The sequence below is a fragment of the Coturnix japonica genome, chromosome Z, assembly GCF_054131305.1.
Source record: "Coturnix japonica strain WE chromosome Z, WE-NBRP24, whole genome shotgun sequence".
NCBI lineage: Eukaryota > Metazoa > Chordata > Aves > Galliformes > Phasianidae > Coturnix > Coturnix japonica.
In genome coordinates this window covers 49,625,588-49,769,766 of record NC_140702.1, presented here as the reverse complement: position 1 = coordinate 49,769,766, position 144,179 = coordinate 49,625,588, and the positions used below count along the sequence as shown (strand labels likewise).

The 144,179-nt window shown below is 43.0% G+C and overlaps 7 protein-coding genes across 7 annotated transcripts; 1 reads left to right on the top strand and 6 right to left on the bottom strand.

Moving 5' to 3' along the window:
• The first annotated feature begins 41,525 nt into the window (after positions 1 to 41,525).
• Positions 41,526 to 43,135, top strand: TMEM252 (transmembrane protein 252). Its single transcript, XM_015848862.3, has 2 exons — positions 41,526 to 41,866; positions 42,794 to 43,135. The coding sequence occupies exons 1-2, from the start codon at positions 41,589 to 41,591 to the stop codon at positions 43,041 to 43,043; spliced, it is 528 nt and encodes a 175-aa protein (XP_015704348.3). The 5' UTR covers positions 41,526 to 41,588; the 3' UTR covers positions 43,044 to 43,135.
• Positions 43,136 to 44,946: 1,811 nt separating this feature from the next.
• Positions 44,947 to 105,266, bottom strand: PGM5 (phosphoglucomutase 5). Its single transcript, XM_015848859.2, has 11 exons — positions 104,833 to 105,266; positions 100,814 to 100,976; positions 98,878 to 99,024; positions 97,269 to 97,394; positions 95,006 to 95,196; positions 93,809 to 93,963; positions 69,151 to 69,266; positions 60,870 to 61,005; positions 59,413 to 59,596; positions 53,569 to 53,703; positions 44,947 to 46,496 (listed from the first exon to the last, which is right to left on the bottom strand). Exons 1-11 carry the CDS (start codon positions 105,091 to 105,093, stop codon positions 46,407 to 46,409), a joined length of 1,704 nt encoding a protein of 567 aa, XP_015704345.2. The 5' UTR covers positions 105,094 to 105,266; the 3' UTR covers positions 44,947 to 46,406.
• An 11,586-nt stretch (positions 105,267 to 116,852) lies between these two features.
• On the bottom strand, positions 116,853 to 119,531 carry LOC146754027 (uncharacterized). The gene is made up of 2 exons (XM_085528076.1): positions 119,162 to 119,531; positions 116,853 to 118,754 (listed from the first exon to the last, which is right to left on the bottom strand). Exon 2 carries the CDS (start codon positions 118,535 to 118,537, stop codon positions 117,053 to 117,055), a length of 1,485 nt encoding a protein of 494 aa, XP_085384202.1. The 5' UTR covers positions 118,538 to 118,754; positions 119,162 to 119,531; the 3' UTR covers positions 116,853 to 117,052.
• Positions 119,532 to 122,692: 3,161 nt separating this feature from the next.
• LOC146754026 (uncharacterized) lies at positions 122,693 to 127,616 on the bottom strand. Its single transcript, XM_085530416.1, has 2 exons — positions 125,002 to 127,616; positions 122,693 to 124,594 (listed from the first exon to the last, which is right to left on the bottom strand). Exon 2 carries the CDS (start codon positions 124,375 to 124,377, stop codon positions 122,893 to 122,895), a length of 1,485 nt encoding a protein of 494 aa, XP_085386542.1. The 5' UTR covers positions 124,378 to 124,594; positions 125,002 to 127,616; the 3' UTR covers positions 122,693 to 122,892.
• Positions 127,617 to 127,725: 109 nt separating this feature from the next.
• On the bottom strand, positions 127,726 to 131,215 carry LOC146754025 (uncharacterized). Its single transcript, XM_085528565.1, has 2 exons — positions 130,842 to 131,215; positions 127,726 to 130,434 (listed from the first exon to the last, which is right to left on the bottom strand). Exon 2 carries the CDS (start codon positions 130,215 to 130,217, stop codon positions 128,733 to 128,735), a length of 1,485 nt encoding a protein of 494 aa, XP_085384691.1. The 5' UTR covers positions 130,218 to 130,434; positions 130,842 to 131,215; the 3' UTR covers positions 127,726 to 128,732.
• Positions 131,216 to 134,372: 3,157 nt separating this feature from the next.
• On the bottom strand, positions 134,373 to 137,009 carry LOC146754024 (uncharacterized). The gene is made up of 2 exons (XM_085528074.1): positions 136,682 to 137,009; positions 134,373 to 136,274 (listed from the first exon to the last, which is right to left on the bottom strand). The coding sequence occupies exon 2, from the start codon at positions 136,055 to 136,057 to the stop codon at positions 134,573 to 134,575; it is 1,485 nt and encodes a 494-aa protein (XP_085384200.1). The 5' UTR covers positions 136,058 to 136,274; positions 136,682 to 137,009; the 3' UTR covers positions 134,373 to 134,572.
• Positions 137,010 to 140,212: 3,203 nt separating this feature from the next.
• LOC146754023 (uncharacterized) lies at positions 140,213 to 142,893 on the bottom strand. Its single transcript, XM_085528075.1, has 2 exons — positions 142,522 to 142,893; positions 140,213 to 142,114 (listed from the first exon to the last, which is right to left on the bottom strand). Exon 2 carries the CDS (start codon positions 141,895 to 141,897, stop codon positions 140,413 to 140,415), a length of 1,485 nt encoding a protein of 494 aa, XP_085384201.1. The 5' UTR covers positions 141,898 to 142,114; positions 142,522 to 142,893; the 3' UTR covers positions 140,213 to 140,412.
• Positions 142,894 to 144,179: the final 1,286 nt, after the last annotated feature.

The following is a 144,179-nucleotide window of genomic DNA, read 5'->3' as shown; positions in this document are numbered from 1 at the left end:
TGTTTTATTGCAGGTCAAATCTTTGGAAAATAGAAATGCAGGTGCTTTGGAAAATATCACCATCAGTTCTCACTCATAATAATGTAAAAAAATGGTTGTGAAATAAGCAGCTGAACCTGCAGGTGTCTCAAGGTGCAGGATATCCCTTTACTCCATGATCTGTCTTCTTTTATTTTCAAAATGCTGCCATTTACCAAGTATTACCATTTTCTGAAGTCTCAGTTTACAGAGATTAAGAGGTTTAATGGTTGAAAAAATGGCCTGAGGGTCAGAAATCTTCAGCGTGGTTCAGTGCTGGGTCACAGCATTGATTCAAGACTGCAGGCAAGAGTCTGACCTCTCCGATCTGTCTTGTGCCCTATAGTGAAAAGCAAGTATTGTAATTGATGCATTGTTTATACATGTAATTGATTTTAAAGAGCTCGGAGTCCCTCCAGTTAAGCCATTAATAGCAAGAAAAGCTACTATTGCCATTCTAAAACTGCTGAAACTGAAGTAATGCTAAAAAGATCAACATTATAACTAACAGTCTAACCAGAGTTTATTTCCTTTTATATGCTCCTGCTCAGAAAGAATTCCCAGAAAATTATGAAGTCTACTCTGATGGTACATTGAGGCTGTAGTGGCAATGTAAAGGGAACAGCACCCTATATCAGTAGAGAAGCATGTCTACACGTCTGCCATGCATGTTTCTGAACATGCACATGAAAACGCATGCATGCAACAAAGAAAATGCATGCACAGAGCTCAGCAAGGGCTGGATGCCAAGCTTTTCTCATGCATCTGTGCAAAAAGAAACATTTATATATAAGTGTGTGTGTGTGTGTGTGTGTATGTATGTATCTTATTTATCTTCATCAGTTTTAAGACTTTTTATTCATTTATCATTCTGCAGTAGCAGCTGAAAAACACCATACACATAACTATGCCGCAACATGTAGGCATAGTGTGAAAAAAGGGAAACAAAATTCAGCCATTACAGAATTCCACACCATTTGGCCAGTAAAACACACTGTGGTGTCCTTGGCAGCTTTTCAGACAGCAATAGAATTGGTTTTCTTGGTCAGACATCTACTCAAAACTTAAAAAAACATTCTCTGTTATTTGGCTACATTAGCTACCATTTCATCTATAGACCTATTCCTTTATGGTGGAGCACAAGCTGTGACAGTCCCAATTTCATGCATAGTAAATCTGCAGCCTTCCTGTAAATTTATCCATCTGTGATAAACTAGTGAATCTGTGAAGGGAAGTTTTGACTTCTGTCATTTTTCTTTTCATTCATCACACAATAGCTTATTTTCTTTCTCTTTGAAAACTGGACATAGACAAAAGAATGGCAGAGAACGGGAAAGAATAACACTAAAAGTAACTATATATGAAAGAGAAAGAAAGCAATTTTCATCCTACCTCAAGCAGCATATCACCAAAGGCCATTTCACATCTTCATATCCTCTCAACAGCACAAATACAGTAAACATACAGAAGCCTGGGACAGAAATTACCAGAGACAGACTCCATGGACTTTCATGCCAGCCTACCACATGGCTTTTTGAGCCACTAAAGTATTTGTTCCAGCATCAACCATCAGGAGCCATCAGACATCCATTTAATGGCCTCAGTTGCTGGCACCTCTGAGAGCAGGATTTGGGCACTGTGAATGGTACAGCACAAAAGCTTCCATACAGCTGCACTTTATAATCAAGCCATATACCTTGGGCAACTAAGCTTTTATTGACAAATGTAATCATTCCTCTTGCAGAACAGATAACTGGTAAAGTGCTAAATGATATTTTGACAGCACTGTTAATGGACTTCTTCAAACAAACTGTTTAAAGGCCTGGACACTGAAAAATACACCTCCAAGTTTATTGCGCTGGTAGCTCATAGCCTCAGACCAACAGCCCTGAGCAGCACTGTGTTAATAGCTGCACTAAGCCTCAGAGCTTGAGAAGCATGCAGGCATTTTACTGAAGAACACAAGCTGATAATAATATAAATTTCTACTGCTAACAACAGCATGGCTATTACTAATACAAGTACCAGTATTAGGAAGTTGCTGAGCATCTCAGAAATAATTCATGATGAAGACAATTTGCTGGCAATGCTGCTGTCTGAAGAGGGAATGCTGAAAGAGCCTGGAGCTGGCACCAGTGATGGGGACATTGCGCAGGGTGCCCAACATTGGCTGTGTCCAGAGCTGCCAGCACCACTGCAGCACTTCTTGGCAGGATTAACATCTTTTACCTTTCCAAACAGTGCAAAGATCAGCTCCCTGGGTCTGCTTCCCACATGAAGATGACAGCAACAAAGCACTGCAGAGCAGCATTTGGTGAACACACAGCAGACCTGCCGAAAAGCAAAGGCCCTGTCTTCAGTAGCACACACAGCCCAAAACACAGAGTGGAAAAGTCATAGAATCATAGAATCAGGGAATTATAAAGGTTGGAAAAGACCTCTAAGATCAACTATCCATCAACCATTCACCTGCCATCAATATTGCCCACTAAACCATTTCCCTAAGCATTATATCAACCCTTTCCCTAAACACCTCCAGGGACAGTGACTCCACCACCTTCCTGGGCAGCCCATTCTTACCTTTCCTTCCAGGAAAGGATCTTACACAGATCATCAAAGTGCATCTACAGAGCCTTTTTTTCCCCCTCCCCCATATTCTAAAGCTAAGTATAGACACTGAGTAGTATCACAATAATAAAAATTATATTGAAGAACTTTATGTGTGCATGACATATATGAAAATATATTACTGTCCATATGTGTCTTGTGGTTTTCATTTCTCTCACCATTGCTATCAGCAGCCACACATACATAATAATCGCCAGATAGTGAGGAACGCTTCCTTTATTCACACTGCTATTTGCAGAGTTTGTTTGTAAGGTGATATTTTTGTCCCAGGGTCTGACAAACAGCATTACAATTGCCAAGTATTCTGGTGAGAATAACAATGCTTCTGCAATGTCACCTAGTGTGGCCAGCAATAGTTTTAATCTCATAGGCAAGCACTTAAGTGCTGCAGTGCTCCTTAAATCAATGTGCTAGGTACATGCATTAATATTTAATATTGAAAAGCAATATTAATATGTGGCAACTCTGCACACAAATAAACACATTTTATTCAATACAGCTCCACATCTGAATTTGGCCCACTGTATTGACTTTTGCAATTAAAAACAGAATCACAAATAAGTCAGCTACTGGAAGAAAGAAACGCAAAGAACCTCAAATATATTGCCCTGGGGAAAATGCAGCCAAAGACTGAAAAAATAACCATTATCAAAGAACAGCACATTAGGGTAAAACCTGAAATATAAAACATTTATTTTAGTTTAGGTTAAGCCTTCCAAAATTGCTCCAGAGCTCTTAAGGCAGTATTTCCCTTACAGAAATATATGTGTTAAAGAAGGAATGCTAAAGATTGTTTGTGGTAAGGTAGGTGAATTTTATCTGTAATTAGGCTCACTGTGGGTACACTTGCCAATTTGGGAGCTCTTTTTCTTTAATAAACCTGCTGACCTTGGAGCTTGTTCAAGTGCTGGCAGATTGATTCCATGGCACCTTTGATGTGTAAGGACAGGCTATGTGTCCATATATTACCCACATTAAGAATGATAGAAAAGCAGAATTCAAATTCATGCTGGAGACAATTAAATTGAGACCAGAAGAACCACTAGACAATTGTGGAGTACGATCAGTTCCCCACCAAGGACAGTCCCAGAGCATCCCTCTATCTCAGACTCAGCCCTGGGAAAGAAATCCTGTAAAACCCAGTTTACACAGTGACAAAACCAGCCTTATTGCTGGTGCTCTTCCAAAACCCCTTGCAGTGAAGAAACACACTGGAGAGTGTCTCCAGCTTCTCATATGCCACACACTGCCTGTCACCTCCCTCAATTACCATTCAACTTAATCCTCATGCTTACTACTGGTAAGCAGATTCCACCTGTTCAGAAGCAGAAAACTACTGAGACAGAATGTATTTCCCTACTGAACACACCATATCTTTGTATGCCATGGTGACACTGCAACTCACTTTCACAAAGCCAGTAATTCCTCACTGTAAGTTATGCACTCAGGTTTCCAGTGTTGTCTTTTCTTCCTAAGGCCCCACAGAACAGCTGTAGCCCCAAATGTGTCAAATATTCCAGCTGCTCCAAATGTTGGGATATTAACTCATGATGGGCACCAGTGTCTTTGCACTTCATGCTGGAGGTAAAATTTTCAGAGACTGACAAGAGCAGGACTGCAGAACTGAGGAGCAGCAAATAACAAACCAGAGAAGCAAGCACAATAAGCAGCAATTGTTTTTCAGTCTGATTTAGTCAATTTCCAGGTTACAGCAAAATGTCAAGAGAGAAGGGCCTCAAGTTGCACCAGGGGAAGTTCACATTGGATGTTAGGAAAAAATTCTCAGAAAATGTGGTCAGATGCTGAAACAGGCTGCTCACAGAGGTGGTGGAGTCACCGCCCATGGAGGTCTTCAAGAACCATGGAGATACTGCACTGAGGGGCACAGTTTAGAGGGCAATACTGGTAATAGGCGGATGGTTGGACTAAATGATCTTAGATTTCTTTTTCAACTTAATGACTCTATGATTTTATGACATGAAAGATCTTCCCTGCTCCAGACATAAAGCTTAGTCAACATGGAACTGTGAATTTGCAACACATTAGGGTGATGGGAAAATCTGCCATGGATTAGATGTGCTTCCCCATGGGCATTTAGGATCAGCATCTGTTCTTTTACATATTTAGCGACGATCCAACCTGTACTGATCAGGTTGCCTGTCTGATGAAGGAAATGTTACTGGACAAAAGATGGCACAGAAGCATTCAGGAAAACTAAGCTACATACCATTTCAGATTTGGTGCCCCTGCATTATGATTCAGTACTTCCCAGGAGACAAGCTTTTGATGACTTACTCTGTGGTGCAGCAGCAGTGATGCCTCATTCTCTGTGACAGCTGCAAAAGTAAAATTTGCATTTCTTTCATTATTGGCAGCCAAGAGGAATTATGTACAAATGAATAATGTCACCCTCTGTCTGGTGTTAGAGGCTAGTGTGTGGTTACTGTTTGCCTGTATAACCTCCTACCTCCATAAAAGATAACTGCACCCTGACATCTACATCTGATCCCAGCAAAAGTTCATCCATGATTGTAATGCTGTGAAATGCCCCTTGGCAGGTGGTAGTAGACGTGAAATTAAGGAGAATTGACCATTAGGTGATGGAGATAAGGCTACTACTAGGAGGAAGAGCATGCTAACAGATGCCACAGAAGCATCTCAAAAGAAGTGTTATTTTTCTTCTCTCTGTGCTATTTTAAAATTTCATTTGCACAGGAATGAGCACTGAGTTTGGCATGGGACTGTGGTTGTCCAAAGGATTTCTCCAGCATAGAGACTTCCATCTCTTCCCTGTCCTGGCTGAAGTGGGTGAGAGGAGATAAAACCACAGAAGACGTGGTATGAACTCACACACCCATGTGACTAAGCTTCCGTTTTAACCTGGATGCTGGGCAGATGCTCAAGGGAAAAAGGCATGCACTACCTTTACCTTCAAAAAATAACGTCTTCATCGAAATCCCTATGCTTTTCAGTGGCAGTTTTGCTGTAAGGGTGAGTTCCCTCTGGAGTTGCTTTATTCTCAAAACGTTCTGAGGAAAAAACTTCTTCCTCTGGTGTGCCCTCAAAGTTCAGTCCCTATAGAGAGTTACAGCTCTATATCACCACACAGATGACAAATTATATCCTTGTCCTGGCCAACAGGAAGGCCTGATGCCCTCCTTCTTCTATAGGTCTTTTGTCCGTACAACAGGCCCTCATGTACTTCTCTGTGTTTTGGGCAAAAATCACAGAGCAGCAACAAACTGGTTTCCCAGAGTACACAGGAGCAGATGTTTTCATCTTTTTTTGTTTGCTTTGTGTGGATATTTTTTCTGTTGGTGCTTTCACAGGTCTCACGTTACTGTATTTTCATCCTGTCAAGTGTGGTGACCCATATTAACCTTCTCCATGCAAATCAATCATCTACTTATTTCCCTCCACATGCTCTGCCTTCAACAACAGATTTAGAGAACAGTTAAAGTCTCTAAAATCATATGATTAGGTCTTTGCTACAGAAGACACTACAGTATCTGGCCCGCTTTCCTTCCCTTTATCCCTGTGCTAAAGTATTGCCTTTCTCAAAGATAAAGGGAAAGGAGATGGAGGGGAGAAGAAAGAGGATGGTCTTCCTGAAATCTGACCCACTGAAAACCTTTTATGTTTAGGCTCAAACATGGACATAATTTGTGATACTCATACCCAAGACTACAATTGCCTACTACGTTAGCTGCTTTGTTTTGGCTTTACACATTTAAATGGTTCTGATTTGTAACAATACACCCAGCCAATAGATTCTCCTTCCTTTGTCCTGGAAGTTTGTCTACTTCAGTATGTGATTCCCTAATAAGGAGGGTATTCACAAGATATTTGTCAATGTGGAAATAGCCATTTCTACTGGAACTACTTCAGTAATCATATGGCAACTAATGGTATTCCTGATGTCATTGTGGCATCAATAATTGCCTTGGCCATGCAAATGACAGCGAATGTGTGCAGGAATTTGAAAAATAGGCTGTAACAAAACTCTCTCTTTCTTTGACACTTGAGAATTGAACAACGAACCCATGAAATCCTACGTGGAAAACTGGATAACAATTAGATTCATTCATCCAGAACTGAATGTACCCAATCAAACAGAAATTCCTAATATACTCTCTATGCCACAAAGACTTTGTAAACAATTCAAAGAGCTTCTATCAGCACTTCTACCTACAAAGTGTTAATTAGTGTTCTTAAATTTGCCAGATATTTAGAAGACCTTTTAATTGTTGCAGAATGCTGCATCTGTTCAGGCCTAATCAACATACAAACTATTACTTGTGGATTTTTCCACATGATTAACATACTTGGTTTTAAAGTCAGCACTGTAAAACACCAAAAATTCACTAATTTTATTTTTAAAACACCCCATAATGCTCACTGAGCAGGTGGTAAGGAGAGAAGTCTTCTTCTCTCCTGGGGTCACTGCTGACAACATGAGTACCATTATGGAACTTCCACATACTTTATTGAAATGCCTGGGAGAGAATGGTGCTGTGCAGGACACTGAACACTGCAGCAGCCACCTGCTTCCTGCAAGCTTGCAAGCTTTTGAAATGCAAAATTTTGCCAAAGTGCAGAACCTAAAAGGAGAGGAGAACTGGAGCCACATGTGCTAAGTGTGTTGCACTGCTGCCATAATTCTGAACAAACTGGAAAGAGATGGGCTTTCTGCTGTGTAGTGAACCTGGAGGAGAGTAAGGAACTCTCATAGAGGTGGTGCTGGGGTCACACATCACTGAGGGCAGAATTTCTACAGAAATAATTTTGGTCTCCAAAAATATACATCTGTTAAGGGTTTTCCAAATAGTCCCTGTTTGTCTGAAAGAAATCCTTGAGGACAAGCATATACAATTGCAACTTTTGGCATCTCAGGCTAGTTATATCAGACAAATTTATCCTGAATTGAACACTGTTTGCACTTAGTAAGTTTTAGTCCAGTACTCTGGATCTGGAGAGCAGGCAGATGTAAGGTTAAACATAAGTTCTATTTATATATTTTAAAGTGATCAAGCTAATCCATGTACACATCCTGAGTGTGACAGTCACTAACAAACCACAACATTTCAAATAAATCCTTTTAAAGGAGGTACTAAATTTCTTGGAAAGAGCAGAGAAGCAATTTGCACAGATCCAGGAAGATAACAATAAATGTCATAAGGCTTCACAGTAGCTTGTCAACTGTAAGGCACCATGCAAACAGGGCAGATCATAAGAGACATTTTAGCCTAGCTTCTAGCAGAGCTTATGAATCTAAGCTCATTCTTGCCAAGAAGGGAGAATCTTGCCATGGGATGGCAAAAGACATTAGTCACTGTATTATAACACTACTCATAGCCATTCCCTTGGTGATGGATTTTTTTTTCCTACATCTGCATGTAGCTATATGATATGCCTTGATAATGCAATAAATAAATAAAAATAAAAATAAATAACAAAAAAATCACATGTTGCCCAACACAGTAACAGTGTTCATTCTTTCACCTTAGGAAAAAAAAAGAAATGAAGACTTGGCTGTGGTGCAGATAATTTTCCCTGTGGGCACAGCTGTCTGAAGCCCTGGAAGAAAACGAGTATTTTTCCTATCTGTTTCTTATTACAGAAATAAAACATAAAGAATTGCTTCTTCTATTTTTTGTAGGGTTTTTTTTGTGGTTTTGGGTTTTTTTTGGGTTTTTTTTTGTTTTTTTTTCTAGACAGGAGAAGTGTATTGGCAAAATGTATGCTACAGTCAAACAGTTTGAACCCACACAGCATACTATCTTTTGCAGATGGTTTTGGAGCATAGCCTGAAGTAACTCTCCATTTACAGATAGTAGTGAAGTGGGATGAACATTCGCTTCTAAGTAATCGTTCATCTTATAAACTATATTATACAGAAAAATAAATTATAGATTGTCAAAATCCCATCCTAAAGAGTGTAACAAATTCTAAATCACTTTTCTTTATCTACCAAAAGAATTTTAGAATGATAAAAACTCATTCTGTCAAATGTGAAATTGCACAAATACCAAAAGCATGCATTCACAAAGCAATTATTTCTGCATCCTGCTGTTGGAAGTCTAAAAACTACTAAAAATTGTTTCTGAATATCAGACCAGTTGGAAAAAAATATACTTTGCTTTACTAGAGTATATAAACAATACATACCTTGAAGAAAATCTATTCTTTGGAAAGCTATACAGTTTATTCTATGGTCAAGAAAGTCCTGATCTGGAACTAAGTCATAATCAAGCAAGTAAATGGAACATGATTTTGGTACATCATATATTTGATCTTGGGCATGATTGAACATTACAAAAGTGGATAAGCAGCTGAAACAGGCTAATTTTGCTCTATTGTCTTGTTTTTTTACCTAGCAGAAAATCATGCAGGTGATTCAAGCTTGATTACAGGGCAGAATTTCTTTATATGAAGATTATTGTTGGCTGGCAAACACAAAAGTGTTTGAACATGTATCACTTAAGATTTTTGCGTGATTTTTACTCCACCGAAGTACCATTTTAAATGAGAATGAAAAAATCACAATGACTGAACTTCCATTTTAGAAAGCAGAACATGTAATTTGTTAAGATACACTGGAAGATAGAAGGGAGAATGAAGAAATCATCTTATAATCTATACAGATAAAATATATGTTGCATGCTTTTCACCACTCTCAGCATGGGGGAGATCTTACAGACCACCCAAAAGAGAAGTGGGCTGATTTCTGTCAGTCCATAGCAGGAATGTGGAATACCCTCTCTAAGCAGAAGGGGCCAGAATATGATCCCAGAAGAATCAGGAACCCCTTTCTGTGAATGGGGACACAGTTCTTTCTCCTGAAAGAGAGAAGAAGAGTTATTTCTGATTGTGGCCCTACATGCCCCACCATCAGAATGCTTCTTGGCCATTCATGTTTCCCATTTCTCCCAGTCACGTCCTGCTGGGAAGCCTGGGGTGGGTGAATGCCAGCTAACTGTTGCTTTAGAGTGTTTCCAGGTCAAAACAGACTTCCACTTGCATTGGATGTGCTCAAATGTTATGTTCTAATTTTCTTGCTAAATCCCAGGGAATAAATACCTCCATTTGACACAGAAGATGATGCTGCAGTTACACAGCCAAGAAGGTAATGACACTGTACTGGGCAGTAGCTGGGTCCTGAAAATGAGTGGCCTTAAAAAACTCTGCCTTGTGTTTACCTGTGCCACTGCCTCACCACCCTCACTGGAAAAGACTTTCTCCTTATATTCAATATAAATCTTCCCTTTTTTAGTTTGAAGTCATTTCCCCTTTCCCTATCTCAGCAGATCTTGCTAAAGAGTCTGTCCCCTTCTTTCTCCAACAGGCCCATGTCTCTCCTGTACTGAGGACTCCACGTCTGGATGCAATATTCCACGTGAGGTCTAACCAGTGAAGAGTAGAGGGCAAGGATCCACTCGTCAAACCCATATCTCTCCAATCTGGAGAGAAGGATGTCATGGGCGACCATGCCAGAGGCCTTACTGAAGTCCAGACAGGTATCAGTGGTTCTTACCTTGTTCACTGATGCAGTTCCATCATTGTAGAAGACCACATGATTAGTCAGGCAGGACCTGTCCTTGGTGAAACCATACTGGTTATCTTGCATCATCTCCAACTCTTCCGTGTGCCTTAGCATAGCTTCCAGCAGGATCTGATCCAGGATCTTCCCCAGCACAGAAATGCTGCTGACGGGTCAGTAGTTCCCAGGCTCATCCTTTCTCCTCTTCTTAAAAATGGGTTCTAAAATGCCTTTTTTTTTTTTTTTTTTTTTTTGTCAACCCTTTTTGAATATCTTGAATTTATCAAAATCATGGATTGTTTTATATCCCAACATCGCTGCCAGTGCAGTTATGACTACATTCTGTATTGCATCAGCCTAGCCAGTGAAAAAATAACATGCAGGAATCTAATGCTATACATTAACATTTTCCTTTCCTTATAGTATACCAAATATCTATGAAAGGTAGTATGAACAATGAAGTATATTTTTGAAAAACCCTTCTCACAGGGAAAATTAATAGGCAATATTGTGTCTTTAGGAATGTTATTATTGTATTAATCCATAATTGAGTTCTATTACTTTCCAAAATCTCTGGCCAAACCATTGAGTTGATTATGTACACCCTTACAACATACATTACACTACTGATAAAATCAAAAGTCAGGATCAGTTGAACAGTTTTCCTTTTGACAGAAGAACTGAGTAGGACCGTAATAACTGAGGGGTATAAAAGAGTCTTGCATCTTCCTGTGCAAGGAAGCCTGACTATGACAGGCTTTATCTTCCCACTCTCATGCACTGGCTTCTAGAGGGCCAGCAGTGATGCTCACTGCCACAGCAATCACAGCCACAGTCACTCATCTTTCCCCCAGACTGATTTTTCAGTGTACGTCCCTGAAGGGGATGTCTTCAAACAGCTTAGTCGGGATTGAATTTAGCAACTCACTTTTTGACCCTGGAACAAGGAAAATTTGAGTCAGCAAGTCTGCAGTGACCATGTTCCCACTGACTTCTTTGCTTTAAGAGACATCATTGGCAGAATGATGCTTGAGTTACTTAATCATGACATTAGAACATCTCTCCTTAGTTATCATCCAAAAGGACCGGTTGCCTTATTTGCTTTCTCTAGAGTTAAAATAGTAGTTTAGGCCTTTTTTATTTTTTTGCACTAGGTATAGTAGCACTTCAGAAAAGGTTTTCCTTCCCTGGCAGAAGCACAGTATAGCAACAAGCCAATTTCTTCCCCTCACAGACTGTTTTTATGCTCAATTAAAAATAGGATTGTTACGGATAAAGTATCTTTCTGGGGAAAGGGCTTTTGGTGCTGGTGACTATTGTCCTCTGCTGTTATTCCCTGTGACTGCAGACAAACACAAACCCCACAGCCAAACACAAGCTGTCCTTCTGTCGCCACTGTGCCCCTGGTGTTTGGAGCTCTGCTACTGCCAAGCACTGCAGCACACGTGCCCACACCATCTCTGCCAGCATCCAGCCAACCGGGAAATGAAAGACAAGGCTGTGACTCAGCAAACCATTAATCAAGCCATAAGGGTATATGAGAGCAAAGCAAAGAGTGAACCTCAAGCAAACTCAAAGCCAAGACAGTAAGCATCCAAGGAAGCCACCACTTTTCTGCATTATTCTTCAGGTTATTCTTCTTTAAAATGGCACAATCATCTGTTAAAGCAGTGAAAATAGAAACAGTTATCAACACATCAGTGTCTGAGAGGTTACCTCTCATTTCATTCTTCCTACATGCACAGCAAGTTTTAAAAAGTTAACAGCTTTAGCACTTGGTCTTGCACTGTATTATTTCTGCCAGCCCCACAGCTGTCTCCCTAAACATTTCTTAGTGCACAGGCTTCACGTGAGCTTGGCCCTGGCTAGACTGCTAGCTGCCCTGTGAAATCCCCAGGTCAGACTTCAGCTCATTCTTGAATTGGGATTACTTCTAGGCAGCATGAAAGTTTCAGCCCTGCCATTTCAGGCCAGCTTGCTGAGGAAGGAGAAAGGAATGATGGTGAGCACGTTTGTCCTTCTTCTATCAGGTGAGTTAACAAGCTTCTTCATAGAAGAAGGCAGCGAAGTAGAAATGTTTATGATGTTTGGGAGCTTAAGGATCCACAGAAGACAAGGGGATTTCCAAGCACACTGGGAGGGTGCCTGGCCAGGCCAGCTTGCTGTCCCCAGCCATCACCCCCTTACACAGACCTCACCTCATGTAGCAAAACATGTGAACTTACTCCCATGCAGCATTTAATTAGTCTCAAAGGAGAGAGAATCTCAAAATGTCATCTTCTGCAAGCCATGCTGACCTATACCAACCGAGGATCTGCCTTCTAAAGGCTCTCAGGGGAACATTAATTGGATCAGCATATAACCTCCTCCATCACAGCTGCCTATTCAAGGGTAACTGTAGGGTAAGGAGTGAATGGAGATGTTAGCACTAAGTTAAAAACATGAGGTACAGCAATGTCTAAACATTATTTATTACGACATTTCTCTCTCAGCAGTACCCAAGTCAGAAACAGGGAACCCACTGCGTGTCAGTGTTGTTTCCCACCTCAGTACAGGGTTGCCTGTAATGCTGAGCACATTACTCTTGCTTTTTCTTGCTTCATTTTGAGCTATTAGTTTTGTTTAGAGTTCTGAGTAATAGACTCTAAGATGAGAGAAAGCCCCTAGGCTAGCTAAAAAAGGCAGAAGAAAACTAATGCATGAACACAGTATTTACAGGATTTACTTTTTTGTTGCTATTATTTTTTATTTTTAGAACTTTATTTTCAGGAGAAGAGTCTTATCTCAGACATCCCCGTGCCACATCTTGGTGACCCATGGCTTGTATAAGCCTCCATTTCACATAACCGGTGGATGTAGCTAGAGACCCAAGCCAACAGAAACTGCAGAAAGCCACTGCCCAGCTTCAGTCTCTGCTTCCCAGTTGTGCCTGTTTGGATAACAGCTCCTCAAAGTTGGCCAATCCACTGTACTTTGCTGCTGCCAATGTGCATAACCATGGCCCCCCTCTGAGTTGCACCCAGAAGTATTAAAAAAAGGACTCTGTTGCTGCAGTCCTCTCCTTGCCAGGAGGTGGTGCAGGTAATCATACTTTTACTGTAGCATCTCACTTATTTCCAGCTGCAAAGCAGTGCCACAGTTTCTTTACAATTTCTCCAAAAGGCAGGAAACAGAGCTGAGCTGTCCCTGCATCCTTCTCTGCTCATCACCCACTCTGAGTGATAGAATTGAGAGAGGGGAAAAGAAAGCTGCTTCTCTCTTCCATATCTGCATTAGGTCCCTCATGTGCTGCTCAGTGGCTGCTTGGTGTGCCCACAGTGTGGCTCTCATTTTACAGTAAGAGACAAAGTAAATCAAAGGGCCCAGAAGTAGAGTTGAATCTCCCCAAAAGTTCGGAGCATGCTGGTATGGGGGCTTTCTGCTGTGGTAGCACAAGGCTGACAGTGCTCTGCTGCGAGCTGAAGCTGCAGAGGTTGGCAAACTCCATCCTGGTTGTGATCTGTTGATTTTGAAGGTATGACTAGTTGCCTGGTAAACTAGAGAAGTGAAGAAAAAGATACAATACAAAGAAAGTAAGTGAAAGATAGAGGGGGCTAGTTTTCAGCAGAAAAACTAAAAAAGATAGTGAGATCTAGAGGGATGGAAGGTAGAGATAACCACAAGAATTGCAATAGCAAACCAAGAGTCTGGCTCCTATAGGTAACCACTGAAGCAGAAGGCAGTGACTAAGGCTGAGGTCTCTAAAAGCAATGTTTTGTTGACATTTTCATATGAAGCACAGAGATGGAGACCATCCAGAAAGAAAATAGGTGCTTTTGATAGCCTCCATTTATGCATCCAAAGGTCTTACAGGAAGTGGCTGATGAGGTTGCCAAGCCCCTTTCTATCATATTTGAAAATACATGGCTGTCAGGTAAAGCCTCTTGTGACTGGAAAAGGGGAAATATCACTCCCATTTTCAAGAAGAGGAGAAAGGAATACCTGGGGAACTTCAGACCAGTGAGCCTCAAAATGTGCCTGGGAATATCATGGAGCAGAACTTTTTGAAAGAGATGTTAAGGCACATGCAAGATATGAAGGTGATCTGTATCACATCCCTATCTTTAAAATGGGAGGATACACATTTGAAAGGTGGATTATCCAATGGATAAAGAATCAATTGGATGTTCACAGCTAAAAGGTTGTGGTCAGCAGCTCTGTGTCCAGGTGGAGGCCAGTCACAAGTGTTGTCTACTGTCTTGGGACTGGCACTCTTCAACATCTTTATCAGTGACATAGATAGTGGAATTGAGAGTACTCTCAGCAAGTTTGCTGATTACACCAAACTGAGCAAAGCAGCTGACACAATGGAATGAAGTGACACCATCCAAGAGAGACCAGGGCAGGCTAGAAAAGTGGGTCCATGAGAACTGAATGAGGTTCTGCAAGGACAAGTGCAAGTTGTCACATGTGTTCTGGGTAATCACAGATGCAGGTACAGATCTGGGAGAAGTGCTTGAGAGCAGCCCTACTCTAAGAGAATGACTTAGGTTTCCCAGTACATGAGCCAGCAGGGTGCTCTTGCAGCTTGGAAGGCCAACTGCATCTTGGGCTGCATCAAAAAAGGGGTGGACAGCCAGAAGAATGTGATTGTCCCCCTCTACAATGCTCTCATGAGGCCCCAGTGAGAGTACTGCATACAGGCCTGAGGCCTCCAGTGCAGGAAATATGCAGAGAAGTTGGAATGGGTCTGGAGGAGCATTATGAAGATGATCAGAAAGCTGGAGCACCTCTCTTACAAGACAGGCTGAGGGAGCTGTACTTGTTCAACCTGGAGAAGACAAAACTCCAAGGAAGACCTCATTGAGGCTTTCCAGTATTTAAAGTGAATTTAAAAACAAGAGGGAAAACAACTTTATGCACAGGTGGATAATGATAGGTCAAAGGGGAATGGCTTTAAACTAAAAGGAAAGATTTATATTAGATTTCAGAGGAAAAATATTTAGGAAGAGAGTGCTGAGGCTGTGGATGCCCCATCCCTGAGTCCAGGTTGGATGGGGTCCTGGACAGCCAGATCCAGTGGCTGGTAACCCTGTTCTTAGCAAGGTCATTGAAGGTCAGTGATCTTTAAGGTTCCTTCCAACTCAAGTGATTCTGTGTTTCTATGATCATGGCCATTATATTATGTTATTATATTATCTATAATTATCTATGTTATTATCTATATTATCTATAATTATTATCTATAATTATCTATGTTATTATTATTATGTTATTATATTATCTATGCTGATAATCAGCATAGATGCACAAAATCCCTCACAAAAGACACAGCCATTCCTAAATGCCTGTACTCCAGAGCCAGGGAGCTTCAGCAGATGCTTTTTTCCACAAACACTGAAGTCTCAGGGCACTAACAACAATTTATCACTCGGGCTTCATTTAAATTATGAGTCAGGGTGATTTTTATGTGAATCCTGCCCTCTGTTGATGTGCTTGAAGCACTTCATCAAGGCTCTGGGGCCAGCTGAAGCGTGGCTGCTTTTTAAAATCGTTTTTCACTTAGGAAAGGATTGGTTGACTGGTTTCTTTTGTTTCTTAAAGGTAGACTTTCAGTGAGCCTGTAACAGACATCTGACCAGGCTGGGGCAGCAATGTCCTGATTTTAAAAAGATTTCCTTGTTACTGCTTTTGAATAAGGGAAATTTTTCTGTCAAAATTTAAACTTCATGAGGTGTCTGGATTTCATCACTGTTCCTTCAGACAGTTTTCTTCTCCAAATCATAATTCTAACAAGTATTTTCTCCCAAAATAAACCAGAGGAGCCTATGAAATCATACATGTCTTACCAAATAACTTCTTCCTTCAACAGTTTTCTTTAAGCAAGGATCTACAAGTAAGTGTGTTATCTCCCAAGCATTTTTCATTCTGCTAACCAGGAATGCATGACTTTGGCTTGCCTTTTACCAGACATACCACTGCACCACCTGTATAGCCCCTCCAAGTGCTCTTTCTCGCTCAGTGTTCTCTTTTGTAGAGGACACCTTCATTCTACTTCTCACCACAGTTTTCTTTCCATCTTTTTTCCCAAGTCTGTCACACTTGCAGCTGTAGTTTACCCTTCCCAACAGTCAGCCATAGGTGGGTTATCCTATATACTCTTATTGGCAAAAATCATTGTTTTGGGCACAGAGATGAAATACTAATGTAATTCCTTCATTCCATTCCAAGCAACTTGGCTACAGGGTATGCTCACAGACACATACTTGCATGGCAAAAATTTGAGGAGTTCTATGCAGGCTTGCTCTTTCCATCTCACATGTGGATAAAATATTTCTTATCAGAAACTGAGACATACAATCAACTTGAAATAAAGCTGATGATGACCTCAAAGCCAAGGACTCTGGCATCTGCCCAGTAACAGTACTGGCTGATGGTCAACAGAAAGACAAAAGTCTTGCAAGGGTTGTTGAAGTTTTGAAAATGTTTATTAAGTGTTGAAATTAAGATTTGAAGTAGATGCACTTAGGATGATCCCTTGTTTGCTTTGCTGCTAGTGCCTAGCAAGAGTCAAAGCAGTGTGCCAGGCAGCAGCTCTGGCTTTCCCAGTACTAACCTTTGTCTACCCAGAGAAAACACCATCTAATGCCCAAAGGCAAGTCTCTAGAAGGAGTTTAAGAGGGGATACTAATGTCTTTGCATCCATCTCTTCTTGCCCTCCACATCCTGGGGCAGCTGGAGCTGCTGATAGACAGCCTGGGGCCATGTCCCACTCATCTTGATCAGGCAAGAAACCCTCAGCATGACTAAAACAAAGGGAGCAGCCAGCTTCAGCTCGTATTCCTGCAGATTTATCATAGCCCTAAGGGAAAATGAATATTGATTCCCAGCCCTTAGAGTCTGCAAAGCATACATATTTATGCTGGATCACTGAGTTACATTCAAGAGAATTGTACACTGTGATGATAGCTTCATTTGGCACATACAGTGAAATCTAAGTGAACAGGTCACCATTACAATGAGACACTGCAATGCCGCTCGAAGCCCCATTGAGGAGGGATCTGCTCTAATAGAAGAAACTACTTATAGTATCACAGGCACTATTGTCAGAAGAGGCAGAGGATCTCTACAGAAAGGGACTTGCTCGTAGGAGTCAATATTAGACAAAATTTATTGGCTTCTTACACATTTTATCAAGGAAGTTTATTTAAAAATTGCTAAAACCAAACAACAAAAGCCATCAATTATTACTGCAGAACTCAGATACTTGTTCAGAATAGGTGACTACATGCTTTTGTGCACAATGAAGTATATAAGCTGTGTATTTACATAACATTTGTCTTTATCAATGCCTCACAAATGCACATACTGCTTTATCTTCAAGAGCTTGACATGAGAAGAATAATTTGGGAGAAGGTATGCTAGAGATAAAACAGACTTCCTTTATGACTTCACCCAAGAAGATAAAGTTTTCCCTTATTTTGTAATATGTTTAATCTCTGCAAACTAAAATCACCACTGATAATTTAAAGTTCTTGTTGAAAAACATGCCATAACCTAACAATCTACCTCACTGACTAATTAGAGCTGTAGACTGGAAGAAGAGTGTGGAGGTCCCTCATCCATCCTGCTGAACTCTATTCTGACTCAGTAGCCAGGAAAGGTAAATTTGGACACATTATCCCATACTGCTACATAGGGAAGGATTTTCTAATTTCTAAATTCTCACTGAGAAGAGAGGAAAGATCTTTGCATTTGTCTAAGGATTCATTTTCAGCCTCATGTTCTGATTACTCTTATAGAAAATTTTATTTCAAAAATCAATTACATTCATCTATAGCCACCATTCCAACTCTGGATGTAAGTCAGGAACACCAACACCCACAGTGAACGAAACACTGATTTGTGCCACTTCTGTTTCAGTCAAACTTCAGACTGAGTTTCTCTGTGGATAGAGTCTGTGAAGCTGCCAAGGAGATGTGGTTGCATCCTAAAAAAACAGGATTCTTCCATGTGCTGGGATTTTTTTTCAGTGCAGCTTGTGCTTCCTTTATATATTTATATACTGACCCCAGTCAGCTTCTACATGCCTCAGAGGAAATACATTAGGGGAAAAATCTTTAATTTATAAGACTTCTGAAGAAAGGACTGCCTTTCTTGTACTTCCCATACAGCACTAGGTAGGCTGTCAGCTCCTACACAAGTGGCAGTTGTATTTCTAGGCACATATAAGAAAGCACTCTTGCCATGCAGTCACAGCCATCAGAGACTCAGCCCTCCTTCAGAAGAAATACCTGTAATTTTAACATTGGGTTATTAGTGTGGGCTTCTTCCCACGCATCACTCAGAACAGATGAGAGCTAAAGCTGTAACTGGTGCTGACTAGGCTATAAATGCCACAAATGTAAATTCAAATTCCCACATTTTCCTTGGATACCTGAACAAAAGAAAGGGAAAATAAATAAATAAATAAATAAATAAATAAATAAATAAATAAATAAAAGGAAAATAAACACTGACAGTATTGCTAGCAGCCATTGCTACAATGAGGTTGTATTTTTCTTTGCAAAAGCTTGATGTGCCATGGAAATGGCCATGATATACATCCGTGCCCTTACATACACAAAATAGACAAACTGAAGTGCTATCACTTCTCTTAATCTGGGCACTGTTTCATTACAGTTTCTTTTTTAGCTCCTTCTTTTGATTAAGCTTTATTAAAGGCATGGGTGAATATCAAAGGTACCCACCACACAATAATGCAGCATAGACAGCAAGATAGGCAACACTTCAAAAGAGGTGTTGTGTTGTTTTTTTTTCACAACGTTGCCATTTACTAATATTTTGTAGTACAAATGTCTTGTTAAACAACACACAGACATGCCAGTGGGCCAGCATTTTTTTCTCAAGGTATGCAGAGATCTTGAAAATAACCAAAAAAAGATTAAATTCAGAACACTGCACTAAAAACCCACAGAGATAATCTGCTTTGGGATTTGATCTCAGTTTGCACTTGATACTGGTTTTTAACCAAAAGGTCTGCAGCAGATGAATTTTCTGCTTCTCTTCTGGCTGGCCTTCATGGTAGAAATTTTCTCATATCAGATTTGGTCAAACAGTACTGGGACAGATTGCCCGAAGAGGCTGTGACACGTCCATCTGTGGTGAGATCTGGAGCAACCCACCCTCCATGGGTGTGCTTTGTACAGGGATTGGGTTGCAGACCCCTTTGGATCATCAGTCTGAAGTATGCTGTAGCTCCAGCTCCTCCTTTGGTTTCCCCACATTTCTCCAAGCCATTTTTCTGACTTGATTATTAAGCTGCCTTCCACTGTGTCCCATGACACTAGCTGAAATGACCATCCCTATTACTTCAATATGCCTGGGAGGATGTCCCATCAGCATGTGTTCAATTATGTCATGGCAAATGCACATTAAAGTCCCCCTGTTGTCAGTTCTTCAATCAATACCAGCAAGACAAATTTCAGGACTGGTGGACAGGGATAAGAAAAAATGCAATTTCTTTTCTGAATTTTGTTTTTAAGAACAAACTTCTTGCTGACTGGATTTGGAGCTCCTAAATTTCAAAGAAGAATATATTAACTCAGGCTTTAATAGTCCAGGAACTGAGCTTGCTCCTTCCCTTTTCTTGGACAAAGTCCAGGCTGGGTAAGGGCATGGAGCCACATCCTGCTGAGGCCCGGGGGCCACAGATGTCTTGAGCTCAAATCCCTCCTTTGTTAAACTTAAAGTGCTTTTGCATACTCACCTCTGAAACTGTGGAAGCTGCTAAAACACCCTTTTCCTCTCAACAATCTCCATCTTCTCTTAAGTTCTCCCCTGATCTCCACCTCCCCTGGAATCCTCCATGACCTCACCATCATCTCTACCACCTGATATGTTGCTACATGGTGTGCTTTACTCTGCAGAGCTTCAAGAACTTTTATTTTCAGCCAATATCTCTGGTTATTCTTCTTTGTCTTTGTTTTCCACAAACTCCCTCAGTCCCTTTTACAAAGTCTCTGTGACCAGAAGTGCAGATAGAGTTTGAGGTGAAGCTGTGCCACTCAGTGCTGTTACTGAACTGAGGCTTTTTCAACAATGATCTTCCAGATCACCTTACAATCTACTACACCCTTGGGACTGCTAAAAGCCATGGAGCAGATGTTCCAGCAAGCTACACACAGTGATGTTTAACTCAGAAAACAGTAATTATATTCCAGCTGCATGAAAAACGCATAGTAATTAACTATGACAGCTCTGCATGGATTAAAGTAATTGAGGCTTATTATGATGTTTGCTTAGTTTTCCTAAACCGTCAGTCAAGTCCTGAATAAGAGGAAAAATCAGCTTGCTTTAAAACATCCAGTTCCTTTTCTGTGCAGGATTTAATAAACAATCAGCACGAAAAATGCATTTCTTAACTTTCTCAAGATTGAAAAGCACAAAACGAGAATGAATATCCCAGGCACCAGACTCTGAAAAGCAGTTTGAGTAGCTCCAGAAATGTGTACTATTAGTTGGAGTTTTTTATATATTTAGGGACAACATAAATATCTGCAGATCTGTTTTGTCTTGGTATGTATCAGATGCATAACACTGATGCTGTCATTATATGCTTGTAGCAGTTATTCAGTTTTCAGTTTCTATCTGAGAAAACGTATTTTGACAGTTGTAAAATCAAGGAGGCATTTTAAAGTGGCTCACAATGACCAATTGTTAAGATATACTTTAAAATGAAGTCTTATTGTTCCGTAGGCCAACATGAGACCAGCAGCAGTCACGTTAAAAATGTTCTCTAACATGAACACTAGCTGCTTATAAAATGGCTGATGGATCCTTCCCATGCTGCTTATTTAGGCATCTTATGGAAGGGATGTTTTGCTGTTTCTACGTGATTACATGGAAATTAGACTTAAAGCTCCACTTGACTTCTTTGATTGTTTGGCTTCAGAGCTAAAATCTATAAAGTATGGAATTAATTCAATTTATTGCTTGAAATCTCATCAATAATGGAATCCAAATAAGGCTTCAGAACTGCTGGAGCAGCAGTTAAATAGAGACAGCTCTGTTAAATAAATTGGATGCAGCTGGAGAGAAAGTATATCTCAATATGGCAGTCTGAGCAGAGGTATCTTGATGCAAAGCTACACTGCCTCACAATATTACACAAGCCAGATAACAAGTTTCTCCAATGGGATGTAATCAGTGACATCAGGGGATAGTGGTCAAAAATTCTTCAGACTAATTTTTTCCATATCTACAGCAAATGAAAACAAGAGCAGAAGATAATAAGCTTCAGTTTAATCAATTCTGTGCATGCAGTGATTGCACAAAGGACCAAGGAATGTCTTTCGAGAGCTTAACTGAGGAGCATTACCACTGTATTTCCTACCCCTCTGATTATGGATTATTTTGTCTTTCCAAAATAGAAGTGTCTGTTGAGAACTGTACCTTAGAAAAACATACAAGGACTATACCCCTCATGTACAAAAATCCTCTCCATAAACCAGAGGTACTGGGGAAAAAGAAAGATTAATTCTGGTTTCCACATCACAGCCTTGTAAACCTGCAGACAGAACCCTCATTTTAGGGGAAAGCTGTTGCAGCTGTCTCCAACTGTGCCTTCTGTTGTTTTTTCTAACATATTCAGTAGTCAGGGTGCTTACTGTCATTATGATAAAAAGCACAGTGTAATAACAGAAGTGTAAACACAGTATGTATTTACTAGAGAGGTATCCAAATTACCTAGGAGCAGTGCAACATTTGGATGGCTTTCTTTTAAACAATTGTTTTATGATCTGGTATCTTAAACAGTGATGGTAGAATTATTTCAGCCAGCTACAGTTGCCTTACAGTGAGAGTTACTGACGATGTATGAGCTGGTAGTCCTCGCAGAAGCCTGCAGGGAACCACAAGAAAAGAAACTGAACATCTCTATGGACCTGAAATACACTTTTGGTATCTGCCATGCTAAAGGAAAGTTGTGGAATCAAAGAGGTTTTGTGATGTCTAGACCTGCAGAGGTGGCCAGATGGCAAATGCTCAACAGATCAAGAATTGCTTAGAAGCTACCAGTCTCCCAGAACATATCAGCGTGATGATCAACCATAAGAGGTTGATTTGGACCAGGGGAACCATCTCTCTGCCCAGGTTTTAAAAACACTCTATGAAACACTTGGCATTACCCAACAACTACATGACCCTGTCATATACATATTCTGTCAACACAGAAGTACATAAAATTCTCCCAGTACCAAGCTCAACTACAACAACCAGTGCCTTTGGGAAGGAAAATGCACGCCTATAAACCAGGAGATTACATACAAATACAAGTACATCAAAAGAAAAAACTGTTAAGCCCTAAGGCGGAAAAGATTTGGTGTTTTTTTCTGGTGGTTTTGTTTGTTTGTTTGTTTGTTTTATCCATTATTAACTCCTTATCTGCAGCACATGTAAAAGGTAAAAACACTTCACTCTTCAGAAGCCCTAAACAGCTTAGTTCCTGAGGCAGAGGGTGCTCCAATCTGCTTGTTTTTTGTTGCTTTCTTGATGGCAAGGACACAAAACCTGCCCTGTCCTCACAATTCTGCCTGTGCTACAAACACTGTACCCTGGCTGGATGGGAGTACAGAACCCAATGGAAGAGGAAGGGATCTGCTCAATGGAAACAAGTCCTAGGAAACTCACTAAGAACACAGAGGTGAGGCAAAGCACACCTAACAAAAAAGAGGTGCCCAGAGGGAGCAGGGGAACCAGAGACAGACATGGGTACAAGCCCCAGAACCAAGACATCAGTAGGATGAAGCAGAAAGTGAATGCTGTATTGTTATCCCAAGACATAAGGCACCTTGCTGTGAATCTGGGGGCTCTCCAGTTTTACTGCAGCTCTTTACTGATCGTTGCTACACTGCCAGCTGGGGAAACGGTGCCCAGGGGTATCTTAAACAGTCTTATTTAACCAGGTTCCTGTCCATTTGCTTTCCTGATATTCATCCAGAAGAAACTTCACCTTAAACATTTGCAGACAGCATGTTTTGAACTACTCCTTAATTTAATTGTTGAATAGAAATTGGATTTCCATGGAAATGACATCATGGCAGATGAAAAGAGATCACTGAGCAGCATACAGAAAAGAATGACAATGCTGCCAAGCAAGATGAGTTCCCATAACAGATGCCTGCATCTATTTTAAAGCCTTAAACAAGGCTAAAAAATAAATCTAACAAAGTGTGTGATCAGGATCCTCCATGTCAGGCCCCACTCTTGCTGTTTAAAAGAAGGTGATGGCAGGCAAGGAATAGGCACTACTTCCTAGTGCAGGCTGGAAGGGACCTTAGAGATCATCGAGTCCAACCCCCCCGGGATTCGAGCCTCCTGTGTAGCAGAGCGGCACTTCTACCACTTGCACCACAGGGGGATTTGAACCAGGGGCCTCCAGTGTTGCAACGCAGCATTCCTACCACTGTGCCATCCTTCCTTCTCTAAGCGTTCCCTGCCAGAGGCTGAGGATTATCTGAGCTCACGGCCACTCGACTTTTGAAGGCCAGGAGGCTGCAGTGTTCTTTGCTGGTAAGGTGCCAAGGCCCTGCTGTTTTACAGACCTCTCCATTTCCAGCAGGCCCAAGAAAATTACCCTACATGGCAAAAGGGCTGTTGCTTTCCTCTTCTCTTATTCTCAGCAGTGCTGGAGATCAGGTACAACTCATTTGCAAAAGACCACAGGGCTCAACTCAACACTTAATATAGTAATTAGGGAAATTCAGTTATTCTAGCCAAGGAATATTAGTTTCACCACATGTCACAGAGGTAGCATCAGCCTGTTCAAATGCCCATTGCACTAAGAAATTTTGCAGTGAAGAGTTTACAAATCAGGCCTTCAACAAAACATATAAATCACCGCTGCACAAGGAGGGAGGGGTGGCACTCCTGACACAGGGAAAGGCACTGCTGCCTTTAATCAGGCAGGTCACTGTGACCCCAAATGACATCCAAATGACTGCCACGCTATTAGAAGAGACAGCTTCAACTGGCGCTAATCTTAGCTCAGAGTTCTGCATCAGTGGCAAGATGATCTTATAAGAGTTGCTGTTATGTAGAGGTGATCAAAATGCCTGTAGAGTTCATAGACAAAGAAACTAGAAATGTTTCCCAATTAACATATATACAAGTACAGCAAAACACAGAAAGACATAAGTGGTGATACTTCATTGGTGATGAATGCATCCAATCACTCACTCTTTTGAGTCCAACAAGTACATGCCTAAGGTGTGGACCTCAATGATGGGAGAAATGGGATGGGGGCAACTGGCTCTTCTCTGCTCTTTTCAAGTCTTTTATAATGTTATGCTACCTGAACATCAAATCCTATGTAAGTACACAGGTACTGCATTATACTTCTTTTTAAAATAAGTATGTTTAACACTGAACTCATACTGGTTTAGGTCATCTTAGTTCTTAATTAAAGGTTTCGTATAAGCAGTAACTTCACTTCTACATATCAGTAACTTAGGAAAACTGCCCTGAAAGGCACACCTCCTTGCCTTGTTTTTGCTCTTGCAAAATACATAACTAGGTGTGCTCACAGAAAAAAACAAAGCCATAAATCATGTCATGGAGAACTGTCCATCAGGAAAGAGTGACAGGCTGACAAACATTAATCTTGCACTGTAACATGTGTAATGTGACATATCATGAACCTGGTGAAGAACCATTCCCCTCCAGGCCAAGGTCATTTGGAGGCAGGATGTTCCCATACAGACTTGGGAGCTAAAACTCAGTGAGGGCCTGTGTGTAATTCTGTCTTACATCCACAGGTGTCAGTGAAGGACCAGAAGCACTTCTGAGTCATCCGTAGCAAAAGATCAGAGAGCTGAGTAGTGCTGCATAACTAAGTTCCAGCACTGTAGTCCCATCATTGCAGGATAAAACACATGTCAAAAGGCACAGATTACAGGCAAGCTCAGGAAAGGCCACTGCTGATATGTGCAGGGCTGCACACATCAGTAAAGTAGTTCCACACCAACTCTGGTGCCACAAAACCTGACCTGATTTCTCTTTCTTCCTCTGGAAAGACTCCTCCAGTTTCCCCATCCTGCAGCTTCTTTCAGGTGCTAAACCCCCTCTGTGTTTTCTCTCCACTGGGCATGCAGGAGACCTTCCTCCTCCAAGCTCACCTCCTCCACCTGTGATGGTAATTCTTGCCTTGTTTATGCTTTTCTACACATTCCCAACCAGGCTTCTACTCAGTAACCAGAACAACTGGGGAAAGGACAGAAGGCACTGTCTGCCCTCAGTGCCTCCATGTTGCCATCAAAGGGTTGCAGTGATGTGTAGTACCCTGGCATGATTTACCCTGGAGCAATGCAGAGGAATCAAATAGGGTGCAGCTGGAGGTGAGGCATGCATAGGCGCTCCTCAGCAAGCACTATAATCTACACAGTAATCGAGGTCTTTGAAGCTGACACAAGATACAGTTATTCTGTTGGGCTATCCACTGAGTTGATTTGTTCTTTTATGACTTCATAGAATCATTATTTAGAGGAAAATGTCATTAAATCTGGTATCATCCTTGTTAATCTTCTAGACATATCCCCAGTATGTGGAAAGGGATATTTAGTGCTCAGATTGGCACTGAAGACTGAAAAATCATCTCTGTAATATTATAACTGGTGGAAGCTGAGGCAGGATGGGGGAGTAGAAATCATCATCATCAAAGCCATCTTACTTCTGCTCTGCGCCCAAGGCAAAATTTTGCAGGTCCTTGAACAGGTATGTTCTGTATGACCATGATGGAGGCAATGGTAGCTCTCATCTGTCCAAAGTTGTTCCTGAGCCATGTCCTAACTTCATAGAATCATAGAATCACAAAATATCCCAAGCTGGAAAGGATCCATGGGGAACAAATCCAACTGCTGGCTCCACACAGGACCACCAAAATCCAAACCCTATATCTGAAAGCGATGTCCAAATGCTCTATGAGCTCAGTTACTTGGGACTTGGGAGTTTTGTCACAGATTGTCTAACAGTGAATATTGTTGTAGATATCATTGCTGACTCTACGTCTCTCATGACTGTGTGTTTAACCTACATACAGAGATAAGGTTGCTGTGAAGGTTTGGGCAATCTTACAGATTTTACACAATGTTTATGGTTTTCTGTAAGAAGAGTGTAGAAAATCATCACCAACATAAAATCTGGAAGCACGCATTTTATTGACTCTTTAGTTTTTTTTTTATTTCAGCTTCCCCCCAAGCTTTGAGTATCTAGAGCTGCCTATTTCTTCAGTACTGCTAAAAATCAAAGTTATGTCATGAACACTTTTCACTATTAGAACATGATGGGGTATGCAATCCAGCCCTTGAAGACAAAAGGCTGTTCTTTGTGTGGCACATCGTTAATTGGGAGATTTTTTACTTGTAAGAGCAACAACAGTGAAGGATTATTCTGTACAGGTTCCTTTCAGTGTACTATACTGTACTTGTACACTCATGTTTGGATTCTGTTCTTCAAACCTAACATGGCAACACTCCTCTTTCCAGATGGCATTTTTTTTCTGTGTGGGTAAACAGCATCAAGGATAAGACAAATTACTCTGATTTTACTAGACTCTGTCCCCCCTCATGTACAGTACATAAAAAATGCGCTCCTGAATGCCCTGAATTTTTTTTCAAGAATTTTGGTTCCCTGATGGCCTGTTTCATAATGGAAAAAAAAAAAAAAAGAAAAAAAAAAAAAAGTGTTGTGACCTGAATGTATTAACAAAAACCATGACAAACGGCAGTTTTAAAATTTTCTATGGGGAAAATGTGGACAGAAATCCTACCTATCCATACCACCATCATAACAAAACCAGAGGAGCTGCATTTACCTCTTCTATCTCTGCACTCACACAATCTTAGTGATGAGGGCTTGATCCTTTTCAGGGCTGCAGGTCATCTGAATGAACTGTTTGTACTCACACAACATCCACCCTCCAGATTTCTGTCACGTTCTGGAATAGATTCCCTCCACAACAGCTGCTAAAAGTTTTGTTATTTACCAACAAGCCTTGACAGTTCTCCCAGGCTCAGATGTTCATTGGCTGCTGACATGACTGCCAGGTGGTGTGCTCAGCGCTCTCATGCCCATCAGCTCCACACCAGCAGTTCATGGGGAGGGGGAGCTCCACCTCAATCACCCACCCTCTCTTCCACTTACTCTAAGATGCAGTTTGTGATTATTGTTCAGTAGTTCACTACTAGATTCACGCTAAACCAGCAAGACAAAGAAATGCAGCTCAACTCACATGCTTTTTATTCCAAAATTCCAAGTGAAAACTACCTCCTAATGAATCTCCATTATATATCAGACCCAGCCGGTGAGAAGTGGGTAGGATATAAACTGACAAGTTTCATTTTCAGGGTTGGTCAGCTCCAGTTTCAAGACTCTGTGGTGTAGAAGCAAGTGAATAGTGCAAGTGAACTTTATACTGTTTCTGTTGTAAGCAGAAATTGGATCCTACATGACCTTGAGGTTACACTATAAGGATATTTCTGAGGTTACTGTACAGGGCCCATCCCAGTGCCTGCTTATCTCACAATAGTTTCTCCATGCATTTCAGAGATTTAAATAACAGCATCCTCACACACACATCCTGATCAACCCTGCTAACACAAATCACACACTTTTTTGTGTACCCCTGACATCTGCCTCATTTCATACTAAGGAACTTGGCCAACAGAGCACAGGCAGGATCCTTGCTAGCTAAAATATGCAAAAAATCATCCACAAGGGGATATAGCACTTTTTCCTTGTAGCCTTGTAGCCCAAAACCTTGGACACTGACATTCTTAGCAGTCATTTATAAATTACATACCAATAAAGGCATTTCTCAGACAATCATATACAATTTACATGTCCAAACATCATCTGCCTAATTGTTGAGATGTGGAGGAAAAGCAAAATTCAGATTCTTTGTAAACTAAATGTATTCTTTTGTAAGTAACATATGGAATTTATCTCTACTGCCTGTTTTTTTCACCCATTTTACATCTTAGTTTCAAACCATCCCTCATTCTGACCTTTCCCTGACTTTATCCTTCTTCATACCTATCTCCTTGCTGTATGATAGAGATAAGTATTTTCCCTTGCAGCAAACGAGTATGTATATGTATATATTTCATTGTGCATTTCGTCTGCCAGCAATTCAGTATCATGGATTCCATGTCAGATAAAATACATCCTCTTAGAGATTAGCATGTCACAGTGGAAGCTGTCCTTTTTGTGCAAGCCATGTGCTTTTCTGAAATCCCAGAAGATTAAAAGAGTGGAAAAGAGTTACAGTTAGCTAACCTGTTCTTTAGGGCTTTCACTTATGAACATAACTCTCTGTCTGTGAATGGTCAGTCTCAGTTCCATGCTGCATGCAGCAGAGGTCTTTTATTCTCGGTTTGGATGGATATTTCACCAGTTCAAGGGTACTTTTGCCTTCGTGTTTGTACACGGCCTTGTAGTATTCACTTGAGACTATAGTTATTGGATGGGAAACTGTATGGAGTGAAAAGAGACCAGTTCTGTACGGAAACATGGGTTGAGAATAGATGAGTTTGGTTTACTTGATATATAAAGTGACTGAAAATGCATAAGGTTATTTATATTATTGTTAAAAATATTGTCATCCATTCAGGAAAGTGAAATTAAACCCCTGAAATGGACGTACACTTCCCTAAACAGTAAGAGAAAAATTAATTCTCAATTTGTTTCTTCACTGCAGAAGATAAAACACTCTCATGATCAGGTTTTTCCAAAGCTCAAATCATATCAAAGCAGTCTTTGTTTGTTTTTATTGCCTTGACCTGGAGCATTTCGTTTAATTTCCATCTTGTTAAGAACAAAATCCTAATTAAAACAATACATGTAAGGAGATTGAGGAGGAAGCTTTTTTTACATGGCCATATCCTCCATATGGATGAGTAATTAGACTGCACTAGATATGGTGATTTGCTTTTATCATGGTAAGATAATTTCCATGAGATAAATATGCAAACACAGCATAACGAAGCCTCCAAGGTTGTCATAAGCATTTCAAGTGTTTGAGTTATAACAAAGGAAATGGCTTCCATGGTGAGGCCTTAAGTTACACAGTCTGAAGGATTTGTTGCTACAGAGTTGTAGATAGAAATAAAAAATTAAAATTAATAATAATAATAATAACAATCCTTAAAGTTGCATTGCAGAAGGTAGCAACACAAGATTTAATTTTGCATTCTAGTCTGGCCATCACCACAAACCACACCTGGAAAAAGGCGTAAACCACAGCAGCTGTTCTTTAAATGGTTATATATGTGTGCTATGTATATGGTCTCATGCTGGTGATGGAGCAGTGGCTCAGGCTGCCCAGAGGCTGTGTAATCTCCTCCTTGGAGATGTGCAGAAGCCACATATACATGGGCCTGGGCACCCTGCTGTAGGTGTTCCTGCCTGGGCAGGGGTTGGGCCAGAGGACACCAAGAAGCCCCTGCCATCCTCAACCATACTCTCATTCTATTTCTTTCAGAGATAATGTGTGAATAATAGGATATATCAGAAGGTGATATCCTTCTGGTGTCAAAAAGATGACTTACTGGGCAGAGGGAACCTACCTTGTCTTTGTACTAAAGTGATCCCATCCCTATTCCTATTCTGTTAATGGCAGAATGTGATGCTGTATGGCTGGTGAAAAGGCAGTACTCTGAGTTCCCTGCTCTCCTCCTCCCACTGATTCAGCCTGATCATGTCTGTGGCTTTTGGAGCTTAAACCCACACTTGTGTCTGAATATTTTGTTCCAAGGAGAAACCTTACAAAAATAGCAGCTAATAAGACTTGCAACAGTTCTAACCTATACAGCAGTTTGAATCACAGTGAGGGTTCAAGATAAGTAACATTCCTGGACATCTCTACAACAATCAGACCTTAGTCTACTTCCCTGTTTGTTAAAATCCATATGAACAAGCAGTCCTTGTGGGATGACTTGGAGAATCCAAATCTAGCCTCATCATACACCTACTTACTTAAAAGTTCTTTACCCACTGGTCATCATCTCATCTTCAAATCACAACTGTCTCTGCAATTCTGCAAAGAAGAAGCTACGAGTAACACAGAAAACAACACTCATCCTCTCCATTGAGAGGGTGCAAGTAGCTTGTGATGAGTTTGGAAGAAGCACCTCTTAAACTAGGATTTCATGACTTCACATTTTACTTAGACAGTGCAGTGATTCAGTTTCAGTTCACATTCTAGTTTTAAATTTAATTCTACCAAAATATAAGATAAACTTTTTGTTTTGAAAATTAAGGAGAAAAAAGTAAGAAAAAGTAGTTGTTTGGCTTTTTGTTTTTTACTCTTAAGAATATACTGAACAACTGTACCTGTGGGACTTAACTACTGCATCAAATACTAGCAGCTGGCCAGCTGTTAAGAGTCTGAAGACAGAAGTCTTCCTTGTGTCTTAGTGGGCTTTGCTTCTTCAGTCTTATTTTGTAATTCACATGATAAATTGAGCACTTGTTTCATACAATTAGCTGTAATGAAGACAGGCTTATCTGCTGGGATTAGCTTTAAAAAAGTAATTTGCTACTTTCCTTTCTTTATTTAATACTTTTTTGTTGTTGTTTTAATTTTGTGTGATAGCAATGTGTATTCCTGGAGCCAGGTTGGGTGGAAATCTGGGTAACGTGGTATAGTACCACATTGGAGGTTGGTGGCCCTGCCTGTGGCAGGAGCGTTGGAACTTGATGATCCCTGGAGTCCCTTCCAACCCAAGCCATTCTATGATTCCATGATTCTGTGATTCAAGATGTTGTATACTGGCACTGTCTGATTTCCTTTCAATGGCCTGGACCTGTGTTCATGTCTTTGCACTCAAGCTTGGCCTGACATCAGAAAACGATTTGAGACGATATCAGCTCAAGGCAATTTCAGCAATTACTAAATTACAGCAATCGTCTGTTTTAGATACTAAGGACAGATACTGACCTTGTCTTCTGCAATAAGCAAAAAATATTAACCCATGGGAATATTTGGGAAAGTGAAATATTATCAAAAAGCTGGGTTTTAATTCAATTTTATGTCCCCCATAACATGAAGGATCTATATAAATGTCTTTCAGCTTATGTACACACATTCTGTATTGAAGGATAGCAAGTAATGGCAAAGCAGTTCTCATTTCCCTCTTAAAAACAGCGGTGTTTGCTTTCAGCAAAGCTCCAGAATTTGCTGAATATCAGAAGTCTGAAGAAGAATAACATTTAAAATGTTGCTCATTAATACAGACCTCTATGTATGTTGAAGTGCTCTGTACATGAAAATTCAAAGAAAAGAGTAGTTTCCAATATCCAAAACAACAGATTTATTAGGTGTACTTTCTTGTGAATACTTAGACTTTCTGATATGTTTTTCATTTTACTGATGATTTGTAGGTTGCCTTTGCTAGCCTCAGTATTTTCAGAGGAAATGGTTGAGAATAAATTCATAACATGAGATTGAATTGAGGCAAGGAAAGCAGCAAAGAAATTGGTACTGGAGAATAAATTGAGGGCAGACGACTGTACCAATTTCTTGCAGTTTGCAGAATCGCAGAACCACAAATGGTTGGGATTGGAAGGGACCTCTGGAGGTCCTCTGGTCAAATAACTCTGCTCAGGCACAGCTCAACCTGTGCTAGTTGCTTATGCAGGATACATACAGTGAATGTGTGGGAATAAAGGGAAGAAGCGTGCTCATTTTCAATAACCATGCACACTGTCTGTAAAATTCAGGAAACTGAGTCCCTGTCAGACAGGATGAAGTCAACTAAAAGACAAGAAAAACAGACAAAGTAATCCTGAAAAAATTTCAAGCTGGATATTGTCTTCTAAAATGTAGCTATCTTCATTAAGAAAATCTCATATTTGCATATGATTTTTTGATATTAAACGTTCAGTTTAGAAATAACAAACCTATTTGTAAGACGCTCTTGATGATAGTATAAATGTTACATAACATACTGGAACACGTAAGGTTTATTTAAATAATTCACCTGATGAACACAGATAGCAGGCTATTGCATCATGTCAATTTAAACAAATAAAAGGTGGCACTCTGCAAGCTTGTAAATCTGAGAAAATATTGCCTTCTATCTTTCTGCACCAATAAACATCAGTCTCCAAGACAGTATCTCTGTAGTGAATGAATGTGTGTTATTAGAAGAAAGCTTGCTGGTAGAGAGTATTAGGAGTTGAATTTCCTGGCATAGTTCATAGTTGCCATGATAAATAATTGCAATTATACTCCAAGTACTAGATTGCTGCCTTCTAGACAGTGTGGAAGAATGGAAGGACTTGGATCAGAAGCCACCTGTGAAAGTCACCTAATCCAATACTCTACTCCGGGTAGGGATAAGTTCCAAAGTAGGCAAAGTTAGCAAATTCCTGAAAAATCAGGAAAGGCAGATGCTGGAGAGTCTCTCTGGTTCTTTTCCCCATAATTGCACTGCTCTCATAGGTTCCTTACTGTTACAATCCCACTTCCAAGGATAGTTTGCTCTATCTTCTCCATAACCTCCCTTCACATGATGGAAGACTGCTTTAGGATTCCCACTCTCACTAGGCCAAACAAACCCCTAGGTTTTTCTCATGCATCAGAGGTCTAACTGCAATTATTTTGACTACACTCACCCAACTTTACTAGAAAGCATTATAACGGAGAGGGTAAAATGGAACATTTAATTGCTGTCAGATCTGAAACTGCTGGTTTAAATTGCAGTGGGTATAGGGAGAAAAATACCGTAGAATCATGGAATCTTTTGAGTTGAAAGGAACCCTTAAAGGTCATCCAGTCCAACTCCCCTGCACTGAACAGAGATATCTACAGCTAGATCAGGTGCTCAGAGCCCCACCTAGCCTGACCTTGAAAGTCTCCATACCCCAGCTTGCACTGTAGTGAGAGTTGCCAGGATCCAGGTGCAAGACCTTGCACTTGACTTTGTTGAACATCATGAGGTTCGCCTGGGCCCATGGCTCAAGCCTGTCTAGGTCTCTCTGGATGGTATTCCATCCCTTGGGCACATCAACATTACATTCCACGGCCTGGTGTCATGCTCAGACTTGCTGATTCTTCCCTCTGTCAGTGTCATTGATGGAAATTGTATAGAGCACCAGTCCCAGTACTAACCCCTGAGGGACATCAATTGTTACTGATCTTCCAGACACTGAACCACTAAACACCACTCTCTGGGTGTGATCTTGCTAACAATTCCTTGTCTATGAGACAGTTCATCCATCAAGTCCATATCTTTCCAGTTTGAAGACAAGGATGTTGCAGGAAACCATGTCAGATGCCTTAATGAAGTCCAGATAGATGACATCAATGGTTCTTCCCTTGTCCACTGATGCAGTTACACCATCATAAAAGTGGAGGAAGAAGGCTTCATCAGCAGACTCTACATCAGCAGCCTGTAGTAGACACCAACCACAAGGCTCCCTTTGTGACCTTGGCCTCTAACTTTGACCACTAAGCTTTTGACACACTTATGGCCACTTGAGGGACAGCTCTTCATAATTTCTTACTTGACGTAGATGGCAATGCCTTTGAACTCAAGTGCTACATGAAATAGAAGGAGGAAGGAGCTGAGAAGGACCCAGGGCAGTGACTGGGTACTGTGAGTTATGGACATAATCCCTTCTGTAACATCTTGTGCAGATTGAAGAGCTATAGGATTGTCCTGGAAGTGAAATTATTTTTACATAATATTAAATAGGAACTGATGAATAAATGTGCAGGATTTCAACTCTGCTTCTCATTCAAGATCATACCACCGCAAAATCACCCAGAACAGTGGAAGCTGATAGGGGCTTCTGTGTTTATCTGGACCAATCCCTGCCCAAGAGGGGATATCCACAGCAGGGTGCCCAGGCCCATGTTCAGGTGGCTTCTGAGGTTCTCCAAGGAGGAGACTGCACAGCCTCTGAGCAGCCTGTGCCTGAGTATAGTCAACCACACAGCATAGAAGTGCTGCCCAGTGTTCTCAGGGAACATCCTGTGTTCCCATTTGTGACCTCTTGTTCTGGCACATGTAGTTCTCAATGAATAAACTGTGTCTTTGCATTTGCAATTAGTCGTACAAATACTGTCAAAAGTCAGAGCAAGAGTTTGCTCTGTGTTGTTTTCAGAAAGCATGAGAAGAAGGGGAGATAAAAGAGGAAAGGAATACTGGTGATGACAGTCATGGATGGCAGGGTGGTGCAGCCATAATGCAGACAATTAAGACTGTAGGAGGCATCAGTACCTCTCCTCCATTAATACCAGTTTATCCACTGTGAATTATATGTGAGTTCATGATTATCCTGTCAATTTTCAACTAAGCTGATGTTAGTCCTTCCTGATAACAACCAGAGAAGTCAAGCAGAACTGCTGGGGCTTCCTCAAATGTCCATTTGATTCAACACTGAGATGGATAAACCGTTTCCAACAAATCACACATTACAGAAACAAATATAGATATTTTTCATTTCTAGCACCTGATTCACTTTTGAAAATTATTAGTAAAAAAAGATTTGAAGACTTTGTTACTCTGGAAAATTTGTTGTTTTGCTATAACTCTGCCACAGTGTATTCTATCTACATAAAACAGGAACTTTTCATCTTTCCCAGGGCAAATTTTGATTACTTAACATTCTGAAAAGTTGCAGCTATAGCAATTTAACTATCCATTATTATCTGACATCTGATTGTAGAGTTTAGCCAATCTGTTTGAATGACATCAAAAGAGACGGATTTCAGAAGGTCCACACTAATCACAGTATAATATTTAACCTTATTTGAAAGCAATTGGGAACTCTTGCTTTAATATTAAACCATCCAGCACAGACAAGCAGCTGGTTGTAATCTTTCTGTGCTTTGTTAGAAGAGCTGTCAGCTGTTTCTCTAAAGTTCACTTTTAATTCACTTTTGACAAAACTGATGAAGCCTTATAGCCAAGTCTGAAGATCTGACTTTGCTCCTGCTGCCAATGGCTAATAGGCTAAAAACATACATGTCTTGCTTTATTCCTTGCATAAAAATGTATTTTATCCTTAACTCTCAATTCAAGAAGCAAAGAACGTTACCCTTAGAATAGTTGACTTCTGTGTGAATGAAGAATGTAGGAGAGAGAGAAAAAAATGGAAAGATTTTTGATAAAAACTTGGAAATGAAAAAATAATGCTTGTACTTTTTCTCCTTCAGCACATTTTCTCCTGAGATTTTTTTATAGACGGTACTTTATCACTTCATTGTAGTGCAGATGCTTACGACTTTTCCCAGGTTCTTAGCTGTCATGTAAGATCTGGTATCTTTGAGCATGAGACAAATACAGCATGCCTGAATTTTCTCTCTTAGATCCCTCTTTTCTAATTTGCTCCTCAAGGAAGAACATAGCCTACATATTATCTTTATATCTATCTAGCTACCTGGATGTGGCTCTGGGCAGCCTGGCCCAGAGCCTGGCAACCCTGTCCACAGCAGGGGGTTTAATGATTTTTAAGGTCCTTTTCAACCCTTGCCATTCTATGATTCTACATATATAACAGTTTTTCAACTGAAATAGATGGAAAGGGGAAGAATAATATCTGCTGAGTAAAGTTTTCATTCTTTTTACTCTTTTTTTCTATTTTCTTAGCAAATTCTGGTAGGTCCATTAACAATCTTATGAGGCAGAGATAATCTGACATTACATAGGAACGTGTCCCTTCTCATGTCTGATTTTTCTGACTATGATTCCAGTGTAACATCTCTCTAAAATGTTACCACAGCTGCTATATGTCTTGAATCTTCTTACACCACATGAGAATAGCATTAAGCAGGCAAGTGGGTAAGTAGGTGAGCAATCCCAACTTTCATTCATTAACAAACAAAACACAGCTCCTGGCTTTAAAATTCAGGACAAATACCAGAAAATACACAAGAAACCAAAATGCAAATTAAAACCTTTGTTAAAGCTTTTAAAGGTTTTCTCAGTGATTTTAAAACTTTTTGTTTAAATTCTCCTTGCTTTAAGTATCAGTATTTATTGTTCATTTGTTCCGACACATTCTGTTGTATACTTCAGTTAGGGAAAATTCTCAAAATCCTACAACTTAGTATTCTCGATCCAATAATTTAATGCCTCTTTTGAGCATCTCTGGAATACATTAAACTCAGTGGCTCTTATGCAGTTCCATCATCATTCACGATTCACAGCTGGACCTCATAACGTCACATCTTCAAAGTCAAAAGATAGTACTGATGGAGTTCACCTTTCTACGTTCACATTTCTCAAGCTGGGGATTGGTTGTGAAATACAGTTTTAATTTTCATAATACTTCTGCTCTCGTTGAGTCTTAAACTCTCATAACCTCTCAAAACCATTATAAATAATGCAGGTATGGTATGGAGAAAAGGCTACATCTGCAGCGGTTAACATCAATTCCCATGCCCTGAGATGCATTTTTTTAAATGAAAACTAGAACTGCCCAGAGAGACCCACTGCTCTACTGAATTACTGTTGTGCAATATCCTTTAACTACTTCTTTCCAATAAATCATGTCTGTCAGGGGTGACAGAACAGAGGAAAAAGTCTTGTTTGAATTCTGAGTTTTCACTTCTTTAAAGGTAACACATTTCAAACTTGAACAAAAATTCAAATTTCTGGTAAAATTTCACTTCTTAGTAGCATCAACACCTGTGACTTGTAATGTGGTAGTATCTTACATACTACCATGGGTTACCGACTGCTTCTGTTATATCCCACGTATTTCCACTAAAGTTTTTTCTTGAAATTTTATTATTTTATTTTATTTTATTTTATTTTATTTTATTTTATTTTATTTTATTTTTAAAGTTTTTCATTTAAAATATATCAACAGAGGCTGTGCTTGTATGTCACACAACTTTCCTTAACACATTTATGATTTCACAGCTTTCTTTTTGAGCAGCATAATTCTAAAAAAACAGTTAGTGTATAAACTGCATTACAGGTTTCAACAGGATACATGGTGAGCAATGACCTTTTCAAGTGAAATGTTGATTGCAAAATAGTCTCTGTGGTCAAATCGTATGGTGGAACATCCATTAAGTTCATCTCCAGTCGGACTTCCTCAAAATTGCTTTTTGTGCGTCTGGACTGCTACCTTTTGACCTTGGTCTTCAGCCAGTTCTGCTCCACAACCTTTACTCTGTCCTAGATACTCCCTTTTCCCACCTGACCCTCATTAGCAGCAAGTTTCTTCCTGTTATGTAAGAGAAAAAGGAAATCTACTCATCCAGACTGTGGTACTCATTGCCAATTAAACAGCAGAGCTGACATGCAAAAGGGGAGTTGAAAGAGGCCAGGAATGAACAATGAAGAAAATAAAGTAACAGAAAAAGAAAGAAAGAAAGAAAGAAAGAAAGAAAGAAAGAAAGAAAGAAAGAAAGAAAGAAAGAAAGAAAGAAAGAAAGAAAGAAAGAAAGAAAGAAAGAAAGAAAGAAAGAAAGAAAGAAAGAAAGAAAGAAAGAAAGAAAGAAAGAAAGAAAGAAAGAAAGAAAGAAAGAAAGAAAGAAAGAAAGAAAGAAAGAAAGAAAGAAAGAAAGAAAGAAAGAAAGAAAGAAAGAAAGAAAGAAAGAAAGAAAGAAAGAAAGAAAGAAAGAAAGAAAGAAAGAAAGAAAGAAAGAAAGAAAGAAAGAAAGAAAGAAAGAAAGAAAGGAAAGAAAGAAAGAAAGGAAAGAAAGGAAAGGAAAGAAAGAAAGAAAGAAAGAAAGAAAGAAAGAAAGAAAGAAAGAAAGAAAGAAAGAAAGAAAGAAAGAAAGAAAGAAAGAAAGAAAGAAAGAAAGAAAGAAAGAAAGAAAGAAAGAAAGAAAGAAAGAAAGAAAGAGAGAGAGAGAGAGAGAGAGAGAGAGAGAGAAAGAAAGAAAGAAAGAAAGAAAGAAAGAAAGAAAGAAAGAAAGAAAGAGAGAGAGAGAGAGAGAGAGAGAGAGAGAGAGAGAGAGAAAGAAAGAAAGAAAAAGAAAGAAAGAAAGAAAGAAAGAAAGAAAGAAAGAAAGAAAGAAAGAAAGAAAGAAAGAAAGAAAGAAAGAAAGAGAGAGAGAGAGAGAGAGAGAGAGAGAGAAAGAAAGAAAGAAAGAAAGAAAGAAAGAAAGAAAGAAAGAAAGAAAGAGAGAGAGAGAGAGAGAGAGAGAGAGAGAGAGAGAAAGAAAGAAAGAAAAAGAAAAATAACAGAACCCTGAAAATTATATTATGGGGCTATTCCAGCCTCTCATCCTTCATCTTTGCTGACTCTGTAAGATGCAGTGATTCAAAATAAACTGCTGTGTTCAAGCTTGAGATACCAACAGCTTGTGGATGTTGACTTAACCTTGCAGAAACCAGCAGACTCCCACAGCCTGCAAAAATAAAAAGACCCACAAAAGCAGAACAGCTGTCAGGCCTGCAGATTCCCCAGGCCAAGAGCTCCATTCCTCCTTCGTCACTGCATCAAAAAGGAGAACACCATGTTGTCCACTCACTGCTTGTTCATCAACACATCTATTAAGGAGCCTGCTCTCCTTAAAATCTCTGGAAAGGTTTAAACCTTCGTAAAGATTAGGAGTAGGAAGTGAGATGAAACCTCACAAACTTTGTATGATAAAAGTGGCAGCGTACCAAAAGCGCTTGCTCCACCCTGTCTGCCTGTGCCCCTTCACACCAGGAGGACTGCAAATCCTTTAGGGCCAGCTCCTGATCTCTACCAAATGACTCAGCAGTCAGTATCTGCCAGGGCAGGGATCTGCTGTCTTACAGCTTTCTCTGCAAGAAGAATACAAATGAAGAGCTGCATTAATGCTGAGCCCTGTTTCTGCCTCCATTAGGAAGAAGCATTACCTCAGTAACTTCACCAGTGGAGCACAGCAAAGCATCATGACTCATAGGTCATTTTCAAGGTGTTCAATTGCCTGCCTAAGATGTTTAATTAATTAAATAGAAGTGTTTAATTAAACAATTAGATGGTTTAACTAACCTGCTGTGACAAATAGCTTAGTCTCATTTTTGTAGCTGAGAGGTGTCTCAGATCCTAATCTCTAAAGTGATTGTGAATCAGGATGTTCAGAGAGAAAATAACTTTAGCTGAGACTGCAGATATGTAGCATTTTAGTTGTTCAGCCTTTCAGGTACCCATTCAATATGATGGTCAAGTGTGAAGTAAGTTGCACTGCTGCACAGGAACTCCTGTGCAGTTACTGTGACTGTGCACCATCTCAGGAAGATGCTCTGAGCCACAGTGAAGCCACAGAGTGTTTGTTTACTCTGTTGGCTTCCCCATCCCTGTGGGGTGCCAGGTGGGCAAACTGCAACTCTGACATTGTCCAGCATGGCTCTATCTTGACAGGACTGAGGAAACAAGTTTGCTGACAGCCTCTCTCGGAGAGCAGCTTAGCACACATTACAGCAGGTGTTACCTCTGAAGGAGCATTTCCCTCTTTTATCTATGTCTGCATAGGTACAGCATGTACATACATATCTAGATATAGATTTACTATCACATTTACTCTGACAAGTACTTCTTTGTGTTTGTGTGGAATTTCCCATTAGCCACCAAAAACTACCTGCCTCCATTTCCTTGACTTCCACACTTACATATTTATAAACAGTTCCCCCTCATGGGAACTGAAGGCCATTAAACTAGTTGTGAGATCATACCCAGTGTGTGATGCTCAGTGGCTCAGCGTCTGGATGGAGATCAGTGATGGGTGGCATCTGTCCTGAGTCAGTACTGGGACTGGTGCTGTAGACTGGATATAAGGAAGATGTTTTTTGTAAGGACGGTGAGGCACTGGAACAGGTTGCCCAGAGAGGTGGTGGATGCCCCATCCCTGGAGGCATTCAAGGCTAGATGAGGCTTTGAGCAACCTGGTCTAGCTGTATGTGTCCCTGTTCATTGCAGGAGAGTTGGACCAGACGGCCTTTAAGGGTCCCTTCCTACTTGGACAATTCTGTGTTTCTGTGATAAAAGCACCAATACACAACACTCCTCTCTCATTTGTCTAAGATGGAAACTGGGTATGGGAGAGCTCAAATTGAGCAAGCTTGACCATAAGCCACAGTACCACAAAGACAAAACATTACTGCTCATTACAAAATATATGCAATTCAGAGGCACATATGGAGGAGTTTTCCATATTATGAGGACTGGAAAATTAACGTGACATTAGGTTAAGGTGCATTGTAATTTCTAATTTCAGGGTAAACTTCATTATTATTATTATTATTATTATTATTATTATTATTATTATTATTAAGTAGAAAATAGCTTAGCACACAGTGCTGAATCCCTTAGATAAACACTTGTAAACAGTGTTGTGTCCATGTATCCACACACTGAAATGCTGCTCCAGTGCAATTGGCAGCCTGAATGTGAACTGTGGACATCTTTCCTTCTGGTGTCTGCAGGCAAATATGGTGGCAAGCCTAGGAATACTTTGAACTAACCTACCTCCTGTCTGGGGTGAGCAGCGAGAGCCTTTGCCCATATGGTGGTACAGGCCAGACCCACCTGGCATAGCACCATAGAGATAAGCAGACAGTAAGCATCTGCTTCCCTAGTTGCATCACACAAAGATTTATGGACAGATATCAGAGGCACAAGGCACCTCAGTGGAATGTGTATGGCAGATTTCTGCATCTGAGGCCTTCTGGAGCTTTGGTGTATTCAGGTACTTCTGTGAATTGCTGTTGTTCACAATGAGATATTAATCTGTGACGTTCTCATACCAGATGCTGACAAGAGCATAATCAATCAGTGGGAAGGTTATTTCCTTGTCTGAATGACTGAACAGAGAGCATACAGTAAGGGAAACCACAGGTGAGCATGAGTTTCAGGAAACTATATGTGAACATGAATCCTGAACACCTGTATCGGAAAATACAATGAGGTGACAGGAATTACAACCTGAAGGGAATCTGAGAAGGCCCTGAAGGGCGGGAAGCACTTGAATCACTTCACTTGGTTTATCATATCAGCCATAAATTAGCTTGGCACTCTCTCTGCCCTTATCTGCATCTGAGCAGTGCTTTGTGTTTCTTTTGTTGCTGTTGTTCTTGTTAAGACAGATAGATACAGAAGTTGTCATTCACCAGCCAGCAAACTGCATAAGCCACTGCTGATTGTGATGAATGCAGCAATTCAGAAGAACTCCAGAGATAGCAGTGGCAAAGAACCAATGCAGGAAGTTCATTTGCTTCCCGTCGGTAGGTTCAGATTACAAATTAATCTTGGAAGAGATTATGAGTGTCTTGCAGAGTTAATGAGTATCTTAAAATGGCTTGTTTCTCTTAATTGTCCAAAGGCCAGTCATTCCTGAAGTGTATAAAATACTGCTGTGCAACGATGAGACGCACAGCTGAGACCGACAGCAAACAAACAGCGGGCAGGAGCTTTGTGTCTGCTGGGAAACATGAAAAAAGTTGTTTTTTCCCTTATTCGTCTTTGTGTGCTCCTACTCAGTTTCTCCATCATTTGTCTGGGAGTCCTTTGCATTTACACAGGTTCCTCTGCATGCAGATGTGGGAATAACCCATTGGTTGCTTACTGCCTGTTAGCTCTGGGGCTCGTGCTCCTTGTGGCTGGCATTTTCTGGAGCACAGTCCATGAAGCCATGAAATATAGGGTCCTCAGCAGCATCTTCGTGAGGAACCCTGGCCTTGCAGAGCTCCGTGTCAGCACCATAGACAGGTATGTACTACGATACTGCTGCCCATGCATGAGGGGGAAGAGATGCTTGGTTTTAAAGATGCAGTGAGAACAGAAGTGCAATACACAGAAATACACAAGGCACAGAAAGCTCCAAATCCATGCATAGAAGGAGCAGGTACAGCCTCACTGACAGCAATGGAGATCCTGCCAGAGTATCACTAGTTGCACTGCGATTGACTTCACTGGTTCTGCGGTGCGGGCTTTGCTCCCATATGGCTATTATAGCTCAAGGAGGTTATGCAGTGAGCTACAGCTCCCTACATGGTCCTAGCTAATGTATTATTGCATAATTGACCCCACTATTTAGGAGCAAAGTCTGATGCTCTGAGAGACAGTTTCTTATGCTGACTGGTGCTGGGCCTGGCAGTGTATTTTACAGGTTCACTGGATAGAGATTACTTTTCACAGACTGTTGTGGAAACCACACCAGAAACACTGGCAGTGGGTACTCTGAAAGCACTCTGCATACAGCATCCAGCAAATTTTGATTAGATAAGCAGGAACATGCAGTGTGTAATTTAAAACTGTGGAAGATAACTATTATTGTGCTACTAAATAAATAATCTACTTTCAGGCAGTGATCCCTCTCTTTTTTTGAATCGAACTTCTCTCTTGCACTTGCTGAAATATGTGTTTGCATGTCATACATGGGAACTCTCTCATGTCTCTGAATTTCTTGTTTTAATGAAAAAAAGTTTGTGGAGAAAGACATGGGTAATGAGCCCAGCTATGTCAGTTCCATTGCACTTACATATTGCACGGCTTGAACCTTGTGTGGTTTTTCATGTACAGCTTAAGCCTCAACTAAACTTTGGAAACACAGCTGATAGCTCCTCACCAAGCACTCAGAGACAATTCATGTTTAGCAATGATGCATTTCATTTTGTTTTGCTGTTTTTCTTTCAGGCCTGATTTCTACCCCCCATCCTACGAAGACAGCACTGACCCTGAGAAGCAGACCTTCCCTCTACCTGTGGCCTCTGCACCCAAAGAGCAAGAAGTCATCAACATTCCACCGCCGCTGTACAGCGAGAGCAGCACAGAGTCTGTCAGTGAGACAAGTGAGCCAGAGCAGCCCCCACCATATGAACTACCTTGCCAGGCCTCCAGCCCAGCGCAGGAGCCAGATGCCTCAAGGAGCTGCCACCCAATGTGATCACAGTGCTTTTCACATGGGAATAGTCACCTTTGCGTAACACTACCAAGGGACTTAGAAGAGAGCAAACGAGCTGTTGGCTGTGTTCAGGAGAGCATAGGTAGGATGAGTCAAGAGATACGCCCTGCTGTTACTGCGCAGCCTGCAGTGGGTAAGAGAAAACCCCTACCCCTCCCACTAGGTGTGAGCACTGCAGCTCTGACAGCCTGTCCCTTACAGTGTTGGGTGTAACTGCAAATCCTTCTGAAAGAAACGTAACAGTAATCCAGACCCGAGGGATGGAGTATCATCGAGACAGGCTGGGAGAACTGTGCTTATTCAGTCTGGAGAAAAGAAGGCTGTGGGGATGCCTTGTTATGGCCTTTCAGTATTTAAAGGAAGATTATAAACAGGGGGGAAATCTTGTTTAAAACCCTGTTTTGCAATGATAGGACAAGGGGAAATGCTTTTAAACTAAGGGAGGGAAGATTTAAATTAGATGTCAGAGAAGTTTTTCATTCATAGTGAAGTGAGGTGCTGGCAGAGGCTGCCCAGAGAGTCTGTGGATGCCCCATGCCTGGAGGTGTTCAAGGCCAGGCTGGATGAAGCCCTGGGCAGCCTGAGCAGCCCATCTAGCAGCTGGCAGCCCTGCCTGTGGCAGGAGCCTTTAAACTTGATCAGTGAAGTCTCTTACAACCCAAACCATTCTATGATTTTAAGGAGCTTCATGCTGTTACTGTTCCTCAGTGTCTGTGTCTCTTAAGGAGTTTTGGCTGAAAGTCCTAATTTGTGGTTTTATAACAATAGCTGACTTCGGAAACCTACTAATTCACCAGCTTTAGTCTGGAATTTGTAACATTTGTAGTAACTGAGTATTTTTGTAGCACATACTGTTGAAGCTACTTGTTTTATTTTGAAGTACTAGTACTTACTAATTTACTACCGAATTTGTGAATAAATTTTGTATTTAAAACCAATGCCATGTATTCACTTGTACGACACAAGGTGCCCACGGTTAAAGGAAAGTACACTGTACAAAGCCTTAGTAGTTGCTATACTTCCTAACTGCCAAACAGACAATCCTGGTTAGGCACACAGCTCCTCAGAGGGAAGCAGCAATGGTGGAAAACCCTGCCCAGGCCCCTCTCTGAGCTCTCTAAAAGCACTTGCTTTTAGAGTTGCTCTTGTTTAAGAGCTGTGAGAAATAAAGATGGGATTCATAGTTATAAAGAAAAAAGTACTGGAAAGAGGACAAGCTTGGACTCATCCTTCCTCTGTTACATGCTTCCTTCCTTCCTTCTGCAAAATCACAGAAGAAAATTTGCATCCAGGCCACTGTAGTCGGTAATTTTAGATAAGAAATATGTCACAGAATCACAGAATCTGTGATTGGAGGGGTAGGGATTGGAAGGGACCTCTGGAGATCACCTAGTCCAACACCATGCTAAAGCAGGTTCCTAACAGCAGGTTGGATAAGAAGACATTCAAGAGGGTTTTGAGTATCTCCAGAGAGACTCCACAACCTATCATGGTTAGATCACACCTAGATCATCAGCACAGTTAATTTAATGTATTATCAATAAGCAGATGAAACTATAGACAGTTTTCTTTAATACTGTATATAAGTGCTCTTAGACTATGCTCCCTTGTACCTTTATTTCCTTTATCTTTCTCTCTCCATTTCTCAAAGTTGTTTGCTAATTAGTGACAGACAAAAATACCAGATACAAAATATCAGCGACAGAAAAATATCATGTTCTGAGAGAGAAAATTATTGTCCAAGTAAATTGCTCACACCATCACAGCTGAACAACACAGGAACCTTATGATTTCTAGACTTGATAAAACTGTGAACCAACAGCAGCAGCAGAGGTGTCCCATTTCTGACTGCCTCATCTGTTTACAGTCAATCAAGAAGACAGTGTAACTGTATGAAAAGCAATTTTATTAGGATGCTTGAAAGTGCAGTGTGTCTTGCCAACAAGACAGAAATATAGCATTTCTCTTTATTGTGTACTCAGTGTCATAGAAATTTTCTGACAGAAGTGTTGAAAGAAATCAAAACAATTCCTTTTGCTGCAATGTTATATAAATTGCATTAGATTTGACAACCACAATGAAATGAAACACACTGCGAAGAGGCAGGCGGCACAAAGCCACCTTAACAAATCATACAAGTGACCACACTGTTCCCAAGGAAGCAAAGCTTTCAAACAAGTCACATGCATAAAGTCTTTGAGTTGTTATGCAGAGCACAGTACTGTAGCTAGAACTGCAGCATCATTTCACAAGCAGAAAAATGCTAATGTCTATATCCCCAGATGTCCTTCTCAGATTTATACCAGGTCATCTCTTCACTCTTGGCACTCCCTAACTTTTTATTTCATGATCCACTCTAAGAAAAGAACTAACAAAAGCTGAGTCCAGCTGCTGAGTGATACAAGTTATTTCTGTGTAATTCATTAGTGTTTGTTTACGTTTCCTCTTCACTACACACTTCACTTGCCACTCTCTTTTAAGTGGAACACGACTATTGCAAAGACTTTAAAAACTTCCATCATAACTTCTTTATGTAAAATTGCTGAACTTGAAGCAATTGCCTTTCAAACATGATAAGCTCCAGTACCATCATCTGGCACGAGGAATATTGCAGAAGACAGCCAAGATGCTATACCCAACATACTGCTGTGCAAGGACACAATCAGCTTCTACAGCACAACTGCCTCAAAAGAGTCAAAAATCAGGAAAATGCAAAAGCACAAGTAGGACTGATAATGCTTTAAAAGCAGGGGTAAAAAAATATGGGATGACACTGCCTTTGGGAGCATGTGCAAGTGTGTATACAACACTGCCGCCAGCGTATATCTGTAAGCAATGTGAGAGACTGGAGAAGTGATGAGAAAATGCACACATTGCAAAGCCTAGCACAGAGCCCTTGGGCTCCAGACATGTTTTGCATACGTCTCTGTAAACCAACAGTAAGGAGACTGGGATCCCAAACATGTCTTTGCTTTGCAGCCTCTCCCCCTCTCTCCAGAACTGAAATTTCCCCCAGCTGTTATCATAGTATTCAAAAATAAGCAGTTTGCCTTTTCTGTCACATTGCTGGCAACATTTAGGAGTTAAGGCCTTTTTCTGTGGTTACATTGTTATCTGAAATAAAGATATTACAGGTAAAACAAAGAAGTCAATACACTACTGTCTTTGGAGATCAGTGTAACTGAATATGTTTGACATGACATTGAATTTCTCATTTCACCTCCCTCTATCCCCAAGAAAAGTTATTAAACCAAACAAGGCACAAACAGCTAACAGATTTCAGCAAAGTCCTGTCTCTTCCTCGCTGTTCCTCTTTTGGCCCTGGTTTAGCAATCCTCCGCAGGTTCAGGTGATGACAGTGGGTCCCTTTCTCCCTGTCCTCTCATGGATCTGTGATATTTTCAGTGCGATCGCTATAAGAGGACTTAGCACAGCCTGAAAAGGAAGAAATGAAATGAGTTTCATACGGCAGAAATATCAAGAGACACATTATTTAAATTCCCCTCCTAACACAGTATTTTTTAACTAACAGTAGTAAATCATTAAATAATCATTAAAGACTTGATGCACTTGTACTACGTCGTGTACTTGACAGTGGAGTCATGCCAAGCAAGTTTTGTGAAGTTTCACATTGATTATACTTAATGCTATGCTTAAAAGAGAAACCAGTAAATACACCACAGTAATCACATCTCAGTGTAACAGGAACAGAGCAGCTCTTGTGAAATCTACTGTATGAAGTAGCGTAGATATCACCTAGGTATAATTACTTCTATTCTGATGAGTGATGTACTAACTAGGAAAGCAAGAAAAACAGCAAGAACTCTAAGTTCTGGGCTACTGACTGTACTAAGTGGCTCTACACACAAAACTGCTCAGATTGGTGCGTGCAGATAACTGTCAAGATAGGACCATATGAAAACCAAGTAAAAGATGATTTTTCAACTAATAACTGACTCTTCTCCCACTTAATTATATCATACGGAAGGATGAACTGACAGAAGATGAGTTTTGTGCAAAGAACTTTATTTTCAGATAACTATATATTTCACTGCCAAACTAATACTTTAATTTTCTGACTCTCAAAAGTTATTCTTTTGCCTCAAACTGTGTTCCAGCTTTAAATCTGTCCACTTTAAAAATCAAATCAGTCACTCTAAACACACACTTAACCCCAGATCTCTTCAGAAGCTCAGTGTAACCAGTTCTTTAAATCCATTTGCCACAGAGCCGTTTCTGACAATATGTGGTGTTTGCTTTACCTGTACTAATGGTCAGACTATTAAACAAAAGTGTGAGGAGACAAACCAACTTTGCAAGCAGAGTCGTGAAGCAACACCTTGCATGTCACTGGCAACAAATGGGTGTACACAGTAAGTACAAATGTAAGTGGTCTGATTCATCACTGTTCAAAAAGCACATCGTGAGCAAATCTTGCTGAAGTAAATAGTGCTGATATAGAAGGACTGTATCATTCCTTCCATCCCACGCCATGGATTAAGGAGAACTGAAAGAAGAGAGAAACATCTGAACTTCCTCTGTCACTCCCCTGAGAACACTCTGACCTATTTATTCCAAAAAGTACAGGAAAATTTAAGGAAAAAAACCATACTGATATAGCTTTACTTGGCCCTCATTTCTTAAACAAATGAACACTGAGAGAAAAAAACAACAACCACCAAAACAAACAAAGCACTACTCAGTGCTTTGAGCAAAAAACAAAATCAAATCATGTGACACCCATTTACAAAAATATCTTAGCTGCTGTTCTTCAGCCAAATGGTTCCAATTATCATTGAAATATTCTGCTGCTTACAATCATACTTGTCAACAGATAAAAACTTATTTTAGTTCTGCCCTCTCATTTGCCTCAACTACACTTTCTTCATCTTGCAGATGTTAAAAAAGTGCATTATTTTAAAAATGGTAAGAGCAGAGCAGAACAACAAGGATGGAGAGATGAAAAGCTGAACATGCCAAACCAAATTTAGGTGAGTTTTACATAACTTGGGCGTGCTCATTCTCCATAGGTGTTAAGTTCACATTTCTCAGTCCACTCTAAGTCTCAAAAACAAGTTGCCCTATCAGTTTTATCAGTGGAAAGAAATTTGCAGAAATTATCCAGAACAGACAAATCATAGAATGGCAGTAACATCAGGACACAAAGTGTTCTAGTGAACACAAGTAACTATTGTACTCTTTCAGAGTTCTCACATTTCTGCTCTTACATTCTCTTAATGTATTTATCTGCATTTTGCATACAGCAACAAGTTCATCAGCATAATTTTGGTCTCCCCCAGCTGTAAATGTATCCGAGTGAATGATCAAGGTGTAACACTCCAAACAGGGGGTCAGTTACTTATGTACATGTCATTACTTTAAAACATGAAGCACTAATCCATTTGCTCCTCGTACTCTGGTACCACAGGGAGGGCAAAAGAAAGCCACCTGAATTAGTCACTTGAAGAGTGTACTGCTGAGCTATCCATCACCTAAGCCTTTATGTGACTTACGGTACATGGGCATGTAGGCACCTGAATTACTAATAACAAATATTGCCCTTTGGACAATAATTATTTCAGAATATTCCGAAATTATAATGCTAAAGATTTCTAAGCAGAGCTGGAATAGTGCATATTTCAGCACAATTCACTTTCCTAGAACAACTGTTCCAATTAAAGAGAGATAAACAATGCAGCACAGCATGAAGTTTTCAAAGAAGGACTACAGTTCAATGTTTGGAATTCTGCCATGACAGGAGATATGCCAAGTCCAACTTTGCACTTTCCCTTTCTAAAAGCTGCAGTCAAATCCAAAATTCTACCTCTTCAGCTGTTGGTCCTTCATTTTTAGTGTCAATTAAAGTAGTTTTCCAGTTCCTCAAGGTAGCTTTGAGAAAAACATGCTTGTACACTGAAGTCACTGAAAGCTATACTTGCTAGGTGGTGTTATTACTGTTTTATAAACTTTGATAAGCCTTGAAGATTCAGGCCTGACCTTTCCTGAATTAACAAGCAGACAGCACTATACTAGATCTTCTGATGGGCTGATATATCAAGGGCTATACCCTCAGCTGAGCTCGGTGTGCCTGCCCCATGGACTTACAACTGCCAGGTCCTGCATTCCAAAAAAGCAGCAGTCTCTGGAAATTTATGCCGCAGTCATTGGTCCTAGAAGATCTTAAGCCACATGAATAACCTGGTCAATTGTGGAACAACCTGTCTGCGTCTGGAACATTTACAGAACTGATCATGTTGACTTCAATACAATGATGCAACACGCTGACGAGAAAAGGGAATTGATATTTCTACCACCTCATTATCTATGTCTAACTACTAACTACTGTTTGCAAACTCAAATAAAACTACAGTAAGACTCAGAAGGACAGCTGTTCTGCCCCAGCAGTGGAAGATAACGTGTACAAGGGGTGGGAAATACAAGAGGAAAATGAAAACTGGGTGGTGTTAGGAAATATCTCTTGTCAAAAGATTCTTTTCTAGTATTTCAAATAGTCCAGACTGAAACTTAAGTTAACTCATTTTCTTGAGTCATAGAATATTTCATAATTACTGCCATATGATATATTTTTCCAACATAACACAAAAACAAACTACTCATTCTAGTTCCAACTGATTTGAAAGCTGTTCACAGGAAGGCTTTTGGCAGATCTGGAAGCCAAATTATCTGAGTAGCATGCATATAATGTACTACACTAGGGTGCAATCAAATAGATATAAAACTCCTTATTTCACATGCCTTCAGAGAAAAGCTTAAGAATTGAAGTAGTAAGGGTAAGACTTAATACAAAACCTTCAAATGACATATAAATATCCAGCAATTGCCATGTTAAAAGATCCAGTGTTTCAAAAATAACAGAGAAGCTGTAACTCTAATAAACTGAACTTGTGGTTAGAGGTTGTTAACAGTATTTTGACAGAACCATATAGAAACTTATAATTTTATCACTATTAAATGATGCTGGGGAAAAGGACTTACATGCTATTGATTCCAGTTCTCTGCTCTTGCACAAAGTCATGCTTGCAAGAGAGAAGCAATCCCTTCACACAGTCATTACATTACATATATATAGCATCAAGATATGTATCATCTTAATCCTTTTATCTACATTCCATGGTCCACCCAAAAAAAAAAAATTTCTCTGCTGACACTCAAACGTTCTTTCAGAAATTCAGCTTCAGATGATGAAGACACTTTCAATTCCAATTACATTTTTAATTAGTTTGCTTTTTTGGACAAATGCACAATGAAACAACTCTTGTGTAGTTGCTGCTACTACAGTGATTCTTTAGCTAACAAACATCTAACAATCTTCAGAAGATGCTACTAAAATAAGATAGTAACTAAGTTCTGAGAGACCCTATATTCATTAATAGCTACTGATGATTTCATCCCTATTCAGAGAACAACTTATGCTCCTATTGGGAACAGTTTCAGCCACATTCTGTGGACAGCCACTCTGCATCTGTGAAGATCAGTTTACAATAACAACAAGAAAAAACTTGTGCTTGAGCTAGACAGATAATTGGCTGATGGTAAGATCAGAGAACTGAGACAAACTGAGACTCAAGCATTAGAATCACATGAGGGCAAAACACAAAAAAAATCACTGCGATTTCAGATTGAGAAACCTCCTACCTCTATCGCCATCGAATGGATAGGGCTAGTTCTAAATGCAATGACTGTGGACACAGCCCAAAACATTAACACAAACCTGAAAATGACTGATGGAACACAAAGCTTGATTTCTATCCCTGTTCTTTCATTTTAAGAATTTCTTCATTTCTCAATAGGTTTTTGAAGATTTTGATTAATTTGCTTGTTCGTTGTCAGTAAAACTGAATAGTTATGGTTATCCACAGGAGAATGAAATGGTATTGTGATCAGGCAGAAACAGGGCAATGTAAAAGCACTCAACTCCCAAATGTCTGTGTAAGCAATCAAAAGGTACTTAAGAAGGTAGTCCATTAAGCAGAAGGAATTGTTATGCACCTTAGCATCAAATAAATTTCTTCTGCTTTATGATACAGAAAGTATCATAAAAGACACCCACCTGGCTCCATGGACTTGTGACAGTCCAGGGTGGAGTAGTAGGTCTCTTAACTGTTCCCACCCAAATGCTGGTGAGGGGTCTGGAGCACAGGTCATATGCGGAGCGGCTAAAGGAGCTGGGATTGCTCAGTCTGGAGAAGAGGAGGCTCAGGGGAGACCTTATTGCCCTCCACAGCTACTTGAAAGGAGGCTGTGGTAAGGTGGGGGTTGGCCTCTTTTCTCACATAACTAGCAATAGGACTAGAGGGAATGGCTTCAAGTTGCACCAGGGGAGGTTCAGGCTAGATACTAGGAAAAATATCTTCTCTAAAAGAGTGGTTGGGCACTGGAGTGGGCTGCCCACGGAGGTGATGGAGTCAGTGCCCCTGGACGTGTTCAAGAAACATTTAGATATTCTACTGCGGGACACAGTTTAATGGGGAAATACTGGTGATATCTGGATGGCTGGACTACATGATCCTAGAGGTCTTATCAACTTTAGTGATTCTACGATACTTCAAGAAAGAGTGAACAAAATGAATACGCCATATCTGCAGGAAATTAGTTAGCAAAATCTCTGGAATATCTGTTAGACAATTGTTTAGTAGCATATAAAGAAACTCCATAAACCTATGACAGAAATCTAACAAAAACAAACAAACAAACAAAAACACAACACACGGTTCAAAAGGATTTCATGGTCGGCAAAATTTTGCATTTGCACTGCAGTCATAAATACATGAGACTTCAAAAGCAGAGTTTTCAGTTCCTGCAAGTTAAGTGCTTATCCACTCTTCCATGAGACATACTTAGTCCTCTTTTGTTTATTTCAGAACATGACAGTGTTTCAGTGGAACCAGTCTGAGAGGTGGATCACAATATGTATTATAAAATGTTTTAGGTGTTTGCTGGATTTCACTGGAACTTGCTCTCAAACTTTTATTTTCCTAGGAAGGTGTCTGGTTATGATGCGAGATAATTCTCAGATAGCTTCAAGTCTTTCCCTTACAAGGAATCCCTACACTGTGAAGCCTCAGGCATCCCTAGTTCCTAACTGTGCTTGCAGTGCAAGGCAACCCTTAAGGCAAACCTGAACTAAATGATCCCCAGAAAATCTGCACAAAAATTTATTATTTTTAAAATATTGTTCTTTAAAAAAAAAACAAGTATTAAAAAAAAAAAAAGAGAGAGAGAAACAAATCTCATGACAGACTAAAATTTTCCCACCATTCAGGGATCTCAGGCCCTAATATTCCCATTTTGTGACCTATTACACAAACATGTACTAAAACTGCTATTCCTACCTCAAAAAGTCAACGGTCCCACAAAAAAAAATCCACAGAAAACAAAGGTCAAAGTGCTGAATGGAGGAAATCATAAAACTAACCTTCAGCTCCTGCTGCAAAAGAAATTCCCCTGCTGTCCCAGAGGTCTGTGATTCACACAGCTGCAGCTAAGGCATAACTGAGCATTATGTTAGTTACTCACACTGCAGATATGAAAGAGGTCTACGGAAGAGTCTTGCTGGCATAACAGAAGAAAAGCATCACTGACTACACAAAGACTGTCAAGAGGCAGCAAGGGCTGGCTGGCTCTTCTCTCAGTGTCAGGCTATTCTCCATGAGCTATTCTCCTAGCACCAGGAACAGCAGTATGGCTGACAGGACAGGGGTCTTACCATTCAGGGCCCAGCCCCATGATACTCAAAACAGACAAGCACAAAAGACCCAGAATCTGCACCCAGAATCAACAAACAGTCCAGATCAACAGGCAAGCTCACAGCAATGGGAAAGGTCCAAGATCACACTGGGGACATGCACAACTTGGGTACACTGAGTGGCAAGCAGGTCCACAGTGACCAGGCAGGGTTGAGGCCAAAGAATAAAGCCAATATATCCTCAAAATTTAAGGCAACACCTGATACTACAGATGATACTGTCTTTCTGGCATTTGACTTAACCACTTGTATCTGTAATTTAAACAAAAAACTGGCTTTCTCAGGATGTGGTGTTTTATTCAGCTGCCTGGACTGACTGACTGATTGAATGTGTGAATATATACACATACTTCTTTTCTCTTTATCCTTTTACCTTTTGCCTCAGTGCTCCTCATTGAATTGATGATCTTCATTGAACTTATGGTGCAGATTTCCAAATTATTCACTTATGGTTTGAATATGCATCATTACAACTATTGGAAACTCTTCAACTTCACTGATATCCCCTTTCCGAGATCAAGAAGCAGCTTTCCCAAGCCAAACACAGCAGGCCTGCTAATGCTTCCTGACCACTCAGCAGCTTTGGTATAATACTCAGAACATTCTGCCTTTAGCATGTGGTAAAAAAAACGAAAACCAACACATGTGATGTTCAGGCTTCTACAGGCATCTGTTGGAGTCTGATTTTCACACAATTGCAAACAGTCTGTTCTTGCAGGTCTTACAATGTTATTACATTACCTGTGGTTCCTTGTTGTGTTGGCTAGGATCCTTCTCATAACTCTCTGCATAGATCCGGAGAGTAGCTCTCACATGGCTAGAAGCGCTCATTCTAAAGATGAGCCTGGAAGCATCTGAAAAAATAATCCGCAGCCCCTATGGTTGAAAGAGGAGTGTCATACATTAAGGTGGCAATACCTCTTACACATCACAGTTTTCACTGCTCTAAAATAAAACATGAAAGGAAGAACCATAAGGATACGATTTCACTTTAACTTTAGGCAACTTGTTTATTACTTTTTTCCCCTCTCAAGTCCAGAAACAATCTGTGTTTTCACTCCCACTCCTCCAACCAAGGGCTTTTTAACTGCTGTTTTCAGGTCTTTTGGTTTTTTTTCCACTAATTTGTTCTTGTTCTCGGCAGCAGAGCAAAAAATCACCAGTCTGTGAAATATTTATAAGATCAACAGTGTATGGGAAACAGCTACTGAAGCAAAAGTCAGCTGTCAGTACTGAATACAAAAATCAGCATCAGCTCCCTCACAGACCATGCATCAAGACCTGATTACAAGGATTTCAACAAAAGTCTGGAGTACAGTCTAGAAACCCAACCTGTGTTGTTAATTTCAAGTATATCAGTTATTGTGCACTAACTGTATGAAGATCTAAAAAGATTTAGTATTAATTAAGTAGGAATTTACTTAATTCCTTCTCTTTTATTTACCCTTCCTGCTTTCATACTATACATACAAACACATTCTTCGACAGGTCATGTACCTGAATCTATAGTCAACAGCTTCTATGTACAGAGATGCTATAAGGTAAGCAAGAAGGGCAGACAGGTAAATTTGCTCCCATTAAAACAAAGGACTAAACTAAAAAGTTAAATAGTTGCAGTGTTTTCATCCTCTAACAGCTTTGCACTAACTTATGGTCTTGTTCCCTTTCTGTAAATAGTATCCCTAGGCTAAATGTTACCTCTGTTCTGCCAGTGAACTTCTATTTTCCATTTTAGTCCTGCTGTTGGCAAATGAGTGCACAAACTGACATCACTGTTAATTTTGTTGAAGATGCAGCAAACCATTTAAAAACGAGAAAATTAAAGAGAGAAATATTATATTCTTTCATCTTTATCAGCAGCCTGAGAAGACACTGATGTTATGAACATGGTGCTCCCCCATACTAAAATATAAGTGCAAAAAGCCTTTGTTTGCTCAGTTATATGTCAAAGTATCTTCAACAGTGTCTGGATGATAACATGAAGAAATATGTAACAGGAAAGTATAACACATGGGCAAAAGGCTGAGGCAGACAGCACAGCATGCAGTCTCCTGCTCATCACTGGTGGAAATGTGTAGGCAATGGTGGTAACTATGTTTAAAAATGGTGTTTTATAACTGAGAATTTGCTCTATCAAATAGTGCACTTTGTATTTGTTGCAGCTTCTATGGAAATAAACAGGAGGCATTATTCTCCTGCGTATTAATATTAACACACACAACGGTAAAAAAAAATTCATCTAGTATTCCCAATACTAAAAGCATATGTAATAATCAAAAATAGTTTATATTCAGCATAATGAGCTTTAGAGCTTTTTTTTCCTACTGTTTGCTATTAAGCCAACTTATTAACGGGTTGGTTCGTATGATGTTAGTGGGAGTTCGGCCATTGGTCTCAATGGAATTTCAGCTTGGATAGATAAAAATATATAGTCAGTTTGTTATGATCTCATCCTTTGAACAAGGAGTTGTCTCTTGCTGACTGCTAACTACTCCTAATTCCTAACAACAGCAAAATGAAAAAATATATAGTTCTAGACGCAGTTTCTTTTGAATAATTGACAAACCTACAACTAAGAGCTCAAAATATATAACATTCACGTCAACCATTTTGAAGTGGAAAGGAAGAAAGCTTAACATACTTGCACAAAATGAAACCGTGAACATAAAAGAGCACGTGAATGTCTTCCTACCCAATGGCTATATGGGCATTTTGCATGTCCCTGCAAGGTCAAGCCACCTCTGTAGTGATAAATCTAGTAAAACCACTTGAACACTCTTCTAACATATTCTGCTTACCTGGCAAGAATAACAACTATACATCGCTGCCTCTCTCAGAACCTCAATACTGTCTCACCACTCTTTAAATTATGGTCTTTGGAACAAAAAAGGTTTACAAACACTCCCCATAACTCTATCCTTCTTAATGCTATTTTTTTCCACCAATCCAAAGCATCTGTAGCCACTCTGATGCTACAGTTTACAGCACTTAAGTTTTTTACATAGTTTACAAACACGCAACATGCATTCAGACAGTTTACTATTTCTGAGCTTATTTTCACATTCCTCAAGAATAAACAATTGGCAATATTGTTTTTTACACAAAAGGGATCACAGCTGATAATTGTCTATAAGACTAGGATTTCTGCCATACAGCTAAAGCTATTTTTCAAAGGGTAACTATAGAGACACAGTGACTGTACTTTTTAAAAACAACTCTCTGTGAAGTGCCGGGGAGAAATTATGTGCTAGGGAAACAGTGGCCATCAAAGCTGGACTGTGAAAGTCAACTTTCATGTCACGTTTGCACCTGGAGCTACAGCATAAGTCATTTCTGGCACAGAGCTCCACAGCAGAAACCTGTCTTTTGACTCTCAACTGAAAGCAGCAATTTGGAAACTAGCAAAACTTTTCACTCTGTAAGGCAATGGGATTTAATGAGAACTATTATGTATTTACATTTCTTAATGTTTTCTGAAGCATATACCACAAAGCTGTAGCTTACACTTGTTAAAGCCAAAGGAAAAACAGCTAATAACCAGATAACTATGAAGAAGCATTACCTGTCTAATAACCTATGGTCTGCACTTAGGTGAAGACAAAATCAAAGAGTTTATCCCTGCTCACTACTACAGAGTGCACTGCTTAACATACAAAATATTCCTTTCTGGTATTTTTTAGCTTTTGTGATCACCATTGTCAAAGCAAACTGACAAAAAAAGCCCATAAAACTGAAAGCAGCCTACTTACTGTTTGACATGATGGCATTTTCTCACCTGACATAAGCTCAATGAATTTATAGCCACATACTTCCTATTTATTATATAGAAAATGTCAGCTCTGTGAAAGCGCATAGAATTTTATATGCAGAATTAATAAACTGGCTTGAGGGTAAAACAAAGAAGAATAACAAACTGGAAATTCCACAGTACAGAAAAAGTTCCAGTTTTAGTAAAACAGGGCGCAATGTTTGTCACGAACATGTTTTATTACGGAAACTGGTAATTCTTTTCTCCAAAAGGAAGCAAATGTAAACCTTCAGTACAGCTCCCACAACGGATATCTGCAGATCTTTATGTTAGGCAAATCAGCACTGATGATGGATATTAATTAGCCATGTGGAAATTCTGAAACAAAATGTCCTTGCCACTGGTTAACCCACTGGCTTTGAAGCCAGTATGACAAAGATAAAGCTTCACAAGAATTTCTCTCCTTTCGCACTATGATCCAGTTAAGCAGTTTACTGATGCACTAAGATCTCTGTAGTGTCCAGAAAACAGAACTTTATACACCCTGTGCTATGTGGTTTCACTTCCAGTGGTTTCACAACTTTTTCAGTTAGCAATTTTGTGATTAAACAAGTGAGAATTAAAACAGTAATTTAGGATAAACAAGACTAAGTAGCAAAGTTAAAGAAAAACTACTTAAGATTTTGAAGACTACTATTAAATGGTAAAGTGTCACACTAGCTTAAAATCTATCTCAGTAGCAGTATAGTAGACAGACACATGCATAAATTAGAAGCATGCTGAACAGCTATACCTTTCTTCAAAATACTGTGGATATCATTATTTTAATTTACTCATCTTGAACATCACCATTCTGTCTGTTCTGACAAGAAATACGTTATTGCTGACATGGGACTGAAATATCATTCTGAACAAAGAAGAATTTTTCCCTTATCTCTGGAGGGTCATATGAAATAACTTTCAGAAAAGACCCCCAAAAAACATGAGACTACATGCAGAGAATCCTACAGCCTAAATCTAACAAAGGAGCAAGACAACACTAAGGAAATTTAAATAACAAACACTAGGAGTTTTTTTCTCTAAATCTCAGAATACGATAAATCTTCATGAAATGTTGATCCTCTTAACTGGTAATTTGTTTGATACTGTTATGTGCTAATATCTGTGCAAAGGCCAGCACAGTTTTCAGGAACAGCAGAATGTTTTGTTTAACTTTATGGCTTATTACCAAATTGTGATGATAAACAATATTCATCTATTTGTTTCAGAATAAACTAGAGTATGGTCTGCTTGTATTGCTACATACCTATTTTGTTATTGCTGTTTGTTTACTGCACTTTATTAAGACTGACTTAGTTGTAGTCCAATAGAAGCAGTTCAGATACACTGAGTACAATTTTCTATCCACTTACTACTGAGGAATAAAAGGTTCCTGAAAGCCTAGGTGAAAAATCTACACGAAACAGTCACAAACAGGCTCCTGCATTTGCACGAAGAGCATACAATGTGAGGAAAATGGCTGCAGTGTGAACTGTTGTCTATTTCCGTGGAATAATGCCATTTCTTATTTTATTATGCTTGGAGAATTCCACCAAGGCTGCAAACACACAGAGCCAGGAATGTAAGCTTGTCAGATGACAAACAGATTGAATTGTACTCTCATCAAATGAATGCTTTTGCCAATGAAAAGACATGGTCTCCATTTCAAAGTCCATTTAAAAACAGAGCAAATCATGCTTCTCTGTATTACACGGTGACGTGATTAGCAGTTGTACTCCAATTTAGGAAACAGCTTTGGATGAAAAGAAAGGGAAAGTACACTAAAAATTTACAAACTTTTTTTTTAAAGGACAAGAGTCACAAACCTGCCATGCCTGTAATTTTCCAGTGGATTCGGATATGACAATACCCTCATACCTTGTTTCAACAGCAATATGTACAAAGACAGTTGTTCAGTTGCAGGTGGGCTGCTTATATCATCTGGATGCAATAATGAATGGAAACTACAAAGACACTGAGCAGAATGGAACAGCAACTGTTTTAACAGCTCATAATATCATTTGGTGGAGTATGATCAGGTCAAGCAATTTACAAAGCTCACAAACAGGACAATAAAAATAAGCAGCATAAAATCAGAATACATTTAAATATGAGCCACATCTCATATTCAAAATGTTTTTAGATACATCTATACCAGGCAAAAATACGTGCCTGCTTTTGAGCTTGTCATGGAACATCAAAGGCTCAGTTTGAGCTGCAGAACTTGATAGCTAAAAGATCTTAATATTGACATAGCCTACAGTCAGCCCAAAAGGAACACAGAGCACTTATTTTGGCTAGGGAAGGCAAACATGCCCCGATATGGAACAATCTGCTTAAATCTTCTGCATGCCATTGGCAACAATGGAATAACATGTCTTAATTATGTGAATACCAAAAGTAAGAAAATTTTAACTTTTTTTTTGTAATGTACAGCAACTGTAGATTTCAGATAGAAAACAGAAAAAGCAAACATTGCCTTTCTATATCACACTTCCATTACTCAGGAAAGGGGTCCCTCTCTATATTTGCATTGCTGGCAGCAGGGACCCCATCTCTGCCTACATTCTCTATGACACTACAGTCTCCATTTATGCACAGCAAATGCAAGCCAAAACAGCGGCGGATTATCTTATCCAGTCTGAGCTGATCTTAAGTAGGAAATGTGGTATCTATCAGAGCAAATTTTTAAAAATGTCCTATAAATAAATGGTAAGGCTTTCAGCTGAATGTAAGAAATGTTTTAATAGACACGTTGAAAGCTGCAAAACTTTCCTACTCCACCACCACAGCCATACCTGTCTTTTGGTCACAGTGCCATCCACAGGATCTATGTATTCAAAGCTGTCTGTTCTTTCCACACTGTAGATACTGCTGCCCACAGCAAACTGCTGATGGCTGAATGACTTGTCAGTGATCAAAGCTTCCAGGTCTCTCATTATGAAATACGCTGTTCTGGGTTCCAGTGCTTCATAATCAAACCTTGCATGTAGATAAAAAAGTAGAAGTAAAAACAAAGTCCACTTAGAAGACGATTCTTTTTTCACAGATCTCAATATACACACAATTAACAATTTGTTGATTACTCCAAAAATTGACAGTGGACTACTGAGGTACTGACTGCAAATTAAACCAGAGCATTCTGTATATGTGCCACAGTTCTAATCTGGCCACCTATCTCTTGAGGCAATAGAAACCATTTGGAAAACACATTGTATTGTAATGTTCAAAAAATCATATAATCATAGAACCACAGAATTACTAAGGTTGGAAAAGACCTCTAAGATCACCTAGTCCAAACATTCACCTGCCACCAATATTTCCCCACTAAACCATGTCCCTTAGCGCAATATGTAAACACTTCCTGAACATCTCTAGGGCCACTGACTCCACCATCTCCATTGGCAGCCCATTCCAGCGCCTGACCACTCTTCACGAAAAGTCTTTCCTAATATCCAACCTGAACTTTCCCTGGCGCAACTTGAGGTCATTCCCTCTAGTCCTATTACTAGTCGCCCAGGAGAAGAGGCTGTCTCCCGTCTCACAGCAACCTCCTTTCATGTAATTGTACAGGGCAGTAATGTCTTTCCTGAGCCTCCTCTTCTGCAGACTAACCCCAGCACAGACAGCATTCTGAAATCATGAGCACAATCAGTGCAGTGCCCTGAAGAAAATGAGATAGAAGAAACTTTGCTGAAAGTTTTTAGGAACAGCTGTGTTCCTCCATGACTATACTTACTCATCTGAACTAAGCCTATTCGGAAAGAAAGAGGGAGAGAGGGAGAAGCTAAGGTAAGATCTGTGTTATGTGAACACCAATTAGAATTCACTCTTTTGAGACATTAATAAAAACAGGTATTTTTGAATCTTCAGAGGAGTTCTCTTAAGTTCAAAGCAAGCACAAAATCAGTTTTCACAAAAGCATTTTCATGAAGAATGAAGAATGGAGAAACAAATGTATGAGAAAACTTGCTGAGGTTTTGACATTTTTCAAAACCATGTAACCAGCTACTCCCAGAGATTCTACATGTAATATAAAGGAAGTTACATATAAGCACAACTCCTCCGGTGAGAAAAGTCTGCTTACTCAACTGATAAAAAACTGCATACAGAACAGTGGCAATCTGCAGCAGATTTTCATTACATGGGCATATCAAACAAATATCTAAATGTAGCTGAGCACAGCTCGTCAAGCCTTGTTTTAGAAGAATCAACCCACTGACTGCATAAATTCCTGTGCCTTCATTTTTCTCACCTGCAGTAGTAGTGCCGACCAAACTTTGCCCAGTGATCCCTGACGATTTCTTCTACGCTCTGCTTTCGCGCTGCTAGGATTGAAAGCCAAACAAGAACAGCCCACAGTCCATCTTTCTCTCGAAGGTGATCAGACCCTAAGAGAGATATGTAAAGCACATAATTTGATATCACTGCACATGAGATAACAAGCTAAGAGGCTGGGCAAATGTCTCCTTTAACTTGTACATCACATAATGATAGCCAGGAAGGTACTAACTTCCACAGCTATGGTAGCTTTGGTGACAACCGGAATTCATTTTTACATATGACTATGTCTATACCCCTAATGTGAAGTAAAAAATGTACGTGAGTACATGGATAGTGGTAGCAGTAGAAATACATTTTTAATCATTATTCTAGCTTGCTGACATACAGGGAACTTCCACATTTCTGGTACTGTTTCCCAGAACTGGGCAAGACATGCAGACTCCTGGCCAGGAGTGTTCTGTGTTATGTGAGTCAAGTATCTGAGTATTCAATATCTGAGTATTCAGAGATACAGGAGGCATAAATTCAAGTCTACCATATGAATTCAAATCAGCATGGACCTGAATTGGCAATTTCCACACAGAAAACCAAAAGGACAACTTGGAGTAATGGACTGCTTTGCAATAGACACATAACTTATCTGGACTGGGAGCATTTCTATCAAGGTAAACTCTGTCTATTAGAACAGTAATGTATCAAACAGCAAAAAGTTTCAATATAACTATCATTTCATAAGCAAAGAGTATTCTATAGGAAAGGTATTGGTCATCTCAGCAAGCACTTGCTCCTTCTGATAATTTAGAACAAGTTTTTGTGGCAATCTGTAGCGAATCTAGCTGAACCATTCTGAAAATCAATAGGAAGTATGATCCAAAACACCTGATACTTAGTAAATGCTGGAAGATGAATACTTTAACTAATCTGTGGCCACTGCTCTGGCAAATTAACACCAGATTTGGTTGAAGTTTTTTAGTCACACTTAGTTATCATTTTCTGTTTACACAGTATGGAAACCCTGGGTACAAGGCAAATGCATTAAGTCAGAAGTTTTGTTTGTTTGTTTCTTTCTTTCTTTCATGAATTATTAACCCATAGTTTGACTACCCATGCCCCCAGAAATTACTTAGCAAAACATTCTACAAAGAGAAATCAAAAAGGCTTTTGTTCCAAAATGTGTTTCATGATATATTCACCCTCGCCAAATATAAAAATTCTGCTGCATCAAGTCTGATTTGCAGTTCTCTATTTTTTATATAATAGCCTGCAAGTTCTGTACACAGATTTGACAAAAATGACTGTTTTCCTACTGGCAAAGGATCTGGTTCTCGTTATACAAATTGATGCACTGAAGCTGTTAATCCTGTGAAAAATTGTCAAGAGAAAATCAAAGACATAAGGAAAACAGTGAGATTTGCCTGGAGCAACTGTGATTTCTGGGGTTAACTCTTTTAACATCCAGCCCTCAGTTACCACTGCTGCCTTTGTCTTTCAGTCCATCTTTCTGACAGAGAGCAGCAAGTCAAGGTAGCAGCTGCTATTCACACAAATTTGCTTCACACAAAGCATCCATCGACCTGGGTTTGCCACAGCTCTGCCTGTAACTCAGGCTCCTTGGATTAGATTCAGCCCTAGAGGTGTACACCACCCCCCACCCCCTGAATCTAACATTTACAATTACTGCTGAGCTAATTATGCATAAATTACTAATCCATACAATACCAGAACTGCATAAAAATTACTACTGGCTGTAAAGGGGAAAAGTGTTTATAGAAAGCACAAGAAAAAAAAAAGATACATGAAGATTTTGCTTGAGTCTGTCAGTTGGGTCCTGTAGAAAACTAGGACACTGAATAGCTCAAGTGGATTTAAGAATTGAGACAGCCAGCCATGTTCCTTCATGTTTGCAAAGTAGCTGTCATGATACTGAGAATACTTACTTTCTGCCACTTTTGACCTGCCTTGACCTGCAGTCTGTGAGCTGCTCACAACAAGGACAGTCTGCTAATACAGTGCCTGGAGCTATAGCCTGGTCCCCTAGCAGCTGCTATAAAAACAGTAAGAGCTTACTTTGTTCCCTGGTTCAGAGCCTCTGGATGCTATCAAAGCATGGAGTGCTGCCTGATCAGAAGAAAAAGGGCAGGGTTATTTATGAGCCCTTGGAGCTTAGCAAATAGCTTCAGATAAAAAAAGAAAACAAATGACCCCGAACAGGAAGTCAGCCCTTCATATAGTCAGATCCTCACCTCTTCTACTCCCTCCTCATGGTAACACAGTAGATTAGCTAAAGGATGCCCTCCAAAGAAATACCAACAATCTGGTCTACAGATAACAAAATCAGCTTTGCTCATATGCAAAGCAAATGGCATGATCCTATTTTTTATTGCAAACAGGTTTCTTCCTAGATAACGCTGCCAGTGCAGCTTTCTGCCGCTGCCACTGAAAGGAAGATGCAGAAGAGAGCTGTCACCTCCCACCAGCACCTGTCATTTCTTTGGGAACAGCAGAAAAGTTGTTAGGCCAGCACAGGTGCAGGAGGGTTTCTGGGTGTCAGAAGAAGCTTGGCTACTGCCCATGGCCAGGCAGGACAAAAGGGTGGGGAACTGCAGCCTGGCACTGCTGAGTTGTTTTGGGAGCAGGAGCTGGTAGGGGATATTGGGCAGGGTGGAGGAGAACAGGGATGTTATGCATGGTCCTGGAGATGGTGAACTTGCCCCAGCACTGCTGTTCCTTTTTTCTTAACCTTCATGGTTCTTCTTTTAGCCATTCATTCTTAGCACAGGAAACATTAATTCTGCCTAAAAGTCATCTCTATTGATGATATTACCCACAACTTAAATTGCTTAATCTGTTCAACAGACACTAGCAGCAAGTGGAGATGTGTTAGAGATAAATACACAAGTTATTTGTTTCAAAGTAAGTGATCATTTGCTCTCCCAGTGCGCAACACGCTGAAGACTGCAAGCCATCAGTTCACACGGTGAAAGGCACACTAGTCAGTCAGCAAAACAGTCAATATATCTCGACATGTGTATAAAGGTCTAAACTTAGCACTGAAGAAAATAAGCATTTGATTTAACAAACAGTTTGAGTATGTTTCACTGAACCAAAATGGTCCAGTGAAACATGGACATAAGAATTTTTAGAAAGGTCTCCGAGCCTTGTTTTGGCATGGCTTAAGCTTATAAATCTCTGTGAAGAGGGATGAGTGTACACATGTATTATTCTTCTGATCCATTTAGCAGCTTTGGCGTGTGTTCTGTCCTTGTGTGCCCTTCATGATGACATACAGACTGTTGTTCCTCTGGAAAGAAAAGGCATAGTACGAAAGCAATCCAGAGGCAGAAGTCTGCATGGAAAAACCTGTGAACAACCCAACCCTTTCAGAATTTAAAAAAAAAATAAAATAAAAAATCAGTGATTAAAAACACTACCCTAACAGCAACAGTAACCCTGCATTTCCAAGAAATGTATTGATTCATTATTCTTATTAGAAGGAAAATTGACAACTGGGATTTCTCTCCAAACTTATTTATTCCACCTCTTATTTTACCACATATACATATGTGCAAATTTATAGCTTTCATTTCTTTTAGCAAATTAAAATCCACTAGTGCAACTCTGTTAGTCAACTCTGGCTTTCACTTGTTTTATCTTTGTAGGTGTCTTCACTTACTCTCTCACACTTACTGTCCACCTCACATGCTCATAATACAAGGGAGGAAGCTAGCTCTGCCAGCTCAGTTCAGTTAGCAGTATCTTCCTTCGGTTCATGTACTTAATATCTGTTGTTGTGAAATCTGCAAAGGCAGTCAGTTTGTGCAAAGTGATCAAATAAAAGGAGCCTCACAATTCCTGAGATTCCAATACTACCAATCACTTTGTTTTGCTGAGGGCACTCAGCAATCTCAGGATAATTCTCACTGATAATTCAGATTGAAAAATACATAGCATTAATGAATTCCAGCCCCTGTGTAAGGAGACAAAACAGAAAGAACAGTGGAGTCAACAGTCTTCTAATTATGTCATTATTTGCCATTGGTAAGGAAAATTACAGTAATGGCAAGTAGTTGCACAGATTATTTTTAAGTTAATCTGCCATGTATTTCTCAATATAACAATAACAACAAAAGTTATTTTATACTACTGCAACTGTTAATTACTATGGGCAGACTCAGAGTAAACAATCTGGGAAGAACTGTTAGAGCACGTTCCCATTCACAAGTACACAGACAGGCTTAAACTGAAGTAGTTTTGAGAGTCAGTAGGCTGAGAAACAAGTCAAATTAGGAAAAAATGCTCACATGACTATTTTTTTTTCTAATGCTGCCAAACTGTTGGGCATGCAGGCTTTCTTTTATATGTCTCATTTATTCTTTATCTGATAAGAGCTTCAATTTTGATAGACAGTGAGCCTTGAGGATCATATATAAGAAGAAAATGTAATTGCTTTTCCCTAAATTAGCCAATTCTGTCTAGCATACTGCACTCCGTAAATGCAATTTTAAAAGAGATGTGAAACTGAAGCATGTACATAAACTCACAGTAGAACATTTTGTCCGCACACAGTTTGAGCCTTACAAATTTATCCTCCAGTGATTTGAATCTTGGTGATATTTTAGACAAATGGAGTCTTGCATTACTGCAACAGATAAGACCACACAGCCCTTTAAAGGCTTTTATCATTTTCAGCCCCAGACCATCTTTGTATTCTCCAGTAGTTCTTCTTCCACATAATCTTGCAGGAGAAAGCAGATGGTATTAATGGCATCTGGAAATCTGGGAGATGGAACATGCAAGTTTATGAAAGATGCATCAATTACTGAGGTGGCTTAAACTGCAGAAAGATAAATCAGCCATACAGCTCTCTGAATCCTGATTAATTCTTTGCTGATGAAATTTAGAAACTAATTGCTGCTGCAGATGCCCTTCTCTGAACTGTGTCCTAAACATTAGTCATAGAACCAGAAAGCTACTAACCTCATCTGACAAGCTCCCCACACGACTACAAAAATGGAAGAAGATTTTAAAGCACTGGTTGAGCTCCAAGATCAGCTGCCAGAAAACAAGTCTGGGAAACGCAGCACTAGGGATGTTTTCAAAATCTTTTGTCCTTTTATAGCAGAAACTTTGCTTTTATTTATCTGCCAGTGCAAAATCCCTTATATTGTAAGACTAAGGCTCTGTGCTGTTTGGAAATTCCAGCTGGGCTGGATTACCTGGGTATACAACCAATCAGTCTCCAGTGCTGCATGGTTAATTTGACAGCAGAATGTGGATATGTAAATCTCCATTCTCTTTCACAGAACAGTAATTTCCCCACTCTGATCTGCTATATGGTATATTTCGTTAAAACTTCTTCACTGAAAACTAAGATGTGTCAATTCAGTTCCCTAAATAGCCGTGATGGAGAGGAAAGCTGTAAGATTTACCCAAATGCCCAATACTGTCAGAAATTTGTGAAGTTCATGCAGCTTTTAGGACATTACCAAAAGGTTCGCAATAAAGTAAATATTTATTGCTAAAAACAGCTCACATTGCTAAAGTACTGGTCATCTACACACCAGCCTATATTTTACTAATAAACCTCCTGGCATATGCAGTTTGCTCCAGATAGCTGCACAGAACTGAAAGATGATAAGAAAATTGCAGCAAGGAGAAAAACAAACTTTAGATATCATTATAATTGCCTTGTAGGCTCTGCCACAACTTACACAAAAACTACCTACACTCTGACCCAATGCTCCAAGTGGTCTGCATGCCAGTAGGCTGGAACCTCAACAGTTTACACTATAATTTAGATGGCATTGTCAAAAATGGGAGGCCAAGTGTCTTTCTGAACTGCCAGTGAAGTTCTCTAGGTACTAGGAAGCTGATTGGAGTGGACCAAGGCACACCGGTCTGGTGTTCCTGTAGAACAGCTCTCCTCATTGGCCAACAATATGTTGTTCAGGCACCATTACAACTCACAAGAGACAGAATTTACTGGAAATACAAAGAACTGATCATGGGATAGGAAGATCAGACTAAAATGGCAATACAAAGAGTGCTAGGAATGCAGAAATGGATGTGAGGTCAGGAGATGATAGCTGCAAAGATCAGAATAGCAGCTACTAATGGCTTTACAGAACGATGAAAGTAAAGGGGAAAAGTCAAGGGCAGTAAGAGAGAGGAGCCACAGCTGCCTACTTTCAAGAACAGGCAAACTCCATAGGCCCTTTTTATCTCTGACTGTCCGTCCTTCCCCACTCCAACAAGCATCTGCTACTTTGGTTAATAAAGAAATAAGGTAATCACAAATCAGAACATCCTCAGTGTTTCAGTAGATCAAGCTCAGAAACCATTTTTCTTGATCTTGATCTCTATATGGCTGATCTGCAGGAAGATCAGTATAACTGATACTCAGGAAGACCGAAGCATGCACATGGATACAGGTCATGTCATTTCCATGTTGCAGGGAAATTTGATATTTGGTCTTTTTCATGCAGTACAACAGGCTGCACACAGTTGGCTAGTGCATCCAGATGTACTCCAGTCTGTAGGAGTTACCAACAAATTCCCATGGGCTAATTCCAATGACAGATCACATTTTTCTTTTCCTACAGCATGACAGTGAAATCAGGGTTGCTCATTTTCAAATTATTTAGGTGCTGATGACACCCCATTGATGTCCCAAGAGCCACCTAAGTTTCATGGAAATAACAATCTTTGGATATACCTGCAAGAGAAACTTTAATATCCAGAGAGGAATAAAGAATTGACTTAGTGAAAATGCATCCAAAATCACCCATCTGGTTCAGGCAAACAGAGATGAAGTCTAACAGTATATAACAGCAAATGACAGTACATTCTGAAAGGTACAAGATCTGAAAATGCCACCCTCCCCAAGCTAAAGCCATCATTCTATGACCTTGCCGAAAGCCCTCAGAAAAAAAAACTTATCCAATGCAGTACCACACTATGCCAGATACAGCAGCTGAGCCAAGGCAACCAGGGAGCTAGTAATGGGACAGTGGTTCATAATCAGAACAGAAAGCAGAACACACAGCTTTACTTATTCTTACAGACATTTAAAGAAAACGAATGCATTCTTGAGTTCTTCCATCACAGCCCAGATACTCAGAAGAAAGTTAATGAGAGACTATTGAATAAAGTGGTATGTGTATGGCTTAAAGATACCCTCATTTTTAAACAAGCAGCGTTCTGGCCTAGTTGACCTCAATTAATAGTAACGTATTTCCAGAGTTAACTAAATCAAAGCAACATGAAATTTCCAATCAGATTTTACTGCACAATAAATGATTTTCTATTAAAAGCTGTAGGCAAGGAATTATACACACACACACACACACATACACAAAATACTTCATAGAATTTGCATCAGAATATACAATGTATTATTAGCTATGCAATGTGTTAAGTTATTCTGATATATAGTTAATCAAAAACACTCATATTGCAACCATAATAATAAAAAATATAAAGAAGAAATAAATTATATTCCAGAATCCAGGAAAGATAAACAGGAAGCACTGTAAAATGTGTTCAGTTTTGCTCATTCTACAAAACCACATTTGTTCAGTTTTATACATTATAAGCTATGGGTTTGCTCTGAATGCAGCTCAGATTTATCTTTCTGCATTCTGTTGTTTGACTGGTTCTTGGGACAGATAAGGGAAAAATACTTAGGGAGAACAGGTGTTGATATGCAGCTGAATTTATTCTAGAGATGACTTTATCACTATCTGGCTTTCCAGTATCTGTAATGTTCTAAAAAAGGGACGCGTGTAACAGGTTTGATTAGACATAACAGTCCTCACTTTGTACACTGATTCATGTTAGGAAAAACAAAGGTCTGCAAGAACCATGCAAATGCAGGCAAAATCCTTCAAAATGCCATGGCAGTCCAAAAAAAACTATTACAATGGAGCTAGAGACATGCTTCCACATAACATTCAAATCAGAATACAGTGGCAGATGCCTTTCAAGGTTGTCAGAGCAGCGACCAATGGCTTTGCAATACCCACCTTTCACATTTTTCATACTTCAAGGTATGTGGACACCAGCGACTACCAGATGACCAAAATACGAGAAGCTGACAGTCCTTTGTTCAAGCATAAGATAATTTGCTGATTCTTTATTATTATTATTACTATTATTATTATTATCATTATTATTTTGGCTTTGACTTGAGGAACCTCGGAAAATAACTGTCATTTAAAGTCTCCGGATATGCCTGACTGTGTACTACTTACCAGTGCCAAAGCTTTCCTCCCCACAGAGCGAGCAACGTCCAGAATCCATGAGATTGGAAAAATATCTCCATCCTGTTGGTGTTTCATACACAGGAACCTTCATTGCTTTTGCCACTCTGCAGAAGACACAATAAAACATCACACACGTTTACACACTGCAGTACTTTGGAAAAAGTAGGAACCTCAGCTGAAGAGGCTTTACCAGCATATTTCTTTTGTTACTGAGCCAGACTGAGTTACATGTAGAGATTTTTAAATCAATGCATTCTTTAAAGTTTCATCACTGTGTTGAAGTACCTTCCTTTACAAAACACAGGAGGCCAACTACTATATGCTAGGAATACATTTCTGTTCATGTGTTCAAAGCCAAGCCAGTACAGGAGAGCTTCCAAGGCACAGCATCTACTCTAAAAATGCATTTATATGATTCTGAGGTAAGCTGGATGTGCAACCCCCTTTAAGGAGCCCTCTACAAAGCTAAGGATTTACACAGACTGGTTATTACCATTCCTCTTAATTCTTGCTCTCACTGCATTTTCAATCAACTGCATTTTAATATGAAAAGTAAGACTTGAGGAATAGTCAAACAATCTGATTGACAAGGACCTTTCACAGATGAATAATTGAGATGTCTTATATAGGTTGCTCCTAAAGTAATGCCTCCTATTTATCCTCACAGAAACTGCAACAGACACAAAGACCACAAGAACATCATCTGATAAATTTCCAGCCACAAAACACTGTTTCTCAACACAGTCACCACCATTAGCTATGCATTTTCACCAGCAATGAACACCATCCTGCATGGCAAACTTGTAAAGATCTGCCCCACTGTTAGTGTCACCTTTGTTGAAACACACCACCCACCACTTCACTGTGCTCACATCCATTGTTTGATCTACAGAAATATTCACCAAGCACTGATGAATGTCAGTGGGCACAATTTTTTCCACATAGAGGAATACAATTCCACACCTCTGCTTCATACACACTTCCATGTCAGACATCATTTGATCAAACTGCCCCACTGCTGCCACCTGTCACACAGCATATATATAACAGAATATTGGTGGGAAGGTTCAACCTCTACCGTCATACCACCAATACCCACCTCTGACATCATGGGCCAGCAGAATAATAATACAGGAGATGTTACTTTCAAAGCAGCCCTCATACTTAATTTTAACTACAGTCAAGCCCAGACAAAGTAGATCTGGCAGTATTCAACCTGCTTAACACAATCCACCTAGAATTTATGAGTCAAGGCTAAAGCAGTCACCTCTCCAATCAATAGAGAGAGACCTGTTTTGAGACAGGCTGCCATTCTTAAAGCATATCGAGGCAGACCGGATGACCCTTCCAAATGTGGAAATACTGACCCATTTGAAACCTGAATCAAAGTTCAGCCTTTCAGAATTATCTTTAATTTGTTCATCAGTACTGTCTCCAAATCCACTTTTTAAAAATTTTTTCCATGTAATAAAGATCCAATGCTATCTAAGTCAGCCTAGGTGTTTATTTTTTGTATTTATACATAATATCTAAAAAGGGTGTTTTATAATTGAAATCAAATAGGAATTGCTGATACTTATTTGAAGAGTGTTAGAAATAAGTACACAGAGTAAAAACATATTAATGTGCTTCATCTTAAACTTGTATTTCATGTCTCTAATATGAGGTTGAGGCAAGTGTGTACTTGTGTGCTCATACAGCACTAGCTGTAGTTTTAGACTTTAGATGTACCACTGCATAACAGATGCCATACAGTGCAGAGCTTAACAGGTTTATGGTTGGCTCTGCAAAAAAGCAAAAACATAAAAGGATTTAATCTGTATGTTGTAGTAAGTGCAGGCTGGGAACAGGACCATACTGCCAAAAAGTAGAAAACAATCCAAAAGAAAACAATGGTTAACATGCTGGAAGAGCAGACCAAATTCTCTTGAGGTAGCCTAACAATACACCACAAATATCTCTGTTTGCAGAAATGTTCCAATATCCTGGTGCTGTTTCAGGAGAAGGAAATCCTTTCCCTTTCACTCTTCTAAATTTCTCTACTTTGGGAACAAATAGACTCAGATGGACTTGTTTTGACCACCACAAAAGGCTTCCAGGATCTGTTAAGCTTGTTCAAAGTTTTCTGCCTACTAGGCCAGCTCTGAAAATACACCTGATGATCCTGCTGGTATTGGGTTTATTTTAGAGTAAGCCTTTCAAGCAAACAAACATATCATACATATAAACACACAAAGCTTACAGTGAAATACAAGATTATTCCTTGCAATTTTTGGTTGTTTTTGTTCTTGATTCTTAACAGAGTAAATTATTAGAAGTAGCTCAACTTGAGCAACTACTTAGCAGCAGCGCTGAAGAAAAAGACAGTTACATCATCTTATGCAAGAAGGACAAAATTTGACTAAATAAGGGACTTGACAGTACACCATAGTCTAAGTAAAAACAATTTCTGCCCTGAGTTGTGCCCAGAGAAGATTCCCTTTATTCTCTATGCCTGTTTTCCCCCTTTGGACTCTGACTTCTTTGAGCAAGGAGTAGTTCTGTTTTCAAGGCTGTGAGGCTCTATCCCAGCTGAGTAATGCAAACCACAGTAACCTTTACAACAATCTTTCTTCATCACAAAGCTACAGAAAGGCAATAAACTGTCTGTCCAAACTGACATTCAGATATTATCGTATCTAACAGGTCTGGCTTATCATCTCATCCAAATAGCATGCTAATTGGAGAATATACAGATCCTTCCCCTCCCCTTTGCCAACATGTTTTTCCCTGCCGTACCCATATCCGTGCCTACAGTTCCAGTAATCTGAGGAGAATGTACAGTTTAAATATGACAGCTTTACAGCATCACTACCTCCTAGTAACAATTACTGACAGCACAGAATAAGTTTTGGTAAACAAAGGCATAGTCCAAATGCATGTATCAATTCAACAGTCTTCTGTGTTAAGCTGTATCTCAGAAACATGTAAACCCATCCCAGCATTCAACAGATGCTTTTAGAGACATTGTACTGGCTTCATATCTGCACACAGTACTTCATATTCCTTTATTAAATATGTGACATCACTAGACGATGAAGATAGGAGCTATTTTCCTGTAGCACACTGAAAAATAAGCAACTTCTTTCTTACTGTCAATTTGCTGAAACAAAGAATCACCAGTGGAAGTCCCATTAAATACATGTACCATTATACAGCCTATAGACATGTATGACAAATGGCATGCAGGGGGTTCCCAAAATTCTCAAGGCTGCAGACTAAGAGCAAAAATGAGCTATATCAGATCAAAGAAATAACAATGCAAGCTACAGGAAAACACTGAGAGGAAGGAGCTGGGAAATTATCACAACTTCAAAGACATGGATGGAAAACACAAATTAAAGGTGAGGATACAAGGGGGAGCATAAATTTCATATTCTACTAAGCAAAGATTATAGTGAGGACTTCTGGAATAGTGAATTCTGCAAGAACAACCGCTGACAAGTTATGCTAAAAGTTCTTGTTTTGGGTCACAGATCCACAAATTACAATTGATGCTGTTTTTAGCAATGCAGCTTCACAGGATAGCTCAAACAAGCCTGTATATACACAGTTACTTAATCTTCTCTTTAATTTCCCTAAGTTAAAAGCAGGAGACTGAGTTCTGTGATCCTTAAATTTTGGGGACTTAGAAATGGAAAGTCAAGGGGATGCAATAAAGTTTTTATTGTTTATATGAGGTCTCCTGGTCAGGGAGGATATAATTTCTCCCAGAAAGTGAGTTTTGGAACTGGTCCCACAAAGAGATTGTAACTTGAAGAGGTAGTGGACACACTGCCTGCCTCATCTGAGGGAATTTTTTATGTTCTTATATGTTCCATGTCTCATCATCAAGGTACTGATGTAGCAGTGCTCCTTGAGGGACAATAGCTAAAGCTGTGAATTCTCTGGGTGTAGGTGTCAGCTGTCAAAAGGCCATGTCCAGAGCAACTCAAGAAGACTGGAAGAAAATATGCCATACGAGTAGATTCATTTTCCTGGTCTGTTTGAGCAGAGGCATTCTATTTATGTCTAACCACACAGTCAATATACCTGTGTTTATATGTTCTATGAGTATGAACAATGCAGAAGGAATACAGCAATCCACGAGCATTCTGGCTCTCATCACCTCAGACATTTCATGGGACTAACTTCAAACAGTATTCCTGCTTACCTTTTCTCAGCGTAAGTGCTCACTACATCAATGAGAATACATGGTAGAGTTTCTCATGCCTTCTGCTGCAATGAGTAGCTCTTGCTAGAGAGGACACAGGATATTTACACTCGGGCCTGCATTCATTTCAATTAATTTGTCCACAGCAGAGTTAAGGGCATTCATGTTCCCAGTATGTTAAAAAAATAAAGGGAAAAAAACTTCAAAGAATAGTTACATGCATTATTGAAAACTATGTTTTGTGAATTCTAAAAAAAACAACAACAAAAAATAAGGCAGGGCAGCTGTTCTTACATGGGGAGATAATGAAGTGAGTCAAAATAACTGTATGGTTATGTAGTAATGTTTACCTGTCAGGAGACTGATGAGGAAAATCTACTTGTTCTGAAGCAGACAACTGCACAACTTACCTTACAGATGCCCAGTTGACAGTCATATGCAGATCACCTAAATAGGAAAATACGGAGTACGGGACTCTGGATTCTCTTTTGTCAATGAAAACACTATCCTGCTTAAACTGTGTTAAAAAGTAACTTCTCACTGAGAAATATATATATTTAAAAGGGTTAAAGGATTATCCTTGTGAAGCTGTTCCTTCAGTTTTCTATCCACAGTAGACAACAGATTATTTTTCACAAATGGACTAATAAGGTAAAATGGTCCTGAACAGAATCTATCAGTCTCTGTAGATCCATAAGTCACTGCAGTTTTCTAATAACAAAATATCACTGATTGCCATGGAATAATTGCTGTGCTAACAAAAGTCAGAGGAGAGTTTGGTCCAGTCTGTTAACTACATTGCCACAAAAGGACATGATGAATACCTGTCATTCAGATACAACAAATGGTCTGGGGCGAGCTGACTTCCTTGTGCTCAGTGAAACTTTTATAACTTCTGAGAATAGATCAGTCAATCAAACAAAATTGTCCTGCCAGAACTGTGACACCCATTCACTTCAAAGATAAAGGTCACAACAGTGAGGGGAAGGGCTTTCTTTCACATGTCTCATGAACAGTAAATGACTGGTTAAAGTTTTGCATAGCAGATGAAACGCTGGCTATGGTAAACTGCAACCCTGCACTCAATGAAGTCTTAGTGGGCAAAAAAATGTGGGAGATTGTAATGGAAGAAACATGAAAGAAGTGGCTACTGCATGTCTTCCTCTCATCTTCCACCACCTGCATGTGTCAACTGCACACACACGTTCACAGACGCAAGTCAGTAGATCTCAAAATGCAGATTGGTATTTTGTGGACACACTTTTTTCCACCCAGCTCCTCTCTGTGTAACTAGTGCTGAGGTAGATGAGGTACTTAACCTCAGGCACCAAAGAGTCCAGTTCTGCAGGAGGATTAGCACTCCCAGCACTAAGTCAAAAGAAATCAAAGGAATCCGAGAGACAGAAGTATGGGTCACTGTAGGAAAGTATGAGATACTGCAGATGCTCAGAAGATCACTGTAACTGCTTCTTTCAGAGGTACTGGCTGTAAAAGAAAAAGGTTCACACTGGGTCTTCTAAATCTCACTTTCAGCCACTCAATTAGACAGTGTTATGCAATCTCCAGCCAATTAAAAACCTAATTCAATTTAAGGCCTAAGGCATACTTTATTCTGAAGTCTATGGTTTGACTGAAACTAAGAAAACCAATTTTTCTTCCAAATTCTGTAGTCTTTCTTTGCAAAAACAATGAAAATATTTGAAGTAAGGATCTGTACCTGGTCTATCAATAAAATAATCTCTCTAGCTGAAAATGACAGTCTTGGAACAGTCTAGCCTTGGCAAAAAATGCAGTATTTATTTGATATTTTATGAAGTGAAATGATTCAAAACGTCTATAACACTCTTCACAATCCTGAGATCAAAATAACTGGTTTATGCTTTCCTACATCAATTTTTCCTTCCTTCAATTACAGATTCTGCTTCGTCTCATTCTGTACTGTACAGCCTTTGTCATAATGAACTCAAGTGTACTTGCAATCAGATCCAAAATTTGATTCTTTTGGAGTACTGAGATGATATGCAAAACTGAAAGCCTATCATCACCACATTTTCTTTTTCACCCAATTCTTGCATTAATCACTTCATTCTCCCTCCAGCATTCATAATTTATAATAGTTGAGGATTTTTTTTATCTCAGTTGAGAATTTTTTAATCTTCCTTGAAAATACAGACAAAATATTCACTGCTTTATCCACCACAAAGTCCCTGCTCCATTCTCACTGCATTTTGTTTCCACGTACTCTTATGTTTTCAGCACAGTAAAGCTGAAATTCTCCTTGCAACTTCATTTCTCACCTCTAGAAGTTTAATAGCTGGTCACCTTTGGTGGCTTCTCTCCTATTCTTATGATTTCTCAAGGTGCAGGACTTGTGAACTAAACAGTCTTAACCTTCTTCAGTCTGATTAGTAAGTCACCCATTTTTCTTTTTAATGGTGAAACTCCTAGCAGTCTGTGAGAAATTCACAGCAGTAGCAATGACAGCACCAGCACTGGCACCGGCAATAGTACGAAATAGACGTTCTGCTTCTGGATGTTTTCATTCTGTCTGCACCACCTTCCCATAAAAGGCTTCAACTGCATATTGTGCAAGGAGCAGAACTGAAACAACAGTCATCCCCCTTTTATGGTCAAGTATTACAGTGTTGACCTCTCACAGTCTTTAATTTATTAAGCAAAAAGCAGAGGAATGCTGAGTGCCTGAACATAATACAGATAACCAGGACATCCCACTAAGATTGGCAGACGGGCTATCAGGAGAATGAGGCAGAAAAAAAAAAGATACTTAGAAGAGAGAGATTTTCTTTCTTGCAGAGGATTAAAGTAATAGATAATGACGAATAAAAAGCATGTGGAGGCACCTCAGCCACAAAGGGCCTCTCCACCCCTGCAAAGTTTTATCTGCAAAATGCTTCTGCAAGTGGACTAAAAGTAGACTGAACTAAGCTCTGATGTCTGGAATAGCTTCTGTCTTGAAAATGGGCAATTTCTGGTGGATTTTCTTGCTTGACAATAGTTCTGAGGATGGTTACAGATTGCTAATAAGTGCAGAAATCACAACCTTAATACATTTAATTTGGTACAATTTGAATTCCCTTTCTATCAATGGAGCTTCACAGAACTCATTCAACACCAAGCGTAGTGCCTGCTCACTTCCAATATTCTCTCCTGCCTCTTAGACTCACACTAGCCTTTCCCTGTTTAAACGCTTTCAACAGCACAAACTAAAAATTACCCCAGCGGAAAGATCAAGTTATATAAACACTACCTACCTTTCTCATGCCTTGTAACACAGCAACCACACACACCAGAAACCTATTTGAGCTACACAGAACACATTCAGTTTCAGCACAATCACCGCTATACTCCATAGACATGAACTACTACTGCATGGTAAGTCAGCCCCTTGGTTTTAAATTCCTAAAAAACAAATTAAAAATTTAGTGCCTCCTTTTGGGTTATTCAAGTTTACTGGATTTTATTGACCTCTGTATAAGCTGACTTGAAAAGGCCTGCAACACCTAAAGAAGAGTTAAGACACACTCATCAGGGAACTCAGACTTGGAAATGCACAACCAGGCCCTGAAATCATCTACATTCCTTGTTGCCACCTATAGGCCACAGTATGAACTCAGAGTCTAATATTTCCAGTGACAACACAGTCTTCTTGTACGGACATTTTGTCACACCTCAGACAATACTACAAGATCCTTGTGCAAACGAAGCAAAGGCAAAATCACAGCAGTTTTTGAAGCAGAGGACCCTTCACAAAACAACAGTGAACTAATTTATGCCCCAAACTAATTTATGTCCCACTCTGGACAGTATGTATAAGGACAGTTCTTATGGACACTGTACTTCAGTCCTGATTTGCTCCGGAGTGAAATATGACTGATGTAGAATTAACTGATGGCAAGGCACAGTAAGTGCACCTTTAATGTATAAAATGAGGAGACAGCATACAAAGCTCAATCTTTTCACCTCATATTCACAAGTGCTGCAAGCAGGTTATTGTTGTAGCAACCAAGACAAGAAACTGCTGCCAACATTAAAACTACCAGTAATGCCAGTTTACATATATACTGTCACTATGAGATTGTTACCACTCCCAGCTTGTGGTTCAGGGGACTATGAGGAACTGAAGCACCTTTTTTTGAGAAGTTACATCAATTTTTATAAGTTGTGCGGAAAAAGGCCTGACTAGCTTAGGTTTTAAAGTCTTTAGTTTAGCTTTGGTTCTATGTTCTCTTGCCAAGTATGGATGATGACAAAGAGTCCTAGCAATAAGACTGCAGAGGAGACAAAAGCTCTCTTAACAGCTCTGTGCTTAATTCAATTTAATCAAAATTTGTACATACATAAACTGCCCAAGTTTCCATCTTTTCAAGGATGTATGACATGAAAGAAATTCTACCAAGAAACATTGTACTTTCTCAGAAATTCCTCCTTCAGACAGGAAGCTGGCCAACAAACCTGTAACATCTGCTCCTGCTCAGCCCAGCTATCAGGGTAAGGACAGCGCTGTCAGCAGAAAATCACTGTAGCTCAGAGCACAAAACACACCATTCTTTGCAGTCTCAGGACACCCTCCAAGAATCCCCACTGTCAGCTTGTAAAAAAAATCCCAGCCTTTGACAGATTTTAGCACAGAGCAAATAAAAAAAATCATAAAATGACACAATTGCTTGAATCCAGACATCTGTATAATCAGAATAAAATAAGAACAAACAAATATTGACCTGGTGGTGCTTGCTATGAGCACAATCACTTGAAACTGCTTTCAAATGAAGAATTCTACAGTAATAAATGCAGGTCACAAGAAAAAAAAAAGTCATGCCTGCCTTTTTCGAAAGGAGAGTTAATTTAGTCACGGTGAGAAACATTTCACTATAAAGTAAGTATTTGTACTGTTCTGCAGGCACTGGAATCAGGCCAAATGTGAATTCACATCTAACGTCCAGAAGCAATCCTCACTCTATACCAAGAATTAGTTAAATGAAAAGATCTGTTTTCAACATATTCTTAATTCTGCCTATCTTGAACTCCTTACATGGCCAACACCTTCCTCTCCCTTCTCCCCTACTGAATGTTAAAAGTCAGATTGAATGCACGGTGTTTAAAATTAAATCCAGACTATCAGTCTGAATGTCTATATCTGGACTGAGTTTGCTAACAGCAAGATTTTATTCTTAGAATTTATACTGGTGTCCTTTCCAGTTATGTATGTATGAAAGAAAGCAGTCCTGACAGGACAAGAAACAAGGAAGAATAGCAGAAACGAATCTGCAATATTTCTGAGGTACAGCTCCACAAAACACACAGACCATGTTTTACCGAGTGAAGAGGACTAATGTGATTTAAGTTTTGCTGGAGCCCACCAAGCACAGGCAGCACTGAAGGCTCAAGTGATAACAAAGCATACTGTGCACACAGCACTGTTCAGGGATCTCTAGCCTCACAGTGAAAAAACTTATCTGTTATGCAGGAAGCAGCCTTGTCCCAGCAGTGTGGCACCAATGTTCTTTAGTCTCCTTCACAGCACAGCCTTGGTGCTTTGCTAGCACAAACACAGAGGCAGTGGGACTCTACATAGAATATCTGCACTACTCCGTGTTATACCCTGTAGGAATATGGGCTTACCCAAGCTTCCACAGAAAATGCTGTGTGATGTCAGCATGGTACAGGCTTTCCTGTATATTCTGAGATGGAGCACTGTCCAGAAATTTCACAGTACATACACGACTTCAAACTACAGTACTGTCTGTGGAAAAACAACCCAGTTTTCTGAGCTGTTTCTCCTCTTCCTTCCACTTCCAAATCTTCTCAGCCCTGTTCAAGCATGCCACCCATGAAGAGAAGAAACCCGGGAGGCCTGTGCTAAGAGAATGCTGACCCAGTCACATTACAACTTAAATTTCTCCTTTACAGGACAAGTGTTTTATACAAAGGCTCAAAGCCAAGCAGTAACAAGGACAGCACGTAATAAAATGGGGGAAAAGATAAAACACTGAAGTAATGGAAAACCGAGTACTCTGTGAAATTTTTCTTTCTTTTATATTATTTTAACAAACATCCTATAATAACCTCTCATGTTTCCACTTAAATCCCTGGGGTTTCATGCAAACTTGAAAGTGTGCACTCTAGTAGGTGGACTGATGCCAAAAGGTAAAGGTCAGCTACCTTCCTTTATTGAGTTTCAAGCACCCTCTTGATTGAGTTAGCAAGCACCCTTTATTGAGTTTCAAGCACCCTCTAGCAAAGACTAGTTACTTGTTCTGCAAGACATGTTTCCAAATCCTCTAACAAATTCAGCACCTTGCAGACAGAATTACAGCTCCTTATGAACAGGGAAAAAAAAAAAAAAAAAAGCAGAAAACAACTGTAGCCAAGGTGGATAGGTCTGTGTAAATAAAGATAAGTTCAAACGTTTATTATTTTAAGTCCTTCCAATGCACAAAAATGGCTGTGTTCATCCTCTTGCTCCTCACTTCTCCTCATTGTGTACATTTGTAGAGAAAAACAGGATGCTGAGAACACGCCCTATAAGGAACCCCAACAATTCTTTAGTTTAACTAAAAGAATTGGGATGTTTGTATGTGCTGAAAGTAGATACTGCATGCTCTGCCCCAACTGTAAAAGCCTGCAAGCCCTTCCATTTTCTACAACCAGAAGTACCAATTAGATGTGACCTTATTTAACCCTATACTGAAAGTTCATCAGCTAGAATTGCTCCACCAGGTATCAGTGATCACTAACAAAAAAATAACAGATGAGACAGACTACAAACCTTGAGGAAGGAAGGGCAGCTTTTCAGGTCTACATGGTGAAAGAAAACCTTTCAGAGAGAACACTTAATGAATGTTAAGAGGTTGTATTTGTCCCCTCAGTCTCTATCCACACAAATTCACCTCACTTACTGCAAAATGTCAGCAGTCTCTCAGGTCAAAGGGAGACATTCAAAAGATCCTGAAGATAACCTATGACCAAGCTCATTTCCTATCAGGAGAAATTTGTTATATGTATTTTGTAGTTGATCTCCAGATTCTGTAGGCCACTGAAACCACCCGTACAAAGCAAGGAGGTGACCACACATGCTACAGGAGACACATAGCATGCTGTGAGTCTACCCATCTGAGGAACCAGATGAGTTAGGAGAGAAAAAAATGACACGTAGTGATATCTTAATCATGCCACCTTGCACTGAGGAGTCTACCCTCAGGCAGTGTTCTGCCAGTTACAGGGAACGGTTGACAGGAAGATTTTACTACCAACAATCACAGTATTTGTAGTGGTGCTGGAGGCAAAAAATACCCAAAGCATGGGGCTGCACTCTCACTCCACCTAGACGGAAAGCACATCATAAAAACTGAAAGAAAATATGAAGAACTTGAAGAAAATGTAAAGAAGGAGCAAATGAAAACCCCTGAAAATCCCATGAATAATATGAATCAGACTGTATATTGATGTATTTTAACCTGTATAAGCTATAATGATTAATAATATTTAATTTAATAATAAAATATTTAATATTTAATAATATCTTCAAGAGCACAGATAGATCAGCAGGATCCCATGAAGCTGAAGTCCCACATATGCCACCTTTCAGATCCACAATATCAAGCAAAAGAAACAGAAAGGAGCAATCCTTAAAGGAAACATACAGGCTGTGACTTGGTTTCCACTGTAACATTTGGGCAACCTCATGATGTAATAAATATTATCTGGACACCAAAACCCTAATAAAAACCCTAATACTTGTGCAGGTTCATCAACAACAAAGCCCATACTTCTCAGAAACACAACTGAGTGACACTAATTGCCGTAGTGATGAAAACATGAGACCTTTTACTAGTCTCACAGGCAAATAAACTAGGGTAAAAATTGTTTATATATTACACCAGTAAGCTATAAACATATGGGAAAATATTTATATACACATATATGTGTATTACATGCACATACATGAAAACATCATCACTCTGCCTTTGAAGTGTGTATTATTTCCAGGAATCTAACTTTCTGAGTTTGAGAATCACAGTAACTAACATTGCTTTTATCCATTTCTCTTGGTTAGAAGTGTACTGGAAAGCTCTGCACTCCATGCAATCCGTGTAACTGTTTATTATTAAGGGTTTGTTTTCCTCAGTGTGTGGGATGCTAACAGGTGTACTCAACACAATGTTCCATACCAAATGCTATTCTCATGTTGCTTCAGTCATCTGTTTGAGACTCAAATCCGAAACGCATAACTTCACACCCTCTTTCATAAATGTTTTAAGAGTCAACTCCCAAAGGAAGTAAAATCCTCGGGATGGAGAGCCTGCGACTCCTCGCTGTGTGAAAACTTCATTTTCCCCTTCACACCAGACCTAACAGAATCACCAAAAACAGTTGTTCACATGTACAGTATCTAAATACAGCTGTGATAAAAGTGAGGATAAAGCAAAAGGTCAAGTTGCTCTGGTAGAGTCAACGAGCAAATGCAAACACAAGTATATGATGAGAGATGGGCTCTGGCAGCAGCATAAGCTAACACAATTATGTCTTTTACACAATAAAACCAGCTGGCAGAGTGCTCAGAGCCCTGTGAGGTGAAATCACTCACACACGTAATGCAGATCCACACAGAATCTGGGATTCGGATGCAGATAGTACAGAACACTGATAAAGAAATTCTAACCATCTGCTAAGCACATGGCCATGGTCTCCAGATGCACTGCAGTAATCCTTAAGGTTATTCATACTGTTCCTGGCTGAAACACACAAATCATTTCATTACTATTTCAGCACTCATATGCATATACATAGTTTACTCCTCCTTGTCAATAAAGGAGGGAGGGAATAGATGGCAATCAGGAACTCCTGGCATTTTCAATGAACCTATATATATAGCAAATACAAAAGTTTTAAAGTTTACAAGCTTATTTAAGCCACCAAATTTTGCCATGGCTTAGGAAAGATACAGTCCCCATGTTTATATATTTGTTTGTTTTTAATACCACAGCAGAGTATATTATTAGACTGTGTATCTGTCCCATTCCCAGTAGAACGACCTATTAAGCTCCACCAGTAAAGATAGTTATTTTGCTGCAGATCTGTAAGAATGGCTGTTACTGTTACACTGTAGCACACTGCAGTATAGGCTTGCTGTGTTACTAAAATAAGGAAGGTCAGAGAGTCTTATCAGTATATGAACAGAACCAAATTAAATAAAGACGTGGGTTTTATAAAGCAAGCTTTTCCCTAGAGAAGAGGCTTTACCTTTGAATACCAGACACAACAGAGCACAAAATGGCACAAATGAATTTTAGTAATAGACTGTGCCCCATTAAGTATTTGGCAAGAATTTGATTTCAAGTGCAACAGAAATGGCTCGGAAGGAGCCATAGGGCATGCATGTCACAGGGAAACAAAGCAGGGCATGCATGTCACAGGGAAACAAAACAAAGTCTGAACAAGGAACAAAGACAGCTGGAAGTTTCCACCCTCCCACCTTCAAAAAGGGACATTTCCTGTTCTAGCTTAGAGCCCCACATGAGCACTACAACAGAGAAAACCTGAGTTTCCAGCAATAAAATTGATCTATGAAGTCAGAGAGGGAAGTAGAAAATAAACGGGGACAAATAGAAGGAAATAATTTCTCTTATTCAGTAGAAACTGTCAGGGAGAATTTATTTTAACAGAAAAGAGATGTAATAAATGGAGAAAAGACTGACGGTGATCTGGTGTTCACCTCATGTACCTCTACAGATATGTACTGAAGGAAGGAAGTCTCAGTAAGGTTATCACTAATTAGGAGCAAGACCTGTGGCTTTTTACAAAAAATACAAAAACCTTATGAACCAACTACAGTGAAAAGACTCTCCACTAATTCAGACTACACATGTGGCTAACTGTCACTAGCCTGTTTTAGCTCTTTTACAGTGAGGTCAACCAAAATACAGCCACAACATCTGACACCAAACTCTGTCATGACAGCAATTAAAATTGGAGTTTCTGTATTCTGATTTGTCCAAATAAGAAATAAAAGAATGGCATTAGGTACTTATCAGATGTCATTGGCTGGTTCCACAGTCTCCACCTCATTAGCACTGCAATACTGCACCCATCCTCTCACTCACAGACATCAGCAGGGTAGCTCAGAAAATGACCAGGAAAAAAAAAAGAAATAGTACAGTTTCTCTAGTTGGATAATCTCTTGGATTTATAAGAGAAAGACAAAATGAAAAAGTCAAAACTAAGATCAAGGTTTTCTACACATCACTTTTTTGTTAATCAAGCTGACTACAGGACTGCAATAGTGCTGGCACACTCTTGCAGTACTGCAACAAGTCCTAGTCTCGCTGGACAAGGACTTTCCAGCAATGGTGTCTTCACATGGGCAATACTACAAATAAAATAAAATATAATAAAATTAAGATTGGAAGGCATCACTAAGATATCTAAACCAAATGTGGTGACCAAAGCAAGGTCAGCAATGATATGACAGTGTTATACTCACAGTGTTTTCCAGACAAGCATTGTAAAACTCCCTCATTCCAAAATATGCAGCCCCCTATCCTCTCTCCATACAAACCTGTGAAGTGTCTGGTTCCATCATCTTGACAACCTCTGTGTAGATACTGATGGCTTATATTCAGTCTTGACAACAACAGCCTTCTCCATGCTAAACAAATCCAGTGTTCCCACCACTCCCCTTGGGACTCAACGTAAAACAAAACTGAAAACATGGTGTTGAAAATCTTAAAATGGAAGTAAATGGCATCTGCAGCCCCACTCTCATCAACAGACTTACTCATTTTATCACCTAGATAACTGGTCAGACTAAAACTATTTTAGTTGCTTCCTAATGATATCACCAGGATTTGGACTTCCTTACGCTATCACTGCTTTTTCTCTTAGGCAAACCACTCTGTATTTTAGAGACTTAGAATTATCAATTGTTCTATGCAGTTTTCACAAAGAAGAAAAGCACTTTTACAGTTTCAAGATAGTGTTCATAGCTATAAAGTAAGAGAAGATTTAAAAGAACAAAATACAATATGCCACAGAAAAAGATCTACCACAACATGGCTGAGGTTGGAAGGGAACACAGAATCCCAAGCAGGGTTCCCAGGACCATGCTCATGCAGCTTCTGCAGGTCTCAAGAGAGGAGACCAGGACATCTCTGGGCAGCCTGTGCCAGTGCTCCTGCACAGTAAAGAAATGGTTCTTGATGTTTGGATGGAACCTTCTGTGTTTCAGTGTGTATTCACTGTCCTGTCACTGGCAACACTGGAAGCAATCTTGTTCTGTCCTCTTTTAACCCAGCATACTAGATTTTGGATATTGGATATTTGTTACACTTGGGATATTCTTACACTGGAAATTACCAGAACATACATACTTAAATACTTTTCATATATTCTAGCTGTAGAAATGATTTAAATTATTTCATTCTGTTCTGACTGCAGTGTACTATTTGAAAGCAAAAGCAATTTCCAATGCTCACAGTAAACACAGAGCTTCAATGGTAAATTACAAGACTATTAACATTAAGAAAGGAAAACTCCATTCTCCTTTAATACTAGGTTCTCCTAAGTGCACTCTCTCTATCTCACACACACATTCACAACCCTCTTCAAAACCCTATTCTGATTTTGGAAATATCTTGGTTGTCTTTCACTTCTGCACAGAAGGAAATAGATGAAAAAGTTTCTGCTTCTACAAAATTAAACTGACCATTCAAGTGACTGAGTCTTAAAGATCTGTTCTAGCAATGCTCCCAACTGTATTTAAATTGTGCCGAGCACCCTGGCTTTGTTACAGTCCTACACAGACCTTATTAAAAACCCCCAGAATGTAAAGAATAACTTCCTGCCTTCTTATTTGTAAACAGTCTAAGTAACTTAGCAGAACATACTTTAAGAAACATACATAAGAATCAGAACTTTAAACACGCTTTTTTGGAATTCTGTGCCAGAAAGGTTCCCTTTGACATCAGCAGGAAATTTACCCATGAAGGTCATCCATTTACAGAAATCCTTTGATGGGAGAGGTCAGTTTTGGGCTGATACCAGCTGCGCTGTCTGGCACAGATGAAACATGTTCAGACATGCTAATCCATGTGGGAGCCTTTGGAGGCTGTAGCCCAAAATAAGCCCATGAAAAAAAAAGAAAAGGAAAAAAAAAAAAAAAAAAAAAAAAAGGGGGGGGGGGGGGGGGGGAGAAAGGGCATTTATTTTAAACACTCCTTTAGTAGTAGTCACAGTGTCTTCAATCATTTTACTGAAAAATTTCTCCGAATGTTTAAACTAAAATGCTTTGGGGATATTTTTAGATCAGAGTATTTATAGAAATTCCTATTGGTTATTCATATTTGTATGCATTTTGAGATATAAGACAGATGCAGCATTGAGAGAACTACTGACCTTCTGCTTCCCAACATCTGTCTACTGCACAGTGGAAGACTTACTCAGAAAGATTGGCAGAAAGTTTATTTTTCTTAGGTGGTTTTCAACATGCTGCACATTAAGCCCAGACATATGTTTGTGTGTTAAGACTGCAAGTAAACTTACTTCTTAGAAAGTCAGTAATGTCTGTAGTATATGTTTACATCACGTCAAAAATAGAATGCTGTTCTAACCTTGGTGGACAAAGTGTGTAAGTAAAAGTCACAGTCAAGCTGGAAACAAAGCACTGGACGTCTTTCAGTTCATCTTTTCATTTTAAAGGATGAGAGCTTTGTGCACAGTTTTCTGCACTCTGTCCTGAAAATGGCTCACTGAACAACCAATGAACATGCCAACTCCAGTCTACAGCACCTATACCTGCCTGCTTTATGCACTGTCTGGAATCCAACAACTCTAAGTGAGAGTAAGGCTGCCCAGCAGCCTGCCTTTTTTAGTAGGCATCAGTTGCACTAAGGATCACAACTGAACAGTGAATCCCTTTCAGGCCCAAAAACTAAGCTGTGTGCCAAGCAGAGATGGATGCCACAGGACCATCCTGCCACAGAGGACAACTCAGTTTTCCTACTGATATTTCATAGTACATGGACACACCTACTGTCCTTTTCTTCCCAAGGAATGAAATATAACCACTGAGAAACATAAATAAACAATTCACTTTTATAGAAAGTTCAGAAACACACAATAGATGGATGATAACAGCTAAATCACAAGCACACTGCATAAAAGAAGCTAAGGCACATCTAATGAAAGGATGTCAGTGTTCTGTAATGACACTTCTTCCTCCACTTCTTCCTCCTTCTGCTTTTGAAACATCATATATTAGTAAATAAAGCATCTACCTTACAACATGTATGAATATTGCAAATTCATTTTAAAAGTTACACTTCCTGAACAAATTTGCCATCATACAGTGCTAAACAACTTTTTATTACACTCCAAAGACATTATATTCATGAAAGTTTAATGCAGTCATCTTTTACAGTGTCCTAGAACAGACCTTCCACTTGTTCTATTTCATTTAATTTAAATATGGCCTGTACGTGACACAGAGTTGATTTGACAGAGGTGTCTTAAAATTCCACAACAAGCCTCTTAGAGATAAGAGAAAGTGAGACTGACTTATCTGACTAAGGAAGATAACAAGAGCAATGTCAGAACTGGCAGAGCTTGAACAAATCACAGTCACAGCAGTGAATGCTTTTACCTAGTTGATAGTAAGCTTTATTTATAAATTGGAGAAGTCTTTATTTTGGAATATCCCTTACAACAATAGAGGGCATCCATGCTGAGCAAGGACCATGCATATCCAGCTTCTTGCATGCACTTTGTCATTAAAACAGGTGGATTAAGAATACCAAAGAAAAGCAAATGATTGCAAGCCACTGAGTTACAAGAGGGTCAAAGAAATCCATACAGTATTTGTAAATTAAGAATTCAAGGAAATAGTCACAAGGACACAAGTAGAATGTGATACACTGCTCTCTATGGCTAATCAGAGTTGCATGTTTCTTTAATTTCTTAATTGATCCAAAAAACTTTTTTTTTTTTGGTCAGTACTTGCAGTTTGAAGATTAAGCTTTAAGCTTTACCTTTGAAATCTTATGTTTCTGCTTCACTGTAGACCTCTCTCACTTTACATCCACCACTCAGACTTCATTATTCAAACATGGTGTAAAATTAAAAAAGGCTAACTTTTGAAAAGCAACAATTAATTTCCTGGTCTACAAATACTTTACTTAGAATGAGTTCTCTGGGAGCCATACTTCCTGCTTAGATAAGTTGATGCAATTCCTAAACTTACTTGCTTTATTCTAAGAAAGTCTGTATCTGTACTGTTATTCAAGTAGAACTGAATATGTCTAATGCCTTTGTGTCTATAAAATACTCAGGAACTTCATACCAGATCTGACTGAGTTAAACCTAGCTGGTCATCAACAGAGATTTCACAATAACTCTTTGAATAACAAATATATTGGAATAGACACTCTATATTAGGCATTGCAGAAAACCATAAATCAGAAAATAAAAGCCTGAAGTTAGACTTCCAATTGTAATCATGTTGTAACAGGGTCAAGAAAATATGCCACAATCAGGTATTATGGGCAGTTGCAATAACACAGTTGAGTCTTGAGTTTAACTCCCAGCAGCTCTATCCTTGTTGGTAACAGGCTTTGGAACTGCCTTCAGAGGAGCATTCAGACCATCTTTCTTTGTCTCCCTATCAATCTATAACAATTTTTGAGCACAGTTTGACTTCGACACACACTGAGCACTAAATCATCATTACTGCTTCATTACATACTTGTGGTTTCTCTCTATTATGACTGTGTTTTAAATGCCAAAGAGAGACATTCATTTGTTTGTGGAAGTAATGTTTGCTTCCCTGGTAGAAGTCAGCGACAAAAGCAAACCAACTTAAGCCAAGAATGGTTCTTGGGCAATTTCTACAAGCCAGTGCTTTCTTTGATTTCTAATTCTCACAACTAAAAATAAAATAATTACCCAGCCTCCTGGAATAGAGCTGGTCTTCTCTGAGCAGTAATCAAGTGGAACTCAGCTGGTAATAAAGATTAAGCAAAAATACAGCCTCCACCATGCAATTGGCCAAAACAACTCTAGAACACTTAACTGAATTATTATCTTTCATCCTTTGCGTCACTTATTGCTGCTTACAGTGTCTGGGGCTTCTGTCCTACAGGAATAGGCAGAGCCACTTAAGCAATGTTTCCTACTGTGCTACAGAAAAAAACCAACCCTGATCCAAATTTTCATCCTGAATTTAAGTTTCTTGCTGACTGAAGAGATAACATTATTTCTGCACTCAGCACAGCACATTCAAAGCCATCACATCTCTACCTCTCACAGTGTGAAGATACCGTGTTAAGCAAGTCAGAACAGACACCATCACAGCATACCCTCTCAAAACTTGACTCTTGCCAACCAGACAGTAAATGGATAGGCACCATCGATGTCTCAAAGCTGCATTTAAAAGGCAGGCTACCAGGTATAAAGTCACAGTGTCCTGAGTAGTCAGGTAACCAGCTCTGCTCAGTTCTAGTTAGAACATACAAATGCTGTTGTAATGACCTGGCTGTAGAAACAAGGTATTAGATAATGCTAGCCATACAAGAATTCTCTAAACAACCCTCTTTTCCTGTACCAATCTGACTACTATTTTCCACACTCACTCAACTTCATAACTCTTACATAAACAGCTTCTGCTCTCTCTTCTGATTCTCATTTTGTAGACCACGAGCTAACAGCTCTGTATTCCATTTCCTTTTCTGTTAAGCAGAAATCAGATAAACCAGAATACAAGGATATGAAAAAGAATAGTTTGTTGAACAGCACACACAGCTACATATTCCCTACAAGAAAAAGAACACCGATCTAAGGTTATATACCACCAGAGAATTGAAGCCTGGTGACTTACCACCACAATCCTGTTGATGTTGGAACAAATCAAAGCAGATGTTTCCTGTCAAATATTATACTCTCTCTACGGTACATACAAGTGTACTCCAGCAGTCACTTCAAGCAAACATACGTAAATGTTGAACATCTTAAGTGAATTTTCTTGTAAACTACTGCTCTGTTAGTGTATTTCTAATCAATACTTAAGTCCTCTAGCATATTGCTTCCTGCTGTTTAACAGCTGTCAATGGTTTACAGGTTTCTTTGCCTTGGTTCCATCAACAGTGGATCAGAGTGATTTTGCAAAAGAAAAACAGGGGACCCAGAAGCAACAATCTGAGAGAAGAAGAGCCCCATCAGGTGACCTTACCAGGAGTTCTATCTCCTCTCTGACTGCAAAGCCACCCGGGGAAGGAGTTCTTCTTCTCTTCTGGGCAGGTACCCAGAACTGGAGCATTAACACTTTAACTCCCAGCGCACTACATGGTGTAATGATGTGGAATACCAGTAACCAAAAATCGTAACTCCGTGACAATAATGCATACTGAAAAACTGTTAAAAAACACATCATCCTGCTCAGAAATGAACAAAGCACTAGACATTCTAAATCCCTTCCTTCAACTATCACACACTAATTTTTATGGGGTTTTTTTAATTAACTGAAGGAAAAGGTTTAATAGGTTTAGATTTAGGCTAGTCTGTGGCCACACAGTATGGATGAGTAAGAAGAGGTGGATTTCTTTGTTTTCCAGATGAGAAAGGCCCATTGACCACAGAAGACAGCAGTATACTGAGACAATTCTTTCTCATGAAATCTGCTCTTATTACTGAGGTCCAAAAACGGGCCATTTTTTAACTTTGGTTATCTCAACTAGGAAAATACTTCCCTGCATTTTAGTGTTTTATGGAGTACTGACAGTTTTTAAATCCCAGATAGACATGCTTGAAGTTGCCATTTCTTTACCTCTTCTAGAAGACAGAGACATAACAAGTAGAAGCAAGATTTGCTTTTTATCTAGATATAATTCTTTCTAACCTACTGCACATATGCTATATGTTATATGTATCACAAATGTTGCCATTTCCTTGTCAGTCATATTTATCTTGATATAGCTTCTCATTTTCCACTGTTAGAACACCAAAGCACCAAAAATAAGGAACAGCAACATTCAACAGTGCAGTAGAAATGTGTTTTAATCAATACATATATGCCTTACCAGTTAAGACATTTTACCCACCTTAACAATTCATGCTCTCTACACGCATGTAACATGCCTTTTCCTAAGCACAAATGTGAGATGAAGGATGTGTCAAAAATTCTCTAGCAAGGAAAACTTCAATAAAGGATAAACAGAACATTTATACAAACAAGACATACTAAGTTCGTAAGACCTCAGGTCCTAAAGGAGTTGGCCAAAGTCATTGCCAAGCCACTCTGTTATATTCAAAAGGTAAATGAAAGAGCCTTCTGAAGACAGCAAGCAAATACCAACACTGCCTTCAAGAGGGGCAAGATCTAGAGGACTACAGACCTGTCAGCCTCAACTTATGCCCTAAGATGATGTGGTGGAGTGACTTATCTGGAAATCAGTTCCACACCTACAAAGGACAAGAGCACAACTGCAAGTAATCCACATGGATTTATGAAAAGAAAATCCTGCACAACCAATCCGTAAGCTTTCTACAATGAAGTAACCAGCAAGGTGGACAAGGAGAGAAGTGGATAATGTCTGTGTTGACTTTAACAAGGCTTTCAACTCTCTCTCCCATAAATAACCTCATAGACATAATGATGAAAAACACAGTAGATAACTTTAGACATAAAGGAGTGAAAATTAGCTGAATTTCAAAGCTCAAAATGTTGCCATAAACGGCACAAATTCCTGCTGGAAGACAGTCTACTATGAGTGCCCCACAGGGGTGTACACCACAGCCAACATTGCTGAATGTTATCATTACTGACCTGGAGGATTGGATATGGCATATTCTCAGCAAGTTTGTAGGTAATACAACATAAGAAGGAGTTGCTGATACGCTGGGTAGTTTTGCAGCCATTCAGAGACCGTAACAGCCTGGAGAAAATGGCCAACAGCAACCTCATCAAAGTCAACAAAGAGCAATGCCAGACCCTGCATGCGGCAAGAATAACCCCAGTCACCCCACTACATACACTAGAGTAAAACAGCTGGAAAGTAACACTACAGAAAAGGACCTGCAGTCCTCGACCATAAACCAGCAGTAAGCTTTGAGGCATAGAAGGCCAACAACAACCTGGTCAGCATTAGGAAAAGGACTGCCAGCAGGTCAAGGGAGGTGAGCCTTCCTCACTGTACAGTACTGGTGAGATGGAATCTGGGATCCTACGTCCAGTGCCAGGCTTCCTGGGATGAGATATTCATGGACTTACTGGAGCAGTTCTGGTAAAAAGCCACTAGAATGACTAAGAGATTGGAGCCTATGTCATACTGGGAGAGGATGCTAAACCTAGAGGAAAGAAGCTTGAGGAGGGTAGGTTAACAGTGCACATAGAAACCTGATTGGAGGGAGAAATAAAGAAAGATGGAGCCAGACTCTATTAGTGGTGCCTAGTGACATAACAAGAACCAATGCGCACAAACTGAAAAACAGAAAATTCTGCTTCAGGATAATCAGAAACAAACAAACAAACAATTAAAAAAAATCAAACCAAAACAAACAAAAAACCTGCTGTTTATTGTGACAGTGGCCAAACAGTGGAACAGGTTTAATCAAAATCTCCGTGGAGTCTCCATTCTTGAGGACACTCCAAGCCCAAGTGGACTTATCCTTCAAAATGGAATTTTTTTTTCTTCTAAATTGGCTAGTTAGTTCATGGGAATAGAAGCATGACTACTTTAAACATATTATTTTATACCTACTGTTCAACAACAATATCTCACTAAGACAACCCTCGCTTATGTACTCAGGCATAAGAAATCAGATTCTAGTTCAACATGAAAATTCTTCAGTAATATACTATATTTCAGACTATAATATTGTACTTTTTTTTTTTTAAATATCTCTTCCTGATCTTTCCTGGAAGTTAACCACTGCTGTAAGGTGGGCATTATTGGTAATCTTGGAAGACACGATGGCTCAATAATTCCTTCACTCAGCCTTTGAGGAAGGTGTTTATGACACCGTTCACCGTGTGCCAAAGCACGTATCCAGTCCATATATAGAAAAGCTACTTCCTTAAAATGAACTACCACAAGTGACTTCAAGTCCTGAGGGGGTTTTTGAGGTCTGAGTTCAGCACTGGCACACGTAATTGAAGCAAGTAAAGATAATTCTGCCACCACAGCATCAGAATATCTGGATGTTATCACTGCACTGTTATAAAAACTTTAGAATTTGGGTATTTTAAATTTTTCAAGAGTCTAAATAAGAGTCCCAAAAGAAAACTGATCACCTTCTAAAAAGATGCAACTTCTAAATATTCAGGAAAACAAAGACAATCTTGTAACAAAATAAAAAAAGAATATTGAGGTGTCCTGGAGCAAAGCAGCAAACTTCATAACAATAAATATTAGACAGATGGCAAGGAAAATATTTATGTTCTTCCATCACAATAAATTACTCAGTTTTGTTCAATAATCAAACTTAACTCCACAGAACTGAGTAAGTCAGTAATCACCCTAAAATAACTTGTCCTCCAGAAGGTCAAATAAACATGGTCAAGAAGATCAGTCAAGTAGACACTTAGTCATAATGGGGATTTCAATACATTCATACTTTCTGGCATATTTACCCAGCTTTAAGAAAAGCAGAAAAACAAACATATTTAGAGGCCACTGTCTCTTCGAGTCTTACAGGAATGCATATCCCAGGTTAACACTGAGACAAAATTATCTCTGTGACCATTCCTTCCACATAGAGAATCTAAGGCAATAATGTCTTAGTTTAATCCTCATATGAGGAGATTTACAGAAAATTTAGGCCTGCATGAGACTTCTTCAAAATTCGGCTGCTAACATAGGATGCACTTTTTCAGTAAATCTGTTAAAACAAATTGTCCTTGTCAGAGATAGCTAAAGTATACTTTCAGCCTGTCTTGGAACTGGAAATGGATTTCATGACTGCTAAATACCCCTTCCAGGACATTTGATATCATAATAAAAGACATAATTAATTAACCTGATTAAAACAACTAGTTTTGTGGGGGGTTTGCTTTTTTCTTTTTTTTTTTTCTTAAATGCTTGCTTAGTACAGAATTTGCATTATATCTCTTTTTAAATTCCATGATTTGCAGAAGGAATGCTGCCAGATTAGGCCATTATGTACTCAGAAAAAAGGGTGAAATTATTTGGAAAAAGAATTACTCCTTACTTTTCATAGTATCAGAAAGATCTGATTAATTTATTTCCTTCTCAGGGTGAATCAAACTATTTTAATCCAAGTAAAAGGTAGTAATATTCAACTGGCTAAGATCAAAGCATCCTTAAAACAAATTAGAACTATGAAACACATAAGCATATAACCAAATGAATTAGTGAGTATGCAATTGCTTTATAATACAAAGCAGAGAGACAATATAATGACCAACATGTTAAAGATATTCCATCTTACTTGTCCAGAGCTGTACTGGTGGGCATGCTCCTACCAAATCCTCGGACACCCATCTGACAGAAGTATGGAATGCAAGACAGATTGGCAGCAATAATTGCCAGTGAATCAGATGCATTAACAAAGAAACCATTTTGGCCAAGGATCATATAGCGGTCCTGGAAAAGACAAGAAATACAAAAACATTTCTCATATCCTATGTTTTGGTTTCTACTCTTAGATGAACAATAGGTGTTTAAAAAAAAAAATATATATATACATATATATATATATATATATATATTTAAAAACAAACAAACAAAAAACAAAAACCAAAAAAAACCAAAACAAACAAACAAAAAATAACAGGCTTTGGGTTACTTGTATCTCTCATAGGGCAGAGTAAATTTATTGGCATTTTCCCAGTAGATTTATAACCTCGCTACCACATTCTCACTCCTTCCAGCAAACAAAACCTCCAAATCAGTCCCTAGCCTGAGCCTCCTACATTGTACTTCAGTACGTCCGCTACTGCCAGGGAATGCTTGTGTAGGAGAATCTTTCTACCAACTGCATGCACTGTATGGTGAGTAGGTGGGTATTTTGTGTTTAGAGACCACAGAAAACAGCTTCTGTCCTTCAGAACCTTTCCATCATTCTCAAATCTTGACAGAAAGCTGCTTTTGCAATACTCTACTGATATGTTGATAACACGTCATAAGAACTAAAACAAGGAGAGATAGTAACTCAGTGCTTCATTAGCTAAAAAAATCTCTCAATTTGTGGTGTTAACCAAAACTGACTTTCTTTAGTTAATACATATTGTGACAAGTTAACACTACCTGTATATGCTGTCCTTTCACACCCAGAGAAATGTTATACCAGAACAAAACAAATACAGACAAAAAAGGAGGGGAAAGAAAAAGAAAGACAGGCAGAAGAAAGGCAGAAGAAGGGCAGAAGACAGGCAGAAGACAGGCAGAAGACGGGAAGAAAGAACTCTCATTCTGGGTTCAAATCCTGCTCAACTTGCAAACAGTTGTAGGAACAAATTATTCCACATCCTTGATTTACAGGTACAAATGCCATCATCTATGCTTGAAAGCAATGTCATTCATCCTCAAGGACTTACTGAAAAGCAAATATAATTCCACATCCAATACCTGACAGCAGGCGAAACAATAACTAAGTTGAAACTTCCACAGCAATCAGAATACTTACTCCATCAGCATCAAAAGCAGCTCCAAACCCATACTCTCCACCTCTCATAGCCTCCAGCAAGGCAGTTGCATATGTTAAATTGGGATCAGGACGCTGTCCACCAAAATCCTCCAGAGGAATACAGTTTATAGCAGAATTTGCAGGAGCTCCTAATTCATCACAGAGGATTCTTCTCACGTAAGGTCCCATAACTGCAGAAACATAAATCTGCCATGCATTCACAAAAACATATGCTTGACATTCACATTTTTCACAGTACTGTGGAGACTTGATACAAAACATACTTCCGGCAATTCTATACATCTGTCTTATTAGCAAAAGGAATTCTCATCTACAAAGAGAATATGGTCACCCCACTCAGATCAACTGTTGATTGATCAATTGTTAAAACACACTTCTTCACTAGCAGAAGTGAGAAAGTAACCACTGAATACTGAAAGATAGAAGTTTTATTTAGCAGCTATTAGGGGAAAGTAATTTATGTACAAGCACAAGGGTATTTCTTATTAGAATAAAACGTAATATGCTATTTTATACGTCCTGAACTACAAGCAACAATTTAGCAAACACACTAGAAAAGAAAATAAACAGAAATAGAATGGAAATAGAGAACACACTTCTTTCAGATTTCTCATTCATACCGAAATTAAACTGGTTTTCCTACTGAAAAATTTTCCACGTTTTTCCTGCCATCATGTAGATAGTAAGTAAAAACTTTCCTACAACTAATTCGAAAATAACTTTTTTTTTTAATTATATGGCGAAGACCATGGTTCAAGCTACCATACCATAATTACTATATGCAGTGTTGTGGGGTGTCCAAAAACATCACAGAGGTTCAATTTTTAGTAGCTTTTTACTTCACCTACAACCCAGATTACCACACCAGGCCTCCTCGTAATTTCCTGATAAGATTTTCCAATCCTAATCTTACCTGCTGAACAAATGCATATACACTTCCATTCTTTAACCAATTAACCTACATTTTTCAGTAACTATAAGGAGTATTTTCTATCACTTCAGAAATAAGAGGATCCTAAATACATGTGCATCTGGAAATGACGTCATTATCAAACTGTACAGAAGACTTTTCAATTTCACAATTAAATATTTTGATCTTATGGAGAAAACTGTAATGTTAGTTGCATCTGAAATCTATGCTTGTTTGATGGCTAAGTAGCATATTTTACTACCTTGTGACATATGAGGACATCAAAGACCTATACATTATTTCAATAACATTCTCTCCATAAGTGTATGTGATGAAAGACATTCTGTTCTTCAATGCACAGCCAACTCACTGAGGATTCTTGGGAGTCATTAATTCTGATTTAGCTTTATTTTCACTGAATCACAGAATGGCTTGGGTTGAAAGGCACCTTAATGATGATCAAGTTCTAATCCCCCTGCCGTAGGCAGGACTGCCACCCACCAGATAAGGCTGCTAGGAGCCTGTCCAGCCTGTCAGCTCCAGGGATGGGGCACCCACAGCTTCTCTGGGCCGCCTGTGCCAGTGCCTCACCACTCTTCTTGTAAAGCAAGATAAACCTAATATTCCCTCTTTCTGTTTAAAACCATTCCCTCTTGACTCATTACTATCTGCCTGTGTAAAGGACAGTCCCCCTTCTGCATCTAAGCTCCTTCTGAGTACTGGAAGGCTGCATTAAGATCTCCCTGGAGCCTTTTCTTCTCCAGGCCAAACAAGTTGAGCCTTTCTTTGCAAAAGAGGTGCTCCAGACCTCTTTATATCTTTATGGCACTCCTCTGGACCTACTTCAAAAGCTCTACATCTTTCTTGTTGTGAGGGCCCCTGAATTGGAAGCAGCACACCAGATGGGGCCTCACAAGGACAGAGCAGAAGGGGACAATCACCCCCCTGCTCTGCAGGCCATCCCTATTTTGATGCAGCCCAGGACACAAATAGAAACCATTTTTCCTGAGTAGAGATTGTCCTGCAACCTCCTTGGCTATGATACACTGCAACATATCTCATTACCCACTCATGGAAAGATCAGCTCATCCTACTTGCTTTCAAACACAGAAAGACTGTTATTGCGTACATATCTCTTCAATTCCTTTTCGGGAAAGGACTAACAGTGGGTTAGGCCCAGTACTAAGACTGATTTTGTTAACAGTCTGATGTGAAAACCCTTTAGCATTTCTGAAAAGCCTGACATTTATACACTGTATATGTATTTACCTTTATTATAAAACTATTACAATGAACTCATATTTTGGTCCTGATAGTATCTTAAGTTCATACCTCCATTCATGGCATCAATCCTTATTTTGATCTGGTTGGGTCCAGTCAGCAAATTTCTGATTGCACTGAAGTCAAAGATATTTCGAAGGAGATTGAGGTAGATATCCACAGAATCAACAATTTCCACTAGAAAAAATAATAATAATGCAAAAAAAAATCAACAGCATATCAAAATAGAAGTACAGCTCACATATGGGAACATATGTCTCCCAGCACACTTTTCACAACCCATGTACCTGAATTAAAGAAAGCACACCACCTCTGTGTAACATAGATTGGCACTGATGCCAAGGAGACAAAGTAAAAGACTCTTTAATCAACCTTAAACCTTGCACGCATCATCAGTTTTGCTTGCTACAGCACTGCAGAGTATGGAAGATGTCCACGTTGATAAAAATGCACAACTTTTATTATTCAAAAGCAGTATCTATGTGCATCACTTCATCAGGAGACGCACAGCTCATTTCTGGCACTTAAATAATCTGTCTCCAGTTTATTGTCGTTCTACCACCATAATTTTGCAATTTATACATTACACACTTCAGAAAGTTTGGCTCAAATACAACATCTGCTATTTCTGTTACAGTTCTGCTAATCTGAAAAGTGATGCCACAAAGGCAGAGAGCTACAGCTTCTCTAGTTCTGTCAGATATTAAACAGACCAAACTGAAATTAATTACTGAAAGTAAATTTGTTAGAATCAAAGCAGCTACCCTGGCAAAGCCATGATTTTAAGTCAACTTGTAACAAGTTATTTTTCTGATTAAATTTAAAAGAATGCTATACAAATGCTCTTTTATATGGCTTAACAAATATCTTGAAATACTTTAGTTACAAGTTAAACTATGTTCCTCAGAAATGCTGACCTCACCCCAGTGATCTTCTTCGGGGTAAAACATAAACACACTGCCTAAGAAAAAAGCTTAGAATAAACTACACTTGAACTAGAAACAAGAACTAAAAAATAGTCCCCACAGCTGAAAAGTAATCTGTAAAACCTACTGGAAAACGAGTCAATTATCTGGCACACGATAAAATTCTCAAAGATCTCAAAAACTGCATTTCAGTATAACTTGTCAGCTCTGCTCACAATAAAGTTTATGTAGGTTCCAATTTTTACATATATGAACAAATGCCACAACATCCACAGAACTGCTCATACGTGTTAAGATAAAGTGCATGTAAAATTCAAGCCTAAAAATTATTCTAGCTCCTGCCAAATCCAAATAACTTGTTTTCAGTTGACCAATTGCAATACTTCCCTGGAGTCCCCAGTAGCTATATTGTCCCAGAACAGTTTGTCTTTCCAGAGATTACTGGGAAATAACTTTTTTTTCTCAAATTAGAAAACAAACAAGCAAACAAATAAACAAAAGAAATTGTTTTTAATCTATTTTTATGCCACCTGATTTTTTGTTTGTTTGTTTTCCTGTGGGCAAAATGAATACAACGTTTACCTGCATCACCGAGTATTTTGAGATCCAGTAGCAGTAAGAAATTCTAAAGAAATAATGCTCTGCTTAAATAATTACTGTTTATGATTCTGCAGCAATTCTGCCACCTAGAATCAACACCTGTATGTAGCATGCATAAAAGCCTTCACTCATACCTCGGAAAGGTTTGAATTTGTTCTCCAGATCAAACTCTTGTCTTCCTAAGCGAGATAAATCAACTCTGAGATCAGGACAAATGGCATATTCCTCCAAGGTTTTGCTGATTTGATAAATTTTATCTGAAACTATATCTGGAGCAGGTCCTATAAGAGAAGAGAACTTGTCAGGTCATATTTTTAAATGAAAGTTCCATAGGATAAAAAATAAAAAAATAAAAAATTGCTGGTTTAAAAAAAAATAAATACAGAACTTATCAGCTCTTTTGAAGAGTAAGCCCCCAGAAGTGCACTGATGTAAAGTATTATGTAGCCTGCAGGACATTTTTTGAAGAAAATGAAAAACAGAATATGGGAATACAGTGCATTCTCATACCACTTTGTTTCACAGTAAGTATTTAAGGCAGTAACCAACATGGAGAAAAAAGTTCAATCATTCTTCTTAGTGACTGAGACACAAAAACGTTGCCATTTTTTCTTCTACAGTGAACCTCAACACATGTTCTAATGGAAAACCTGCCTTTCAGAAGCATCTTCTGGTGTCTCACAGGTCTTTCTGCAAATGCACAACTGTGAAGCTGAGACTGTCTGGCATCTCCTATAATTTCCTTGGGCACAGAATATCACTAAATGCTCCTCCACAGTTTGACAGCCAATCAACGTCCTAATGTCACATTCATATGAATGAAGATAATTTAATCACTTAACAAGCAATTGTGATCTGCAACAGCTTAAGTCACTGTGAAAGAGAAATTGCTTCTTAAATGTGCATTGTTATTAGCAAATCCTGAAGACTGGCTATGTTTTTAAATAATTACTGTCATCCTAATAAGAGTTGCAGGCTTGACGCAAAATGACCAGAAGACCATTCTGTCTTCTCTAATTCTTCTTTAGTTATACAAAAGCCACTCTTACAACCTGGAAAAATGACCTCCTGTATTTTTATTTTCACTCGCTCCTAATTAAATGCCTCCTTCTTTTCACCACTGGATGCTTACCACCTGCAACAATGCTGCTGTACTCTGTGCAGCCTTACTACATGAATCAGTGTCTAACATCTCAGACATGGCATACCTGACGATCCAAGGCAATAAATACAACACATGGTAGTCACTTAGATTTATCTCGCTTAGCAAATGATTTCTTACTGTTCCCATCCCAAACCCACTCACAAGATAAGGACAGGTTTCATTTGCATTACACCAGCCTTGACAGGGTGATTTTCAAGGCATTTTGAGATTTTCAGAAGGAAAGCATCATACATTTATGAGGCATACAAGGCTTCAGCATTTGTAAAAATCATTGGGTTTCACAGACCAGTAACATAAAACTTATAAAGCATGACATAACTACATGCATCAACTTAAAAATTTCACTGCACGAGACATCATTAGCTGTACACACAAACTGCATAATTCAAGAGCAGAACTGAGACAGCTGGAATAGTACAAGTCCCCTTGGATAAGCACAGATTTTTTTCCTGGACAACACAAACGATGCTTTTTTCCATATGTGAAACATATACTGAGTTACACTGCTTACAGCACTTCTGAAATCATATGCTTAATTAATTGCCAAGACAACCAACAAAGAAACATGAAAAAAAGAGTGCTCCCTCATAGGCAGAAGGATGAAAACTGTTACAACAGTCCAGCAGACTAAGTAAAATGAAGATGGGACAGTAAACCTCACTGAATGAGGTATCTCAAGGCTTTAATGAATGTTTAATACTGACTGAACATATGCATGTAAACAATGACACTCATACCCTTGAGAAAAAATAAAGAACAAATATGCTTATTTCCTTCAAAGCTGTTAAATAGTAGACTGTGAAAGAATAACCAATAATCAACCATAGTTGGCTATCCCTGGATTTTAATCATATTGAGATGCAATGCCATAAACATGTTAACCAAAAAAAGAACAAAACACCTACCTCCATTTGCAACCTCAAACTTGACTCCAAACTCTCCTCCAGGTCCCCCAGGACTGTGGCTGGCTGTTAGAATAATCCCACCAGCCGCTTTTATCTTTCGAATAATACATGAAACTGCAGGTGTGGATAAGATACCATTCTGCCCAATAACCAATCTGCCGATCTAGGTGGAAAAAAAAAAAAAGATATTATTTTTAATACTGAAGAAGAAGCATGCACACCAACATGTGCATATAGAGTGGCTAACAGAAATCTTAAGCTCCTACCATGGAACATATTTGTTGCAGTGAAATACACAACAGGAGCTGGTTAATTGCTCCACCGGAGTGCTAATAACAAATACTGTATTCTGTATGCCCAGGGTGGCAAGGAGCATGGACACAACAGCAAACTGCAAGCTCCCATCACTGTACTGGGGTATGATCGTGCTATCAGACCTTTCCAGATATCTCCATCAATCACCAAAGCTTCTCTAGTAACAGTTTGTTTTAGGACAGAACTCCATCCAGACTCCTCAACGAGAGGCAACGGTATTGCTAGCAGTTCAAGCATATGCCTCAAAGCTCTTTCAGAACCAAGTTCAAGAAAAATGGATTTCCGTTAGTTGTATTGCTTATTATTTATACCAGTGCTGTATAAGTAGTAATTTGAAATAGAAACACTGGTATTTTCAAATTGTTTTGAATTTGAGTGTGCCCTTTTAAGGCTTCTTTTCAGCCTATGAGAAAAATGAGAATTCTTCCAAGACTGCTGTACGAGTGCCATCATTTAATCATCACTGCTCGCTGCACCAAAGCATCAGAAAAAACAGGCTTTAGCAAACCTTCTTCCAGCCTATACTATATACATTAGGGGAAATAAGATGAAAATAAGTAATGAAAACATTTGCTTTGAGTACTTCCTCTCCCTTTTCTAAACCATTATGCACATAGAACACTAAGGCAAGTGAAGACTCAGTTATGTCTTACAATACTCTATTTTGTTTGCAGAGCTTCACTTCATCTATAGTGCTTTTATGAAGCTGAATTCAAGCACTCCTTAGAAATGTAAACATCTTCCTCTCTTCGTTTTGATGGCAGGAATGCAATCTCATCCACTCTCAACCCCTTTGCTGTTCATTATGTCCCTGAATCAAGTACTAAGCTGATATATAATTAATTTTTAAGTAATGAACTCTCAGATTTACAGACTTCTCTGGGCTAAACCAGCAACCACATACTCACTCACAATTAAAGTTCCAGTAATATCCTTCTGGAAATCTTGGACAGTTTCATAGCATGGAAAGATTATCTTTGGAATTCAAAAACTTGCATGGCTACGAGATCACAGGCTTGTAATGTCACTTCTAATACTGTGCCCAGTGCCACATCCTATTTTGTCACTCTGCTTTTAGTAGCAACAGCAGCAACAGAGACTGTGATCCTCAGCAAACTCTTAGGGCTGAGAGTATAGTCACCCTAACTAGTATTTTACAGCAACATTTTTATGCAGTATTACTGCATGCAGCTTTGTATTTTCAAACAATTTGGCAGATCAAAATGGAGACACTTCACATGTTTTAACTGATTTTGCCAGTAAATTTTCTTTCACATGCCTCAGTCAATTTAACTTGAAATAACATGAAGCAAGTGGATTATACCCTGGATGGCACAGGAGTGGGTCTTCTTTCACTGCAGTATCCTAATGATGACCTAGTGTCACGCCTAACATAGAAGCAAATAATTCAGCCATACAGGTGTAAGGAAAGAAGATAAGATTCTTATGGGAAACAAAAAGCAACAGCACACTCCAAAAACAGCTGGAAAATTCTTTGCCATCTTAAGCTTTCACGGCATTATTAGCAATGCTTCATGACCTCTATAATGTTGCTGTGACTCTCCATAGGCTAAGCATGATCATCAACTCATCCGTTTCTGATCAGATATGGACATCAGAATTTCTAATTTGAACTTACTCTAAACCGTGCCTCAAAAATAAAAATCTCTCCAAATAGAAGGACATGACGAATCATGTGCCGATGGCTACTGCATAGCATGCACTACTCTGTAGCCACTGCCAGCACTGGAAGCCCAGAAGCTGTGACCATGGTGTACCTGCAGCCCCAGCCCACAGGGTGAGCAGAGGGCTCAATGACGACAGGACAGCAGGGCAAGCAGCGGCAGCTGACTGGGCAGGGGGCCTCGGCTCATTCCTTGTCCTGGGGCCTGTGCCAACTGTGCTAGGCTGCTAAGGCAGGGAGAATGCGGGGTGAGTCACCAAATTAGAACAAGGGGAACCTAGCGACTCTAAAGGGCAAATACGTTTACAGTTGATATCAGAAAATCCCCTTTATTTTTATACTCGGTAGGCACAATTAACCAAAGAACTCAGAATGTGTCTTCCTGGAAGGAGACTCTGGCTCAGTTTGTCAGCACTACTTGGCCATCCCTCTCCTGGAACTCCACTGAGGTTAAAGGTTTTCAGGGCAGCTTCAAGCTTCCACATGTTTCATCTCACCCTGCATTTGCCAGCTTGCTTTTTTTTTCTTTTCCTTTTGATGCTGGCCAGGCTCCTTGTAGTGACATTTGCCTTGGCCAAAAGGAGAGGTATTTGCCCTCAGCAGTATTCAAGTTCTCCACCCGAACCATACAGCACAGCATTAAACAATGCCTTTGGGGAGGCTTAGATAATTTCTCATCTGTCATATATTAGCAATCAAAGAATAAAACATGTAATGAGTATTCCTTGGAGGCAAAAAAAAAGTGAGGCTTATGCACTTACAGCGTGCTGCAGAGAAACAGAGAAGCAGCCAGCAGGCCAACGGGGAATGGAGCATGAGTACGTGGGAGCAGGATTAATGTCAGCCCCAACCACCAACCTCCTGAATTTACCAGGACTGTGTCCCCAGCCAGAGTATGGTGCTTGAATTCAGGAATCTGTGGGAACTGCCAGCAGACACTCTTGTTTCTTGGCTTCAGAAAACAGTAAGGAGAAACCGCACTTCCAAGAAAGCTGCAATAACTTAAGGAAGGGGAAACCCTGTTAGAGCAAAGTGCCAGAAACAGGCTAAACAGGAAGCCTCCTGAGGTCAAAAAGACCTAATCTGCAGGGGGAGCAGAACAAAATGGGAAATGTGACATGAGAAGCTGGAAGGAAGCAAGCTGACAGCAACATCAGCCAGGACAGAGTCCTGACCGCATCTCAGCCCACCTGAGAACCCCTCAGCCTTCTAAGCCCTACATTTCTGGTCTCCCCCAGATCTCAGTCCTTGTGGTCACCTTGCAGCTGCAGCTCACTGCACTCACAAGAGCAGTGGGCGACCACAGTCTTGGCAGAGCAGCCCCTGCTGTGCTTTCTCCTGGCACCCTACAGTGACAGAGCTTCCCCTGCAGAGCCAGCAGTGAGAGGACATGAGGCAAGGCACTCCTCTGGGTCTCACAGCTCCCAGCTGTGAGCAATGGGCTCCCACTGCTCCCCACTGCCTGTGCTGGCTGTATGCTCAGCTCCATGTTTAGGAGGGACAGCAGCTTCATCTCTGTTTTAGAGAGGAGGCTTCAAGCCCATGCTGCCTAGTACTTCCCAGATTTCTGTATCTATAAACCGACCAAGGGGTTTGCACAACTATCAGAAAACATCAGTTTCCATCTTGAGTTTTTTTCACATTTGAGCAAAATATGCTGTAAGCCATCTGATCAGATGGGTTGTCACTACTGTCCTCATTATTATCTCATTCATTAAATTAACAGAGAAGAACAATTCTTTTCTGAAGCCACAGCCAAATTGCTAAATTCCTCTTTGTTTAATAACGCCACTTTCCTTGAGCATCCCTAAAAGACTGTGGGCAAAAAGCACACATCCAATGTCCTCGCTTTCCACGCATTTATTTTTGACTCTGCTACACTTTCTCCGCAGAGCCAGGTGTGTTTTTCGGCTTCCAACCCCGACTCAGCTCCAAACGAGGTGTGCAGCACCACGGTCGGCCCGCAATACCCGGGTTACACGCCGGTACCGCCAGCCTCGCCGGGAGGCCCCGCGCTTACCCCGTTGGCCGCGGCCATCTGGACGACGATCTCGATGGCCGTCTTGCTGAAGTAGCGGCCGTCGCTGCCCACCACCATGGTGCAGCCCTGGCGGTCGCGGAGATCGACGGAGGAGAGCAGGCTCTGCACGAAGTTGGGCAGGTAGTTGCGCTGGCTCTCGAAAAGCCCCGTGGGGCGCCGCAGCCCCCCGCCGCCCGTCGGCCGCTGGTCCTCGTAGGGCGTCGTCTGCACCGTCAGCACCGGGATGGGGTTCCTCTCCATAGCGATGCCCGGTGCCGCCCGCCCGGCCGCGGCTCCACTGCGGAGCGGCGGCCTCACACAGGCTCCCGGTCGGAGCCAACGGCGGGGCGAAGAGAGGCGGTTCCGTCCGCCTCAGCGGCGCGGGCTCGGGCTCCCTGACGGCCGGCCCCCGCGGGACGGAGGCGGGTCGGCTCGCCCCTCGGAGGCCCGGGGGGCGGTGGGAGAGCGGCGCAGCGGGGGTGCCTGGGAGGGCGCGGGGTCGCGCCGCCCCTTCCCCGTTCGGCGGAGCCCCGCCGGCGCCGTGCTGCGCGCAGGGACGCGCGGGACTTCCCAGAGCCGTGCCGTCAGCGTGCGGCGGCCGCGGCCAAAAATAACCCTAGAAAGCAACGCCGAGAATCGCGGTCTCCTGCCAGAGCTGTAACCGGAGGCTGGGGGAGAGGGAGAGCCAGCAACACACACTTGCTCGGGGGGATCACGCTCTGTCAGCGCCGCAGACGGCCCCGGCCGCCCCCTCCGGCTGCGGGAGCCGCGCGCCTCTGCCGGGCAGCCTCTGTCCGGACAAACGCTGAAGCAACCGGGACGGTTTTCTTTCTGTCATTGCCCACAGCAGGGTCTCTTGAATCCTAAGCAGGGTTAGGAAGGCTTTGGGGTTTGTTTTATGTTCCCCCATCGTGAGCTGGGAGCCATAGCAAAGAGCTGATCTGGCAGGGTAACAGAAGATGCGAGTTGCCGTGCTGCTTTGCTCCCTGCGTGTCCAAGAAGCACTGCCTGTGCCTCCCTGAGTAAAGACTGTCAGGTGTTACGTGTTTTGTGTGGGTCTGGCAGGAGCTCGTTGGCACGGGTGTTCATTTTACTTAAAGTCAGTACAGAGGTGGTAGCACTGCTGCAGAGATGCCTGTCATTTCCCAGTACAAAGGCTGTGTTTACAGATGCTTGTGGCTGTCAGGCACCAGCTGAAATTTTCCATCCAAATGCTTGCTTCACGCTGGGTCCACACACCAGAGGTGAGCAGAAAAGTGCTTTAGTCTGCTTGTAGTTTTAATTGATCACGAGGGGAGAGTCGTGAGACTGAGATCCTCAGTGAAGCTCCGCTGATGAAAAGAAATCAGGGTAACTCAGCCATGCTATTGAGCCTCTGTAGGCTTTTAGTGGTCAGGAAAGCTAGCGTACAACAGTTTATGACCGTCTCTTACTCATGATGCTCCGGTGTTCATCCACACCTTCTCCAGTAACCAATGCTCTCACAGAATGCCATCCATGCAACCAGAGGCTAGGCCAAGCAGCTAAACTTACCCACTGAAGCGGGCAGGAGTCTTAGCTCTGTTGGAGGAATTTATTGGCATCAAAAGGCACTGCTACAGATGATTTAAAGTGATTCAGGGCCTGAACATTCTAATACAAAACTTGAATTGAATGAACCATTTTTATTTGTTTGTTTTCTATGTGCCTTAGCCTTATGTTGGTGTACTTATACCTGGAGAAGGTCTTCATTCTTTATAACAGTAGAAGTCCCAGAGATAGCTGTGCTCCCAGTAAATTTCATAGGAAATGCAAGGTCTCTATGGATGGCCAGTACTGCAGTAAATTAAGTGCTTAATGCTATGTATCACAGAACAAAGGAATACTTATCAGAATGGGATGATATTAAGAGCTTGAAATGCTTTCCTGGAAAATGATAACTAAATATATTCTTAGTATTCCCAGAGTGTGGCGTGAGTTGTGTTTAAATGGTTAAATGGTGGTTAAAATAAAAATCAACTTCATAGCGTGACAGAACACAATTTAAATTTAAATCTAGGGTACTTTTGGCCTTCTGGGCTGCAAGCACGCATTGCCAGCTCATATTGAATCTTACCTCAACCAACAGCCCCAGATCCTTCTCCTCGGGGCTGCTCTCAAGCCATTTCTCGGCCCAACATGTATCTGTACTCAACGCAGGGGCAGACCTGGCGCTTGGCCTTGATGAACTTAGAGAGGTTCAGACAAGCTTAAGAGTGATGACTTCAGGGATGCCACATCTGTTTTTCCCAGTGCTTTCTCTTCATCAAAGGTATGTTATGACACAGCCTTCTTTATCTTCCATCACCCTTTCCCAGGAGTGATGCAGGCAACGTTTCCTGCACACTGGTACTTGGGCACAATGCAGCCTTCCACGTTTAACATTCATAGCTCTCCTTTTTCTTTTTCTTTTTCTTTTCTTTTTTTTTTTTTTTTTCTGCTACCTTATTGCACTGTCTTATCAGAGCTTGTGTACTCCAACAGCCATCAACAAAACTATCTTTTAATGTGGCAAAGATGAGGTATCAGGCTGGACAGTTCTTCAAAACACATAAATTGCTCCCGGTACCTACAGAGCTAAACAGAGTAGCAGCACAGCATGCGTGGTCTATAACAGAAGTGAGCATTTCATACACCAGCATCCATCTGCAGCTTTCACGTTCTTCAAATACTGAAGTGTTCTTTTCACTTAGCTCATTAAATTCACCCTCCTTCACTGATGGTGGTGGCAGAAAGCACAAGTTTAGCTCCTAACGTACCTTGGATGTCGTCATCCCATGTCGCAGTGGTGTCAGTAAAATCCTTCAACAAAAAGCTGAAGACAAAATTCTCTTTGTTTTAAAGAAAAAAACATTTGGAAAGGAAGAGAAAAATATCACCATGAATGTAAAAAGATCCATCACTAAAAGTACGCAGGCTTCTCCTTCCTTGCCTTTACTACTGCAAAGAAGCATGAAGTCAAGATCAGCTTAGGAATTTCCGAGGAGAAAAGAACGTTATTGCAGAACAAAGCATGTAGAGGCAATAAAATAAATGCTACCACTAGATGGTAGCAAATACTAATTTATTGTATTCTGATAACAGAATATTTGACCATTAAAACAAACAAGCTAACAAAAACAAACAGTGAAATCCTGTGAGAAGGGAACAGATGGGATAACTGCCTGACTGGAATAAAAGTCTGTTCTCTCTGGAGACAATAACAGAATTTCCCATTGAGGATAATTCACTTAGTAGGCTCCAAATTCTAATTTCCTGGTCAAGTACCTGGCTTGTCTAATAGTTTGAATGTTTGTCTTCTAAGGTGCTAAGCTTTCACAGAATTATAGAATCACAGAAACCTCAGAGTTGGAAGGGACCTCTGATGGCCATCTGGTCTGACTCTCCCACAATGAACAGGAAACTTCAGGGCTTATTCCACGGAACTGGAGTATGAACCTTTCAGTGATCCATACTGCACATGATGTTGTGATGTGGAATATTGACAGCAACATTACAAAACCATGACACAAGGGCACATTGCCAGGTGTTTTTTGGCAGGGCTGCACTGAATCCTTTCATCCCACAGGTGGTATTGGTATTGGGTTTGCCTCTGCTCAGGTGCAACATCTTGTACTTGGATTTATAGAATCTCATAAAGTTACTTGTGCCCATTGCTCAGCACTGTCTAGGTCCCTCCAGATGGCATCCCGTCCATCTGGAATGTCAACTGCACCCCACAGCTTGGTGCCATCCACAAGCTTGCTAAGGGTGCACTCAACCCCACTGTCAGTATCATTAATGAACATATTAAAGGTAATCAGCCCCAGCACCAACCCCTGGCAGACACCAATCATCACCAAACTCCATCCAGACACTGAGCCACTGACCAGCTCTCTCTGGACCCAATCCTACATCCAACTCTTCATTTGTAGAAAAGTTCACCAATCAAATTTATATCTTCCCAATGTGGAGAAAAGGATGTTGTGAATTACTGTGCCAAAGGCCTTACAGAATCACAGAATCACAGAATAACCCAGGTTGGAAGAGACCTCAAGGATCATGTAGTTCCAGCCCCCCTGCCTAGCAGGGCCACCAAACATACACATTTACTAGATCAGGTTGCCCAGGTCCCCGTCCAACCTGGCCTTGAACACCTCCAAGGACGGAGCATCCACAACCTCCCTGGGCAGCCTGTTCCAGGGCCTAACCACTCTCCTAGTGAAGAACTTCCCCCTAACATCCAACCTAAATCTTCCCTCTTTTAACTTAAAACCATTTCCCCATGTCCTGCTATTGTCAGCCCTTTAGAAGCGTTTACTCCCCTCCTGGGTGTAGGTTCCCTTCAGGTATTGAAAGGCTGCAATGAGGTCACCCCGCAACCTTCTCTTCTCTAGGCTGAACAAACCCAACTCCCTCAGCCTGTCCTCATAGGGGAGGTGCTTCATCCCCCTGATCATCTTTGTGGCCCTCCTCTGGACCCTTTCCAAAATCTCTATGTCCTTACAGAAGTCAAGATAGATAGGCATGGGTGACTCTTCCCTTGTCTATTGATGCAATGATGCAGATGGGGCCTCACAGGAGGGAGACAATCACTTCCCTTCCCCTGCTGGCCACCCCTTTTCTAATTCAGCCCAGGATATGCTTGGCCTTCCAGGCTGCCTAAGAGATAAGTGGGAGTGACCAGAAGCTGCATCAGCAGTGCAAGAACCCTATTCTTTCCATATGCACGGTGTGGCCAGTGCAAGGGAGCTCTTTGGTGGCTGCCTGTGCTGGGAGGATAACGGACACTATTCTGCAGCCTTGGTTATCCCTGCTTCATGCTGCTTTCCCCATCCCCATCCACACAGATCAGGCTGGGATGACTCCTGGATCACAGGCCAAGGTGACCAAAGGACTTGCCCTGCATCACCTCAATGTGCCAGCCTGCAGAAGGAGCTGACGGCCTGTTCCTGGTGCACGGCCACAGGGGAGGAGAAGCTCCAGCCAACTTGCCGGGGCTTATCCTTGTCATGAATTAGACCAAATCCGCTTCCAAAGCATAAATAATTTATTTAATTTGAGTAAGCTATCAAGCAGCACCACAGCACTGGCCGGCCCGGGGAGCCAACAGCCCCCCACCATCTGGCCACTTGCTTTTATAGTCATTTTTATGACTATAAACTAACATATAGTTTTTTATTTCTTCCGAGTGGCCGGGCTCTCGTGCTTCTGCGACTGCGCCGTCTCTGTTACCAGGCTTTACTCTTTCTTGTTGCTGGGGGCTGTTGTTTCCCGCCGCCCCTTTCCCCGCGGCCAGGTGCCTCCGCTCCCAGTCCGGAGTCCGTCCAATCCAGGGCGGGGGGGGCGAAGCGGCGTAAACAGGAGCGGCGAGCTGGCAATGTGCATGGAGAGCTTCCCAAAAGTCTTCTGACCGAACGGCAGCTTTGGGATGACGGCAAGCGCTTTGCTGACGCACTGGCTCCTGGATTTGATGTCAGTCACACAAAAGCCTGCACAGTCTGTCTGACAGCTGGCATCCTTTAGCTTCCAGGTGTTGCCAGGGCCAGGAAGCGCTATGGTACTGCAGATGTCCAGTGCAGCTTTGGACCTCAGCTGAAGTGCAGCAGTGACATGACAGGCTGTCCCGCTCCACCAGCTCCTCCAGATCCTTCGAGGCTGCCTGCAGGAAGTCAGGGCCCATCACAGGCCTGCGCCCCGGCAGCTCCGACAGCACCTGCTGGTGATGGGTACCAGGGCGTGCTCTATGCACTGCATCTGGGTGTCCCTGTCCGGCCCCACCTGGCACAGGAACGCCAGGATCACGCTCCTCAGCTGGTTGACCTTCCACCAGCGCAGCTCCCCGTTGCAACGTATCTGCTGCTCAAATGCTCTTGCTCCTTGTCTGCTGCGTGTCTCGGAGGCAAAGCAATCTCTGCAGCAGACAAGGAGCAAAGCAATCTCCGCAGCAGACAAGTTTGCACACAGGCAAAGCAATCTGGGGGCAGCACTGCTTCTGGGGATGCTCCTGTGCCTGAGCCCGGCCCTGGCTGTGAGTCTAGCCTTATGCTGGATGGTCTTCCTGGCTAGACCCACGTTCCAGGGCAGCAGAATATAGGGGGGGCATGGCACCAGTATCGGGAAAGCTCCAGGGCTGGGTACACCACGGTCACTCTTCTATTTCTTCTTCAGAACGTTGCCTGCAATGCATTTGCCGTTGGCCTGGGTCTGCCCTGGCTTGATGGGCTTGGGCAGGACATGGCTGCATTGTCTTTCCCGTGCCAGCTGATGGGAGATCAAGAGCAATTTGGGCAGGGCGGCCATGCGCACTTCCAGGCTTTTCCGGGCCATATGGACTGTGAGGGCTCTGTAGGTATCAGCGCACCACAGGCATCCAGTGGGGCAGACTGGCAACAGCTTTGCCTGTGCTCTGCTGGCTACTTTCAAGGAGCCTATGTTGCCTTTTCCAGTGCAGCTTTGGATCTCAGCTGAAGTGCAGCAGTGACATGGCAGGCTGTCCCGCTCCACCAGCTCCTCCAGATCCTTCCAGGCTGCCTGCAGGAAGTCAGGGCCCAGCACAGGCCTGAGCTCAGGCAGCTCAGGCGTAAGGACGAGAGAGCTGCTGTCAACTGTCAACTGTCGCTGAGTCACGACCGCAATGGCAGAGGTGGGCCACCTCTCTGAACTCACAGCTTGAGCACGCAGACACCACAATGCTGCCCACCCGCTCTCGGAATTGTATCTTTAGTGTATCTTTTGATCGCCGAAGTTGCCTGACTCGGAGCCGTCCCGGACCGATGAGCAGCCACTGACCGCGTGGTTCTAGGGGGATCTCGGGCGGTTCCTTCAAGCAGGGAACCCCCGTCCTGAGGAGAAGCCCGGCAGCTCTCGCGGGAGCGGCTACGTGTCTGACAGGACTGACGGGACTGACGGGACTGACGGGACTGACGGGACTGACGTGGCCGTTGCCTGGCAACGGCGGGAGATTTAAACGGGCACTTGTCGCTGTCCACCAGAGACGGACAGGAGGGGTCAGGGTTCTTGCATCTCGTTACTTCCTGTGTCAGTTCTGGTAACTATTCTGCTTCGACATGGTTGCTCCCCGGTGGAAGGCTGCTGCCAGAAATACTGAGGAGGCCCAGACAAGGGTCCCAAGCTCCCAGAAGCGGGAGGCAGCAACCAAGAAGACTGCAGAGACCCAGACTGAGGTCCTGCACGTGCCTGATAGGAAGGCTGCTGCCAAAAAGTCTGAGGAGACTCAGACTGAGCCCCCAACCCGAGATGCTGGTGTGCAGGTCTCTGGCTGTACCGAGTGCCAGAGCCTGGCCCTTGCAGTGCTGGGTGAGGGAGGCAGTGACTGTGTTTGCTGCGACCAGGTTAACTACTTGCTCAGCCTCCTAGTTGACCTGAAGGAGGAAGTGGAGAGGCTGAGGACTATAAAAGAGTGTGAGAGGGAGACTGACTGGTGGTGTCAGTCCCTCTCAGCCTCAGGTTCACAGCATACAGCCGAGGCTCCTAATGGAGCATGTCAGCCCCTGCCTCCTCACAAACAGGTGGTAAATGGGAACCAGCCAGCTGACAGCACTGCAGCGAGCCCCCTGTCCTCTCTTCCCCCTAGCAGCAATTTGAGAAGTGAGGAGGAGTGGAAATGGGTGCTTGCTCGGCAGAGGGGGCATCCCCACCCCGACCATCCCCGGCTCCCCAGGTGCCTCTGTGAAACAGGTTTGAGGCCCTGGAATTTGAGGGGGGGACTAGTGAGAGTGTGGAGCCAGGTGCACCCATGAGGTTGCCTCAGGCAAAGTGGTCGCCCCCAAGCCTCAAGACTGCTTCTACCCATAAGGACAGAAGGGTGATTGTCGTAGGGGACTCCCTTCTACATGGAACAGAGGGCCCTATATGCCGGCCCGACCCTACCTGCAGAGAGGTGTGCTGCCTTCCTGGGGCACGGGTCAGGGACATTTCAAAGATAATTCCTGGGTTGATTCGGCCTTCAGGTTACTACCCACTTTTAATAATTCAGGCTGGCGGCGAGGAAGTTGGCAAGGAAAGCCTGAGGTCTATCAAGAAAGACTTCAGGGGAATGGGGCGAATACTTGAAGGTGCTGGGGTGCAGGTGGTCTTTTCTTCTACGCCCGTGGTGTCAGGGAAAGGTACAGGGAGGATCCAAAAAACCCAACTCTTAAATAGATGGCTTAAGAGCTGGTGCAGACGCAAGAACTTTGGCTATTTTGACCACGGGGCAATCTACACTGCACCTGGCATGATGGCTGCTGATGCAAGCAGCCTGTCCCTGAGGGGTAAGAGGATATTAGCTGAAGAATTAGCAGGACTCATTGACAGGTCTTTAAACTAGGAACGAAGGGGGTAGGGGGCAAAATAAGGGCTACTTGGGTTGAACGGGTCATTCGAGGGATTGTACCAAACCCCGTGGGCAATGACGGCAGAGTGCAAAGGGAGGGAGTAGGGCAGGGGGATGCTGGGGATGCTGCTGCTCTAGTGAATCCTGAATCCCTTATAAAGGTGGTGAGACAGATAGGCCGGCTGAAGTGCCTTTATACTAATGCACGCAGCCTGAGTAACAAGCAGGAGGAACTGGAAACTGTGATGCACTCGAAAAGTTGTGACATTGTTGCTATCACAGAAACATGGTGGGATGACTCCCACAACTGGGATACTGCCATCGAGGGCTATAGACTCTTTAGGAGAGATAGGAAGGGTGGGGGAGTTGCTCTCTATGTCAGAGATTGGATAAACTGTGAGGAGCTCCCTATGAGAAGCAGTCAAGAACAGGTTGAGAGCCTGTGGGTTAGGGTTAGAGATGGGACTAATAAAGGTCAGCTGGTATTAGGGGTATACTACAGGCCGCCTGATCAAGGGGAGGCTGTTGATGAGGCTTTCTTGCTCCAGATGCATGAGACGTCTGGCTCACGGGCTCTTGTCCTGGTGGGGGACTTCAACCATCTGGACATCTGTTGGGAAAACCACATGGCGAGCTGCAAGAGCTCCAGAAGGCTCTTGGAATCCATTGATGATAGCTTTCTGGTTCAGGTATTGGACAGACCGACCAGAGGTGAAGCGTTGCTGGACCTGCTGCTCACCAACGCCGAGGAGATCATCAAAGGCGTCAAGGTTGGAGGCTGCCTGGGCTCCAGCGACCATGCCCTGGTTGAGTTTGTGATCTCAAGCAATGTGGGCCTTGCAAAGAGCAGGACCAGAACGCTGAACTTTAGAAGAGCAGACTTTGAGCTACTCAATGGATTGCTGGCCAAGATCCCCTGGTGCGCTGCTCTCAAAGACAAGGATGTTGAGGAGAGCTGGCTGCTCTTCAAGGATGCCCTCCTGGAAGCACAAGAGGTCTCCATTCCCCTGAATAAGAAAGTGGGCAGGCAAGGTAGGAAACCGGCATGGCTCAGCAAGGACCTGCTGAGAGAACTGAGGGTGAAGAACGGGTTGTACAAGCTCTGGAAAAAAGGCTGTGTCACCTGGGAAGAATACAGGGATGCCGTCCGGACCTGCAGACATGGGACCAGGGAAGCCAAGGCGCAGGCAGATCTGAACTTGGCAAGGGACGTGAAAAACAATAAGAAAACCTTCTACAGGTACATTGGCCAGAAGAGACAGGCCAAAACGGGCGTACCTACTTTGGTAAATTTAAAAGGAGAACTGGCTTCAACAGATGAAGAGAAAGCTGAGGTGCTGAATGAGTTCTTCACCTCGGTCTTCACCGGTGGCCAGGATTCTAGTCTTGTTCACGTCCCTAAGCCCTGCATCCCCAAACCTCTATGTGAGGACCAAGGAGGTAAATCCCTCCCCACTGTAAGGGAGGAGCAACTCCTAGAGTGCCTCCTTAGACTGAATGAGTACAAGTCTATGGGGCCAGATGGCGTGCATCCCAGGGTCCTGAAGGAGCTGGCTGAGGTGGTTGCCGAGCTGCTCTCCATCATATTTGAGAAGTCATGGCTGTCAGGTGAGGTCCCGGACAATTGGAGGAAGGGTCACGTCACTCCCATATACAAGAAGGGGAGCAGGGAGGACCCGGGAAACTACAGGCCGGTGAGTCTCACCTCTGTGCCTGGGAAGATTTTGGAACAGATCCTCCTGGACAACGTGCTCGATCACATAAAGAATGAGCATGTGATCCGAGACAGCCAGCACGGCTTCACCAGGGGAAGGTCATGCTTAACTAATCTTGTGGCCTTCTATGATGGAGTGACAGCGTTGGTGGACGAAGGGAAGGCGACTGATGTCATTTACCTGGACCTGAGCAAGGCCTTTGACATGGTCCCCCACCACATCCTTATCTCCAAATTGGAGGAAAGTGGGTTTGATGGGTAGACAACTCAATGGATAAGCAATTGGTTGAAAAACCGCAGACAGAGGTTGGTGGTCAATGGCTCTAAGTCTAGGTGGAGGCCGGTAACGAGCGGTGTCCCTCAAGGGTCTGTCTTGGGACCGGTGCTCTTTAACCTGTCTTAAAGACCGGTGTCTTTATTAATGACATTGATGAGGGAATTGAGTGCACCCTCAGCAAGTTTGCTAACAACACCAAGCTGAGTGGTGCGGTCGATACGGTAGAAGGAAGGGATGCCATCCAGAGGGACCTCGACAGGCTGGAAAGCTGGGCTCGGGTGAACCCAATGAGGTTCAACACAGCGAAGTGCAAGGTTTTGCACTTGGGCCGGAAGAACCCCAGGCACCTGTACAGGCTGGGAGGAGTGGACACAGAAAGCAGCTAGGCAGAGAAGGACCTGGGGGTCCTGATGGACGGAAGACTCAATATGAGCCAGCAGTGCACTCTGGCAGTCCGGAAAGAAAATGGAATCCTGGGCTCCATCAGGGGAGGGGTGGTCAGCAGGGATAGGGAGGTGATTGTCCCTCTCTACTCGGCTCTTGTGAGCCCCCATCCGGAGTACTGTGACCAGGTGTGGAGCCCACAGTACAAAAAAAGACATGGAGATTTTGGAAAGGGTCCAGAGGAGGGCCGCGAAGATGATCAGGGGGCTGGAGCACCTCCCCTATGAGGACAGGCTGAGGGAGTTGGGTTTGCTCAGCCTGGAGAAGAGAAGGTTGCGGGGTGACCTCATTGCAGCCTTTCAATACCTGAAGAGAACTTACTCCCGGGAGGGGAGTAAATGCTTCTAAAGGGCTGACAATAGCAGGACACGGGGAAATAGTTTTAAGTTAAAAGAGGGAAGATTTAGGTTGGATGTTAGGGGGAAGTTCTTCAGTAGGAGAGTGGTTAGGCCCTGGAACAGGCTGCCCAGGGAGGTTGTGGATGCCCCATCCTTGGAGGTGTTCAAGACCAGGTTGGATGGGCCCCTGGGCAACATGATCTAGTAAATGTGTATGCTTGGTGGCCCTGCTAGGCAGGGGGGCCGGAATTACATGATCCTAGAGGTCCCTTCCAACCCGGGTCATTCTGTGATTCTGTGATTCTGTTATCCCAGCTTCATGCTGCTTTCCCCATCCCCATCCCCACAGACTAGGCTGGGATGACTCCTGGATCACAGGCCAAGGTGACCAAAGGACTTACCATGCAGCACGTCAATGTGCCACCCTGCAGAAGGAGCTGACTGCCTGTTCCTGGTGCTGTGGGAGCCTGCAGTCCCATGCGGTGTCAGGACATGGTGCTGTGCCTCCAGATGGGTCAACAAAGCCCCAAGCTGCACCCAGGGCACGGCCACAGGGGAGGAGAAGCTCCAGCCAACTTGCCGGGGCTTCTCCTTGTCATGAATTAGACCAGTCCGGGGCGGGGGGAGGGGGGGAAGCGGCGTAAACAGGAGCGGCGCAAGCAGGAGCCGCAGGGGCGGTTACAAAACCCGGCAGCCCGCTCGACCCCGCTCCCGCACAGCGCCCCTCAGCAACATCCACCTTCCCAAACATTCACAAACTTTCTACAACCAACACAACGAACGAACATTTACAAACTTTTTACAATCCTCATCTGCACGTCCTCCTGTGCAACAGCACAGCTTCCATCCTGAGCCCATCTCCCCCCTCAATCCCCAGGAGGGCCCCCGTAGAGAAAGCTCTTAGGCACTTACTTTAGAAAAATAGAAAAATTTATTTATAGATAAAAAAATACATATTTAGAAATAGATAAAGAGACACACTTATTTATCTAGAAAAGAAAAAAAAAACGTCTTTTTTGCAGAAGGTGCATTGTCCTTCTTCGACTTGTCGCTAAGGTGAATGAGCTTAGAAGCAATGTCCTGTGGCTTTTCATTCGTCACGCACGCCTTCCCTAAAACCAAGGTACTATTTGCTCGGGCCACAGTGCAGGGCAGTATCGGAACACTAGTCTGGCAGTTGGAAAGCCAGGGCCTTTCACTTCGGCGTTCCGCTTGCTTTTGCCTCTGCTAGGGGACTTCTTCGACTGGGCCCGCTGCTTTTGTCCTTTGGGGCCTACCTCAGCCCAAGATGCCACGGATGTTGCAGACACATACGAGCTGGTAGATTCTTCCTCCTGGGACACTGCGGGCTTCGATGGACTGGCTGAGATAAGGAGGTTCTCACAGCGCTTCAACTTCAGGGAGCGGATGTGCAGCTCCAGGGTCTCGCGCTTCTCATTCAGGAATCGAGACCGACGGATGGGGAAGTATCCGTTAACCAGCTGGGATTTTGATGCCATGGTGCCAGCTGGGCGGGTGCGGGACATCCAACGCTGCCGCCACATGGACTTCCGCACTAACTCAGGTAAGCAGCGAAGCTTTATCTCCAGGCATTTTCTGGCCACGTGCATGGAGAGCTTCCCAAAGGTCTTCGGACCGAGCTGCAGCTTTGAGATGACAGCATGCGCTTTGCTGACGCACTGGCTCCTGGATTTGATGTCAGTCACGCAAAAGCCTGCACAGTCTGTCTGACAGCTGGCATCCTTTATCTTTGATGTGTTGTCTGAGCCAGGAAGCGCTACGGTAGCTGTGGGATGCTCTTGCTCCTTGTCTGCTGCGTGGCTCGGAGGCAAAGCAATCTCTGCCGACTCCTGGGGGCAGCACTGCTTCTGGGGATGCTGCTGTGCCTGAGCCTGGCCCTGGCTGTGAGTCTGAGCCTTCTGCTGGATGGTCTTCCTGGCTTGACCCACGTCCCAGGGCAACAGAATATAGGGGGCGCATGGCATCAGTATGGGGAAATCTCCAGGGCTGGGTACACCACGGTCACTCTTCTGTTTCTTCTTGAGAACGCTGCCTGCAGTGCATTTGCCCTTGGCCTGGGTCTGCCCTGGCTTGATGGGCTTGGGCAGGACATGGCTGCATTGTCTTTCCCGTGCCAGCTGATGGGAGATCAAGAGCAATTTGGGCAGGGCGGCCATGCGCACTTCCAGGCTTTTCCGGGCTATATGGACCGTGAGGGCTCTGTAGGTATCAGCGCACCACAGGCATCCAGTGGGGCAGACTGGCAACAGCTTTGTCTGTGCTCTGCTGGCTACTTTCAAGGAGTCGATGTTGCCTTTTCCAGTGCAGCTTTGGATCTCAGCTGAAGTGCAGCAGTGACATGGCAGGCTGTTCCGCTCCACCAGCTCCTCCAGATCCTTCCAGGCTGCCTGCAGGAAGTCAGGGCCCAGCACAGGCCTGACCTCAGGCAGCTCCGACAGCAGCAGCTGCTGGAGCTCCTGGTCAGCCTTACTGCAGCGGCTCCATGGCTTGCAGTGTTTCTTGGCACCTGTAAAACAGGGAAGGTCACTGAGCCACAGGGCAACAGGAGCTCCAGAGATGCTCTGAGCCAGGCACATCCTTTTTAAATTAAACTATTAAAATTTAGAAGGAACATTGGTGCTGATACATGTGAACGATGAACAGGGCTTAGCTGCTCCCAGAGGCTCAGCCCAGCCTGGAGATGGATGCTCCTGGGCAGGCCTGGGGCATGGGCTGGCCCTCACAGGACCTACCTGGCTTCAGTGCTGCTGCTCGCTGCCACCATTTCCTCAACCGCAAGCGTCGTCTGCCGGCCTGCGGACACACGGACATGGCTCCTGAGTCATGCTCCTGGGTGGTCTCGAAAAACTGCTCCCGACTCCCCCAGCCCCAAATCCCCCAGATGCAAGTCATCCCCACCCTCAAAATATCCCCTACCTGCAGGTTTCGGGCTACAGTGAGCACGATAACTCCGGCCACAAGAAACATGAGGCCGTAGAGAAGGGCAAGGGTTATAAGGACAACGAGAGAGCTGCTGTCAACCATCGCTAAACGCTGGTCACGACCGCAATGGCAGAGGCGGGTCACCTCTCTGAACTCACAGCTTGAGCACGATGACACCACAATGCTGCCCACCCGCCCTCGGAATTGTGACACGCTGCGGGGCGGAGCCTGAGCATGGGTTCTCTGCCTCCTCGTGCCCACCCCATGCCTGCACTCACCTCGTGCTGGCTGCCATCCTGTTACCAGGACTGCTCTCGGCTTGGGGAAGTATCAGCTGTGGAAGCACAACACACAGAAGTTGTGAAGCATGACCAGAAAAGAAACTGCCTGTAGCCAGTTAATGAGAGAAAGCTTGTGTGCTCGAACACCACATGCTCACTGTATGCTAAGCAATCAGTGGTAGAAGGGCTTTACAGCTTTATTGCTGCAACCAATCAGAGGAATTATGGTTATGAGAATTACTCTTTTTCCAATAAAGTGTCTCTGCTATTCAATCCTGGAGTGGCTGAGTCCGTTTCTCCCAGTAAACAGTGACACCAATGTGATATCGGGACCAGCACAGCGACGCAGAGAGAGACCTCAGCAGGAGCGGGTCAGCTGGACTGACCTGGGATAAAGAAATCGCTGGTCACTGGAGTGGTGAACACAACCGAGGGCAGGATGGGGTAGAGCACATTTGCTGAAGAACAGGCAATTAGCGGACCCCTCCTGCATATCCTCACTAAGAGAGACGTTAAGCATTGTGCTGCAAGGGTCTGCTGGCTGATGGCATCGTTCAAAGCCAATGGATTGTTTGCTACAGCTGGCAATACTGTAGCCAGAATATACTACAACAATATAACAACGGGCTGCAGATGCAATTTGGAAAGCTATAGGACAAGGAGGCTGGGATGCATCTCCTTGGGACTCATAGACTTGTGGATGTTCAGATTCCTCAGGTGCTCATGAACCTCATCTTTGCTTACAGTGAGGATGTAGATTCCAAAACCCCCTCCTACCAAACCCAAAGTTTGAGGGCTGTGTGGTGAGCAGTTATCAGAGAAGAGCGAGGCAAAAAAAGTTGCTGAGTTCCTCATCCTTCTCCTCGTCTGTTGTACAGGCCTGCGTGTGTCACTGACAAGGGGGTTACGCCCTCCTGGATTTTCTTTTTCTGGTTGAGGTACATGTAGAAGAGTTACGTGTTCTTTATGGCATCCCTTGTGGAGTTCAATTCAAGCAGGGTTTTGGCTTTCCTGAGCCTATCAACAGGCTCTGACTGATCAGGTGGCCTATAGTAGACACCGCTCACAAGGCTCCCTTTCCTGCCTTGGTCTCTTAACTGTCACCCATATGACTTCTTTAGGGACAGCTCTTCACATTCTGTTCTTTCCTGTGTAGGTAGCAATGCCCCACTCCTTCCTTCCTCACCTGTGCCTTCTGAACAGCTTGTAGCCACCAATAGGCACACTCCTAACTTGCGGAATAAAACTCTATAATCCAGAGATGGGTTATAAAGCAGGTATGTTTATTCCAGCGCCGGGTGCAAGGGGGATAGCTCCACCAAACTTGCACCCCGAATTGTAAAATCGTGACACAGATATAGGTACATCTAATACAGAGTCAATGATTTCTTGGAATTCTAATACATAGTCAATAGTTCTTGGAATTCTGATACATATTCAATAGTTCTTTAGCATGCAGACCCCCTCTTGTTCTTATCTGGGGGATGCAACTCCTCTTCTGGTATTTACAGTATCTATTCTCCTCCTTGCCTGATGTCGTCCAGTGAGGTCTCACTCCTTATCTGCATCCTCCCTGCTCTCCCAGGCCCCCCGTTTCTTTTACTTGTTACCTTTAAGTTTCCTTTACTTATTTCTATAATCTACCTTTAAGTTTCCCTTCCTTGTTTCTGTAAACTACCTTTAACTATCCCCCTCCTAGCCCCCCTTTCTTCCGAATTCCAGTAGAGCATCTGTTTCCTGCTTCACTGTTCACTCCAGTCAAGATAATCATCCCACCAGGTTTTGGTGACAGCAACTATATTGTGGTTTTACAGGAGCACAGTAGCTTCCAGCTCCTCCAGTTTGTTTCCCAAGCTGTGTGCACTGGTGTAGAAGCTCTTCAGCTGGGTAGCTGGTCTTCTCACTTCCTTAAAGGATAACTCCTTAATTCCTTTTAGGTATTTCCCTTGATTTTCCCCATTGGCTTCTCCTGTTGCCCCAGCACAGAATCACGGAATCACAGAATCACCAGGACTGGAAAAGACCCATGGGATCGCCCAGTCCAACCATCCACCCATCACCAACAGTTCTCACTAAACCATGTCCCTCAGTACAACTTCTCCCGGGTCTAATTCCTGAAAACTCAGCATGACAGGAGATAAGATCCAGAGGTACTGTGTTTATTCTGGGGTTTAAGGAGACCTGTAAAAAAACAGTAAGTAAAGAGCAGTGGAGGAAACGGTGCTTTGGAAAGGTGATTTCATGTAGGAGATGCTGGGGAGGGTGCAGAGGTCATCAGATCACTGTGATTTGCCTCCGGAACAGCATCTCTGCTTCCTGCAGGGGAAAACGTGCAAATTTGTCACTGAGACAGGTGCCAAGCACATACCCAGCACACAGCGCTGCTCAAGCACTTTGGTTTTGCAGAGGCTGCTCTTCGTAGATGTCGCGGAGTTCTCTCTAGAGCTCACTCCGTGACTGCGGGAACAAACCCGGGCAGGGAAGGAACAAAAGTACCTCCCCTCTCTAACTGCACGGTGCGGCGGCCAGGCCTGGCCCGGCTACGTGCGCTCGGAGGGAGGGGAAGGGAAGGGAGATTGCCATTGGATCTAGGAAGGAAAAATGAAAAAAAAAAAAAGAACGTTCTGAGAACGAGCGGCAGTTTAATGAACCCAATGACACTAAACGACGAGAGAGTTTCAACAAAGAGAAAAAAACTATGTCCCAATCTCACCGGCGGGCTGTGGGAGGCTGAAAGGTACCTCCCATCCGGTGCTGTCCCCTCCCCCCATGCCCATTTAAGGCACCGAAAAGAAAAGCAAAGAGTGGAGGGAAGGGGGTCTGGACCATGCTCTCAGCCCAGGATTTCAATTCTGGGATGCTCCTGTGTGGAGCAGGGTGTCAGTCCCTTCCAGTGCAGGATATTCTGTGATTCTTTAATTCTTAACAGTAACATTATCATGAAGTCGTTCTTTTCACCTTGCATTAGTTCCTGGTTTGTGGAAGTTTCTTCAAGCTACCTAATACTTATGACACGGTGAATCAGTTCGCCTCTGCTGGTGTCCTGGTTTCAGCTGACGGCCTGTTCCTGGTGCTGTGGGAGCCTGCAGTCCCCTTGCAGTGTCAGGACTTGGTGCTGTGCCTCCAGATGGGTCACAGAGCCCCAAGCTGCACCCAGGGCACGGCCACAGGGGAGGAGAAGCTCCAGCCAACTTGCCGGGGCTTCTCCTTGTCATGAATTAGACCAGTCCGGGGCGGGGGGAGGGGGGGAAGCGGCGTAAACAGGAGCGGCGCAAGCAGGAGCCGCAGGGGCGGTTACAAAACCCGGCAGCCCGCTCGACCCCGCTCCCGCACAGCGCCCCTCAGCAACATCCACCTTCCCAAACATTCACAAACTTTCTACAACCAACACAACGAACGAACATTTACAAACTTTTTACAATCCTCATCTGCACGTCCTCCTGTGCAACAGCACAGCTTCCATCCTGAGCCCATCTCCCCCCTCAATCCCCAGGAGGGCCCCCGTAGAGAAAGCTCTTAGGCACTTACTTTAGAAAAATAGAAAAATTTATTTATAGATAAAAAAATACATATTTAGAAATAGATAAAGAGACACACTTATTTATCTAGAAAAGAAAAAAAAAACGTCTTTTTTGCAGAAGGTGCATTGTCCTTCTTCGACTTGTCGCTAAGGTGAATGAGCTTAGAAGCAATGTCCTGTGGCTTTTCATTCGTCACGCACGCCTTCCCTAAAACCAAGGTACTATTTGCTCGGGCCACAGTGCAGGGCAGTATCGGAACACTAGTCTGGCAGTTGGAAAGCCAGGGCCTTTCACTTCGGCGTTCCGCTTGCTTTTGCCTCTGCTAGGGGACTTCTTCGACTGGGCCCGCTGCTTTTGTCCTTTGGGGCCTACCTCAGCCCAAGATGCCACGGATGTTGCAGACACATACGAGCTGGTAGATTCTTCCTCCTGGGACACTGCGGGCTTCGATGGACTGGCTGAGATAAGGAGGTTCTCACAGCGCTTCAACTTCAGGGAGCGGATGTGCAGCTCCAGGGTCTCGCGCTTCTCATTCAGGAATCGAGACCGACGGATGGGGAAGTATCCGTTAACCAGCTGGGATTTTGATGCCATGGTGCCAGCTGGGCGGGTGCGGGACATCCAACGCTGCCGCCACATGGACTTCCGCACTAACTCAGGTAAGCAGCGAAGCTTTATCTCCAGGCATTTTCTGGCCACGTGCATGGAGAGCTTCCCAAAGGTCTTCGGACCGAGCTGCAGCTTTGAGATGACAGCATGCGCTTTGCTGACGCACTGGCTCCTGGATTTGATGTCAGTCACGCAAAAGCCTGCACAGTCTGTCTGACAGCTGGCATCCTTTATCTTTGATGTGTTGTCTGAGCCAGGAAGCGCTACGGTAGCTGTGGGATGCTCTTGCTCCTTGTCTGCTGCGTGGCTCGGAGGCAAAGCAATCTCTGCCGACTCCTGGGGGCAGCACTGCTTCTGGGGATGCTGCTGTGCCTGAGCCTGGCCCTGGCTGTGAGTCTGAGCCTTCTGCTGGATGGTCTTCCTGGCTTGACCCACATCCCAGGGCAACAGAATATAGGGGGCGCATGGCATCAGTATGGGGAAATCTCCAGGGCTGGGTACACCACGGTCACTCTTCTGTTTCTTCTTGAGAACGCTGCCTGCAGTGCATTTGCCCTTGGCCTGGGTCTGCCCTGGCTTGATGGGCTTGGGCAGGACATGGCTGCATTGTCTTTCCCGTGCCAGCTGATGGGAGATCAAGAGCAATTTGGGCAGGGCGGCCATGCGCACTTCCAGGCTTTTCCGGGCTATATGGACCGTGAGGGCTCTGTAGGTATCAGCGCACCACAGGCATCCAGTGGGGCAGACTGGCAACAGCTTTGTCTGTGCTCTGCTGGCTACTTTCAAGGAGTCGATGTTGCCTTTTCCAGTGCAGCTTTGGATCTCAGCTGAAGTGCAGCAGTGACATGGCAGGCTGTTCCGCTCCACCAGCTCCTCCAGATCCTTCCAGGCTGCCTGCAGGAAGTCAGGGCCCAGCACAGGCCTGACCTCAGGCAGCTCCGACAGCAGCAGCTGCTGGAGCTCCTGGTCAGCCTTACTGCAGCGGCTCCATGGCTTGCAGTGTTTCTTGGCACCTGTAAAACAGGGAAGGTCACTGAGCCACAGGGCAACAGGAGCTCCAGAGATGCTCTGAGCCAGGCACATCCTTTTTAAATTAAACTATTAAAATTTAGAAGGAACATTGGTGCTGATACATGTGAACGATGAACAGGGCTTAGCTGCTCCCAGAGGCTCAGCCCAGCCTGGAGATGGATGCTCCTGGGCAGGCCTGGGGCATGGGCTGGCCCTCACAGGACCTACCTGGCTTCAGTGCTGCTGCTCGCTGCCACCATTTCCTCAACCGCAAGCGTCGTCTGCCGGCCTGCGGACACACGGACATGGCTCCTGAGTCATGCTCCTGGGTGGTCTCGAAAAACTGCTCCCGACTCCCCCAGCCCCAAATCCCCCAGATGCAAGTCATCCCCACCCTCAAAATATCCCCTACCTGCAGGTTTCGGGCTACAGTGAGCACGATAACTCCGGCCACAAGAAACATGAGGCCGTAGAGAAGGGCAAGGGTTATAAGGACAACGAGAGAGCTGCTGTCAACCATCGCTAAACGCTGGTCACGACCGCAATGGCAGAGGCGGGTCACCTCTCTGAACTCACAGCTTGAGCACGCTGACACCACAATGCTGCCCACCCGCCCTCGGAATTGTGACACGCTGCGGGGCGGAGCCTGAGCATGGGTTCTCTGCCTCCTCGTGCCCACCCCATGCCTGCACTCACCTCGTGCTGGCTGCCATCCTGTTACCAGGACTGCTCTCGGCTTGGGGAAGTATCAGCTGTGGAAGCACAACACACAGAAGTTGTGAAGCATGACCAGAAAAGAAACTGCCTGTAGCCAGTTAATGAGAGAAAGCTTGTGTGCTCGAACACCACATGCTCACTGTATGCTAAGCAATCAGTGGTAGAAGGGCTTTACAGCTTTATTGCTGCAACCAATCAGAGGAATTATGGTTATGAGAATTACTCTTTTTCCAATAAAGTGTCTCTGCTATTCAATCCTGGAGTGGCTGAGTCCGTTTCTCCCAGTAAACAGTGACACCAATGTGATATCGGGACCAGCACAGCGACGCAGAGAGAGACCTCAGCAGGAGCAGGTCAGCTGGACTGACCTGGGATAAAGAAATCGCTGGTCACTGGAGTGGTGAACACAACCGAGGGCAGGATGGGGTAGAGCACATTTGCTGAAGAACAGGCAATTAGCGGACCCCTCCTGCATATCCTCACTAAGAGAGACGTTAAGCATTGTGCTGCAAGGGTCTGCTGGCTGATGGCATCGTTCAAAGCCAATGGATTGTTTGCTACAGCTGGCAATACTGTAGCCAGAATATACTACAACAATATAACAACGGGCTGCAGATGCAATTTGGAAAGCTATAGGACAAGGAGGCTGGGATGCATCTCCTTGGGACTCATAGACTTGTGGATGTTCAGATTCCTCAGGTGCTCATGAACCTCATCTTTGCTTACAGTGAGGATGTAGATTCCAAAACCCCCTCCTACCAAACCCAAAGTTTGAGGGCTGTGTGGTGAGCAGTTATCAGAGAAGAGCGAGGCAAAAAAAGTTGCTGAGTTCCTCATCCTTCTCCTCGTCTGTTGTACAGGCCTGCGTGTGTCACTGACAAGGGGGTTACGCCCTCCTGGATTTTCTTTTTCTGGTTGAGGTACATGTAGAAGAGTTACGTGTTCTTTATGGCATCCCTTGTGGAGTTCAATTCAAGCAGGGTTTTGGCTTTCCTGAGCCTATCAACAGGCTCTGACTGATCAGGTGGCCTATAGTAGACACCGCTCACAAGGCTCCCTTTCCTGCCTTGGTCTCTTAACTGTCACCCATATGACTTCTTTAGGGACAGCTCTTCACATTCTGTTCTTTCCTGTGTAGGTAGCAATGCCCCACTCCTTCCTTCCTCACCTGTGCCTTCTGAACAGCTTGTAGCCACCAATAGGCACACTCCTAACTTGCGGAATAAAACTCTATAATCCAGAGATGGGTTATAAAGCAGGTATGTTTATTCCAGCGCCGGGTGCAAGGGGGATAGCTCCACCAAACTTGCACCCCGAATTGTAAAATCGTGACACAGATATAGGTACATCTAATACAGAGTCAATGATTTCTTGGAATTCTAATACATAGTCAATAGTTCTTGGAATTCTGATACATATTCAATAGTTCTTTAGCATGCAGACCCCCTCTTGTTCTTATCTGGGGGATGCAACTCCTCTTCTGGTATTTACAGTATCTATTCTCCTCCTTGCCTGATGTCGTCCAGTGAGGTCTCACTCCTTATCTGCATCCTCCCTGCTCTCCCAGGCCCCCCGTTTCTTTTACTTGTTACCTTTAAGTTTCCTTTACTTATTTCTATAATCTACCTTTAAGTTTCCCTTCCTTGTTTCTGTAAACTACCTTTAACTATCCCCCTCCTAGCCCCCCTTTCTTCCGAATTCCAGTAGAGCATCTGTTTCCTGCTTCACTGTTCACTCCAGTCAAGATAATCATCCCACCAGGTTTTGGTGACAGCAACTATATTGTGGTTTTACAGGAGCACAGTAGCTTCCAGCTCCTCCAGTTTGTTTCCCAAGCTGTGTGCACTGGTGTAGAAGCTCTTCAGCTGGGTAGCTGGTCTTCTCACTTCCTTAAAGGATAACTCCTTAATTCCTTTTAGGTATTTCCCTTGATTTTCCCCATTGGCTTCTCCTGTTGCCCCAGCACAGAATCACGGAATCACAGAATCACCAGGACTGGAAAAGACCCATGGGATCGCCCAGTCCAACCATCCACCCATCACCAACAGTTCTCACTAAACCATGTCCCTCAGTACAACTTCTCCCGGGTCTAATTCCTGAAAACTCAGCATGACAGGAGATAAGATCCAGAGGTACTGTGTTTATTCTGGGGTTTAAGGAGACCTGTAAAAAAATAGTAAGTAAAGAGCAGTGGAGGAAACGGTGCTTTGGAAAGGTGATTTCATGTAGGAGATGCTGGGGAGGGTGCAGAGGTCATCAGATCACTGTGATTTGCCTCCGGAACAGCATCTCTGCTTCCTGCAGGGGAAAACGTGCAAATTTGTCACTGAGACAGGTGCCAAGCACATACCCAGCACACAGCGCTGCTCAAGCACTTTGGTTTTGCAGAGGCTGCTCTTCGTAGATGTCGCGGAGTTCTCTCTAGAGCTCACTCCGTGACTGCGGGAACAAACCCGGGCAGGGAAGGAACAAAAGTACCTCCCCTCTCTAACTGCACGGTGCGGCGGCCAGGCCTGGCCCGGCTACGTGCGCTCGGAGGGAGGGGAAGGGAAGGGAGATTGCCATTGGATCTAGGAAGGAAAAATGAAAAAAAAAAAAAGAACGTTCTGAGAACGAGCGGCAGTTTAATGAACCCAATGACACTAAACGACGAGAGAGTTTCAACAAAGAGAAAAAAACTATGTCCCAATCTCACCGGCGGGCTGTGGGAGGCTGAAAGGTACCTCCCATCCGGTGCTGTCCCCTCCCCCCATGCCCATTTAAGGCACCGAAAAGAAAAGCAAAGAGTGGAGGGAAGGGGGTCTGGACCATGCTCTCAGCCCAGGATTTCAATTCTGGGATGCTCCTGTGTGGAGCAGGGTGTCAGTCCCTTCCAGTGCAGGATATTCTGTGATTCTTTAATTCTTAACAGTAACATTATCATGAAGTCGTTCTTTTCACCTTGCATTAGTTCCTGGTTTGTGGAAGTTTCTTCAAGCTACCTAATACTTATGACACGGTGAATCAGTTCGCCTCTGCTGGTGTCCTGGTTTCAGCTGACGGCCTGTTCCTGGTGCTGTGGGAGCCTGCAGTCCCCTTGCAGTGTCAGGACTTGGTGCTGTGCCTCCAGATGGGTCACAGAGCCCCAAGCTGCACCCAGGGCACGGCCACAGGGGAGGAGAAGCTCCAGCCAACTTGCCGGGGCTTCTCCTTGTCATGAATTAGACCAGTCCGGGGCGGGGGGAGGGGGGGAAGCGGCGTAAACAGGAGCGGCGCAAGCAGGAGCCGCAGGGGCGCTTACAAAACCCGGCAGCCCGCTCGACCCCGCTCCCGCACAGCGCCCCTCAGCAACATCCACCTTCCCAAACATTCACAAACTTTCTACAACCAACACAACGAACGAACATTTACAAACTTTTTACAATCCTCATCTGCACGTCCTCCTGTGCAACAGCACAGCTTCCATCCTGAGCCCATCTCCCCCCTCAATCCCCAGGAGGGCCCCCGTAGAGAAAGCTCTTAGGCACTTACTTTAGAAAAATAGAAAAATTTATTTATAGATAAAAAAATACATATTTAGAAATAGATAAAGAGACACACTTATTTATCTAGAAAAGAAAAAAAAAACGTCTTTTTTGCAGAAGGTGCATTGTCCTTCTTCGACTTGTCGCTAAGGTGAATGAGCTTAGAAGCAATGTCCTGTGGCTTTTCATTCATCACGCACGCCTTCCCTAAAACCAAGGTACTATTTGCTCGGGCCACAGTGCAGGGCAGTATCGGAACACTAGTCTGGCAGTTGGAAAGCCAGGGCCTTTCACTTCGGCGTTCCGCTTGCTTTTGCCTCTGCTAGGGGACTTCTTCGACTGGGCCCGCTGCTTTTGTCCTTTGGGGCCTACCTCAGCCCAAGATGCCACGGATGTTGCAGACACATACGAGCTGGTAGATTCTTCCTCCTGGGACACTGCGGGCTTCGATGGACTGGCTGAGATAAGGAGGTTCTCACAGCGCTTCAACTTCAGGGAGCGGATGTGCAGCTCCAGGGTCTCGCGCTTCTCATTCAGGAATCGAGACCGACGGATGGGGAAGTATCCGTTAACCAGCTGGGATTTTGATGCCATGGTGCCAGCTGGGCGGGTGCGGGACATCCAACGCTGCCGCCACATGGACTTCCGCACTAACTCAGGTAAGCAGCGAAGCTTTATCTCCAGGCATTTTCTGGCCACGTGCATGGAGAGCTTCCCAAAGGTCTTCGGACCGAGCTGCAGCTTTGAGATGACAGCATGCGCTTTGCTGACGCACTGGCTCCTGGATTTGATGTCAGTCACGCAAAAGCCTGCACAGTCTGTCTGACAGCTGGCATCCTTTATCTTTGATGTGTTGTCTGAGCCAGGAAGCGCTACGGTAGCTGTGGGATGCTCTTGCTCCTTGTCTGCTGCGTGGCTCGGAGGCAAAGCAATCTCTGCCGACTCCTGGGGGCAGCACTGCTTCTGGGGATGCTGCTGTGCCTGAGCCTGGCCCTGGCTGTGAGTCTGAGCCTTCTGCTGGATGGTCTTCCTGGCTTGACCCACGTCCCAGGGCAACAGAATATAGGGGGCGCATGGCATCAGTATGGGGAAATCTCCAGGGCTGGGTACACCACGGTCACTCTTCTGTTTCTTCTTGAGAACGCTGCCTGCAGTGCATTTGCCCTTGGCCTGGGTCTGCCCTGGCTTGATGGGCTTGGGCAGGACATGGCTGCATTGTCTTTCCCGTGCCAGCTGATGGGAGATCAAGAGCAATTTGGGCAGGGCGGCCATGCGCACTTCCAGGCTTTTCCGGGCTATATGGACCGTGAGGGCTCTGTAGGTATCAGCGCACCACAGGCATCCAGTGGGGCAGACTGGCAACAGCTTTGTCTGTGCTCTGCTGGCTACTTTCAAGGAGTCGATGTTGCCTTTTCCAGTGCAGCTTTGGATCTCAGCTGAAGTGCAGCAGTGACATGGCAGGCTGTTCCGCTCCACCAGCTCCTCCAGATCCTTCCAGGCTGCCTGCAGGAAGTCAGGGCCCAGCACAGGCCTGACCTCAGGCAGCTCCGACAGCAGCAGCTGCTGGAGCTCCTGGTCAGCCTTACTGCAGCGGCTCCATGGCTTGCAGTGTTTCTTGGCACCTGTAAAACAGGGAAGGTCACTGAGCCACAGGGCAACAGGAGCTCCAGAGATGCTCTGAGCCAGGCACATCCTTTTTAAATTAAACTATTAAAATTTAGAAGGAACATTGGTGCTGATACATGTGAACGATGAACAGGGCTTAGCTGCTCCCAGAGGCTCAGCCCAGCCTGGAGATGGATGCTCCTGGGCAGGCCTGGGGCATGGGCTGGCCCTCACAGGACCTACCTGGCTTCAGTGCTGCTGCTCGCTGCCACCATTTCCTCAACCGCAAGCGTCGTCTGCCGGCCTGCGGACACACGGACATGGCTCCTGAGTCATGCTCCTGGGTGGTCTCGAAAAACTGCTCCCGACTCCCCCAGCCCCAAATCCCCCAGATGCAAGTCATCCCCACCCTCAAAATATCCCCTACCTGCAGGTTTCGGGCTACAGTGAGCACGATAACTCCGGCCACAAGAAACATGAGGCCGTAGAGAAGGGCAAGGGTTATAAGGACAACGAGAGAGCTGCTGTCAACCATCGCTAAACGCTGGTCACGACCGCAATGGCAGAGGCGGGTCACCTCTCTGAACTCACAGCTTGAGCACGATGACACCACAATGCTGCCCACCCGCCCTCGGAATTGTGACACGCTGCGGGGCGGAGCCTGAGCATGGGTTCTCTGCCTCCTCGTGCCCACCCCATGCCTGCACTCACCTCGTGCTGGCTGCCATCCTGTTACCAGGACTGCTCTCGGCTTGGGGAAGTATCAGCTGTGGAAGCACAACACACAGAAGTTGTGAAGCATGACCAGAAAAGAAACTGCCTGTAGCCAGTTAATGAGAGAAAGCTTGTGTGCTCGAACACCACATGCTCACTGTATGCTAAGCAATCAGTGGTAGAAGGGCTTTACAGCTTTATTGCTGCAACCAATCAGAGGAATTATGGTTATGAGAATTACTCTTTTTCCAATAAAGTGTCTCTGCTATTCAATCCTGGAGTGGCTGAGTCCGTTTCTCCCAGTAAACAGTGACACCAATGTGATATCGGGACCAGCACAGCGACGCAGAGAGAGACCTCAGCAGGAGCGGGTCAGCTGGACTGACCTGGGATAAAGAAATCGCTGGTCACTGGAGTGGTGAACACAACCGAGGGCAGGATGGGGTAGAGCACATTTGCTGAAGAACAGGCAATTAGCGGACCCCTCCTGCATATCCTCACTAAGAGAGACGTTAAGCATTGTGCTGCAAGGGTCTGCTGGCTGATGGCATCGTTCAAAGCCAATGGATTGTTTGCTACAGCTGGCAATACTGTAGCCAGAATATACTACAACAATATAACAACGGGCTGCAGATGCAATTTGGAAAGCTATAGGACAAGGAGGCTGGGATGCATCTCCTTGGGACTCATAGACTTGTGGATGTTCAGATTCCTCAGGTGCTCATGAACCTCATCTTTGCTTACAGTGAGGATGTAGATTCCAAAACCCCCTCCTACCAAACCCAAAGTTTGAGGGCTGTGTGGTGAGCAGTTATCAGAGAAGAGCGAGGCAAAAAAAGTTGCTGAGTTCCTCATCCTTCTCCTCGTCTGTTGTACAGGCCTGCGTGTGTCACTGACAAGGGGGTTACGCCCTCCTGGATTTTCTTTTTCTGGTTGAGGTACATGTAGAAGAGTTACGTGTTCTTTATGGCATCCCTTGTGGAGTTCAATTCAAGCAGGGTTTTGGCTTTCCTGAGCCTATCAACAGGCTCTGACTGATCAGGTGGCCTATAGTAGACACCGCTCACAAGGCTCCCTTTCCTGCCTTGGTCTCTTAACTGTCACCCATATGACTTCTTTAGGGACAGCTCTTCACATTCTGTTCTTTCCTGTGTAGGTAGCAATGCCCCACTCCTTCCTTCCTCACCTGTGCCTTCTGAACAGCTTGTAGCCACCAATAGGCACACTCCTAACTTGCGGAATAAAACTCTATAATCCAGAGATGGGTTATAAAGCAGGTATGTTTATTCCAGCGCCGGGTGCAAGGGGGATAGCTCCACCAAACTTGCACCCCGAATTGTAAAATCGTGACACAGATATAGGTACATCTAATACAGAGTCAATGATTTCTTGGAATTCTAATACATAGTCAATAGTTCTTGGAATTCTGATACATATTCAATAGTTCTTTAGCATGCAGACCCCCTCTTGTTCTTATCTGGGGGATGCAACTCCTCTTCTGGTATTTACAGTATCTATTCTCCTCCTTGCCTGATGTCGTCCAGTGAGGTCTCACTCCTTATCTGCATCCTCCCTGCTCTCCCAGGCCCCCCGTTTCTTTTACTTGTTACCTTTAAGTTTCCTTTACTTATTTCTATAATCTACCTTTAAGTTTCCCTTCCTTGTTTCTGTAAACTACCTTTAACTATCCCCCTCCTAGCCCCCCTTTCTTCCGAATTCCAGTAGAGCATCTGTTTCCTGCTTCACTGTTCACTCCAGTCAAGATAATCATCCCACCAGGTTTTGGTGACAGCAACTATATTGTGGTTTTACAGGAGCACAGTAGCTTCCAGCTCCTCCAGTTTGTTTCCCAAGCTGTGTGCACTGGTGTAGAAGCTCTTCAGCTGGGTAGCTGGTCTTCTCACTTCCTTAAAGGATAACTCCTTAATTCCTTTTAGGTATTTCCCTTGATTTTCCCCATTGGCTTCTCCTGTTGCCCCAGCACAGAATCACGGAATCACAGAATCACCAGGACTGGAAAAGACCCATGGGATCGCCCAGTCCAACCATCCACCCATCACCAACAGTTCTCACTAAACCATGTCCCTCAGTACAACTTCTCCCGGGTCTAATTCCTGAAAACTCAGCATGACAGGAGATAAGATCCAGAGGTACTGTGTTTATTCTGGGGTTTAAGGAGACCTGTAAAAAAACAGTAAGTAAAGAGCAGTGGAGGAAACGGTGCTTTGGAAAGGTGATTTCATGTAGGAGATGCTGGGGAGGGTGCAGAGGTCATCAGATCACTGTGATTTGCCTCCGGAACAGCATCTCTGCTTCCTGCAGGGGAAAACGTGCAAATTTGTCACTGAGACAGGTGCCAAGCACATACCCAGCACACAGCGCTGCTCAAGCACTTTGGTTTTGCAGAGGCTGCTCTTCGTAGATGTCGCGGAGTTCTCTCTAGAGCTCACTCCGTGACTGCGGGAACAAACCCGGGCAGGGAAGGAACAAAAGTACCTCCCCTCTCTAACTGCACGGTGCGGCGGCCAGGCCTGGCCCGGCTACGTGCGCTCGGAGGGAGGGGAAGGGAAGGGAGATTGCCATTGGATCTAGGAAGGAAAAATGAAAAAAAAAAAAAGAACGTTCTGAGAACGAGCGGCAGTTTAATGAACCCAATGACACTAAACGACGAGAGAGTTTCAACAAAGAGAAAAAAACTATGTCCCAATCTCACCGGCGGGCTGTGGGAGGCTGAAAGGTACCTCCCATCCGGTGCTGTCCCCTCCCCCCATGCCCATTTAAGGCACCGAAAAGAAAAGCAAAGAGTGGAGGGAAGGGGGTCTGGACCATGCTCTCAGCCCAGGATTTCAATTCTGGGATGCTCCTGTGTGGAGCAGGGTGTCAGTCCCTTCCAGTGCAGGATATTCTGTGATTCTTTAATTCTTAACAGTAACATTATCATGAAGTCGTTCTTTTCACCTTGCATTAGTTCCTGGTTTGTGGAAGTTTCTTCAAGCTACCTAATACTTATGACACGGTGAATCAGTTCGCCTCTGCTGGTGTCCTGGTTTCAGCTGACGGCCTGTTCCTGGTGCTGTGGGAGCCTGCAGTCCCCTTGCAGTGTCAGGACTTGGTGCTGTGCCTCCAGATGGGTCACAGAGCCCCAAGCTGCACCCAGGGCACGGCCACAGGGGAGGAGAAGCTCCAGCCAACTTGCCGGGGCTTCTCCTTGTCATGAATTAGACCAGTCCGGGGCGGGGGGAGGGGGGGAAGCGGCGTAAACAGGAGCGGCGCAAGCAGGAGCCGCAGGGGCGGTTACAAAACCCGGCAGCCCGCTCGACCCCGCTCCCGCACAGCGCCCCTCAGCAACATCCACCTTCCCAAACATTCACAAACTTTCTACAACCAACACAACGAACGAACATTTACAAACTTTTTACAATCCTCATCTGCACGTCCTCCTGTGCAACAGCACAGCTTCCATCCTGAGCCCATCTCCCCCCTCAATCCCCAGGAGGGCCCCCGTAGAGAAAGCTCTTAGGCACTTACTTTAGAAAAATAGAAAAATTTATTTATAGATAAAAAAATACATATTTAGAAATAGATAAAGAGACACACTTATTTATCTAGAAAAGAAAAAAAAAACGTCTTTTTTGCAGAAGGTGCATTGTCCTTCTTCGACTTGTCGCTAAGGTGAATGAGCTTAGAAGCAATGTCCTGTGGCTTTTCATTCGTCACGCACGCCTTCCCTAAAACCAAGGTACTATTTGCTCGGGCCACAGTGCAGGGCAGTATCGGAACACTAGTCTGGCAGTTGGAAAGCCAGGGCCTTTCACTTCGGCGTTCCGCTTGCTTTTGCCTCTGCTAGGGGACTTCTTCGACTGGGCCCGCTGCTTTTGTCCTTTGGGGCCTACCTCAGCCCAAGATGCCACGGATGTTGCAGACACATACGAGCTGGTAGATTCTTCCTCCTGGGACACTGCGGGCTTCGATGGACTGGCTGAGATAAGGAGGTTCTCACAGCGCTTCAACTTCAGGGAGCGGATGTGCAGCTCCAGGGTCTCGCGCTTCTCATTCAGGAATCGAGACCGACGGATGGGGAAGTATCCGTTAACCAGCTGGGATTTTGATGCCATGGTGCCAGCTGGGCGGGTGCGGGACATCCAACGCTGCCGCCACATGGACTTCCGCACTAACTCAGGTAAGCAGCGAAGCTTTATCTCCAGGCATTTTCTGGCCACGTGCATGGAGAGCTTCCCAAAGGTCTTCGGACCGAGCTGCAGCTTTGAGATGACAGCATGCGCTTTGCTGACGCACTGGCTCCTGGATTTGATGTCAGTCACGCAAAAGCCTGCACAGTCTGTCTGACAGCTGGCATCCTTTATCTTTGATGTGTTGTCTGAGCCAGGAAGCGCTACGGTAGCTGTGGGATGCTCTTGCTCCTTGTCTGCTGCGTGGCTCGGAGGCAAAGCAATCTCTGCCGACTCCTGGGGGCAGCACTGCTTCTGGGGATGCTGCTGTGCCTGAGCCTGGCCCTGGCTGTGAGTCTGAGCCTTCTGCTGGATGGTCTTCCTGGCTTGACCCACGTCCCAGGGCAACAGAATATAGGGGGCGCATGGCATCAGTATGGGGAAATCTCCAGGGCTGGGTACACCACGGTCACTCTTCTGTTTCTTCTTGAGAACGCTGCCTGCAGTGCATTTGCCCTTGGCCTGGGTCTGCCCTGGCTTGATGGGCTTGGGCAGGACATGGCTGCATTGTCTTTCCCGTGCCAGCTGATGGGAGATCAAGAGCAATTTGGGCAGGGCGGCCATGCGCACTTCCAGGCTTTTCCGGGCTATATGGACCGTGAGGGCTCTGTAGGTATCAGCGCACCACAGGCATCCAGTGGGGCAGACTGGCAACAGCTTTGTCTGTGCTCTGCTGGCTACTTTCAAGGAGTCGATGTTGCCTTTTCCAGTGCAGCTTTGGATCTCAGCTGAAGTGCAGCAGTGACATGGCAGGCTGTTCCGCTCCACCAGCTCCTCCAGATCCTTCCAGGCTGCCTGCAGGAAGTCAGGGCCCAGCACAGGCCTGACCTCAGGCAGCTCCGACAGCAGCAGCTGCTGGAGCTCCTGGTCAGCCTTACTGCAGCGGCTCCATGGCTTGCAGTGTTTCTTGGCACCTGTAAAACAGGGAAGGTCACTGAGCCACAGGGCAACAGGAGCTCCAGAGATGCTCTGAGCCAGGCACATCCTTTTTAAATTAAACTATTAAAATTTAGAAGGAACATTGGTGCTGATACATGTGAACGATGAACAGGGCTTAGCTGCTCCCAGAGGCTCAGCCCAGCCTGGAGATGGATGCTCCTGGGCAGGCCTGGGGCATGGGCTGGCCCTCACAGGACCTACCTGGCTTCAGTGCTGCTGCTCGCTGCCACCATTTCCTCAACCGCAAGCGTCGTCTGCCGGCCTGCGGACACACGGACATGGCTCCTGAGTCATGCTCCTGGGTGGTCTCGAAAAACTGCTCCCGACTCCCCCAGCCCCAAATCCCCCAGATGCAAGTCATCCCCACCCTCAAAATATCCCCTACCTGCAGGTTTCGGGCTACAGTGAGCACGATAACTCCGGCCACAAGAAACATGAGGCCGTAGAGAAGGGCAAGGGTTATAAGGACAACGAGAGAGCTGCTGTCAACCATCGCTAAACGCTGGTCACGACCGCAATGGCAGAGGCGGGTCACCTCTCTGAACTCACAGCTTGAGCACGCTGACACCACAATGCTGCCCACCCGCCCTCGGAATTGTGACACGCTGCGGGGCGGAGCCTGAGCATGGGTTCTCTGCCTCCTCGTGCCCACCCCATGCCTGCACTCACCTCGTGCTGGCTGCCATCCTGTTACCAGGACTGCTCTCGGCTTGGGGAAGTATCAGCTGTGGAAGCACAACACACAGAAGTTGTGAAGCATGACCAGAAAAGAAACTGCCTGTAGCCAGTTAATGAGAGAAAGCTTGTGTGCTCGAACACCACATGCTCACTGTATGCTAAGCAATCAGTGGTAGAAGGGCTTTACAGCTTTATTGCTGCAACCAATCAGAGGAATTATGGTTATGAGAATTACTCTTTTTCCAATAAAGTGTCTCTGCTATTCAATCCTGGAGTGGCTGAGTCCGTTTCTCCCAGTAAACAGTGACACCAATGTGATATCGGGACCAGCACAGCGACGCAGAGAGAGACCTCAGCAGGAGCAGGTCAGCTGGACTGACCTGGGATAAAGAAATCGCTGGTCACTGGAGTGGTGAACACAACCGAGGGCAGGATGGGGTAGAGCACATTTGCTGAAGAACAGGCAATTAGCGGACCCCTCCTGCATATCCTCACTAAGAGAGACGTTAAGCATTGTGCTGCAAGGGTCTGCTGGCTGATGGCATCGTTCAAAGCCAATGGATTGTTTGCTACAGCTGGCAATACTGTAGCCAGAATATACTACAACAATATAACAACGGGCTGCAGATGCAATTTGGAAAGCTATAGGACAAGGAGGCTGGGATGCATCTCCTTGGGACTCATAGACTTGTGGATGTTCAGATTCCTCAGGTGCTCATGAACCTCATCTTTGCTTACAGTGAGGATGTAGATTCCAAAACCCCCTCCTACCAAACCCAAAGTTTGAGGGCTGTGTGGTGAGCAGTTATCAGAGAAGAGCGAGGCAAAAAAAGTTGCTGAGTTCCTCATCCTTCTCCTCGTCTGTTGTACAGGCCTGCGTGTGTCACTGACAAGGGGGTTACGCCCTCCTGGATTTTCTTTTTCTGGTTGAGGTACATGTAGAAGAGTTACGTGTTCTTTATGGCATCCCTTGTGGAGTTCAATTCAAGCAGGGTTTTGGCTTTCCTGAGCCTATCAACAGGCTCTGACTGATCAGGTGGCCTATAGTAGACACCGCTCACAAGGCTCCCTTTCCTGCCTTGGTCTCTTAACTGTCACCCATATGACTTCTTTAGGGACAGCTCTTCACATTCTGTTCTTTCCTGTGTAGGTAGCAATGCCCCACTCCTTCCTTCCTCACCTGTGCCTTCTGAACAGCTTGTAGCCACCAATAGGCACACTCCTAACTTGCGGAATAAAACTCTATAATCCAGAGATGGGTTATAAAGCAGGTATGTTTATTCCAGCGCCGGGTGCAAGGGGGATAGCTCCACCAAACTTGCACCCCGAATTGTAAAATCGTGACACAGATATAGGTACATCTAATACAGAGTCAATGATTTCTTGGAATTCTAATACATAGTCAATAGTTCTTGGAATTCTGATACATATTCAATAGTTCTTTAGCATGCAGACCCCCTCTTGTTCTTATCTGGGGGATGCAACTCCTCTTCTGGTATTTACAGTATCTATTCTCCTCCTTGCCTGATGTCGTCCAGTGAGGTCTCACTCCTTATCTGCATCCTCCCTGCTCTCCCAGGCCCCCCGTTTCTTTTACTTGTTACCTTTAAGTTTCCTTTACTTATTTCTATAATCTACCTTTAAGTTTCCCTTCCTTGTTTCTGTAAACTACCTTTAACTATCCCCCTCCTAGCCCCCCTTTCTTCCGAATTCCAGTAGAGCATCTGTTTCCTGCTTCACTGTTCACTCCAGTCAAGATAATCATCCCACCAGGTTTTGGTGACAGCAACTATATTGTGGTTTTACAGGAGCACAGTAGCTTCCAGCTCCTCCAGTTTGTTTCCCAAGCTGTGTGCACTGGTGTAGAAGCTCTTCAGCTGGGTAGCTGGTCTTCTCACTTCCTTAAAGGATAACTCCTTAATTCCTTTTAGGTATTTCCCTTGATTTTCCCCATTGGCTTCTCCTGTTGCCCCAGCACAGAATCACGGAATCACAGAATCACCAGGACTGGAAAAGACCCATGGGATCGCCCAGTCCAACCATCCACCCATCACCAACAGTTCTCACTAAACCACGTCCCTCAGTACAACTTCTCCCGGGTCTAATTCCTGAAAACTCAGCATGACAGGAGATAAGATCCAGAGGTACTGTGTTTATTCTGGGGTTTACGGAGACCTGTAAAAAAACAGTAAGTAAAGAGCAGTGGAGGAAACGGTGCTTTGGAAAGGTGATTTCATGTAGGAGATGCTGGGGAGGGTGCAGAGGTCATCAGATCACTGTGATTTGCCTCCGGAACAGCATCTCTGCTTCCTGCAGGGGAAAACGTGCAAATTTGTCACTGAGACAGGTGCCAAGCACATACCCAGCACACAGCGCTGCTCAAGCACTTTGGTTTTGCAGAGGCTGCTCTTCGTAGATGTCGCGGAGTTCTCTCTAGAGCTCACTCCGTGACTGCGGGAACAAACCCGGGCAGGGAAGGAACAAAAGTACCTCCCCTCTCTAACTGCACGGTGCGGCGGCCAGGCCTGGCCCGGCTACGTGCGCTCGGAGGGAGGGGAAGGGAAGGGAGATTGCCATTGGATCTAGGAAGGAAAAATGAAAAAAAAAAAAAGAACGTTCTGAGAACGAGCGGCAGTTTAATGAACCCAATGACACTAAACGACGAGAGAGTTTCAACAAAGAGAAAAAAACTATGTCCCAATCTCACCGGCGGGCTGTGGGAGGCTGAAAGGTACCTCCCATCCGGTGCTGTCCCCTCCCCCCATGCCCATTTAAGGCACCGAAAAGAAAAGCAAAGAGTGGAGGGAAGGGGGTCTGGACCATGCTCTCAGCCCAGGATTTCAATTCTGGGATGCTCCTGTGTGGAGCAGGGTGTCAGTCCCTTCCAGTGCAGGATATTCTGTGATTCTTTAATTCTTAACAGTAACATTATCATGAAGTCGTTCTTTTCACCTTGCATTAGTTCCTGGTTTGTGGAAGTTTCTTCAAGCTACCTAATACTTATGACACGGTGAATCAGTTCGCCTCTGCTGGTGTCCTGGTTTCAGCTGACGGCCTGTTCCTGGTGCTGTGGGAGCCTGCAGTCCCCTTGCAGTGTCAGGACTTGGTGCTGTGCCTCCAGATGGGTCACAGAGCCCCAAGCTGCACCCAGGGCACGGCCACAGGGGAGGAGAAGCTCCAGCCAACTTGCCGGGGCTTCTCCTTGTCATGAATTAGACCAGTCCGGGGCGGGGGGAGGGGGGGAAGCGGCGTAAACAGGAGCGGCGCAAGCAGGAGCCGCAGGGGCGCTTACAAAACCCGGCAGCCCGCTCGACCCCGCTCCCGCACAGCGCCCCTCAGCAACATCCACCTTCCCAAACATTCACAAACTTTCTACAACCAACACAACGAACGAACATTTACAAACTTTTTACAATCCTCATCTGCACGTCCTCCTGTGCAACAGCACAGCTTCCATCCTGAGCCCATCTCCCCCCTCAATCCCCAGGAGGGCCCCCGTAGAGAAAGCTCTTAGGCACTTACTTTAGAAAAATAGAAAAATTTATTTATAGATAAAAAAATACATATTTAGAAATAGATAAAGAGACACACTTATTTATCTAGAAAAGAAAAAAAAAACGTCTTTTTTGCAGAAGGTGCATTGTCCTTCTTCGACTTGTCGCTAAGGTGAATGAGCTTAGAAGCAATGTCCTGTGGCTTTTCATTCGTCACGCACGCCTTCCCTAAAACCAAGGTACTATTTGCTCGGGCCACAGTGCAGGGCAGTATCGGAACACTAGTCTGGCAGTTGGAAAGCCAGGGCCTTTCACTTCGGCGTTCCGCTTGCTTTTGCCTCTGCTAGGGGACTTCTTCGACTGGGCCCGCTGCTTTTGTCCTTTGGGGCCTACCTCAGCCCAAGATGCCACGGATGTTGCAGACACATACGAGCTGGTAGATTCTTCCTCCTGGGACACTGCGGGCTTCGATGGACTGCCTGAGATAAGGAGGTTCTCACAGCGCTTCAACTTCAGGGAGCGGATGTGCAGCTCCAGGGTCTCGCGCTTCTCATTCAGGAATCGAGACCGACGGATGGGGAAGTATCCGTTAACCAGCTGGGATTTTGATGCCATGGTGCCAGCTGGGCGGGTGCGGGACATCCAACGCTGCCGCCACATGGACTTCCGCACTAACTCAGGTAAGCAGCGAAGCTTTATCTCCAGGCATTTTCTGGCCACGTGCATGGAGAGCTTCCCAAAGGTCTTCGGACCGAGCTGCAGCTTTGAGATGACAGCATGCGCTTTGCTGACGCACTGGCTCCTGGATTTGATGTCAGTCACGCAAAAGCCTGCACAGTCTGTCTGACAGCTGGCATCCTTTATCTTTGATGTGTTGTCTGAGCCAGGAAGCGCTACGGTAGCTGTGGGATGCTCTTGCTCCTTGTCTGCTGCGTGGCTCGGAGGCAAAGCAATCTCTGCCGACTCCTGGGGGCAGCACTGCTTCTGGGGATGCTGCTGTGCCTGAGCCTGGCCCTGGCTGTGAGTCTGAGCCTTCTGCTGGATGGTCTTCCTGGCTTGACCCACGTCCCAGGGCAACAGAATATAGGGGGCGCATGGCATCAGTATGGGGAAATCTCCAGGGCTGGGTACACCACGGTCACTCTTCTGTTTCTTCTTGAGAACGCTGCCTGCAGTGCATTTGCCCTTGGCCTGGGTCTGCCCTGGCTTGATGGGCTTGGGCAGGACATGGCTGCATTGTCTTTCCCGTGCCAGCTGATGGGAGATCAAGAGCAATTTGGGCAGGGCGGCCATGCGCACTTCCAGGCTTCTCCGGGCTATATGGACCGTGAGGGCTCTGTAGGTATCAGCGCACCACAGGCATCCAGTGGGGCAGACTGGCAACAGCTTTGTCTGTGCTCTGCTGGCTACTTTCAAGGAGTCGATGTTGCCTTTTCCAGTGCAGCTTTGGATCTCAGCTGAAGTGCAGCAGTGACATGGCAGGCTGTTCCGCTCCACCAGCTCCTCCAGATCCTTCCAGGCTGCCTGCAGGAAGTCAGGGCCCAGCACAGGCCTGACCTCAGGCAGCTCCGACAGCAGCAGCTGCTGGAGCTCCTGGTCAGCCTTACTGCAGCGGCTCCATGGCTTGCAGTGTTTCTTGGCACCTGTAAAACAGGGAAGGTCACTGAGCCACAGGGCAACAGGAGCTCCAGAGATGCTCTGAGCCAGGCACATCCTTTTTAAATTAAACTATTAAAATTTAGAAGGAACATTGGTGCTGATACATGTGAACGATGAACAGGGCTTAGCTGCTCCCAGAGGCTCAGCCCAGCCTGGAGATGGATGCTCCTGGGCAGGCCTGGGGCATGGGCTGGCCCTCACAGGACCTACCTGGCTTCAGTGCTGCTGCTCGCTGCCACCATTTCCTCAACCGCAAGCGTCGTCTGCCGGCCTGCGGACACACGGACATGGCTCCTGAGTCATGCTCCTGGGTGGTCTCGAAAAACTGCTCCCGACTCCCCCAGCCCCAAATCCCCCAGATGCAAGTCATCCCCACCCTCAAAATATCCCCTACCTGCAGGTTTCGGGCTACAGTGAGCACGATAACTCCGGCCACAAGAAACATGAGGCCGTAGAGAAGGGCAAGGGTTATAAGGACAACGAGAGAGCTGCTGTCAACCATCGCTAAACGCTGGTCACGACCGCAATGGCAGAGGCGGGTCACCTCTCTGAACTCACAGCTTGAGCACGATGACACCACAATGCTGCCCACCCGCCCTCGGAATTGTGACACGCTGCGGGGCGGAGCCTGAGCATGGGTTCTCTGCCTCCTCGTGCCCACCCCATGCCTGCACTCACCTCGTGCTGGCTGCCATCCTGTTACCAGGACTGCTCTCGGCTTGGGGAAGTATCAGCTGTGGAAGCACAACACACAGAAGTTGTGAAGCATGACCAGAAAAGAAACTGCCTGTAGCCAGTTAATGAGAGAAAGCTTGTGTGCTCGAACACCACATGCTCACTGTATGCTAAGCAATCAGTGGTAGAAGGGCTTTACAGCTTTATTGCTGCAACCAATCAGAGGAATTATGGTTATGAGAATTACTCTTTTTCCAATAAAGTGTCTCTGCTATTCAATCCTGGAGTGGCTGAGTCCGTTTCTCCCAGTAAACAGTGACACCAATGTGATATCGGGACCAGCACAGCGACGCAGAGAGAGACCTCAGCAGGAGCGGGTCAGCTGGACTGACCTGGGATAAAGAAATCGCTGGTCACTGGAGTGGTGAACACAACCGAGGGCAGGATGGGGTAGAGCACATTTGCTGAAGAACAGGCAATTAGCGGACCCCTCCTGCATATCCTCACTAAGAGAGACGTTAAGCATTGTGCTGCAAGGGTCTGCTGGCTGATGGCATCGTTCAAAGCCAATGGATTGTTTGCTACAGCTGGCAATACTGTAGCCAGAATATACTACAACAATATAACAACGGGCTGCAGATGCAATTTGGAAAGCTATAGGACAAGGAGGCTGGGATGCATCTCCTTGGGACTCATAGACTTGTGGATGTTCAGATTCCTCAGGTGCTCATGAACCTCATCTTTGCTTACAGTGAGGATGTAGATTCCAAAACCCCCTCCTACCAAACCCAAAGTTTGAGGGCTGTGTGGTGAGCAGTTATCAGAGAAGAGCGAGGCAAAAAAAGTTGCTGAGTTCCTCATCCTTCTCCTCGTCTGTTGTACAGGCCTGCGTGTGTCACTGACAAGGGGGTTACGCCCTCCTGGATTTTCTTTTTCTGGTTGAGGTACATGTAGAAGAGTTACGTGTTCTTTATGGCATCCCTTGTGGAGTTCAATTCAAGCAGGGTTTTGGCTTTCCTGAGCCTATCAACAGGCTCTGACTGATCAGGTGGCCTATAGTAGACACCGCTCACAAGGCTCCCTTTCCTGCCTTGGTCTCTTAACTGTCACCCATATGACTTCTTTAGGGACAGCTCTTCACATTCTGTTCTTTCCTGTGTAGGTAGCAATGCCCCACTCCTTCCTTCCTCACCTGTGCCTTCTGAACAGCTTGTAGCCACCAATAGGCACACTCCTAACTTGCGGAATAAAACTCTATAATCCAGAGATGGGTTATAAAGCAGGTATGTTTATTCCAGCGCCGGGTGCAAGGGGGATAGCTCCACCAAACTTGCACCCCGAATTGTAAAATCGTGACACAGATATAGGTACATCTAATACAGAGTCAATGATTTCTTGGAATTCTAATACATAGTCAATAGTTCTTGGAATTCTGATACATATTCAATAGTTCTTTAGCATGCAGACCCCCTCTTGTTCTTATCTGGGGGATGCAACTCCTCTTCTGGTATTTACAGTATCTATTCTCCTCCTTGCCTGATGTCGTCCAGTGAGGTCTCACTCCTTATCTGCATCCTCCCTGCTCTCCCAGGCCCCCCGTTTCTTTTACTTGTTACCTTTAAGTTTCCTTTACTTATTTCTATAATCTACCTTTAAGTTTC

Excerpts from the sequence above, each read along its gene's own strand:
- LOC146754025 (XM_085528565.1), bottom strand. The coding sequence starts at position 130,217 with ATGTGCCTGGCTCAGAGCATCTCTGGAGCTCCTGTTGCCCTGTGGCTC.
- TMEM252 (XM_015848862.3), top strand. The coding sequence starts at position 41,589 with ATGAAAAAAGTTGTTTTTTCCCTTATTCGTCTTTGTGTGCTCCTACTC. Across the intron at positions 41,867-42,793 it reads CGTGTCAGCACCATAGACAG|GCCTGATTTCTACCCCCCAT; the intron begins GTATGTACTACG and ends TTTTTCTTTCAG.
- LOC146754026 (XM_085530416.1), bottom strand. The coding sequence starts at position 124,377 with ATGTGCCTGGCTCAGAGCATCTCTGGAGCTCCTGTTGCCCTGTGGCTC.
- PGM5 (XM_015848859.2), bottom strand. The coding sequence starts at position 105,093 with ATGGAGAGGAACCCCATCCCGGTGCTGACGGTGCAGACGACGCCCTAC. Across the intron at positions 95,197-97,268 it reads GATTGATGCCATGAATGGAG|TTATGGGACCTTACGTGAGA; the intron begins GTATGAACTTAA and ends ATGTTTCTGCAG. Across the intron at positions 59,597-60,869 it reads GGTCGGCACTACTACTGCAG|GTTTGATTATGAAGCACTGG; the intron begins GTGAGAAAAATG and ends TCTACATGCAAG.
- LOC146754023 (XM_085528075.1), bottom strand. The coding sequence starts at position 141,897 with ATGTGCCTGGCTCAGAGCATCTCTGGAGCTCCTGTTGCCCTGTGGCTC.
- LOC146754027 (XM_085528076.1), bottom strand. The coding sequence starts at position 118,537 with ATGTGCCTGGCTCAGAGCATCTCTGGAGCTCCTGTTGCCCTGTGGCTC.
- LOC146754024 (XM_085528074.1), bottom strand. The coding sequence starts at position 136,057 with ATGTGCCTGGCTCAGAGCATCTCTGGAGCTCCTGTTGCCCTGTGGCTC.